The sequence below is a fragment of the Leptonotus elevatus genome, chromosome 1, assembly GCF_054856555.1.
Source record: "Leptonotus elevatus isolate MCC_2025b chromosome 1, RoL_Lele_1.0, whole genome shotgun sequence".
In the NCBI taxonomy this organism is placed as follows: domain Eukaryota; kingdom Metazoa; phylum Chordata; class Actinopteri; order Syngnathiformes; family Syngnathidae; genus Leptonotus; species Leptonotus elevatus.
The window spans coordinates 3,825,254-3,947,149 of record NC_141239.1 but is presented as its reverse complement, the minus strand read 5'-3'; the positions used below and the strand labels follow the sequence as shown (position 1 = coordinate 3,947,149).

The window sequence follows — 121,896 nt, the reverse complement described above, 5'->3', positions numbered from 1 at the left end:
AATGCCATCGCCATTTGTTTTCCTTCAGAGAAACTCTACCAGTTTTTGGACCAGAGTTTTTGAGTCTTTTTTTCTCTCTTCTTTTTTTACGATTGTGGTTGCATGCATTTGTCTCTCTCTTTTGCTGACCACCGGAGACAGTTTGTTGTCACTTGTTAACGTTCGCAGGGATAACTGCAGTTGTCGACCACACAGGGGCGCTGTTTGTTAACGACACAGCTTTACTTTCAAGCTTCAACTTTGATTGTGTTGTTACTCTGTTTACGAAATGATCTCATGTTTCTGCCTTTCTGGCCTTTTGACTTTTCGCGTGCCTGTGGGTATATTATTCATATGCTGCCATTTTATTGTATTAAAAAAGATGAAAATATTGATATGAGTCATTCCAAAGCAATCACTTTTCAGCAAGGCATTAAGAGAAATGTCACCATGGGCTGTCTTTCTTTTTCTTTTCTTTTTTAACATCTTCGGGAGACGGCATCTTCGGGTTTGTGTGTGTGTGTGTGTGTGTGTGTGTGTGTGTGTGTGTGTGTGTGTGTGTGTGTGTGTGTGTGTGTGAGCACAGGCATGTTCATGGGGATGTTCAGTTTTGGGGAGCGGGCAGGTTTTGTTTATGTTTTTTTTGTTGAACTTTTAATTGCACAGTGACAGCAATTTGAGTCATCAAAATTGCTATATAAATAAAGGTTGATTTGAAAATTCAGCTGTTGATAATGAAAAACACTCCCTCGCCCCCTTAGGCAATGTGGTTTAATAGCGCCACCAGCTCTTTGCGGTTTTCTAAAATAAACTTTTATTTTTCTTCAAGTGTGACGCCAAATGCAGGATTTCAATACGCCGAATTGGCAGGAAGCCTTCAATAAACCGATGGAACGCTTTAAATCAAGTGTTGAAATGATAAGCGTGCTGTTGTGCGCCGAAAAGCGCTCAAATTTAATGTTTCCTGACCCAGTGTGGTTGCACGCCGTCTGATCTTTCTTTTTTTTCCTTTTTTTTAATGCTTTATTCAATAAATTGAAATCACAAGCCAACCATGGTAAACATTAAGCAAACAAACATCATCACAGTACACAACAATCTCACAACCGTCAGATCTTTTATTCGGAAAAATCGCTTGAACCGGAAGTAGCTCCTTATCCGTCACGTAGTGGCGTCCGTCAAGCGCCAGTCAACCAGGACGTCTTTTTCTCTTCTTTTTCTGGACAACACAAACAAACGTTTGACGAACAAAATGTTGGATTGGCCCTCATTCCTCGCAATATTCCGGAGCTCGTCGCCTCATCTGTAGAATTTGTGGTAAATTCCCAGCTGCTTTCGGTCGCTTTGAAATCTCTGTTAGCCTGTTAGCATTGTTGGAAGCTAACGGCGTTAACATCAGCTCGAGCTCATTTGCGCGAGTTTTCGAGATATCCTCTTATGGCGTCCACTTGCCCTTCTTATTTCCGTCCTAAGCTTCTGGGTGTTGTGTTGTCATGCCCGGTGAGGCTACTGATAGCAGCAGCGCGTCATATTTCAGAAAATAGAAACACAACAACTGTGTTCCTCCGTTATTGGCGTGGGAGAGAGCCCGAGCCTTGCCGCAAATAGTGAAAATCCGCGAATAATTGATGCTCACTGCATAAGGACTGCAATTGCTTACAAATCGCACAAAATGGCGAAAAATCACTACGTTTGTCTGGATGAAACACCAACACTTATATCAACATAGTTCGTTGGCGTCAAGATTTCACAAGGCACGACGGGCAAAGCACTACTTTTGAACAAGTGATGCGCCTCAACATACCATAGTTTCTTTACAACAAGTGCTAAAGTAACGCTTTTGTTTTGTCGTGAGTAAAGGTGGGCGATAGAGGCAAAATAATAATAATAAAAAACTTAGTAAATCTGGAGTTGCTTCACAGAACAATTTTGGCTAGACTTTCCGAAGGCAAATTAGATTTTGGACAAGAGTGTATCTCAAGGCACACCTTTCGTTTCCATGTTGCCTCCCACTTTCAGACTGTGCCACTAAGGCCTTGGTGAAGCAGGAACGATGCCGGTGGAGAGCGGCACCGGTGGCGGCGGCACAACTGGCGTTGGCAGCGGCGGAGGCGCGGTCCGGCAGGCCAAGCAGAAGAGGAAGTCGCACAGTCTGTCCATACGCAGGACCAACAGCACGGAACAGGAACGATCCGGCTTCCTGCAGAGGGACATGCAACTGGACACGCAGGTCAACACTTTGCTCTTGGATCAGACAAACTCGACGCAGGGGTACCAAATTATTCCGCATCCTCCGTCCGCATTACTTGACCCATTTAAATCATCCTTCAGGACACATTGGTACCAGTTGATCAATTTCACAAAATTCACATATTTTCACAACAAAATTTCCAAATTCAGATAAGTTTCTCTTGCACAGCAGTTAAAACCTCCTGCGTCCACATTCCTTGACCCATTCAAAACCGTTCATACTTGGAAAGTGTTCAAGAAATCTTGGCAACTTTTTTCCATAGTCCCAAAATTACACAAAAGCCCCAAAATTCTAAAATGAAGTGATATCTTCCACATTGACCTCCTGCAGATAGACCGATATGTTTTTGTTTTCAGGACCTATATCATACCATGCCACTTTATACATATAGCACGTTTAAAAAAACAAAAACAAACAGATGTTGACACCAACCTGCTTTACATTTACATAAAACAAAAAAGAAGAAAACATGACCAATTATTGGTAGTCAAGGATCCCCCCCCCAAATTTTTTTTTTGCCGTCAATATGCTAAAACTGAAAATATTGGTTTGAAAAATTTGGAAAAATACAAACTCCAAGACAAAATTCGATCAAACGTTTTTTTAGCATATCGTCGCTGCTATGTGGAATCCACATGTCAATTTTTGTCATCTTTTTTTATTTTTATGTTTTAATGCAGACATCCCAAAAACATAAAAATTGAAAAAAATGGACACAAGTGTTTTTCACATAGCAGTGACGATGATATCTTTATTGAAGAACATCTCTTCTTTTTTTAATCTTAAAACAGTAGACATCTTTGTCTTTAAAATTATAATAAAGCGTTCAGAGAGCTCCCGGGGGTCAGCAGCATCTCGTGGAAAGTTAACTGAAATATTAAATCAATAGTTCCCTGACATTAACACAGTTTTAAATTGATGAATTATCTTCCATCATATTTTTTTCTTTTTTTTTTAAAGGCCAAACTTATAAACCAATAATCGTCCTGGCCGATAATCGTCCCAGCTGATCATCGGTCTTGATACTTGCTCCAGACCATCCCTAACTTTAATGTTGAGTTCATTCCAGACATCTTGGGAATTGTAAAGGTCACATTTTAAGTAACACAATTCCCAATTGACAAAGTTATATTTTCAAATGACACATTTCTTGACCGATTCAAGTCTCACTCGCACTTTTCAACAAATCACTTCACAGCATTTCACTTGAGCAGCTTCATCGTTTTTTACATTGGCACGCTATTGCTAGACAATTTGTTGTTAATTCTTTTTCAATATGAAATCAGATGCACAGGTGAAAATAAGGGTCAACACCTGTTGCACATTACTCTGATGCCCTTGACGGGAAAGTTCATAGAAATACTTTTTTTCCCCACATCTTATTATGACTACTTCAAAGTGAAAATGAGCTGATTTAATTTTGATATAGTATATATATTTTGTGCATCATATGAAAGACAACAATACCAATGTTTCCAGAACTGGGACTGGTATCGTGTAGCACTTAAACTAATGTTTGCGACAGCTTCACCTCCTTAGTACATGCATTAAACTTACGTCCAAGCATATTTGCCTGCGTATAGAGAAGGCCCGGCGCTGCCCACAGATATCTTCGTCATCAGTCATTTTGTCCGTGAAGAAATGACCAAGATACCTGACTTTAGCACAGAGTGCAAGATTATTATTCAAAAGCGTAAAATCTGGGAAATTAAGATATTTATCCTCTTTTGTTCGACAAATCATTACTACACTCTTAATATCGTGATGTACGCCATACTGTGAACATTTATTTAGCATCTGTTGGACGCTTGCACTGCTGGGAGTAAAAAAATCACCAAATCATCCGCATACATAATATGTTTAATTCATAAGTTTCCAATCATGCAACCAGCTTTGCAGGCCCTAAACTATTTGGAAAGATCATCCATGTAGACATTAAATAGCAGTGGGGAAAGAATTCCCCCTTGCCTCACCCCATTACTAACACCAAATGGGGCGATGACGCTACTCCTCCATTTTACTTGCAAGGTTTGATGGCCATACCAGTATACCAAGATCCTCACCAAGTATTTAGGCACACCTCTCTGATCCAATTTTTCAAATAATTTCCTATGGTTAATACGGTCTTAGAAGCCTTAGAAGCGTCTATAAAAAAAAAAAAAAATTTAACTGATGAATTATTACTTTTATACTGGTTAACCATTTCCTTTAAAGCATAAATAGACACGTCTGTACTATGTTTACCTTTGAATCCAAATTGATTATCTGTAGTCTTTATAAATTCATTTAACCTGAACAGCAAGATTTTTTTCCAGCGCTTTAGACAGTACACGGGCTAGTGCTATCGGCCTATAATTATCAAGGCTGCCCACTTAGCCGGCTTTATCTTCGATAACGGGGACAAACATAACAGAGAGCATTGAATCTGGGAGAAGACCACGAAACAAGAACCAATACATTTGATATGAAATAACAGGTGTAGGTTTAGCATTTCAATGCATTGCTCTTTAAAAAAAAAAAAATCAATTGTGTCGTCAAAATTAAATTAAAAAGAGTTTTTGGTCAATTTGTGTAGGTGCAAAAGTAAGTGAAACCCTGAGATTACTGAGAATGTATTGCAAAAATTCACAATTTTTATGTTCTTTAAATGTAATTACAAAAAAAAAATCCTACAATCCATAATTCTTATCGCATGTTTTCACACAATGGTGTTATGATTTTGAATTAAAAAGTAAAATGGTTGTTACTTTTTAATTAAATGATTAGTTTCTTTTCAAAAATGTTTTCATTGGTGTCATGGATCACGTTTGTGGTTTTGCTTTGTTGCTGACAAAATAGAAAAAAAAAGCTCATGTGACGTCATATCTTCGTCCATCGGCTTGGCTTTACTTGTATTTGTTCATTTGTATCATTTTATCAATAACATCCATTATGACTTGACTTTTCTTTGATGTGTTTGAATGCGAGGCTTCGTCGATCATATGTTGACTTTTGACTTTGTTGGTTCCAGTCGTGTGATAATCTGGAATGTTTGGCCAGGACAGAGGTGAGTCGAAGGATGTAGTTTAAACTCCCTGTGTAGTTATATATTATTATTATTATCGTGACTATTATGAATAGTACTGTATATTTTGTTAGGCATACGCAGGGTTTTTCCTGGCTCAAAATGAGGCAGAGGTGGTATCATCCTGATATGACTAGTAACTACCGATACCAGGTGTCGGTGCCAATACCAGTCTTATTTTAAGGTATCGGCACTCGCGGCGGTGACCTATACCATTCTCGGCCGCCCTCCTGCAGCCATTTTACAATCAGGGACTAGAAATGAGAAATGATATGAATACAAAGTTGCCATTAATTTTTGCCTTACAACTAACTAACTACAATCATTACAAATTCATCCACTAGTACATTTTAAATCGTAAATATAATTCAGCGTTGTTGTAAAACACTATTATGTTTATTGTATATACTGTGTTTTTATGACTTTGGCGATGACTGGAGCACGCCACCTCTGCCTCACAACCAGGAAATGGGCGTGCGTAACGGTTGCTCCAAGATCTGTTTCTTCTTCGGTACATTAAAGTAAAAAAGCAAAAATGAAAACTGTTTCTTATTCAGTTGTTGCCTCAGGTCTTTCCGGTGAACTGCTGTTAATATAGCGCCTCCATAATGGCGCAACACTGCAACTGCAGTTGAATTGCGTTGCTGCCGAGCTCAATCAACACAGCTGGAGTGCTGTGTTAAGCAATATCAGTGGCTCAGGCTGGAGGTGGCCGCCTCTGAATTTTGAACACAGGAAAAACCCTGCATACGGTAGCTGTGATTGTGTCGTGTACAATTATTATTTTTTGTGTTCCATTACCTGCTCAAACCTTTTCCATTTAGGGCGCCGTGGACACGTGAATGGGTTTCGATGTTTAATGTGCATCCATACGCACTTTTCTCTTAATTTGCTGTTCGCTGCCATTTTTCATGCGTGGCGCTCATCCTGGCGGCCTAAAAAGCTCTCGTCGGATGATACCTAACAACACACTCCAGCAAACTCATACACGTAAAATATTGGGAGTTTAAAAAAACAAAATAAATCTTAGCCAACAGACATCTTTGGTATGCCAGGGGCTGTAGCATGACTTCAAAAGTTAAATAAAATCTTAAACAAGTAAATAGCTCACTATAGTTTTCTATAGTAAATAAAGTTTTCCAAAATGTCTAAATATCTGAAGTATTAAACTTTTACTTATCTTAGTTTTGATTTCAAACAGAAACGGAAGCTGCAAGAGTTGCCAGAGGTAAGCAGCATCTCTTAAAACGTTAACTGAACATTTTAATTTAATAGTTACCTGAAGTTTACACTTTTTTTATATTGATCTATTATCGGCCGTATGATTAATCAAAATAGCCCAAGCCGATATTTGTATAATGCTGAATATCGGCGCCAATAATTATCTACCCCCTAGTAAATAACCAACGAATGAGACCACAAATAACTATTTTATTATTTTAGGCCAAAATGACAAAATGAAACAATTAAGGGCTTTATCATCTTCCCAAAGTGTTCTTCAAAGGTCTTAGAGCCATGAGTGGTTAACTGAATTAAAAAATGAGATGACTAAGCAGTGTAATCAGAGGATAATTTGCATCGTAATCTCACGCTACTCCATGCGGTTTCATGGATATTGCTGAAGACGTTTGCAATCCAAAGTGCATTTTGTCGTCTTCTTACGTACTGTGCGTGTGCGTATTGTGTTGCAGGACTCCAAGCTTCCGGTGTCTCTGAGGAGCAACCTGGTCGACCTGTTCAGTCAAATCGAGAGGGAGTTTGAGAACCTCTACATCGAGAACCTCGAACGTAAGTAACGCTGTTACACGGTTTCAGTGGCTCATTGAAAAACATTCAAAGTTATTCAATGGATTTTGCTGAAAATGTCCAGAGGCATTAAAAAAGAAATACAATTGATGTAAAAGCATTCTTTTTAGTACGTACATACAACTTTGTACACAGGAGTCACTATAACACAATTAAACAATAATAAATGCAATAAAAATAAACTACTTTTAAACTACTGAAAAAAATATGTATAATTTACAATGAACAAGTTGAGTTGCTTCATGTTCCGAATACCAATTGCTCTGAATTTGAAGAGAGAAATGTAGTGTTTGTCACCAATGTCTAACATGAAACACTAATGAAATCTAGTGGGAGAAAATGACCTCAACTCTAATCTATGACTCAATGTTTCAAACTCATCTTAACTGTTTAGTATATATTTTGAACATTACATAACTTGATGAATTACTAACTATAAAGTTACTGTATCAATGAGTTAAAAGATACAACCACATTTATGTTAACGTGAGTATGAAAAACTTGAAAAAAATATTTTATTTGTACATTCAGAACAAATATAACGTGTGATTAATTTGCAATTAATCGTGAATTAACTATGGAAATCAGGCAATTAGCTAGGATTAAAAATCGTAATTGACTGACAGCCCTAATTCTGTTTTTGAGCTCAAGGCCAAACCCTATCTAATATATAAAAATATGACTTTGGCTCTTTGGAACTTTGTAGTGAGGTGAGCTTCTTGACAAAGCGTTTTAGATGGCCGTCAATGACTAAACGCATGTTGTGTTTGATGGACAGTTCGCCGAGAGATCGACACGTTGAACGAACGCTTGGCCGCCGACGGACAGACGGTGGAGGGTGCAGACTTGACCAAAGGCGCGCTGAAAACAAAGAGTGAGTCGCAATAGAAAACATTTCAATCTAAGCATTGATTTTAGGGGTGTCAATAATTTCAAGTTATGCTAAATGTACACTTTTCCAATTCCAATTCGCAATGCAGCAGACACGTACATGTCAAAATTTAGCAATAATGAATTCAATAATACATTTGTGAAGACTGGGGTCAAGTTGTATTTTACAATTTTAAAAATGTGCAGAATTTCACAAGTTCCTTCATGTTAAAGGTTAGATAGCTCTTAATACGAAAATAAAATGTCTTACAAATGCAATTATGCCACCTAGTGGCAGAAAAACTAACACAAATCAATATCACACCCGTTTTTTTCCAGTACATCTTTTTAATTTAAACTCAATTTTACGACATTACTGTATCAATGACTAAAAGATGCAGCCATATTTCCATTAGCTTAACACTTATTTGCACTTTTATGTTAACAAGATATGAAAAATTATTGTACATTTAGAACAGATGTAAAATTTGTGATTAATTGTTAGCTATTAAAGTCATGCGATTAAAATGTTTCATTGCCTCACACCCCTAAAATGAAAAAAATAAAATACAATTATTGTACATTTAGGACAGATATGAAATGTGTGATTAATCGTGAGTTAACTATTGAAGTCAGGCCATTAATTATGATAAAAAAATAATAATTGTCTGACACCCCTAATTTATTTGCTGGTTTTTTTTCTTCTTCTTTTAATCGGTGCTTTGTGGTTCACACAGCGAGCCACAGCACCAGTCAGCTGTCCCAGAAACTGAAGACCACCTACAAGGCCTCCACCAGCAAGGTACCACCACCTTTCAACTTTGTGTCTACATCGGGAGTCTTTCAGCCAATAGGGGGCACTGAGGAATCTTTTTGGGGTGTGATTTCTGTTTTATGGGAGTCATGCCAAAGTGGCAACTAACGATTATTGTATCGGCAGAATTTTTAAACATTCTTTCCAAAAAGTGGCTTCAGGCTGTTTGTTGGATGTAAAGAAGCCAAGCCAAGTCAACCCAACTCAAGTTTTTCTCATGATATTGCCTTTGGCATAATGGTGCAAAACGTCATCGATGGACTAACTAAAAAAAAAAAAAAAAAAAAAAAAAAAAACGAAAGGGAGGCAAACACCCAAAGCCAGCTCCCGCTCCCAACCTGACCACCAGCCTTTTAAACTGTGGCCACTAATGACCACCGCCGGTCCCGTACCTGAACCCAATTAGGCAATCAGCGCTACTCCCCTGCCCTGATTGGTGAACCGAGTCGGGGAAGTGGTCCACCAATCAGAGAGGAGCGTTCACACCGTCCACACACAAAACACACACACACAAAAAACAAATGGCCACGAACTTCGTGGGCCGTAACACCTTTTGCTATATATATTTTTTTGCAGTAATTGTCCTTTTATACATTTTTTAAAAATACAAATAGACTTAAAAAAAATACAAATAGACTGAAAATATTTTGTTTTACAATCCAGATTGTGCCACAGACTGACACCTTGAGTTGAAATACATATTTATTTTTGCTTTATTCTATATTTAGGTTTGGAAAAAATGTCTGCTGCTCTTAATTTGTACTCAGTTTTCCTTTTTATAAATTTGGTTTGTATATTGACTGGTAAAATTTCATGATGGCTTTATACAATATTTTAAGGCAGTTAAACTCCATCAATTCATTCAATTTTATATAATAGATCATTCAATACTAATGAATAAATTAGAAAGATGGCATAAGAGGTTTGGCATATAAATAGATGAAAAGTTATTTGGATAATATATATCAGTACTTACAGTTTAACAATATACAATCAAAATACTTGAAGATTACTCATGGTGTCCCCCAAGGGTCTGTGCTAGGCCCCAAATTATTTATATTTTATATAAATGATATCTGTTGTCTCAAAAATATTCAAAAGTGTCTTATTCGCCAAAACGCAACTCTCTACTGTTCAGGAGAGAACCTGAAGCAGCTTCTGACTACCGTGGAGAATAAATTGAACACATTAAAAAAAATGGTTTGACTTGAACAAATTATCATTAAACTTAAATAAAAAGTTTTTGGTACTAGACAAACCACACAACAGGTCAAAATCGTGGTCAATTCAATTGAAATAGAAAGAGTGTATGAAAATAAATTTCTTGGAGTAGTTATTGATGAAAAATGATGTTGGAAGTCACACATGGATAACGTCAAAAGGAAAATGTCCAAAATGATAGGGATGCTCTCTAAAGCTAAGGATGTCCTGAATAAGAAATCGTTCCACACATTATATTGTTCATTATTATTAACATATCTGACCTATTGTGTGGAAATCTGGGGAAACGCATATAAAACAAATACCCATCCTGTTTTCAAACTGCAAAAAAGAGCCATAAGAATTATAAATCGATCAAAATATACAGAACCAATTCATTCTCTATTTATGAAATCAAATACAATGAAATTCTACGACTTAGTTGAATTTAAAATAGCACAAATAATGTATAAAGTACACAACAATCTACTCCATAGTACTTGAAATGAGAGAGTCCTAATATCATAAGGGGTACAAGTGTCTAAAAAATGAAAACAAGAACAAATATTAAGCAAAGGTGTTCATTTGTGGAATGATTTTGGAACTGACCTGAAAAGATGTCAGTCACTTGCTGAAATTAAAAAGTAAAAAAAATAAATACTTACATCAGTCATGATTCATAAATGTATTATGGTATATGTCTATTAATTTCACGTACATATGTCGCTGGCAAATGTGCGTATGATAAAGTTCACTTGTATATATGACTAGGTTTATACATTTCCTTTTGTTGAAATACATTATCTTATTATTTTAATAACAAAACGAATAAGGGGTAGGACTAGATATACGTTTTTAACGCTCTCCTCCCCCTTTTGAACATATAGACTTGTAATGTGTTTTCTTTGTGTTTATATGTTCAATAAAGAACCAACCAAACCAATTTTAAAGTTTTTAGTTGTATAAATAATGGATTAGTGTGGTCTCTGTATCCACAACCGAAAACGACACAAATGGCAAGTTTCTGTAAAAGAAAGATGGATTCAGTGTAGGTTTTGGCAGGCACACCCCCGCACTTCAATGCAGGTGTGGAACAATCAATGAATTATATAACAATAACAAAGCATTCTTATTGAATGATTCTTTAACCTTGTGTAACCCGGCTACGGTTTGTGACACCTTAGATTTGACATATTCTATATGCGCTTTCCATGTTAAATGTTCATCAATAAAGATACCTAGAAACGTCATTTCATTAGTCCTTTCTATTACTATGCCTTGAACAGTCAGTGTTGCTTCGACATCCATATTTCTACAACTGAAAATCATAAATCTGGTTTTACTAATATTTATAGACAATTACGCATATTTTTTTGGGGGGGGGGGGCGGGGGCTGGAGAACTGGAACGAGTGACTTTTCTATTTATTTAATTGGAGTTTCAATACAGTACATGTTTATTTTTGTTGTGAGCATAGTCAGGGACCGAATTGACACTCGCATCGCAAGGCCACTTGAGACCATTTTAGGGTCAGCTTGTGATAGAAATGTCTGTCGGCTTTCAAGTCGATAAGACAAACTGGGGCCTGGGGCAAAACTGTCCCCACGCAATAATGACCCCTAAAATGATCAAATGAACCCAAAATGGCAGAACTCCTATGTTTTTTCGGGCATGGCTGCTTGCGATTTTTTTGGTGTCGCAACTCATGATCGACGTCTACCAGGTAGCAAACCTCCATCAGCGGCTGAGTTTTTCGGCCATTCTTGTAACAGCAATTGTGAGAGCTAACAAAATGGTGACGTTGAAGGGCATTTGTTTTTTGTTGTTGTTTTGTTTTTTGGCCTTCCCTGCTCGTAGCCGTGTTCAAATTCTTGCCACGTTCCCATCGTTGGCGGTGCCCGCAACTTCAGTGTGAGCGGCTGGGAGTTTTGGGGTGGAGACTTTTGGGTAACTTGTCCATTTGTTCCTCTCAAACCCTAAACGCCTCGCAACCAACCAGCTCCCCACATGTGCCGCGACGCATGAGCAGCCCAGCAGGGGGCTCCACTCGCCTTCTCCCAGAGGCTTGGTCATTCAAATGTAGGACTTGAATCGTATTTATAATTAATTATTCTTGATCTTATCTCACTAATCAACAAAATTAAGTTGCTTCTTCTCATGCTGATACAAATGTGAACACATGACCTAAAGCTAATGGACTTAATAGTGCACATTCCTGAACAGGAACGTGTGTACACAACTCTTTACATGAATAATGATGTGCATTCAAGAGCAGGGCACCTTAAAGTTAAAGTACATTTATAGTGATTCACATTCAAGAGCAGTGGTTCTTAACCTGGCCTGTTGGTAGTACGGAACCCCACCAGTTTCCTATGCACATTCGCTAAACCCCTCTTTATCAGAAAATAAAAAATGATTATCCCCCCCAATTCAAAACATAGTTAGTGCACCTTACTGGTGAACAAAATGAAGATGGAGACTTTTCATGGAATCTGTCTCGCTTCACCTTGACTTCCCAAAGTGTTGTTTTTGTATTCCCCATCTTTTGTATAGTTTTGCTAGTTGTGCTGGACTAGAATTGCTCAACTTGGTATTACAATCCCATCACTAAACTCAATTCAATTGAGCCATTTTCAGCAGTCAATGGCAAAATTACTTTTAAAGGTATTAATTGTTAATGAAAAATAATGAAGTTATATTATTTATAGGCAAAATATGAACTTCTTACTGTTGAAAATGGCTCAATGAGTCAAGTATCTCTTTATGATGGACATACAATACCAACAGCAGAGGCCCCAGAATTGAACCCTGTGGAACACCATACGATCCGGTATACATTTACAATTCATATCGCACATATTCATCCGACCACTTTCTTTTTCTTTTTTTGTGTTTTTTTGCATGGCATAGTATGAAGGGATTACAACAGCTTTCAAAAGCACCCTTTTAGGCCAAATAAATAACAAAAAAATCTGTCAGGAGCCGCAAAACATTTGGAGATTGTGATGAACGAAACAGTATGTTAGTGTTAGTCTCATGTACTGAGAGTCCAAGTGCTAATTAGAGCTTCACTAGAGCACAAAAATATGACCGCAGCATCCAATACCTAGAGATTCATTTTCTCTACATTTTGTTGTTGTTGTAATTTTTAATATCTTAGTTTTCATCCATTTTTAGACTTTTATGCCTTTTTGGCAATTTTGGCAATTTTTTGGACTTATGGTGATTTTTCCGCCTCCCTTCCTTTTTTTAGACTCCTTTTTTGTTGTTATTTTTTTTTTTTACATTTTTCCTCCCTATTTTGTTATCCATTTTCTGCCATTTTTGGCAATTTTGTGGACATTTCATGGTAATTTTCAGGATTTCTTATTTTGTTTTGGGACATTTTATGGTTACTTTTTGAATATTTTCTTTTCTGCCTTTTAATTAAACTCTCTGACATATTTGGCAATTTCACGGACATTTTATGGTAATTTTCAGATATTTCCTTTCCTTTCCTTTTTAGACATTTAAGGATTTCTTTTTGGACGTTTTTAGGTATTTTAAAACTTATCTACCTTTTCGTCTCTTTTTCTTACAATAAAATTTTTTGACACTGACATTTTTTTGAATATTTTATTATTCATCTGTCAGTTAATCATCAATTCATTTAAAGAATATTTTTATCTAAAAAATAAAAACAATGTAAAAAAAAAAAGAAGAAGTTTTTATCCCCAATTTTTTTTTAGAGACTCATTCACAGGGAGCCACAGAGGAGGGACTACACATAATAATAATACAAAAATCAAACGACGTACCATCACAACAGTTAAGTCGAATACTAAGCGCATCCAATTTCCCTGCAGCACAAACAGGCCAAGCAATGTAGCGTGATCACCTGCGGCCAACGATGGTGGTGCATCATCATGAATCATTTCATTGAGTCGGGTGTGTGTCTTCACCTCCACCGAACCCCTGCGGTTCAACCAAACCCAGGTTAAGAACCACAGGTCTAATCAAAGTCCTCTATATTAGTCTGAAGTGCACATAAATGTGCTAATCGATTGAAAGATATTCTTCGAGCGTCCATTTTGCTTTCATCAGCAACTTGCTGCCTTCTTTTACTGTAAACGCAACACCATCATCATTATTTTGTTATTCCATTTGCTCTTTCTCACTTGCATCCAGCGCAGTCTCAACCCAACAATCATATTTACACTTTTGCGTTTGTGTGCACACACTATGTACATGTGTAAATTGAAGTGCGTGTGAGTGACTGTAAGCGTGTGTCTTTGTTTCAGTTGGAACTTATTTAGTGGCCTGTGTCCAAAGCCAGCCCAGAGTCCAGTTTGCATCATTCCCATCTTTAAAGTAAACACCGCCAGTATTCCTAATAATGATAATAATGATTTTGCCATGACTGACAGTGATCGCTAATTGACGTGACACAAAATGTGACCTCTTTTTTTTTTTTTTTGCCCTCCGCTTTGTTCATTCAAGTCCATTTCAGTTTCTCTCTCGAATATTTTTTTAATGATTAACGTGAAGACGCACATGCTCATAATCAGATGATCCTTATTATAACCTTGAATTATTATTTCCTCGATAATGCTGCTGCTTTAGCGTTGGCTCTACAAGATCCCTGCTGCCCTCGCTTCCTCCCATCCGCTTTCTCCTCGCAGGGTTCCTATGCAAGTCTGCACACCACTGGAGTGAGGAGAATTACTACTTTTGAGAGGACATTTCCCCCAACAATAAAATCAGACAAAAACAATTAAGATAAAATACGTCATACTCACTACTCAGCAGAGATACTTATTAATAGGGGTGTCAGGTGATGACTTTTTTAAATCGTAATTAATCGCATCACTTCAATAGTTAACTCACGATTAATTGCAAATTTGATGTCTGTTCTAAATGTACAAATAAATATGTTTTCATACTCTTGTTAACGTAAAAGTGGAAACAAAATTTTAACAAATATATGGCTGCATCTTTTAAGTCATTGATACAGTAATTTCATAAACTGTAGTTCAAATTAAAAAGATGTGCTGTACTGTAAAAAACGAGTCTGATATTGATTTGTGTTGGTCATTTTTCTGCCACTAGATGGGATAATTGCATTTGTAAGACGTTGGTGACAGATCAGTGCATTTTTTATTTCCTATTAAGAGCTATCTAACATAAAGTAAATTCTGCACATTTTTAAAATTGTAAAATACAACTTGACCCCAGTCTCCACAAATATATGTATTATTCTTACATTTATTACCGCTACCGTTGCGACTGTAATTCCCCCAGTGCAGGCTTTCCAAGTAAGGGGGCAGTCATGAATCGCGCACAAAAAAAAAGTGTGTTGTTAAAGGAACTTTAAATTAACTCAAAATTAACACACTCATTTTGACACCCCTACTTATTAATAGTCATTAAGTGTTACAGATGTTTTGCTAGCCAACTTGCCTTTCTCTGACCAACCAATCAGAGGACGGAAAATGAATTGAACATCTGATTTGTTGAAGTAACAATTGCATTGTTGATATAGTTGATGTTACCTGGGCCAGCAATACTGATTGTGAAGCACCTGGCGCAGATTAGATTAGATTAGATTAACATGGCAACACATGGGGGCTGAAATCTGATTGGATAACACAATCGAGCACACGTATCAGAAGCGGTGCCATTAAGAGAAACACCAGCAATTGAACAGACTATTCGGGGGCATGAATGAATACAATTTTATGGACCAAATCCAAAGCAATACTTCCCATTGGAAATAATGTGCAGTAAATCCAATTAATACAGACACCGGGTCAACTTTATATACCGAATAAATTGTTTTACATACAGAATACAGTATGAAATGAATATCAGTGACTAATGAAGTGGATGAATTTTGTTGAAGACTCTAGATTACCAACTCAAGGCAATAACAAGTCGCCGGAACTGTTCGGCAACAGTTGTACAATTTTTTTTCTTATTTAGAAGTAGCGTTCAAACTATTTTGTGCATTTTTAGTGAGGTGAGTTTTTGTCTCCCAAAATATGTTGTAAATTAGGGCATACAAAGAACCAAGTTTATATTCAACAATTCTACATCTGCCCAATGAAGTTTAATAATGCCTACCAGTCCAGTCCAGGAGTGTGTGCGGACCTGAGTTGGAACCCTGCGGAACTCCCCATGTGCTCCCATAGTTAACTATGGGTTTGCTTCTCAGATTGTGTCCAGTTTCAAAGCCACCACATCCAGAGCCGTATGCCAGCTGCTCCGAGAGTATGCGGGCCACCGAGACGGCATCTGGGACCTGAGCGTGACCCGGGTCCAGCCCACCTTGCTCGGGACTGCATCTGCAGGTAACGAGTACCCTCTGTTCACTAGCTTGCATATTTTTTTCCATTTGTGACTCAATCTGAGTTGAAGGGTTGTTGTAATTGTCTCTGTATGGAATTTTGATTTAATAGTTGTACATTTATTCCTTTATTTTCAAGTAAGATTATTTGCCTCTGTGTTATCTGTAAATTACATATGAACATGTAAGATGAGTATGAAATGCTATTAAAGCATTTTCGGATTATGTTTTTTTTTTTTAGTATGGTTTAAGACGGTAATAGATGGTGGGCAGCGATTTGGCCGACAGAATTAGAAAACAATTCTTCTTAAAAAAAGAGGCTTCAGGCAGTTTTTTGACACTTCCAGTTGAAGATTACTGTCAAATTAAACAAAGAGAATTGCTTTCTCTTTATTTACAAAAATCACATCTTTAATTCATTAGCCTAATGCTAATGGATAGCGGTCTATGTGGCGGTGTTATAGCCCTTTAAGCAATTGATTGTCAGAACTAAGGGTGTCGAAATTAGCGCGTTAATATTGAGTTAATTTAAAGTTCCTTTAACGCCACACATTTTTTTCAACGCTCGATTTACGACCTCCCTTTATTTGGAAAACCTGTACTGGCGGAATTCCAGTCGCACACAAACGCAACAGACACTTTTATGTCAACAGTGTATGACAAATATATTTTATTGTACATTTAGAAAAGATGACTGATACATCTCGTTAGAACACAAACAAGCATTGCCTTGTGCTATATATATTTCTTCAGTAATTGAGCTTTTATCCATTCAAAAAAAAAAAATACGACTGAGATGATTTAGTTTTATGATCCAGATTGTTCCACAAACTGACACCTTGAGTTGAAATACATCGTTCTTTTTGTTTTGTTCTGTATTTAGGTTGGGAAAAAATATCTGTTCCTCTTCATTTGTACTCACTTTCCCTTTTATTTTTTATTTTTTGATTTGCATGTTAGTTGGTAAAATTTCATGATGGGCTTTATACATTATTTTAAGGCGGTTAAATTCCATTAATTCATTGAATTTTAAAGTTTTTAATTGTATAAATATTGGATTAGTGTGGTCTCTGTATCCACAACCGAAAACGACACCATATATAATATTTAATATTAATAGTATAATATATAATATAACACGATAACATTGATCTCAGTTGACCAAGGAGCAGCACAAAGTCCAATGCATTGTCGCAATTTTTTAAATTTCATTTGTTTGTTTTTGGAAAGTCCAAAATTATTATTTTGCACATTACAAACACTTGTGTTGTTTTTTGGGGGGATTTCTATTTGTTTCATAGGAGAATGATGATTTGAGATACAAGTGTTTTGTGTTCCAAGTCGATGGTCATCGAACAAATTCAACTTGTATCTCAAGGCTTCACTGTCCTGTATTGATAGTAATAGTAATGGATGGATGGATGGATAAATTGATCAGAAGAAACACAATATAAAAAATCTGAATCTTGAGGTCTAAGTTCTGCTTTTGTTTGTTTTGTGTTAGACCACACGGCCATGTTGTGGAGCATTGAGACGGGCAAATGTCTCCTCAAATATCTGGGACACCAAGGGTCAGGTAATACGAATGCTGCAGTCCTTTCTCTCCCAAATGCGCACTTTGAAGGAACGATTCATCTATTTCTTGTTCTGTGTCTGCTTTCCCTCAGTCAACTCCATCAAATTTCATCCCACTGAGCAGATGGCGCTAACAGGTAGCCGCTATTTCGGACATAAATGACAACAACGGTATTGAAATGTGATTTTCAAACATCACCAGGAACACAAAAGTGTATTAAACAAATTTGATTGATTAAGCAGTAGATAACACGAATAGACGGACGCACTGAATTTCGTCTGTAAATCGTTCACAAAGTGACGTTCAATTGATTTGATGCTCCTCAAGCCTCCGGCGACCAGACGGCTCACGTGTGGAGGTTCCTGGTGCAGCTGCCCACGCCGCAGCCCGTCGCCGACGTCACCGTAAGCATTCGTGTTGTATTTATATTAGTGCTCTCACTATCAATTATTTTTAGAATTGATTAATCTATCGATTATTCAATCGATTAATTGACTAATCGGATTCATTTTAATTTTGCGTTAAATTGTGTAACAAAAACATGTTTTCCCTGATGACTGTTTTTGGTACTTCATATCTGTATAGTGATAAAAAAAAAGAAGAAGGGGATTGATGTTGTACTATGTAAAAGTAAAAACAGATGTTTGCAAATGTCTTATTTTGATTAAACACAGAAGATAATCGGTCTTCTTTCATGAAGGATTACAGAAACCGATGAACAAATACTGTTGATATGCTAAAATCGGAGGATTTGGATAATTTTGAATAAAAAAATCGATTACTCGATTATTAAAATAGTTGTTGATTTATTTGATAATAAATTACTTGTCGATTAATCGATTAATTGTGACAGCTCTAATGTATATTAGGAAACAATGTCATTGAAATTGTAAACTGTTTTTATATGCCGCAGCCACTGGTTAATTTGAGTTATACATTTTGCGACTGATCTGTTACCCAAACCCACCTTTTAACATTTCAGCAGCCGCCCTGCGAGGACGACGTAGACTTCTCCGACAAGGACGAGGCGGACACGGAGGCGGACGGCTCCAACGAGTGCCCGTCGGTGCGCGTGCCCAGCACCACGCTGCGCAGCCACCAGGGCGTGGTGATCGCCGCCGACTGGCTGGTTGGCGGCAAGCAGGTGGTGACGGCGTCCTGGGACCGGGCCGCCAACCTCTACGACGTGGAGACGTCGGAGCTGGTGCACTCGCTCACCGGTACGACCGGCAGCGAATGACGTTGATGAGAAGGAGCGTGTGACGCTTGGCGTGTGTGTGCGCGCAGGTCACGACCAGGAGCTGACGCACTGCTGCACTCACCCCACCCAGCGACTGGTCGTCACCTCGTCCAGGGACACCACATTCAGGCTGTGGGATTTCCGAGACCCGTCCATCCACTCTGTCAACGTCTTCCAAGGACACACAGAGTACGTCCTCGCACACACACACATACGCATACTGTCTGTTTCTGTTTCAGCCAACCTAGAACATTTAATAATCAACATACCAGGAAGGAAGACACGAGATTTCGGCTACGTTCACATTGCAGGTCTTAATGCTCAATTTCAATTTTAATTTTTTTTGCTGAGTAAGCGTTCACATAACCTATCAATTGCGACCTCATTCTGTCTGCTGTGTGGACGTTATGCGTCCCCAAAGTGACCCGCATGCGCCAAAGAAGATTCATCACTCACAACGCTGTTTTGCGGAAGTAAATACGTTTGGTCCGTCGTCGGGGCTCATATTTTTACCATCTCATATCTACAGAGGAGTGATGCAGGAGGAGGTAGAAATAATATTTTGTGAAAATGAGGCGAGCCTGTTCGAGCGCCTCGTCTCACGGAGGACCTCTCCTTTTTTTTTCTCTCCCTAACGATGACGTCACGTCATTGCCGCACAAAAGGGTGCATCAAATTTGAATGGGCATTTTTAACGTGAAAATTTGAATTTTGGCTGGCATTGTATTATGCTCCAATTATCAAAAAAAAAAAAAAGGACGTTAACAAAATGTTGAGGGAATTTAGGTTTCACGCAAACTTAGTGTCCACCAGCGATAAGGGATGCCGTCAAGCTGAAGGAGGAGTCCTATCGGGCCTTTTTGGCCTGTGGGACTCCGGAGGCAGCGGAAGGCAGCTTTGGCGGTCGTTGAGACAAAAACTCGGACATGGGAGGAGTTCGGTGAGGCCATGGAAAACGGCTTCGAAGAAATTCTGGTCCACCATCCGGCGTCTCAGGAGAGGAAAGCAGTGCGTCATTAACACTATGTATAGTGGAGACGGGGTGCCGCTGACCTCGACTCGGGACGTCGTGAGTCGGTGGGGAGAATACTCCGAAGACCTCCTCAATTTCACGTCTTCCTTTTAGGAAGCAGAGTCTGGGGATTTTGAGGTGGGCTCTCCTATCTTGGGGTTTTAAAGTCACTGAGGTGGTTGGAAAGCCCCTCGGTGGCAAGGCCTCGGGGGGGTGGATGAGATCCGCCCGGAGTTCCTAAAGGCTCTGGATGTTGTGGGGCTGTCGTGGCTGACACGCCTCATTTTACAAGTGTACCAATTTTGTATAATTATTGTTTTTAATCCAACCATGGAAAGCATAGAACATTGATTATTAATGACTTGAATGCCCTTTTTTGGGAATGTGGAATCGTGTGTGTTACTTGGATGTTGTTTGACCGCCTCCTCCTTGCTGCAGCACGGTGACATCAGCCGTGTTCACGGTGGGCGACAACGTGGTGTCGGGCAGCGACGACCGCACTGTCAAAGTGTGGGACCTGAAGAACATGCGCTCGCCCATCGCCACCATCCGCACGGACTCGGCCGTTAACAGGTGCCAACTTCTTCTTCACCATTTCCACATAGCGGGTCGCACATTGGACTGAAATCGACTTTTCTGCTGAGTATGCCGCCAATTGCTGGAGTATACAGGGATGTGATTTTTCCGCTAATTCGCGGAATTCCGCTTTTTTTATCTCCAAAAATAAAATGTTACAATTTTTTAAGTGGTAAAAAATCCGATTTCGTCTCTCGACAGCGTTCCATTTTAGTGTTTCCGTAACTGAAATGAAACGGATCTTGCGATTGGCTGAAGTCTCCGTGTTGACCAATAAACGCGCTTGTTATAAAGGCATTGGAGTATGCCATTGTTCATTTATCAGACGTTTTTGCCGGGTGTTTAAAGAAAGATGTCCGTGATCGAACGCAAAGATGCTCCGCGAGTTAAGGAAATTGACAAGATCGTAAAAAACACGTTTCGATGGGACTGGTTAGAGAAGGATATATCTACAAATGTCGGAAAGAAGACTGTGACGAATTTGTTCAGTGACTTTATTCGGAAGATCGATCGTGCCGGGAAAGCGCTTTGCATTTGGTGCCATGATACCGTTGACGATGGTGCGAGAGGTTTCAAAGCTCTTGAAAATCACGCAAAGAGCAAAAAACACGTGAAAGAACTCCAGTCAAGAACAACAAATTATTCCATCGCTGGAAGTTTCGGTGCCCAAACGAAAACTCCATTCGACGAATGCATGATTGTGTTTTTACCAGAGCTTGCTGCATGAGGTATTTTATGTTTTTGTTATGCATTATGTATTAAATTAAGAATGATTGATTAAATGATTTATTGCATGGTAAATATATATGATGATATTCTCAGTGATAGTTTTTAAAAGCAAAGGCAGTCACTCAATGTTTTTGAATGTGACTGATTTTGAGTTGACTAAAACTGCAATTTTATATGGGATAGTTCAATATACATTGAAAATTTATGCTGTTGTTTTGTCTATTTCTTTGTCATCTGAGTGCATTGAAAGTACTTAAAAACACGGAAAACCCATGAGCTCTGGACCGAGCTGAGTGCCCGCGGCCCCCGGACCCCCGGCTAAATTTTCAGATAATTTCACTTTGGTCAAATCACATCCCTGAGTATACAATGATTTGGCGTTTTCAACAATACCAAATATTGCATCATGGAAATTGGCTCGTCTCCATTTGACATTGACTAGTGAGACCAGTCCAGGATGGAAATGCTGTCGTTCCTATTGCCAATGCAGTTTGTGTGCGTGTAGGATCAGCGTGTCAGTGAGTCAGAGGATCATCGCTCTCCCGCACGACAATCGGCAGGTGCGCCTCTTCGACATGTCCGGCGTGCGCTTGGCCAGGCTGCCGCGCAGCAACAGACAGGTCAGAATGAGACGCAGAATGATTGACGGATCAACAGTTGATGTGAACACACGTTTAGCGCGGGAAGTTAAAGGGAAGTCAAACCTGTAGGGGATTGTCCACCACCACTTGTGCGCTGCACTTGGGCTTTCTACCTTCCAACATTCAATTTGCTGTAACTTTGTCAGTTTTTGAGGGACCTCCATGTATTATTATATTATTTTAAGTGTAGAATATGAATATCTCAATTTGGATTTTTTTGCCACATGAGGACCCTTTTGCCAGAGCCGGGACACACGCACACACATAGTTGTTTTTATTGCCATTTATATTAATTTTTTTGTAATTTTTAAATGATATTTTTACATCCGTTTTTATTTTCACTTTTTCTTTTAATTTAGTCAGTTTTGGTCCTCCATCTCTACGCGTGTTGCTGCACTGTTTGAGTTGAAATCTCAGTTGCTTTCAGGGTTGTGGATGTTGTTCAAGTGGAGTCCACTCGTACCCGCAGGCGCCAGCGAACATTGCACGTGTGTTGCGTGTATGTCTTCCAGGGCCACCGCCGCATGGTGTGTTGCTCAGCATGGTGCGAGGACAACGCCTCGTGCAACTTGTTCACGTGCGGCTTCGACCGGCAGGCCATCGGCTGGAACATCAACATCCCGGCCCTGCTCCTGGAGAAGTGACCCCGACCCCGACCCCAACCATGCCGCCAGACACCCTCGCGTGGCTTGTCTTGTCCACGCGTCACGTGAGTTTTCATGCGTCCGTCAAAAAGGGTCTGAAATGCAGCAGCTCGGCTGTACGAGTTGTGCGCATGTGTGTGTGTTCAAATGAGCTTTTTATCAAAACAATGTGCCATTGATGAAAAAACAAGCACAACACACACGTCAATGCACAAAAGTCTCAAAACGCCAGCATTGTACTTAACAACAATGACAATTATTATTTCCTAAATGTTGCTTTTTGTCCCCCATAATCTTATCAGATTCTTACAACTGAGTGTGAAACGGAGTACTTCCTCTTCCATTTGGCTTCTGGGTCCTTGAGACTTTTCAATGCGTTGGGTTATGATAGACACGCCCACCGAATTTCATGTTGATGGTAGGGATGTAACGATATCCAAACATCATGATGCAATATTATCACGTTAGAAGCTCATGATACGATAATTATCACGATATTGTGGGGGAGGTTGGTGATTTTTAACAATATTGTTGGGGAAAAAAAAGCACAATATTGTGCTTTTGTACATGGCAGTCTAATAAGACTTAATGTTGAGGCACTTGCCTGCTAATGCATGCACACGTCGAATTCCTCCACATGTTGACTCGGTTCGCAAGCATATTACGTTCCCCTTCATCTGACGATTAGTGTCGATTTTAAACATAGAAGTGCCAAAACATCCCTAATGAAAATTTAACTGCACTGAAAAACTAGCCACCAGAGGGTGCTAGAACTGCACAAACGGAAATCAACCTGCCTTTTTTAACAGATGTGCTACTTTTTGTGGCGATATTGTGGCAGTTTTAATATTGCGATATCACGATATTGCCGTTATCGTTACATCCCTAGTTGATGGGTGAAACCGGTGCGAGTGGTTAATTTTTTTCAGATTTGAATGGAGGTGTGACAGAGTGTGAGGTGGCTGCGTTAAACTTCTTGTTGAATTCTGGGCACAGGTTCCAGAGAATATTTTTGTTTGTCCGTTTATGATTGACATTGTCACCAAACTTCGTATCAATCGCTGAAACTGGCATCGGTGACTGGTAAAGCAAAATGGCCGCTTCAAACCATTTCGAGCATGGGTCCTTGAGACTTTTTGGTGCGTCCATTTATGATAGGCATGTCCACCCAATTTGGTGTTGATCGTTGAAATTGGTGTGATTATTATTTTTAATCTCTCTAGCCCCATTTACTTTGTTTGGGGGGTTGTTTGGGACCCTTAAATCCGAACATTTTCACCAGGATAAACACGCTTGCAAAAATGTCTCTTGGCCCTCACTTTCTTTCTTTTTTGTTCTGCAAAATATGAGCAAAAAAAGCTCAACTAAATTATACCAAATCTCCATACTATAAGTGACGATTGTAAATTGTGTCCAACTCCCTAATGTCGTGGCCGGAGACGTGCCCAAATAAGCTTTCATTTTGTTTTGTTTGTGGTTTTTTGCCCCAGGTGTCAAAAAGTCATTGTTGCACCATGTGTTTTACTTCTTTAGGAACTCGCGAGATACCAGACAGTGTTCTTCAGATTGTCAAGTTTGTGTTAGTAGCTATTGGGCCGCCCCCTACTGGTGTGGAGTGTCATGTGAAAATAGTCTGGTGCTGGAAAGACATTTTTAAAATAATTTATGTATGCGTGTGTGTGTGTGTTTTAAATAGGGCTGCGCAATATATCGAAAAAATATCGGTATCGTGATTTTGGCTCATGCAATATGCATATCGCAAATACATGCAATGGAATTTTATGCTTTCATCTGAATTTGACCAGTCAGATGTTAACTAAAATGTTAATAGTTGAACAATACCGAGAGGTAATTACAATTAACTAAGAATACATAGAGTTTGCTTATTTTGCCGCATGAAAAAAAATTCTTTCATTAGATAATAAAAATGTTATTTCTTTTACATGTTAAATATCGATATCGCTATATTCAGCTGCTGCTGTATATCGCATGTTTTTCTAATATCGTGCAGCCCTAGTTTTAAATATCACACACTTAATTGCTTTGTGTGGGGAAACGCCCTAACAACGAGAACAAAGTGTATACAAAGTGTAAAAAGTCTTCAATGTAACACATAGTGAGCACAACTTGTTGTTGTTTTTGGAGGACTTCAAGTGTCAAAATGAAATCAACCAATCAAATCTACCATTAGATAACTAATTAGCAACTGAAACGCTGTTATTAAATGTTTCATTAGAATACCAATTTGTTTGATGTAGAAAAAAAAATTATTTCAATGTTTAAAAAAATATATATTTCAAAATAAAATAAAATGGTGGAAAATGAAAATAATCAAATTCTGAAATGATTGTTTTAGTCCTCCATGTCTGTTTGTATATATAATTTTATTTTGTGTTTATCAGACACCTTCAAGTTACCCCAAATCGCTATTTGACATTTGATCAAAAATTTAAAACTTGTCACTTAATGACATTGCATTGCTCTGGTTTATTTATCGCTATGCTGTTATTCAATAGCCTTAATTTGTCATAAAACATTTTAAAAAGGAGACAACAAGCAGTCATCTGGTTTGATGTCAATATTGTCACGTTGCAGTTTGCATTCTTGCAGTCTTTCATTGAAAGAAAAACGAAAAACAAAAGCGCCACCACCCTGGTCATATGTGAACGTGAGCATAACATGTTCAAGCGATTAAATTGTTGCCGTTCAGTGTGCTTTTTGTTATCAATGTAACAATGTCACACGCTAATCAAAATAAAAGTAGTTGACTGACGCTTGCTCTTTTTTTCTATTCTCTTTCTTCCGTCTCCCCCTGCTGGACACTTACCAACACAACACACTTCATCTGTAATCATTTGTTGACGGTTAACAAAATCGTTTTGACATGTATATGGCATACATCATTTATCACCAATTTGACATCATTTGCGAACAAATTTAAGGTGAGAATTGAAGTGAATGTTGTAGTACATCCTTTCCTCCTCAAGATGTCGCCGTCGCTTTGTGACAAAACCATGCGTTTTAGTCACTAACGTAACAATTATATTAGACAAAAACACAGTCACATCAAAGTAAAAGGTTGGTAAAAAAAAAAATTTTTGAAAGAACAAAAGTTGTTTAAACTTTCTTTTAATCTACATCACATTTTCATGCTTCCAGGACGATGTTGGCAGCTTTTAGGTAAAACGACATGTAAATAAAATCATCAATTGATTCGCTAAGAAAACTGACAACTTTTCTGCATTGCAAATATCGGTCAAATTTGAGCTCAATGCGATTCAAAAGTCCTCTGAGGAAAAAAAACGAACTCTTTCATTTAAAAGTAAATTCTGTTAAAATTTCTAACATGTTTTTGGCATGTGGGAAGAGGAAAAAAAACGCAAACAACGCAATTCGAACCTCGAACTGCGAGTCAAACATGCTCATCACTTCTACTTATTTACATGATAACGACACGCATATTTACACTCTTGCGTCGTTCTCGTGGTCTTGGTCGCTTTGCGTAAGTTTTCTGCTCCACGCTCCGAGTCCCGCGTCACGCACCGCGTCACCAAAGTGCTGCACGGCCTTCTGATACGGGCCGGCCGCTCGCTTCCAAGCGCCGTGCGTCCTCAGCATGTCCTCTGACGTCCAATCGTTGAGCTGAGGGACGAAGCAGAAGGCAGTTCAGCACCTGCTTTTGAACTTGTGACCACTAGGGGGCTGTATAGATTTAAGGTGGCACGGGGACGGGTGGCAGGGCCTGGAGGCTGTCCTGCAATCCAGCATTAATATACATATAACTGTAAATAACTAAAATAATTCACAAGATATTCTAATAAAGCAATGTCTGTATGCTTTTCATTTTCATACCTTTTTATAGCATCACATTTAGTGTGTTTTCCTCGTGTCAACTTTGCGGCAATACTCGTGCGTGAATATTTTTGTATTTCTGTTATATGATGTCAATGATAATTGCTTAATTAGTTTTGAGAGAAAAAAATGCAAGTTCATTTTTGACGTAAGTGGTGAATGCTTTTTAGTTTTACATTGAATGTGTGGGATTAAATAAGTACTCTTCTTCCCACTCCTTTATTTACATTTAATATGTACGTTTCTTTACGTCTTTGTTATTGATGTCAATTGGGATATGTTGTCTGAAATAAACACAAGAAAAAGAAAAAAAGATTTATAGAGAATGGACGATATTATTTTAGGTTTAAAACTATGGGTGTCAAAATTTGTGCGTTCATTTCAAATTCCTTTAACATCACTAATTTTATCGCGCGTTTAATGACCGCCCCTTATTGGAAAACCTGTAATGGGGAAATTCCATTCGCAACGTAGCAGACACGTCCACGTCAAAATTGAGCAGTAATACATTTAATAATATTGCATACATTTGGGGAGACTGGGGTCAAGTTGTATTTTGCAATTTTTAAAAATGTTACTTCATGTTAAAGATTAGATAGCGGTGTTCGGTTTAGGTGAACGGTATGGGATTTTTTGTAATAGGTTTTTGGTGAGCTAACAAATGCACGCACGCACGCACGCACGCACGCACATACACATACACATACTCACCCACATACAAATACTCACCCACGTACAAAAAAAAAAAAAAATTATATATATATATATATAAAAAAAGCAATGATGATGACATTACCGAATGAACAATACTGAGCTCTTAAAAAAAAATAAAAAATTTGATAGCTTTTAATATGAAATGAAAAATGCACTGAGCTGTCACCACCGTCTTACAAATGCAATTATGCCATCTAGTGGCAGAAAAATGACCAACACAAAAGAATATCACACTCGTTTTTTACAGTACAGTACATCTTTTTAATTTTAAGTTACTGAATTTTATGAATTATTATGAAATTACTGTATCGATGACTGAAAGATGCAGCCATATCATTATAATTCTATTAGTTGAACATTTATTTCCACTTATGTTAACAAGAGTATGAAAACGTATAAAAAATATTTTACTGTACATCTTATTGTACATTTAGAACAGATATAAAATTTGCTATTAAGTGTGAGTTAGCTATTGAAGTCATGCGATTAAAATTTTTTAAATGCCTGACACACCTAAAATGAATGAATAAATAAATATATACATTTTTGTAAATACAGTGCACTATTTAGTTGACTCTAGGACTAAAACGATGGAACACTCCAAGTGTGTGCTTCATTTTGCACATAGAAACATTTTGTAAATCAGGGCCAAAGTTCTCAGGCGTGTTTTCAGTATGTCAGGTGGCCAACACTTCCACTTACCCGCCTGTGCAGTCGCTGCCAGCGGGCGAAAAAACAACGGCCGCTGAGTCTGGACGAGGTTCCGCAGCGGCTCCGCAACCCCGACGAGGCGCTGAGCTCCTCCGTGTCGCTGTCGCCCGAACTCCAGTTTACGCTGATGCGCGATGAATTCCCGCGTGCGCGCCGCTCGCCCCTTCGGAGACCTGCAGCAAACATTTACTTTACTACGCTCACCGGCTCGCGGTTTGACACATACATATTCACAGAGGGGGGTTTTTTTCTCAATATTTTGGGGATTTTTTTTCATTTTCATTTTTGGGGTGTCAGTTACACATGGAAGATTTTCACTATGAGCTGGGATTAGGGACGGGACCGGCCAGGCTCCACCGTACTTCAGAAACGCAGTTCGCAAACTGCAAAATTGGAATCGTTAAAGGGGAAGACTAACTCCAATTTATTTTTTTGACAATAATGTGTTCTATGCAGCCCCACTAGTCTTAATACGGTATTCTGGTTAATATTGCGTTAGTGGAATATGAGTTAAGCAGCATAATGCAGCTTTTTTTATCCATCTCAGGGGGCGGCCATTTTGCAACCTGCTGTTGACTAAAGATGACATCACAGTTGCTTAGGCAACAACCAATCACAGCTCAACTTTAGAAAACAGGTGAGCTGTGATTGGTTGTTGCCTGAGCAACTGAGATGTCATCTTCAGTTGACAGCAAGTGGCAAAATGGCCGCCCCCTGAGATGGATTAAAAACGGCTGGATTCTGGCAAATATTAATCAATGTCATGTTTAGACTAGTGAGGTCACAAGTAACATATTATTGTCAAGAAACTTTTAAGAAAATGTTTTTAAAGAAAGTCAATCTTCACTTTTCCATCTTATCCCTGATTGGCAAGACCCCAGCATATTTGAGCTCTCTGCTCACCATGCACACCACCACCCACACTCAATCCAAGCATTTTTATGAACCTGTTTGTTTCCCCAAAGTCTGCGCTATTTTTAGTTAATCTTCTTGTCAATTTTCTGCCCCAAACAAATTAAGATTAAAATTTGATAAATTGACCTAACTCCATGGAAGTTAGTCGGTTTGTGTTTTTGCGAATCAACGTTTGGTTTACAAACTTCAGGTCCTCGCGTGAAGTAGCAAATAATGGTACGATTAAAGCACTTTAATGCCTTTCTTAAGTGGGCAAGGAGAGACACAGTCCCTCTCAGCAATCGATTAGTTTCACTTCTCGAGGTCAACGTGCGTACACGCGAGCATCGGCAGTTGTCGTCGGTAGGGGGCGGCGTGGCGTTTATTGGGGGCGAGGCGGCGAGCCAGGACGCGGCGCAGGTGGCCCGTGTGGCTCAACGTTGCCACCGTCAGGCTCTGAAGGTAAACGGGTTCCACCAGGTGAGACAACAGCGCCCCCTGCAGGCCCACTGCGCACCACCTGTCACGCAAACACGCAAGAGTTTATGAGGACTAAAAATTCAAAATCCCAAAATAAGGCAACAAAATAATTTAAGTCTCAGACTACTAGTCCATGTCTTAAGACTAACTTTAAGACTCCAAGACTAATATTCAGTACATATAACACGAGTCTTAAGTCCACGTAGACCACACAGGGTAGTTAGAATTCAAGCCTAAGCCTCACTGTAATAGCAGTATGTCTAAGACTATCTTATGTCAATTTGAAGTGTCAGTCCAAGACAGCAGCGTCATCGCAGTCAGTCACTCATCAAATTCTACGTCTCGTCTCAGTCTACATTAAGACTCGTCTCATTGTGATTACTCACTTGGCCATTTTGTCAGTGCAGGACATGCTGACTTGAGGTTTACCCGGCGACAGGCACGCCCTCTTCTGATCGGGGTTATCGATTGGGGTCGTCTGCGCTTTGACGGGCAACGTTCCCTGGCCGCCGACCACCTTCGTCCTCAGGCCGCAGCGCAACATGTTCGTCTTCAGGGAGGCTAACGACACACGTACACAAGGTCACCTGTCCGGGATTTAGATGTCAAACCCTCTTAAACATGATGAGACTATCCTTGGAACGAGTCTTCTATTTCTCTTAAACAGGTCCTAGACTGCTCTTGAAGACATAATTCAACACTCAATTAAATGACTTTTCAATTTAGTTTTGGATTTCGATGTGCCCGATGTAGACGACTGTAAATCTCAGATTTACCCCGTGGCCTATTCTTGTTCTTTGATGTAGTTACAGTCATTTTAGGCTTACTTAATAAGACTACTTTTGAACCTGGACTACTGTAGTCATCCATCAATACTCTGAGATTTAGCTCCAACAATTTCAGATTTAGTTGCGACTACTCTAGTCCTAGACTAACGTGAGATTACTCGTGAGGCCTAGTCATTGATTTAGTCTCGGCCTTTTTTTACAGTAATCTTAGATTTACTACTCTTAGACTTCAACTGGTGTAGTCCTACACTTGTTGAGATTATTCTGAGACTTCATCTTGGACTTAATCCTGGATGTAGATTGAGTCTGAGTTAGACTTAGTTAGGCCTGACTAAGAGTCTCACGTGAGGCGTCGTTTTCGTATGGACAGTTGAGTCTGGCATCTCCACATGGCGACGAGGTGACAAACATGTGGAGTCCAACGTGGTCTCGCAGCCTGAAGACCCTTCGGCAACCAGTCGCTGGTTCAAAGATGGACACCGACCCAACGTCAGTCTCGTCTGGAGGACTTTAGGAAGGTTTTTGCTGTTACATATACTCTTGGATTTAGATCAGTTTTAGGACTACTTGGATTGTACTCTTGGATTTAGTCTTTGCTTTTTAGACTAATTTTTGTCCTACTTAGAATTAATCTTTTGGATTTAATATTGGTCTTTTACTCTTAGACTTAGCAATTTTAAGTAGTTATAAAACCAGTTTAAATACAAGACTATGAGACTTAGATAAACTAGTCTTGACTTGATAATACTGTAGTCATAATTTTGCCAGAGTATATTGAAATTTGGTCTTGGATTTAGTTGGAGTAGTCTTAGAATTAGTGACACAACTATTCTTGGACTTAGTTTGATGACACTTAGACATGGATTTAGAGTCTAGACCAGTCATATACCTACTTGTTTTTACTTGTGGGTTTATAATATTGTAGTCTTAGACTTGTCTTTGACTTGGTTGAACTACTCTAAAAACTCGTCCTAGACGTAGGCTGCTGCAGCCTAAGCGCACGTGCACTCGGCCTAAAAACTGGCGCATCTTTATTTTCATGCTGGGGCAAGTCTAGGTTACCGCGTGTGAGAATTCGGTGGGCCATGCTGCGTTCCGTCGAACCGAGGACATTTTACATGCCCCCGCACACCTTGGACTTAGGCTAGTCTTAGTCTAAATGGTACTTCATTTATGCGGCATTTTTCCACCCAACGAGGCCCACAAACTGTTTTAATATTTTTGTCTATTCATTCACCAGCTGGTGACGCAGCATCAATAATAGCCTGGGATTCAACCGACAACCTCAGGATTGCGAAACGACCACTCTACCAATGAGCCACGCCACCCCAACTGGGACTAATCATGGACTTCAACAACTTTTAATTAAACTTCTCTGATACTAGTCTTAGGGTACTCAGGGTAATTATACTTTTAGGCTAGTGATGGACTTAGACTAGTTTTAGTCAATTACATTTCTCTTAGACTAGTCTGTACTTAGACAGCTGCAGTCTGAGACATGTTTTGACTACTCATACACTTAGACTTATCAGGGACTTCTTCTAGACTAGTATGTAAATCAGAATAGAATAGAATGCCTTTATTGTCATTGTACAACAGGTATTCAGGAAATGTGTAACTTGTTAAACTAGTCTTAGACATGTTTTGACAAGTCTTGGGCTTAGACTACTGTAGTTGAGTAGTGAGTAACCTTGGGCTGAATCGTTTTACCGTATCAGGAGCATCTCCAGCTGAGCGTACAAGAAGCGCAACAGCGCCCTCCTGCACACAACCTCGGCATGACAGTCGTGCAGCGCACTCTCGTCGCGACACGTGGCATCCCCGTCCAAACACTTGGTCCCCGTTGCCATGGAAACCACCTCAGCTGAGCTCAGCTCAAATCCTGGAAGCAAATGAGTCCAATTCTTCATCTGAAGTAATGATAGCGACTTCTTGTCCTCGTTAACCGTGACAACCTATCGTCATGATGATGGCGGCCATGTTGTGTGTGGCGAGGCTTTGGTCCCTTAGCTGCCGGCATTTTTGGCTTGCTATCTGAAAGATGGATTCTGCGAAGAACTGCAAATGACAGCAAACAGGTCCACAGCAAATAATAATAAACAACAGATGTTTACTTGATTCCGGCAAATGCATAAACGAGTTCTTGTGGTGACGGTGAAACAATTATCTTTGGGATTATTATGTCGTCACGGTGTCTCGGTCGGCTGCCCATCCACCGCCGTTGCTAATCTTTGCCAATGATTAGCGCTATTGCTAATGTGCGCTAATGTGTCACGCCGCTTGACTGACAGCTCATGCTCTAAAATCACTTGGATGTTCCTCCGTCATTATGCCAATCATTAATTAATATGTGCGGGAAGGATGAAGGAAAGGACGGAGGGAGAAAAAGAAGAAGACTGCAACTGAAGGAACAAGGACGGAATGATAAAAAGAGAAGATATAGAGTGAAGGAACCAGGACAGAAGAACCGAAGGAAATACAGACGGAAGAAGTAAGGAAAGCTGGAGAGTAGAAGGCAGCAGTTGAAGGAAGGAGTAGGGAAGAGAGAAGGAAGGAAGGTAAACGGAGACAGGAAAGAGCAGGAAGGCAATAGGACAAAAGGAGGGAGGGGACAGAAGAAGGGATGAGGATGGAAGAACAAAAGAGAAAGAAAAGACGAGAGAAGAAGAAGGCATAATTAAGCCAGATCGAGTTGTCCGCGATCCTGGGATATTCACTTCACTTGAGGTCTAAACTGGGGGACGAGCTCCGATCTTCTCGTCCTTTGGAACCAATCAGACGACGGGTGTGACTCTCACCTGAGGTAGTTGCTGTTTGTCCCCGAGGAGGCCCATCAGCTCGCGGCCGACCCCGCAGAGCGAACGCAGAGCGCCGGCGGCCGCCCGGGCCTTGGCGGCTCTTTTGCTGCGACCGCAGCCTTCGGATATCCGCCCGTCCACCCGCACCGCCGCGATGAAGCGCCTCTCGGGCCGGCAAGGGAGTCGCTCAGTCAGGCAGAAGTAGCGCAGGCCGGGTCGCAGTTCATCGAGCAGCCCCGTCGGACCGAGGCACCCCAAGTGCCAGGAACTGACCACTCCTCGTGGCCTGGATTTAGTGTCGCTTTGTGGATAGTCCTCCTTCCTCTCCAAGTCCCAGGTCCAGTTTTCACCCTCTGCCCGAGGAACGACAACCAATCGGAGACATAAGAACCTGTGATTGACGGCGTTTCCATAGTAGCTCTTGCACGTTGTGCTGATCCACTTCCGGAACATTGAGTTCAATTCAGGCGCCAAATCATGACAGGAGTCTCAGGGTTCCTTTGCCAAACCACACGCCCTCCTTTTTAAACGACCTTAAGCTTAAATTAAATGACTACTACGTTCCCACCCTCACCTGTGGTCACCAGCTACGTATCGATATACCGAAACAACACGATCCCAGATGCAAGCTGCCGAAATGAGTTTCCTCCACCGAGCATCCGGACTCGCCCTTCGAGATCGATAGAAGCTCTGTCAACTGCCAGGGGCTCAGAGTCAAGCCGCTGCTCCTCTGCATCGAGAGGAGCCCGATGAGGTGGCTCGGGCATCTGATTACAATGCCTCCTGGGCGCCTCCCTGGTGAGGTCTTCCGGGGAACATCCCATTGGAAGGGCGCCCCATGGAAGACCCAGGACAAAATGGCTTCTCTGTTTAGGTTGCCACACCTTTTAACTGACCTCAGGTAAGCTGAATAAAATAGATGGACGGGTTGACATTTCAAGGAAAACGATTTTATGCTTTGTTAAAAGAACACTCTTATTACCACTAATTCATGCTAGCAATGTAGCAGCCATGGCTAGCGTTGGCTTGTTTACGGTGCCAGTCTCGTACAAATGAGAAAGGGGTTCTGGAATCTTAACAACCATGATAAATTGGAGACTCAAACTACTGAATGTGGTTGTTTATGTCCAGAGGTGGCAAATCCAGGTCCAGAAAGTAAAAACCTTGCCACAGTTTGGCTTTAGCTCCCTGATGCTAGCTAGCTAGCTCCCTATTAGGTAAACGAGCACCATGGGAGCTAGCTTGCTAACACCTGGGGTTAAAAGCCAAACTGTCGGGGTTTTTACTTTCTGGACCTGGATTTGCCACCTCTGTTTATGTCACACGTCTTCATGAATGATCTTTGTTTTGTTAGCATCTTGTGGCATCGATGTGCAGTGAAACAGACAGGTGTCAATGATTTGCGTGCGAGTACTTTAGCCACCTGTGCCGTCCGTGTAGAACATTTGCGACAGATCCAATCGGTCCGCCGTGAAATCGTCCGCGGCACTGCCGAAGTCCTCCGTTGCTGCGTCGGGGAACTGGACGAAGGACTTGAGAGCCAGCTCGGCTGCCCTCGCCTTGGCCCGTTTTTTGGTGGGTCCCCTGCCCTCGAAGCTGAGGCCGTTGACGTGCACGCCCACCGCAAACACGGGGGCGTGCGGGGGGCCCGTCTGCGACACGGCGTCGTAGCGCAAACCGGGTCGCAGCTCGTTGAGCCGTTCCAGCGCGTTGGTTTTCCGTGTGAGCGGCCGGGTTGACCTCATGCCCGTTTGGGGCCGCTTCGTCTCAGAGGCCGCGCGTCTTCGCCGGGGAGCCGTTGGGGCGCCTCTGCTTGGGGGCTGGCGATGTTTGCCGGCGAGGTGGTCCACCCGGTCATGAAACTTGTTTGCCGCCTCGCAACTGGGACCTGATGACACAGTCCTCACGTCATTATTAAAATGCTTTTCATCTGTTCCGGACCCCCAAAGTGCTACACCACGTTATATGTGTTTCATAATGCGAAGTAGCACTACATTGTAAATGAATTAGGGGTGTCAAATTTTGTGTGTAATATGACCACCCCTTACTTGGAAAGCCTGTACTGGGGGAATTCCAGTCGCAACGCCGCAGACATGTCCATGTCCAAATTTAGCAGTAATACATTTAATAATAATTCATATACTTGTGGAGACGGGGTCAAATTGTTAAAAATTTGCAACATTTCACAAGTTACTTCATGTTAAAGATTAAATAGCTCTTAATATGAAAAGAAAAATGCACTGAGCTTTCACCATCAAATGCAATTATGCCATCTAGTGGCAGAAAAATGACCTCAACAAATCAATATCACTCGTTTTTCACAGAAAAGGACATCTTTTGAATTTTAACTACATTTTATGAATTATTATAAAATTACTGTATCAATGACTAAAAGATGCAAAAAAATTATATTAGTTTAACATTTTTTTCCTACTTTTATGTCAACAAGATTATGAAAAATTATTGTACATTTAGAACAGATGTAAAATTTGTGATTAATTGTTAGCTATTAAAGTCATGCGATTAAAATGTTTCATTGCCTCACACCCCTAAAATGAATAAATAAATAAATAAAAACACACTTTGGAAGAAAAAAAAAAGGTTAAAGCTTAATCATTTTAACATAGGAAAGTTTTTAGGAAGAAAAGGAGAAAGTGAAGAAGAAAGCCAGCAAAGTAATTAGGACGGAAGAAAAAAGTAAGAAGACCGCAAGTGAAGGAAGGAAGCTGAACGATGGAAAATGGGACTAAAAATCCGAGCGTCCATTTGTGAAATGAGCAAACAGCAGAGGAGGAATTACTTAAGTGACATATGGTACCAAAACAAAACAAAAAAAAACTCAACTATAATCTCCCCTTTTGTGCTTCCATTTAATAACGTTTTATTCATATGAGCAAAGTTGATCAGCTGTCACAAAATAGAAGGCAAATGAGCTTTTCGTTATTACAGTTTCGCGTTTCAAGTCAAATCATGCAGGATGACGTTCTCGAACATTCCCGTTGGATGATGGACAATCAATTCCATTTGGTTTGATCATATGAAACTTGAAAGGAAGCAAGTGAAGGAAATGGAAGGGAAGGGAGAAGGAGAGAAGAACGTGGCAAGTGAAGGAAATAAGTAGAAGGAAGGAATGAACGAGGGAAGAAAAGAAGCAAGAGAAAAGAATGAAGGAAGGCCTGAACGAGGAGGGGGGGGGGGAAAGACAGCAGGTGAAGGAAATGCAAAAAAAAGTGAAGGAAGGAAGGAGGGAAAATGAAGAAAGAAATCACCAAGGAGGGAGAAAGAAATGAAGGAAATGCAAAAAAAGGGATGGAAAGAAATAAGAAATTAACGAGGGAAGAAGATAAGTGAAAGAAATAAGAAGAGAGTGAAAGAAGGAAGGACTGACCTCAAAGGCAAGAAGACTGAAAATGAAGGAAATAACAGGAGGGAAGGAAAGAAAGAAAGCATGAACAAGAAGGGAAGAAGCGAGTGATGGAGGGAAGAGTGGCAAGAATTTAGTCATTGAACAAAAGAGCGAGTGAAGGAAATAGGAGAAAAGGGAGTAGAAGAAGAGAGCAAAGGAAGGAAAGAAAGAGGAGAAAATAAAACAAGTGAAGGAAGGAAAGAAAAAGAAAGGAAGACAAACAAAATAATCGGCAGGAAGGAAGTCAGTCTTCAAAAATAAACTTTGTTGGTTAGCATAACAATTGTTGTTAGCATAACAATTTGTTGTTAGCGGTTGCATCTGTTGAAGTAAATCAAGCATTTGTGGAGCAAAAAAAAAAGTGTGTTGTGTGTTAATGAAAATGGAAGTTGGCTTAGTGGGGAAAAAAAACACTTTGAATAAAAACGTCGGACTTAAAAGCAAGAGAAAAAAAAAAAGGCCATCAGGCCGTAATCTGTCGCCTTTTGTCGGGATTAGCGAGCGCACAACAATGAGGCACGCTAATCCTGCCCTCACGCTAAACCGCCTGACCTGTTGATGATGGCGTAATTACGACAACCGCCGGCCATCTGCCTTCCGCGAACGGTTGCAAAACTTCAACAAACTGACAAACTCATCCGGACGCAGACCACAACAGACATGCCAACATGCTGTGGCGACCAGTCCAACATTTGTCGGTCTCGCTGTCAGTCCATAAAATTGTTTCTCTTTCATGGCGACCAGTTAGTTGTTTGGTTATATATGACCAGTCCATTTATATGTTACCTGACATTGACTTGTGACCAATCAATAGGTAGTTTATTTGTGCAATGTTTGTCAATATGTGCCTATATATCTGAAATTGACTGGTGACCAGTCCATAAATTGTCCTGACGTTTCTTCAAATTGGTGACCAATCAAGTGTTTGTCATATGGATCCTGACATTTACTGGAGACCAGTCAGTTTGGCTATCGACGACCAATCAATTGTCTGTATGTGCCCTGACACGGATTGGTGACCAATCGTTGGTCAATATGCGCCTTGATATTGCCTGGCGACCAGTCCATAAACTGTCTGGACATTTCCTCAAATTGACTGGTGACCAATCAAGTGTTTGTCATATGGGCTATGGGTCCTGGCATTTACTTGCGACCAGTCCATTGCCTGTCATTGTCCTGACATTGACTGGTGACCAATCAAGTGTTTGTCTAATGGGTCCTGACATTTACTGCCGTCCAATCTAACGTTTGGCTATCGATGACCAGCCCAGTATGTGCCCTGACACGGATTGGTGACCAATTGTTTGTCAATATGTGCCTTGATATTGCCTGGCGACCAGTCCATAAACTGTCTGGACATTTCCTCAAATTGACTGGTAACTAATCAAGTGTTTGTCCTATGGGTTATGCGTCCTGCCATTTACTGGCGACCAGTCCATTGCCTCTATGTCCTGACATTGACTGGCGACCAATCAATATGTTGTCTATATGTGCACTGACATCGTCTGGCAACCAGTCCAATGTTTGTCAATATGTGCTAGATATTAAAAGGTAACCAGTTCATAAATTGTCTAGACATTTCCTCAAATTGGTGACCAATCAGTTGTTTATGTGTCCTGACATTTTCTGCTGACCAGTCCATTTTTGTCTGTATGTGCCCTGACGATGTTTGGCGACCCGTCCATCATTTTCTGTACCTGGCGACCATTCCAATGTTTGTCAATATGCTGACCAGTCCAACTGAAGAGCATTTCAATCCAAGTAGTTTATCACCTCTGACTTGTAAACAGTATGAAGTTACTTGAAATGACTTTCAACCATGTGTTTTTCAAACATACAAGCAGCCTATATAATGGCGACCAGTCCGTTGTTTGTTCATATGGATAGATGTCCGATACCACTTTTCATACCTGTAGTACTTGTGATATATTAAATTTCATTGAGCAAAAAAATTATGAGGAAAGACCTTCCTTTCTGACGGTCACACATGATGAGTTTTTTTACATTTATTTATTTAGCCATAAGTATCGGTGGCTGGTATCGGCAGTCTCCATAAGTACCCGATACCTGAAAATACGGTTGGTATTGGCCCGATACCGATTTCCTTTTACAAAAGAGAGACATAAGTGCACTTAGGAGTAATAATTGGGGATTGGCGAGTCCTGATATCAGGTACAATGATCAATTATGAAATCAAGTACTCACCTGTGACTCTACTCCTCCTCTTCCTCCTCATCTTCCTCCTCACGTCTTCACACGTGTCCATGTGAATGTGAATCAAAATCGATAATACGCACTTCTTGATCTCGTTGCACGTTTGTGTGGCGCGCTTGCGGGAGTGAGAGGAAGCAGATGTGCAGCCACACGCGCGCGCTCGCGCACACACACACAGGCCACGCCCCCTCGATTGACAGGGGGGCAAGTTTGACGCACGTGCGGAGGGGAAATGGTTGAGGAACTACGGAAGAGAAGAGAATGGAAAAAAAAGTTTGGCAGGGATTCTCATTTTATAGTCAGAATTCTGACTTTGCTGCTCGGTTGTCGGGTCAATGCGTACATTTAAAAAGTAGTCCTTTGCAATCACAATAATATTACAGGAGAAACCTGTTGAATGGTAACTCATGAATTCATTTCATTTATGTGCAATCCTGGGGGGGGGGGGGGGGGCGCACTTGACTTGAGATGAAATAAATAAAAAACATTATTCAAACGGTTATAGCGGGACCGCTCAAAAAAGGAAATGGCAGCAGATCTACGCGCGGTCTGATAACAATCTCACCACGAATATTGAATTCCATGCGCAATAATGAGGCACCTTCATCAATAGGGTTGTTGTCAAAAGTACGGGACTTTACGCTATGGACTATAGGCGTGTTTATGCAAAAACTAGCCGCAGCGGACTTTATGAATGTCGTGCGTGGCTAAAAGGAGGCGGGGACAGAGACAACCTCGGTTCATTGGGAAAAACCTGCAACCGACCAGGTTTGGTTCATGCAACATGTTACCATAACGGTAACTGACCGGGAGCTTAAATAACTTATTTTTATCAAACAGGCTCGAGTTACCTCTTTTTCTCAGCTTTCAGTTCTCTGAAACGGAAAAGGCAGAGTTTCCCACAGCGCACTGATTGGTTGACACGAGGAAGGGCAGGATTAACACTTAAGGAAAAACAGATCATGACAGAAACTTAAAGAAAGATGACAAAATCAACAAAGAACCTAAATTAAACCTGAACCATGACAAAAGTCAAATAAAAAAAGTCACCAAAACATAACCCGAAACATGACAGAATAAAGTCTGAATTATGAAATTAAAGTCAGAATTATGAAATTAAAGTCAGAATTCTGCCAAACGTTTTTTTTTCTCTCTTTTCGTCCTCTTCCGTAATGAACAAAACCTGAATATGAACAATTTATTACTTGAAGATTTGGTGACATTTCAACATCACATTTGCATTTTTCTTAATATATGGAAGTATGAATATCAATATCTTCCTCCCCGCACACAAATCAATAAATGCGCTTCATTTTTGTATGTTTTGTTTCAATCCAAATCACACACACACACAAAACTTTTGGGATTGCTTTTAATTTTCAATTACAAGTTGTCATACGTTGAAATATTTTTTCCTTGTTCATTTTGTTTTTTTAACTCACATTTTTAGTCGTAACATCTTCGTCATTATCGTCATCATCATCTTTGACGTCATCGCGATTGTCTTCATCATCGACATCATCTTCATCGTTGCCTTCACCGTCAGCATCTTCATCGTCTCCTTCGTCTTATCATTGCCATCATCGTCTTCAGTGATATCATTGAGATTGACTTCATCGTCGACATCACCATCGTGACCACCATCTTCATCGCCGTCTTCGTCATCATCACTTCATCATCAGCATCACTTTTTGTCTTCATTTTCATCTTCATCATCAACACCATTGTCGTCGTCATCTTCGTCGTTGACTTCATCGTTATCGTCATTACGATCTTCATTGTCATCGTCGTCTTCGTCATCATCATCATCATCACCATGATTGGCTTTCATCCTCTTCATCATCATCATCCTCTTCATCTTATCTGCTTTGTTTGTTTTCCGCTGGTTGCTTCCATACAGCTCGAGAGGATGACTGACAGGATGGCGTGTGTTGCCAGGACACTTCATTAGGTACGCGTGTGTGTGTGTGTGTGTGTGTGCATGCGCGCGCATGAGGCCTATTATACTTTGTGAAGACGTGAAAAGCAAAGCTGATGGAAACTAAAGATTAAAATTAATAACAAATCATCAAACGTGAGTCGACGACGTGACCGCGCTCGCTTTTGTCTCTGAACATTTTTATTTGTCTAACGATTACAATCTTAATTGATCACTCTAACTTATCAGACTTAATATGATAATTAGCAACTTATTATTTTCCTTATAGATCCTCCTTCATTGTATTTTAACACTGTTAAATTAAATATCAACAAAAATGTGATTCTGTTGGGCCTGCTGAGGCAAAAGTGCACCATTTTGTTTCTTGGCACGCACATTCAACAAATAGATGCAAATTCACTTTGTAAATACCAACATGATCTTTTTGACTGGTGGTGTTTACCTTTCAAAACCAGAATATTTTGAAAAGCCATGAATAACTCCAATATGGTCTCTTTCAGGATTTAAACCCCCGAATAAGACCTCTTTTTAAACGTGAATCACGATCAGGGCACCACCGCCTTTAAACAGAACTTTGGTTTGTGTTTTGCATGCGTAAGAATTCTTGAGCTTTTGAATACAGGAACTACTTGCGTGGCGGCCATCTTACGTTGCCACTCACTAAGCGAGCCTAACTTGAATACATTGATTTCTTCTCAGCAATTTCACATTATTTTCTGTCTCTACCAAGGTTATTTTAGTTAACAAAAACTAACGAAAAAACTAATATTCCAAAAACAATTTTGTTAACTAAATAAAATAGAAATGCTTTTTTTTAAACGAAAACTAATTGGAACTACATTTTATGTTTACAAAACTAACTAAAACTCTCTACAATAATAGTGAAAATGTCCTTTGATTTAGTCTTTGGTAATTCATTTATTACATGAACCTGTGGGGATGATTTGAAATGTGATTTTAAGTAGATTTATTTCGATATTAACGGATTTTTTTTTTTATTAAGCAGTTATACACAAACAAATAAGGGACACATGTATCATCAAATGACAAATTACTTGACAAAGATCGAGCAAAAGCATTCTAACAGTATAATTGAAAATAAAAAATTAAAAATAATAATAAATAAACAACATGAATCAAATCTTTCTAATAAAGAAACCAAATGAGGGGCTTTATATTAACGGAACGGACTATATGCACAAATCACTTCCGCATTGGACGAACGAGTGCATTCAAGCTTCCGGTGGGGGGAGACTTCAGCGGAGCGCACTGTTGACGTGATGTAAAACTCTTAAGCCTAAATCTTTAACCTACCGAAAAAGAACAGGAGTCGCTCCTTGCTTCAACACAATGTCTATCAGAATTTTAAAACTACTAATTAGATCACCCAGAACCGTCACTTGAACGGCTTGAGCGCTGCATGGTAATGACGTCATTGCTTAAAATTATTATTACACGTAAATACAAACCGTTTGAGTAGCTACTAAAGCTATTTTGTTGATTACATTTTTTAATGTAAATTATGTTTTGTAGCTCCTCTCCCGGGACTACTGGAGTCCACACAGAATGGCAGCATATTACTAATATACACACAGGCACATGATAATAATAATAAAAAAAAAGAACAGAACCACCCTGAAAACGAATTAAAACTAACCAAAAAAATATTAAACGGAAATAAAAAAATAACTAAAAGGAAAATTCCAAAACTATAATAGCCTAGCCCTGGTCTCTACGGGGAAAACAATGCTTCAGTGTGTATACATACACTTGTATGTATGTATATATATAAGTCTGTGCATCTGCACCGGAAATACACACGCAGGTGGTAAACAAGCATGGCGACGCAGCAATGAACCACACTTTTGGGGTGAGCAGGAAACCGATTACTTTGTGAGTGGATATAATGTCATTTATTGACCATAGAAAGTTAAAAGTGGAAATGTCATTTATTTGCATAATGACGTCCGTGCGGCATGGATAAATAATATCATTTGTCTATAAAATTGCCGTAAATACGCTTTTTGCAGAGGAGATTATTCTCCTTGTAATGGATGTGCAATTACACTTTATTTTAGTGCGGGAAAAAACAAACAAGCACACAAACATGTTTCCTGGAGTCAAAGCATGGCACCTTGGCATTTATTTGGGAAGGACTACCTTAACCCAAATATTGACAGCATGTAAATGCAATGTCTTTTTTTTTGCCTCTGAACTCCAATTTAATTGCAAAAATATGTGTAATTCCGTTTACAGCCATTGTCATATTTCATATTTAATGTATGTGCCGCTACTGTACTGTGATGTTTACAATTCTTTCCTACTATACTGTAAATATACAACAGAAACATTTGTTGCTGATTTAACTGAAATGCCTCAAAATTTACTCACACTAATGAAGTGAATTTATTCTTAGCCTCATTATATTGTGTTTAATTCATGTTTTTGTGCTTATTGTAGATTACACGCACATGTTAAATTGTCCACAAGAGGTCAGGATTTAGCAAATATTTCTCCTCAAATAGTTTAAATGGCTACTGCACATACCATAAACATAAAGTGCATTGGGACCCCCCCCCCCCAAAATAAAATAAAAACAAATTGTGAATAATGTTCTTTAAAATTTTCATTTTTACACATTTACAAAACAAACATCTAATTTATTTAATAACAACAACAAAAATACTGTAATGTGATTTTTTTTTTTTTTGTGGATGGAAAGAATGGGCTCTCCTCAATTTAACACCACTCCTTTGTCTCCTGCCTTTCATGAATGGACAAACAGATGAACCCGGGTGTGTCTGGCCATTGCCGTCACGGTTACTGAGGTCAGGCACACCTGGATTCATTAGTTTGTCCACTCATGAAAGACAGAAAATGAAGGAGTGGTATTGCGTTCAGGAAGTTGTGTTTGTGCAAAGAGCCCATTGCAGTACTTTCAGTTTTTCCTCTGTGACCTCCAAAGAGTGATACAATATTTATCTTTAGTATCAGATTTTCCAATTGTACAGATGGAACTGTATTTAATATTCAAAACGATTGGAAAATATTGACAAAATATTCAAAATGGTTACACATTTTAAATAATATTGCAGTCAAAACTGTGCTGAAAAATATTAAGAATATTATTCCGCCGAGGTTGCCCTTTGTCACCGATTCTGTTCATAACTTTTATGGACAGAATTTCTAGGCGCAGCCGAAGCGTTGAGGGGGTCCGGTTTGGTGGCCTCAGCATTGCATCTCTGCTTTTTGCAGATGATGTGGTGCTGTTGGCTTCTTCAAGCCGTGATCTTTAACTCTCACTGGAGCGGTTCGCAGCCGAGTGTGAAGCGGTTGGGATGAAGATCAGCACCTCCATATCCGAGACCATGGTCCTCAGTCGGAAAAGGGTGGAAAATATATTGGAGTCTTTTTCACGAATGAGGGCAGGTTGGGATCGACAGGCGGATCGGTGCAGCGTCTGCAGTGATGCGGAATCTGCATCGGTCCGTTGTGGTGAAGAAGGAGCAGAGTCAAAAGGCAAAGTTCTCGATTTACCACTCGATCTACGTTCCTACCCTCACCTATGGTCACGAGCTGAAAGAACAAAGATCCCGGGTACAAGCGGCCGAAATGAGTTTTTTTCGGCAGGGTGTCCGGGCTCTCCCTTAGAGATAGGGTGAGAAACCCGGTCATCCGGGAGGGACTCAGTGTCGAGCCGCTACTCTTCCGCATTGAGAGGAACCGGTTGAGGTGGCTCGGGCATCTGGTCTCCTGGATGCCTCCTGGACGCCTCCCTGGAGAGGTGTTCCGGGCATGTCCCACCGGCGGGAGGCCCCGGGGACGACCCAGGACACGCTGGAGGGACTATGTCTCTCGGCTGGCCTGGGAACGCCTTGGTATCCCGCCGGTGGAGCTGGTTGAAGTGGCTGGGGAGAGGGAAGTCTGGGCTTCCCTGCTAAAGCTGCTGCCCTCGCAACTTGACCCCGGATAAGCGGTAGATGACGGATACAAAATATTAGTTAAAATTATATTTTTGAAGAAAAAAACAAAACAATATTTTGAGTATTTTAAATTAGATTTTAACCTTTTAAAACATATTTACAAAATAATATATTAATAATATTATTGAACGTGTACATTATTTTTTATCAGATTAAATATTTCAAGCAGTTCTTTGAATATTTGTTTTCACAAATATTTGAAGCAAAACAAATATTTTCCAAATAGCAACATCTGACAAAAACAAAATAAGAATGCTCATGTCGTGGATGATATTGTTTGGAAGAAAGTCTGGCTCCTGCTTAATCTTTGATTTGATAACAAATAATTGATTCAAGAAGTTTAATTTAAAATAATTAATCGATAAAGATTTTGTTTTAGTTTGGTTTTGTTGAAAGAAATAAACGGGGGGGAAAGCAAAATGTTTTGGATTAATTTATTTATCATTTTGCCGAAATTTCATTCATGCATAAATGTAATTTTTATGGCAATGAATCCATCATTTGTGGCTTTCATTAACGAACTAACCCTTTATTTTCCTTACACGTTTGTATGTATGCGTTGTTGTTTTTCGTTCCAGGAGAAAAAGCTTTTACTGTGAATGCCGTCACATGCTATTTCCGGTGTGTTTCCGCCTCGCGATGAGATGTAGTTGGCTTCCATCAGCTCCATCACACAAAAAAGCGGAGCCAGCTTTTCTTGTCGTCAGTCGCCAGCCCCCACGCGAGGAGCTCGGACATGGCCTCTTGAGGATTTGTCGTCTGTTCACGTCCAAGCGTCAAGTGAGTGGCGCCCGTTCTTGTCGAAATGTTCTTTGAAATGTGTCGAAATGAGCATCACTGCGGCGCTTTGCTCGTGCGGCTAACTGCAGGCTAGCTGTGTCATCCTGGGAATACTTTTCACAATAAAACCTCGACGCAGTGTCGCGTTGGTGGGACTCGCCTCAATAACGAGAAAGGACAATGATACTAAAGGCACGTTGGTGGGTTTTATTGTGAGCGTTGCGGCGTTCGTGTAACTTGAAACCTGGGACTCGTTGAATTTTGCTCGTCAGTCGACCTCGCAGCTCAGACAGATGCTGCGCCTGCTTTCCCTCGCGTGATGCTTTGGGATATTTGAAGCAAACAGTTGATCGCCAATCTCGTTTTTTTTTACCACGGCCGAATTCACGAGTAGACGACTAGCAGTGAACACGGTGTGGCAAAAGTGCTCAAATGTCACGTTTTCCGCGGTTCCCAAGAGGCAAATGTTCGAAATGCGATCAATTGTCAACGGAGTTCGTCGACGACCTAGACGAACTTTTTCAATCGTACAATGAATGGAACGACCGCTAATGTTCTCATTGGATTTAAAAATGGGCCAAACCACCAGTGTGGGGTTAATAACAGTCAGCTTTATATATATATATGTATATATAAAAATATACTGCTATTTTATTTTTACGCGTCCGTGTCCTTTTGCGCTTAATTCCGATGTGTGTGTGTGTGTGTGGAGGGGGGGGAGCACTGCGGTGTTTGTCGTCAGTCAAAGCAGCATCCGCAGCTCCGACTTCGCCCCCCAACCCCCCCCCCCACCCCCGATGATGCTCATCATCTTTTTGCTGCTGTCTTTATTTTGTTCGACAACAAATGTGCCGGTGATGCAAAGCAGCGATGATGCGGGAGATATGGATGGATGCCCTTGACAGAGGAAAAGACAAGGGCGAGCCCATCGAGTGGGAACAACAAACCAGGCAGGGTGGAGGGCAGGCAAGGCAAGGCAGATTCTCCACAAGGAGAGGCCAGGGTGGTCCAAGTGTTTTCCTCCGAGGGCAGCATCCAGACGCGAGAAAGCTAGATACCCGGGCTACTTTGACATTTGTCCCCCCCCCCCAACCCCGTTTTTGTTGATTTATTTTTTTTAAATTTTTTTTCACTCACTCACACAAACACGCACATATTACAAACATGGTCTCCCAGACGGTGAAGCGATCCCGCCCCCAACCGGCATCGTAGGCAAGTGGCGGTGCCGCTCCGCCACCTGGAGCCCCCGCTTTGACATTCTTCTTCTTCTCCAGACCAAACACACTCAAAGGAACCCATCAAGTTATCATACGGCGTTTTTTTTTTTTTTGAGATACGGACTCTCGTTCGACCGATTTTTATTGCCGGCAAGAACGTGAGATTCGAGACGCTTCACAATAAGCAGCAGCTGGGCATATAAAATGAGTAAACAATCGTTCAAAATGGAGCCTTCGGGCTGTTTTTGCCGCTCCCAGCTGAAGTTCACAATTAAATCAGCATAAGAAAAAAAGAATTTCACGTTGTGTATTTAAAACAAGTAAATGTCCCTGCTAGCTTAATGCTAACACATAATGGAATACACCATTGATGGACTAGCATCAATTTCAATAAAAACATTTTTTTAATTTCATTCTTTAAATGAAAGGGGAAAGAAAGAAGAAAAACTTATCTCCCCATAATCAACACAGAAAAAAAAAAAGGTAAACACAAAATATGACAGCAAACAGTCAAGACGCTTTCTGAGTAACAATTAAACAAAATAATTCAATAGAATGACCTTGTGCTAGTAATATTTTTTTAAGAAAATTGTGCTTTTATAACATCGATAACACTTGAAGCAATCTTCTATAAAAAAAACAAAAAAATATTGCAGCTTATTGGGTGTGTATGACTATTATAGGGATGGGTGTCGATTCCAATTTTCTCAATCGTTTCGATATTGATTCACAAAAGTTCCGTTCGATTCGATTTTTCCCGATTCAGTTCGATTTACTTCAGTTCAATTTGATATCAATTAATTATGGAACATCAATTCTTCTGAAATGTCAAGGACATGATAAAAACTCCACAAATATTGAATTTAATAATAAAGTAATTTTCGCAGAGGCAGTAACTGGTCAAATCAACAATAACAAAAAACATCAGCAAGGATGAGATGAAAATATTTTCATAATTCTAATTTAATAACTATAAATATAAACTAAAAATGTTCTGAATTGTCTTAAAGTGCGTGTCTTCCATGAATGTAAGAAAATACTTTGAAATTCATGTGAACAGTACAGAACACAAACATTTTCTTAATATATGGGATAAAAAGATATTTAAATAATCGATTCGTGGTTTTATTAATTGATATTGGGCTTGAAAAGGAAAATCAGTTCAATATTGATTATTTGATTATTTTTTTCAACCCAGCCCTACTATGTTATACTGCCCCCTGTGGGCATCAATTAAATCACGATGCACAAACTGTTAAATGTATTTTATTTTATTTTTTTACATTTTTAAAATGATGCTATTACTATGTTTTTAAAAGTAAGATATTATAGAGTGCTAGTTTTCCTTACAAAAAAACTTTAAAAGTGCCTCGTCCCAGCTTTCTGTTCAAGGTGATAATGCAGGCAGGTCATTTTGAGGTGGCCAATAGGTCATACTTTTCTGGCACCCGTTTTTTTTGCACTGGCCTCAGTATTTAAATTTTATTTATTTTGTCAGGCCATGTGAAACGAGGAGATAAGTCAGGGAGCAGATAAGCAGATGAAGTCTCACGCGCTTTTCTTCCTCAACTCCTCAGAAAAAGTTGTAAACTCGTAGCCTCCAAAAAATACCGCAACTGAAAATGTATTCGTTGAACTCATCGGGTACAACACTGACTGTCGGTTGATTACCGTGAAATCCTGCCGCGTGTTTGTCACAACACTGTCAACGCGACTCGACATATTACGATATCGCCGTATGCATCCGTTTACAGCATTTGGGCTCATTTGTCATATGAAGCCGATGTGTGAGGCGGGACCGGAAAAAGGTGCCAACACCACAACAGCGACAATCATGTTGACAACAGTGACCAAGGGAGACGATCTTATTGGTCGACGACGTCAAGAGTTCTTGCTGACATGTCGCACTAAACTAAAAAGTGCTTCTGAACCTTGTTGGAGGTACTCGACCTCGTCACTTTCTTATGCTCAGTAATTGTACCCATCCAGTAAATAGTGCAACTGAGAATATGCAGTCTCCTGGTTGTTGTCATGAAAGCGAGTGAGCCTTAAAGATAAAAGAACCGGTGAAAGTTGCCATCTGAACTTTACGATAGCAAATGGGGCCAATAATAAAACGGGTCAGCCATTTTGTCGTCTGACAGGCATTATGCAACGGCGCTATAAGGCTAACGATATTGCACACTATGGAATAATAACATTTAGGGCTTGGTTTAAAAAAAAATCGATATCAAATTGATATTCCTTTTCATAGACCAATATCGATTCATAAAAGCATGAATCGATACTTTTAATACGCCCCTCAAGATAAATGAATGTGCCTTCTCGCGTCACGGAGAAATTTATTTGACAAAAAAGCCCAGTGTTTTTGCCACTTTATTTACACAGTGCTGTGGTTGTAATTGATTTCATTTTAATGTTTTGATTAGGTAATGTTCAATGAAACATGCATGATTAATACAACTGCGTTGGATTCAATTTTAAATGTAAATATTAATATTTTTTACAATTTCGAATCATTTATTTAAAAAAAATTTTTTTATTTTTTTTATTACATTTTATTAATTATTATGATTTTTTTCAATTTCAATTTTTTCCGATTTCAATTATTTATAGTTTTGATCAGGTCATGTTCAATAAAACATACATGATTCATGCATTGGATTCAATTTTAAATGTAAATATTCATATATTTTTTCCATACTAATGCACCAAGTAAGAGCAAGAAGTTTCTACTATCTACAGCATTGGTACTTCTGAGAATGTCTTCCATGTAAAATTTAAATTGGTACTGCATGAAATCCTTAATTGAATCAAAAATCAACGTGAATCGAATCAAATCGATTTTGGAAATCTGAATTGATACCCAACCCTAATAACGTTCCTTCTGAATTTTTTTTGCAAGCTGAAGACGCCATGGCCCCATGAGGCGCCCACCCGCAGCGTCATCAGCCGGACCGGACCGGACCGGGCCGGACGCGGCGCTCGTCATGGAGGCCGACTTGTCCGAGTTGTCTGCGTCCCTTCGCAAGGAGGACGCCGGTTCCAGCGAGGCGGAGGATCCAGGTACGACCCATCAAAGTCTCAAGCCCCAAGAGGAAGCCTCACTGTCTGCTTCGGTCATGGCAGAGGAAAGCACCGAGTTCATCCGGCTTGGCCGCGCCGACTCGTCCCCGCCAAGCGACTTCCTCCCCAAGGCGGGCAAGTCGGCGTTGAACCGGCCTGCGGAGAACCCCTCGTCGTCGTCTGCCGCCGGACGGCGCAATAAAACGCTGGCCCGCCGGACCTCGCCGCCCGGCTTGCTGCCGCGACTGGGCGTGTCCAGTCGGAAGTACCTGGAGCTGATCCTGCAGGACTCTCGCTGCTTCCTGTTCTGCATGTGCTACCTGACCTTCATCCAGTCGCTGATGGTGTCGGGCTACCTGAGCAGCGTGATCACCACCATCGAGAAGCGCTACAGCCTTCGCAGCTCCGAGTCGGGCCTGCTGGTCAGCTGCTTCGACATCGGCAGCCTGCTGGTGGTGGTCTTCATCAGCTACTTTGGGGGCAGGGGGCAGCGGCCGCGCTGGCTGGCGGTGGGCGGCGTCTTCATCGCGGTGGGCGCCGGCCTTTTCTCGCTGCCGCACTTCATCTCGCCCGCCTACCAAATCAAGGAGGTCAACTCGTCGGCGGCCAACGAGAGCCTGTGCATGAGCGCCAACGCCAGCCGCAGGGACCGCGTGGACGTGGCGTCCTGTCCGCGGGACCAGGAGGGCAACGAGCACAACCTGTACGTGGCGCTCTTTATCGTGGCGCAGATCCTGGTGGGCATGGGCTCCACGCCCATCTACACGCTGGGGCCCACCTACCTGGATGACAACGTCAAGAAGGAGAACGCCTCGCTCTACCTGGGTAAGCTCTCATCTTTCCGCCGCCACGTGCGACGTCCAATGGACCCTCACAATTGCTGTCAGGTTCAGTCAACCTGGAACATTTTAATAAACAACAGACAAGGAAGAAAGACATAGATTATTTTTGCTCGCGAGGAGAACGGACAGAGATGTGCACGGATTACAATCTCTTACCCGCTCTGAGGCACACTCTCCCGAGCCCTCTCTTTTTATTTTTTTACAGGGCGTTCCCTAGTTACACTGCAGTTGCTGCTTTAAAGGGAAGGGGTACTACAGCAGCAACATGAAAACGCAGACGTCCTTTTCTTCGGCGCTCAAAATGTTATCTTGCGATAAGGGCACAGTTCTTGTTCTGCAGAACTAGGAGTCATGCTCTTTCTCACGCTCTGCTCTTATTCACAACTTCATGATTCAAACATGGTTATACTGCTGAATAAATGCTTTGCAATACTATAAGAGTAAATATGGGATAACTTATGTACATAATTCTAATAACTTAACTAACCCTAACCGGTAACAAAGTCCAAGGAAATTTCTGCCCATGGTCTGGAGGGAATTGGGAGAGGTTGGAGTTGACCCATCCGTTGTCGGGTGGAGGTCTTGTTCCGGGTGCAGACTGTGCAGGCCTCGACGTACTCTCGTATTGCTGACTCCATGGCGGGCCGCCAGAACCTTCGAGCAATGGCGAACTTGGTTCTGCGAACCCCGGGGTGACAGGAGAGACGTGGGGAGTGTGCCCAATGGATCACTTGAGGGCGCAGAGACTCAGGAACATAGAGGCGATGCGGTGGGCACTCATCCGGAGGAGAAAAGTCTTTGTTGGCCCTTTTAACATCGTCCTCGATCTGCCATCTGACCGCCTTGGTGTTGCGGCACCCCGGCCTGATGGTGAGAGTAAAGGAAAAGCAGTTGAAAAAAAGCGACCATCTGGCCTGTCGAGAGTTGAGTCTTTGAGCTTTGCGTAGGTATTCCAGATTTCAATGATAAGTCCAGACCACGAAGGGTTGCGCCGCTCCCTCGAGCCAGTGTCTCCACTCCTCCGAGGCCACCTTCACAGCCAGAAGTTCCCTGTCGCCGATGCTGTAGTTCTGTACTGATTTGGAAAGCCGTCGGGACAGGAATGCACAAGGATGGACCTTACCATCCTCAGGGGATCGCTGTGACAAAAGGGCCCCAATCCCGACGTTGGAGACGTCCAACTCCAACTCCACCAAGAACTGCCGCTTGGGGTCCGGGACTCTCATGACGGGAGCCGCTGTAAAACGTTGCTTGAGCGAATTGAACGCCATCTCAGCGTTGGGAGACCAATGGAACCGTATCTGGGGAGAGGCATGCAACGGCGCGGCAATGGTGCTAAAGTTCCTAATGAACCACCTGTAAAAATTGGCAAAGCTCAGAAACTGCTGGACCTTTTTACGGGACTCTGGGGTAGGCCAATCCTTTACTGCACTCACCTTGTTGGCCTCCATTTGTACCCTTCCTGGAGCCACCACGAACCCCAGGAAGGAGATGGTGTTAATGTGAAAAAGACTCTTTTCGGCCTTGACATACAGCTTGTGGTCTAGCAGCCGTTGGAGTACTTGAGTGACATGATTCTGGTGAGTGGCTAGGTCAGGTGAGTATATCAGGATGTCATCCAGATATACATACACAAAATAGTCAATAAAGTACTTTAGCACATCGTTAATCATGGCCTGAAAAACCGCAGGTGCATTGGTGAGACCGAAGGGCATAACCAGGTATTCGTAGTGTCCACGAAGAGTGTTGAAGTTCGTTTTCCACTCGTCCCCTTCCCTGATCCTGACTAGGTGGGAAGTGTTTCGAAGGTCTAGTTTGGTGAATACTTTGGCTTGTTGCAGCTGATCGAACACGGTTGACATCAAGGGAAGGGGGTAACTGTTTTTTACGGTGATGTAATTTAGCGGGCTGTAGTCCACGCATGGTTTTAGCGATCTGTCCTTCTTGTCAACAAAGAAAAATCCAGTCGGAGCCGGAGACGAGGAGGGCCGAACGAGTCCGGCCGAACGAGTCCGGCCGAACGAGTCCGGCCGAACGAGTCCGGCCGAACGAGTCCGGCCGAACGAGTCCGGCCGAATGAGTCCGGCCTTCAAGGTTGTGTCTCTATAGTCATTCAAAGCTTTGCGTTCGGGCTCCGAAACAGAGTACAATCGACTTTTGGGAATAGTGGACCCTGGGATCAGGTCAATGGCACAATCATAGCCCCGATGCGGTGGAAGAGACGGGGCTTTGGTTTTGTTGAAGACCTCGCGGAGGTGATGATAGCATGATGGAACCGAGTTCAACTCCGGGTATTCATTGTCTGTGGAGGGATGGATGGACACAAGGTTAACAGCAGCAGAGTTCATACTGTCAGCCGGCTTGCCCCAGTCCATGGTCAATGCAGTCCCTTCCCCAGTCCATAACCCCTCCAGGTGGTGATCGGTCTACCGATATGCGGAAAAGGCCTTAAGCGCAAGCAAAGTGGAAGTCAATAAACGCATGAAGAGCACGCGTGTGGTTTTCAATTTTCAGTTTTAGAGCCGTTTTGTAACAAGAGCAAATGTTTTTCGGGGAGAAGCAGAAGAAAAAGCAGCAATCATTCCTGCAGTGGACTCGAGGTACGTTCAATGAACAGGCACGCAGTAGGAAATCACAGTTATGCATCGAAAAAAAAGCTCGGACGAGCAACATCAGCACATCGATAACAGCTTTGAAGCCACCTTCTTTGAAGTCGGCCAAATTGTCGCTGTGCTGTGTCATTTACCGACCTCCAAAATACAAGAAGGACTTTTGAAACGACTTTGCAAATCTTCTTGCCGAAATCATGCTGAAATATGATCATATCTTCTTCATGGGGGACTTTAATATTCACGTGTGCTGTCCTGAAAAACCCTAAAGTTGAGTTGAGTACTGTTTATCCGCGTTGTCACTCGCTCTTCTTGCCCCCTGCGCTGATTCGTTTGCTAACAGCCAATCAGAGTGATCAAATGCCCCCGACGTCGATTCAACATGTCGAATTTGCTGGAAACGCCCCCCCGACGTATTTCAACTCAATCCGACTTCACGACAGTAATTGATACACTGATCAGACAGCGCATGCCGTCGGCCCAACGCTGTCCGGCTCCCGACGTCGGATTCGTGTATCCAGGCCTTTAAACCAAGAGCACCATCTATAGGAGTAAGAAAAATAAACAATTGCAAGTGCATCATGAAGGTTCATGAAGCTTCATTTTCCCATCACTACTAATCAGTGAACTTGTACATATATGCACATTGTAAGATTTGTATATTTATCTGAAACTTCAGGCTGTGAGCTGTATTGAACAAACTGGTTGCAATCTGTTTCAGGTTTGAAAAACATTGCAATAAAATTTGAAGGCTTAACTCTGACTGCCAAGCATTTTCAGAAAAGAACATGTGGGTGCCAGCTGATTTAATCATTTTGACTGAGCTTTCAAAGTCCACAGAAAAGTTTGTGTTTGGACTATGGAAACACAGATACTACCAAATGAAAGATTGAACTCTCATCTTTCATCAGAAAAAATAGTTAGTTTCTACCTTATTCCGTTTTTCAGTAATCAACAATAGAAAATAGGTTAGTTTCACCCAAATGCTCTGTTTTGGACCAAAATATGGAGAAATCAAGCTTTTAGTGAAATTATATTATTTCATGCACTCTAGTGAATTTGACACCTTTTTTTTTCCATGAATGATGCCACAAACACCTAAACAGTGCTTTACTTCTGTAAAACACTACCACCAACAATGAAAAAGTGTTTTTTGATAGCAAAATACGTTTATTTACATTCAACAGTAACAATTTGACAAAACAATTTGGCAAACTATTTACAAATGTGTGCAACTGTGGTACTATTTACAATTGTGTGGATGTTTCAACTACACAGTTTTTCTTTTTGTGAGGTATATTGTGTAAAACTCCCCTGCGTGCAAGGGGATGCAGCAGGATTTGCACCACAGATTAGTTTCACTGCGATTGCCCCTTCGCGTGCACTTTCTTGCCGGCCTTTTTTTCCGGGGAGTGTTTGGCCATGTTTCCATCAAGTCTACTCTCCGGATCATGATACGGTGACCTGGTGTTTCGTCTGGCTTCCTCATGTCCTTCGGTTCATATACCGGGTGGTAAGAGATGTTCTGATCCATCTTATCCACTCCATTCATGGTGGCATCGTAGTCCAGAACCAGTGTCTTCTCCGTGATCAGACTGTACCCGCTCCTCCGATGAATATGCATTGGACTCGGTGTACTCTTCATCGTCCATCTAGTGCCCAAAAATAGTCATTATACTAACTTGATCTGCTTGATACTTTCAGCACATCTTGCCAAGGCTTTCCTCCACCGTTTCCCAAAAAAACATAGTGAACGTTTTTTAATGTCTTTGGCGGCACTCATTTGGATTTTACTAAACGTTATTAAACATTTTTGGCGGTCAAAGAGTTAATGTTCCATGAATATAACATTCTTCCATGCTTCAAGTGTGAACCCTAACCCTAAGAAAGATATTTTGGTAAATATTTCCCAAAAAAATGTATGTTTAAAAATCGATTCGGCTGCATATTGAATTGATACGAGAATGCGCACTGTAATATCGCGATATATTGCCAAATTGATTATTATTTTTTTTCTTAAGAGCTCAGTATTGTTCATTCGGTAATTATACCGATTTGACATGATTATTATTTTTTTTTAACACCACTAGTTGCTTTTAGTGTGCAATGTGTGCAAATGGCACCAGACGGCTCTGAAATAAGGGGTTCAAAGGTCGTCAATCCTGCCGGGTCCCCTATTGTTCAATCTGAACATGCTTGCGTTTAAGTGTCTTGCCACACTACGCAGATGGAGATTGGCTCACTTGTTGGTTAAAAATGGTTTTAAAAAATCATCTTGTCTTCTAATTCATACAGTTTTTGTTTTTAAAGACAAAAGGGTTTCATTTACCTTGACTAGTTTTGGCGTCGACTGCCGCCTTCCTCAGAAGCTGTTTAACTGACAGTTGTGACGTGTCCTCTTATCAGATGAAGTGTCACTTCTTGACTATTCTCATGAAACCAACTGATGTAATTCACTCATTCACTTGCAGCCATTTCCACTGAAGCAACCCCCCTTCGCTCCCGCTTTGGCTGATTTTGCAAGGCCCACAGAATATTGTGTTTTATTGCTATAAAAACATGGAACCTACCAAGAGAAAGATTAGAGTCTCTTCTTTCATATATTTCTATCTGTTTCTGTTTTGCAGCAATTAGCATTAGAATATAGCTACGTTTCATCATTATTCACAAACCTGTTGAAAACAGTAAAAAAAAGCTTGTTGCAACATTATCCTGGTTGATCTCTTATACTCTGCTGCTACCTGCTGGCCGTTTTTTTGTAATAAATACCATTGCTTTAAGCGACCTCTTCAGGTTAGAAGCCGCATCAGAGCCTTTTGTTTGCTCTAGCAGAAAAAAAATCATTTACAAAATTTATAAATGTGTTTTGGGACCATAACAATATTAAATAAAATAGAACGTGTTCATATGTTTTTGGGAGCAAATTAGTTAAAAGTACAGGTAGACTTTGAAACCAGTCATACAGTATCATATATAAGTTTTCCATTGCCATAATGAATTGGGGGGGCAAAAAGCTGGGCAAAATTCTAATAGGTGATCTGTCGTTCCCCCCCCCCCCCCCCCCAAACACATATTTGTAAGCTTGTGACTTCCAGTGTGTCAAAAGTTTGTAGGAATGAGGCAAAGTGAATGGATGTGACCTTGGTGAGGAAACCAACAATAAGCGTTGTCTTCTTGCACTTAAGTCGCCTGAGAGAGTTTAGTGGCGACATTCCATCACAGGATGCAGGAATGCTGTTCGATCGATGTTGTATTCAGGGATGAATTTTTCTAACTGAACCACAACGAGAGTCCATATTTTGTTCAAACTCACGTCTTTTGCTCAAATGTTTTTCTTCTGTCTTCTGATTGTCTGAAATAGTCTTTTGCTGCATTCACGGCAAAACCGAAAAGGCGATCTGGAACGCTTCCTTCGCTAGCGTTTCACCGCGTAGAGTTTTTTTTCTTTTAAACGATCGCCGCTCATTCATGCATTTGCGCACACCGGAGAGGAGGAGGCGTGTCATTTCTTTAGCGAGTCAACAAAAAGAGAGAGCACTCGGGTTAGGTACCAAATCGGAATGAGACTACAGATGGAAACTAAATCTAATGCAGCCATCATTTAAATGTTACTGCACACTGTCCTTCTAATAAACTAAACTGAAACGTAAACTCCTGGACGCCTCCCTGCAGAGGTGTTCCGGGCATGTCCCGACCGGCGGGAGGCCCCGAGAACGACCCAGGACACGCCTGAGAGACTACGTCTCTCGGCTGGCCCGGGAACGCCTCGGGATCCCGTCGGAGAAGCTGGTTGAAGTGGCTGGGGAGAGGGAAGTCTGGGCTTCCCTGCTAAAGCTGCTGCCCTCGCAACTTGACCCCGGATAAGCGGTAGATGACGGATACAAAATATTAGTTAAAATTATATTTTTGAAGAAAAAAACAAAACAATATTTTGAGTATTTTAAATTAGATTTTAACCTTTTAAAACATATTTGCAAAATAATATATTAATAATATTGTTGAACGTGTATTTTTTTTTAATCCGTTTAAATATTTCAAGCAGTTCTTTGAATATTTGTTTTCACAAATATTTGAAGCAAAACAAATATTTTCTAAATAGCAACATCTGACAAGAACAAAATAAGAATGCTCATGTCGTTCCATATTGGTCTGGTCATGTGGATGATATTGTTTGGAAGAAAGTCTGGCTCCTGCCTAATCTTTATTTGATAACAAATAATTGATTCAAGAAGTTCCCTGCTAAAGCTGCTGCCCCCGCGGGAAAAAAAAAGTTGAACTAATATGTCTGCATCTTTTAGTCAGCGATACAGTAATTTCATAAAATTGAGTTCAAATTAAAACAATGGACTATACTGTAAAAAAAAAAAAAAAACGTGTGGTATTGATTTGTGTTGAGGTCATTTTTCTGCCACGAGATGGCATAATTGCATTTGTAAGACATTGGTGACAGCTCAGTGCATTTTTCTTTTCGTATTAAGAGCTATCTAATCTTTAACATGAAGTAACTTGTGAAATTCTGCACATTTTTTAAATTGTAAAATACAACTTGACCCCAAGTTATTATTATGACATCTATTACTGCTAAAATTTTGACCTGGGCGTGTCTGCTGCGTTGCGACTGGAACTCCCCCAGTACAGGCTTTCCAATAAGGGGCAGTCATTAATCACGTGTTTAAAAAATGAGTGGCATCAAAGGAACTTTAAATTAACTCAAAATTAACACACCTAATTTAAACTCTTTACAGTGTGAAAAGGTGCTATTATTTGTTTCTGTTCTTCAGGCTTCTGATTGGCTAAAAATGTATTTCCAGTTTTTGGCTTTGTCCTTTCGAAATAGTCACAACAAACTTCAGGGCCGTTGGGTTACTGAACAGCAAGCACGTTTTGATGAAAAACATTCTACAGCGACCATTCATTCCTCGCGCGCTACTTGGCCCATAACGATGTTGGCGTCGATGTGCGCACTCAGCGGGAAATCTGCCGCCAAAGACGGACCGCCGCTCAGTTCGTTCATCGCCGCGCTCGCGCATGCTTTTAGGATGCCGATCGATGCGGGGCTCGGAACGAGCAACCAGGGAATTTCCTGGCGGTGGTCCAGGTTAAACAATTCCTTCAGCGATTGAGAGGATTTGTCCTGCAATCCCTCAGTGAAATGGTTCGTCCAGTTCAATTGCGGCCAGGCGTTTTGCGTGAGAAATTTGTGCGCGAAAGAGCTTATGACTCGCGTTTTGATACAATACGGCGGCATTCTCCGGCCCGTTCCTTTTTTTTTTATTATTTTTTTTTTTTCCCCCTATTCTTTTAATTTTTTTTTTTTTTTTTTTTTTTTTTTTTTTTTTTTTTTTTTTTTTTAAAGAGCTCAGTATTGTTCATTCGGAAATGTCATCATCATTGCTCTTTTTTTTTTTTTTTTTTTATATATATATATATATATATATATATATATATATATATATATATATATATATATATTTTTTTTTTTATTATTATTTTATTTTTATTTTTTTCGGCCGTTCCTGATGGCGGCGCCGCGCTGGAAAAGCGCTAAGGAGACGAACGCTGCGTCAGCGTGTTGCCGTGGCAACGCACAACATTCCATTGTGTCTGGCCCCCTTCATGTCCGTCTGCTGTCCGACTGTCTCCGTCGGACCCTCGCGCACGTGACGACCGGTCGCTCGCTCGCTCAGCAGAAAAACACTCGCAACGTTGAGCTTTCACCGCCTCGATTATGCTCGCCGTTATCACCGCCAACGACGAGCCCTTCGGCTTTCAGCCTTGGGTGTTCGTGGGCAATGATGCGTTTTTATACCTCGGCAAACGAGCCGATCAATAAGCAGACGCAGTCAAGCCATCACTCACAGAAGGAAACAAAGGAAGAATAAAGGCAAAGAAAAGGAAAGAGAGAGAATGAAACAAGAATGAGGAAAAGGAACGAGAGAAGGAAAGGAATAGGAAAACAAAGAAATTGTAGAAAATAATGAACGAAAGAAAATAAGAGAGAAGAAAACAAAGAAGAAAATGAGGAAAGAAAGAAAGAGAAGAAAACGAGGAAATAAAGAGAAAAGAGAACAAGAACGAACGAGAAAAGACAAAAGAAGAAATGGGGGCAGTAAAATGTGAATCGGCAGTAAAACAGGCCAAAATCCGGCTCGGAATGCTTGAACTAAATGCGGGAGTTTAAAAATAAAATTTAAGTCGAGATTTAAACATTCCTGCTGTCCAATTTCAACGGGTCGGACATTCCACAGTACCAGAGCCTGATCTGAGAATGCTCTTGAACCTGCGCACTTCTGTTTAGCCCGCCAGACACACACAAAAAAAAAGAGCATCTTGTAAGGCCTGGTCTCAGGAATGTGACTTAAATCAGCAAGACAGGAAGATGCGAGGCCGTGTCATATTTGATGAGACCAAAAGGTCGGCGTGCACCGCGAGCCAGCGCACGTCGGCCGTGTGGCCGCGTTACGATCTCTCCATTCAATAATGAAGCTATCAAAAAATGCCCTCAAACCAGTTGTAACATATCAAATCCATTTTTTTCCCACGACACTTGCTATTTTGAAGAAATTGTCCCCCCCCGCTTTGAATATGAGCATGGATGCTTGTTGTCACGTGAGCGGACTGTCGAGCGGCACGCTTGCGTTGCCTCATTTGTGGCTTGTTGGTCAGGATGCCGCGTTGCGTAACTCGGCCCGGGTTTTCCCTCTCCGGCGGGATGAGGGATTATCCGACCCCCGTTGGAAAGCACTCAATCCCGTGTCCGCCCGTGTGTGCGTGCGTCGTCGTCGTCGTCCTGTGATGGAATGAGGCGGCCGCTCATCCAATATGCGTCGCCGTGAGGACTGATTCCGGAAATATCTCGATGATTGCGCGTCGTTGACCACTTTACGAGCGTCACAATCAATTGTTCTGATTCTGATTCTGAAGACGAAGTTCCACACAACAAACATCGACAATGCACCCACTCTTTGTTCTTCAAACAAATCACGGAACCATTTCAAGACTTGCGTGTGTCCAAAAAGAAGACGCTGAGGACGTTTCACGGCTGTCATGTAGATGCCAAGTCTGGGGGGGGCGCTGTAGCGCAGCCACAGGGAGTTAACGGAACGCGCAGAAGAAGAATCAGCCAAGTAGACACTTTTTTTTTTTCTCACTTTATTGCAATCTACACAACAAACATGGCTTTGCATGTTTCGAAACAACATGAAAAAAACGGAACACAGGAGACGGGACCGATGGCGGCTGATTCAAGTACAACGGCGCTTGTTGAACGTCAGAATAAAGAAGCTAAATAATTTTTTTTTTAAATCAAACAAAAACCCAACCCCGCAGAACGGAAACGTGACAATGAGATGATCTGCGCACTTTGGAACTGATGGTTCTGGTCCCGGGGCGTTCCTGATCTTCGGCTTCCTGAATTCCCTCCTAAAGCACTCGGTAGCGATTGAGAGAGGGCAGTGGGACCGAGTGGGACCGAGTGGGACCGGGAGGGACCGAGTGGGACTGGGTGGGACCGGGAGGGGCCGAGCAGTGGTTGTCACTCCTGAGCTGAACTCTGAGCACCTGCTTTGTGTTCTTAGGTAACGCCGGAAGGTAAAAGGTTAACGTTGCCACTCCAGAGCCGTTCTTGTTCAGTCGAACCACCCGAGCCGATGACGCCTTGCGAGGCGAGCGGAGCTGAGGAATGTACGCCGTTAATTCCCTGTAATTGGCAAAATCTCATTCATTTCATGTGACCACACACACACACACACACACACACACACACACACACACACACACACACAGAGCGTCTGTCACGTGCGCCGTCAGTCTGCTTGAAGAGTTACGTAAGCTGAAGTACGTCAAGATGTGAATTGGCATGCGTTACCAGGCACTGCTGTTTTGGTTAGCAACAGAGTTGAAAGGGGTTCTCTCGAATGCCTGTGTAGCATCTATGAATTGATGCAGTTACACTTCTGACCTGCTTTTTTTTTTTTATTTCTTTTTTTTGCTGATGGGAAAAGTGAGCCGTTTATTTGAGGAAGGCGTTTAGTCACATTCATTTAGGCTGTTGGTTAGTTACGTAGTTAGATGTTTGTTTAGTAGGTATTTTTGTGGTTAGTTGGTACAAAGTAAATTCTGTATTTTAAATGTGACTATTTGTGTTGAGTGGGGACCAAATAGACTCAGTTTTAAAGTAATATTTACACTTTGGAAAATAATAAAAGTCAATCAAGGGCTGAGGAACGAACTCACGACCTTCAGCTTGGGAGACAGCCGATCTACTCCCTGAGCCACGCAGCTCCTGCTGTGTGTTAGTATAGCGCTTGTGTCAGCTGGAAACTCGTAAGAGACCAAAAATGATCTCTTGAAGATAAGCAAACAGTAGGAGGGGCATTGCTCAGGTGGTAGTGTCTCCCAAAATGAAGGTCGTGAGTTTGTTCCTCGACCCTTGAGTGACTTTTATTTTATTTATTTTATCTTTTTATTTTTATTTTACTCTATTCCAAGTGTAAATATGATTCTAAAACTGAGTCTATTTGGTCCCACTCTAAATAGAGTGAGATTTACTCTACAGAATTGACTGTTTAGTTATTTTGTTAGATGTTAGGCAGTGGGTTGGTTGAGTTCAGGGGTCAGCAAGCTTGACGGTCAAAAGAGCCATTTGACACCAAAGGTAAAACAACAAATCTGTCTGGAGCCGCAAAACATCTGAACATTGTGATGAAGAAAACGGTGTGTTCATGTTATTGTTAGTTAGGGCAGTCTGAGGGTTCAAGAGCTAATAAGAGATGCAGCATCCATGTAGAGATTCATTTTCTTCTACATTTCCTCTTTGGTTTTGGGATTCTGTCATTTTTGGCCATGTTGTGGACATATGGTTATTTTCTGCCTCTTCTTCCTTTTTTCAGCATTTTCTCATTTTATGGCAATATTTTGACTTTTTTTATTCCCCTTGCCTTTTTTGCTATCATTTTTCTGACATTTAATTTTTGGGATTTCTTCTTTTGTTTTTGGACATTTTATGGTTAATTTTTGATCGTTTTCTTTCCTGCCTTCTCTGAAATATAATTTTGCCGACTTTTTGGGCAATTTTGTGTCCACTTAAGGGTAATTTTTACAGAATAGTTCTTATGTTTTTGGACATTTTATAGTTACTTTTTAAATGGTTTTTTTTCTTCCTTTATTATTCAATTCTTTGACATTTTTGGCAATTTCATGCTAATTTTCTGCTTTTCCTCTCCCATTTTGGACATTTTATGGTTACTTTTTAGACCTTTTAAGGTCATTTTTAATACTTTGAAAAACTTGAAACTTTTGATTTTAAATATCTAATTCTTTTTTTTCTAAATCATTCTTTCATTCATTCATTTAAATATTTTATCTAAAAAAAAAAAGTCAATGTATGTAAATTTCTACAAATTTTCTTGAGAGATTAATTTTTTTTGTTCTAAATCATTGATTCATTTAAATATTTTATGGAAGAAAAAAAAAGTCAATATGTATGTCAATGTCTACAAATGCATTTTTTGTTCTCAATCATTCATTCATTTAAATAATATTTTATCTTAAAAATTAAAAGTCAATATGTATGTACACGTTTTCTTGAGAGAGACCAAAGAGTTTTTGCAGGTTGCAGTTTTTGGTTTTCACCAGTGTTACACAACTTTGCTTATACTAGACTTCCAAATCCTATTTTCACGCTCCTCATCTTCCTCTGTCTAGCCATCATGTACGTGATGGGCGCTTTGGGCCCGGCGGCGGGATACCTGCTCGGTGGCGTCCTCATCGGCTTTTACGTGGATCCCAAGACGGTGGTTAACATCGACCAAAGCGATCCCCGTTTCATCGGAAACTGGTGACTACGAACAAACACAAACACAATATTTTTGAACCCTCGTTGATGGACCCGCCCTCAATAACAACAACAACAACAACACGTTGGCGTGCAGGTGGAGCGGTTTCCTGCTGTGCGCGGTGGCCATGCTGCTGGTCATCTTCCCCATGTTCACCTTCCCCAAGAAGCTGCCGCCAAGACACAAGAAGAAGAAGTGGAGGAAAAAGTTGAGCATGGACGAGATGTCCAGCGACGACGACGTCCTCAAGGAGAAGAGCAACAACAACAAAGCCGTCACCTCCTCTATGGGCTTCGGAAAGGACATTAAAGGTAACGTACGAGAGCTGCTTTTAACGTCAACGTCATCTTTTGACGCCTGAGCTACTGGATCCTCAGCAAAGTAAGGGGCAGAGAATTGTTCGTACTTTTCACAAAGAATGGCGCAAAAGGAAAGATTGGCTTTGTGGATGTGCTTCTGTTCCACTTGACATGATGTTTGGCATTGCTATTGCTATTGCTAACTTGTTTTTGTGAGGAATTAGGCTGGTTTACAGGGAGATATCCACTTAATTGCATTCTTTCCGGTTCTGGCGCGCACGGCAGACCCCTAGTGGTGCTGACAGTTTTGGCCCTCTCTCAAAAACGTGCCCTTTGGAAAGTGTTATTATTATTATTATTTTTTTTAAATAAACAGTTTACTGAGTACAGGTGACAGGTCAATGTTGACACAATCTTTACAAAAAGCTGTACGACTAAACTCGTGGGGGGGGGGGGGCTGATCGATATGCGCCACGTGCACGCACACTCTCTGTCAATTGTTATAGTAGTCAAATGACATCTCATCACATTTTTTTATCAAAAATAATCCTCTCAAATCAAATTACAACGATCCAAAGTCCAATGCTTTTCAATGAGCGGATATATTTCGTTCAGCAAATTGACCGCCATCTTGACTTGTGACGTCATCTCGGAATTGTCAATAAAAAGCGCCCCCCCCCCCCCCCCCCCCCCCCCAGAGCACTTGCCCCCCAAAATGTCTGTACACGCCACTGCTTTCCGGGCGGGTTTTTATAAATTCATAAAATTGTCCGTTTTTCGTTGTGCTACGAAGTTTAAGATTGTGTAGCAAAAAAATGTTAGACTTCAAAAGTAGTCATGTTTTTTATTTGTATTTTTTTTTCTACCCATACAGAGGAGGCATATGCTACAATAGTTTGAATGTATGGCATCTTGGAGTAAACTGATTATCATTTAAGTATCTCAAGGTCGGGCCAAGTGTCCTCTTTTTTTTTTTTGGAAATGAAAATATGGTCACCCGAGGACACGTTGTACACTCGCCCGCCGACACACACATTTGTAATTGGTGTGTGCTTCTCAATTCGCGACTGCCTGCCGACCCAAACCTCGTGCTCACTGCACGTCACTGGTAGTAGGTTGCCCAATTAATTAGTTGGTTTGGTTAGGTATGTCGTTGTTTAGGCTATGAGTGTGACGATGTATCTATATCGCGATAAATCCTGATACTTTGTCTCCCGATCGATGATTGACACGCCTACGCCGAGTACCAATATTTGCAGTTCATATACAGCCACTGTAACGGCTCCATTGTTCATTACTCATTGAGCAATTACTTGGCCGGCCGCTAGGGGGAGCGCCTCATAAGAGTGGCGGGGAAATGTACGGAAATCTTCCGACGAAGAAGACTCATGAGCTTGTGTAAAAGATTTATCTCTCCAGCAAGTTCTGCATACGTTTCTATGAACAATTTGTATTATATCTTCAATTTTAAAGTTTTAAAACATATTTTATGATTTGACTTTTTGAAGCACACAATTTCTGATGAATATTGATTTTATTGGATTTAATATTTAGGTTAAAAAAAATGGTCTCACTAAGTCAAAAGTGCCACGGATTGTCGCACTCACTTAAGTGGGGCGAAATTCTTTTTCCGCATTTGAGCATCAGGCTTGGGAATCATTTGGTGATCGAACCCCCCCCCCAATTCCAACCCTTAATGCTGAGTGTCAAACAGGGAGGCAAATGGTCCCATTTTTAGAGTCTTGTGTGACCCGGCTGGGGATCGAACCCCACAACCTCCCAGTCTCAGGGTGGACACGACCATTAGGTCACTGAGCTGAAGATTTATACGATGGATTCTTCAAGATAACCAATTCTTTGCTTTGGTTACTTTTTTGCATACTCTTGACATTCTTACCTCTGGGAACTCGTTAAAGAGAGTTGGAAAACCTTTTAGGTTTTCAAGCTCATCGAGAGAATGCCAAGAATGTGTGAAAAAAAAAGTAAACCGCGAAAAGGGTGCTTATTTATTTATGTATTTATTGTATTATTTTCACTTTTTTTTTTTAAAGTACTTAACTCCAAATGTGTTCGTGAGTTGTCACAGTTTTGATGGCTTTAGTGAGAATTTACGATGTACATAGTCATGAAAATAAAGCATGTATTGAATGAGAAAGTGCGTCCATACTTTTGGCCTCTTCTGTACACGTTAGGCAAGAAGTCAAAGTGCCAGTGCCGATTTTTGTCTCTTTTTTTTTTTGTTGGTGCTAGTTTGGTTGGTTAGGTGTGGTTGCTTGGTTCCGTAATTGGTAAGGATAGACCGATTATCGTCCAGGCTGATTATCGGTGTGGATATTTGGCATTCTGACAAATAGCGGCATCTGCCTTTTTACCAATCTGAAGGCCGATAAAGCTGGTATCTTGCGAACGAAGTGAATTTAGGGGTTTCATCAGGATTTGTAAGATGTTCACACACAGCTTTTACTTGTCGCAAATAATTTTTGAACAATTTTTCACTGTCTGCGAAGATCTTTTGAAACCTTTTTACGAACCCTGTCAAAAACCCCAAATGAGCTACATCCGCATGCATTTATCGCACAGTGAGATCCAGGTACATTTTAATTTCCACTTTATAAATAATGATGCGGACACTGGCAACTCCCTACACTTTTTATTTTTCAAAACAAAATTAAAAAAAAGTTCAAATGTTGACATTTTGGAAAACTTTAGTTACAGGAAACTATTAACTTGTTTAGTATTTAATTTAGCTTAACACGTGCTGATGACCCTGGAAGCTCCTTGCAATTTTTTGTTATTTTTAAACAAAGTTGTCAATAGAGTTTAAAATTCAAAGAAAAAGTCTTTTTTTTTTAATTAATATTTTCTCTTTTTCTGCAAAATTGTGCAAATGAATATTGGTTTGAAATACCGGTTATCGTCATCCTTGACTACTAATAATCAATATCGGTATCGGCCTTGAAAAAGCCTTATCGGTCTATCACCATTAATTGGTTAGGTTAATTGGTTTGGTTATGAAATTGCATGGAACTTAACAGTGCAACTGAATTTGTTAACTTAACCACCCTGTCGAACCTTCACTCCATTCACTTGACTGTTGTATTTGTAAACGTGTCAATCTTTTTTTTTTTTTTCTTTTTTTTTTTTTGCTGCAGACCTTCCCAAGGCAGCCGTGAGGATCCTGAGCAACGTGACCTTCCTGTTCGTCAGCTTGTCCTACACGGCCGAGAGCGCCATCGTCACCGCCTTCATCACTTTTATCCCCAAGTTCATCGAGTCGCAGTTCGGCATCCCGGCGTCCAGTGCCAGCATCTACACAGGTGTGGCTTTGCCTTCCTTTGAAAAAGAATCCTCTCCGGCCGCGGCGACAACGGATCGCAACAGTCGCGGTTCGGGTCGGGTCGCGGATTTGAGTCACAAATCGGATCGTTTTTTGGGATCAGCAAAAAAGAAAAGAAAAAGATAAATAGTACTTTGTCTTCATTTATTTTGTAAAGTGCTTTTTCCATTAAATAAAAAAAAAAATTAAAAATTAAAAATGTCTAATAAAGCCGTGTAGGATTTAGTGTCTTTATTTATTTTGGAAAACACCTTTTCCCACTGAATAAAAATAATAATAATAATTTCAAAATGTCTAATAGCCTTTTAGGATTTAGGAGCACGGGTTCATGTGTGTGAAATAAGAAGGTATTAATGGCTTAAAGTTGTGTTTCTATAATCTAAACAGCTAAGTTTGACATTTTGAGTTGAAAGTTTTCTTTTAAATGGGTAAAAAGGTGTTTTATAAAATAAATTAATCTATGTTTTTTTTATTATTATTATAATGAAAAGACCTCAAAGCGCAATTTAAGGCACATTCCGTTCCTTTAAACATGGAGAGTGAAATTATTGTAATTACGTTTCAGTATATCGTAGTAAGATCCAACAAAAAGATCTAAAAACACTGAAGCAGCAAAGTGTGTGAAAATCGACACTTTGTGTCATTCTCAAAACTTTTGGCCATGACTACAATGTCAATCAAAGAAACGTCGAAAAGGGAAGTAAAGCTCGCCTTCGCGCCACCACGTGGGCCAACTTCAAAGTAAAAGCATCCTAAGGCGATTTGCATTGCCGTCAATGCATTTCTGTATTTGGTCAACTTTATTTTGAAGTTAGGCTTGTTACGTTGAGTCTGTTTCCGCTTCCTTGACATGTCATGTCAGAATGTTTTGACTCGACTGTGAACGCGCGCTTTTGTTTTTCGTTTTTGTTCCCCAATCCGCGGATCGGGCACGTTTGGAACGCGCCGCGACTGTCTGTTCTGCCGCGTGTGACGTGTGCCCAGGCGTGATCATCGTGCCGAGCGCGGGCGTGGGCATCGTGCTGGGCGGCTACATCATCAAGAAGCTGAAGCTGGGCGCCCGCGAGTCGGCCAAGCTGGCCATGATCTGCAGCGGCGTGTCGCTGCTCTGCTTCTCCACGCTCTTCATTGTGGGCTGCGAGAGCATCAACCTGGGCGGCATCAACATACCTTACACCACCGGGTAGGTGGAGAAAAATAACCGCCAGGGGTCAGCGGCGGTCCCATCTGTGACATGTTGACGCCACGGCAGGGTGGCGGTGGCCGTGGAACGGGTCCAGGGCCCGTCTGGGATTTAGCCACTTTGGCAGGACGCCTCTCTCTGGTTGTCTTCCTCTTGACCGGGGTTATTATAGTTTGGGAATTTTCATTTTTCTTAGTTTTGATTTGGTTATCTTTTGAAAATGTTTTAATTCGTTTTCAGGGTGGTTCTGTTACTTTTAATTAGTATTAGTTATTTCAAAAATCCTCAGTTTTAGTTTAATTATAGTTAGTTTCAGTATTAGTTTTCGTAAAAAAAAAGTGTATTACTTGTGCCCAATATTTAATAAACTAATAAATAAACATAATAAAATGAAAAAAATAACGCATTTCTTACCTTTCGGTGGAGTTAAATGAAAACGCAAACGAGCCATTGGAGCCAAAAGTCAAGCCGGCCAAATTGTCGCCTCGGAGCGACGTCATCTGAAGGTGCTTTCCTATTGGCTGCTGCTAGATGACGTCACTTCTGTGCGACACACTTTCAACCGTCCTTATTCCGGTTCATATCAAAATAAATATACTTAAAAATTACAAATTGCAACATTAAAATCATCCCCAAAGGCTCATACATTCAATTAATTACCAAAGACTGAAACGAAGGACATTTTCGCTATAATTATTAGAGGGGGGGGAATCTTTGACTGATTTTTGATTCAAAATGATTTGATTAAGAATGATTTTTACTTCACTTTTCATGATCTACTCCAAGATGACTCGCCAATGCTAATTAGCGCGGAACTCGCGGCACTTTTATCACTCAAAAGAATGGCTATGCATGTGCAAAAAAAACAAAAATGTATCCAGAGAAGCATGTTATTACTCACTGGCATATACTCTTCCTACGCTGCAAAAAAAACTAACAAAACTTTTAGTGAAATAACTTGGTCTTGACTTTTTCCTTCTACTTTCTAATGTGGCTACAACTTAACAGTGTATCAGAATAAGCGGAACCACACTTCCCCTAAGTGGCCAAATCAGGAACAACATGAGCAGCACTCCCAATAAAGGCACACACAAACGAGGGCAAGACAGTATAAATTAATTTGAATAAAATCTATTAGGGACATATAAAATCAATTCTGAATCGTACGAGACCCTTGTGAGGACAGGCGGTTAAGAAAATGGATGGATGGATAATCGCATGACTTCAATATTCATCTGTTCTAAATGTATAATCATTTTTATCCAAGTTTTCATTCTCTTGTTAACATAAAAGTGGAAAAAATGTTAAACTAATGGGGTGGGTAGATGCCACGGACTTCCGACTTCTGGGTTTCACACTTCAGCGCCGTTTCCGGCCGCGTTCCAACACTCGCACCCCTGAGTGGAATATAAAGGAACTTTAAATTAACTCAATATTAACTCATTCACTGCCATTGACGGCTATAGACGTCAAAAATTCATTTGAATTATTTCTATTAGTTTCACTTTTTTTTTCCACTTTTGTTAACAAGAGTATGGAAACATAGAAACATTTTTATTGTACATTTAGAACAGATATAAAATGTGTGATTAATTTTGAGTTTAAATAATTAAGTAATTAAACCAAAAATATATATTAAAAAATTGGAGGCGTCAGACGATTACAATTTTTTATTGTAATTAATCGCATGACTTCAATAGTTAACTCATGACTAATGACATTTTATATCTGTTCTAAATGTACAATAAAAAAAATCCTAGGTTTTCATACTCTTGTTAACAAAAGTGGAAAAAAATGTGAAACTAATAGAAATAGCTCAAATGAATTTTTGACGTCTATAGCCGTCAATGGCAGTGAATGAGTTAACAGACTAATTTTGACACCCCTATATAAAACGCATTGCTTTAATAAGCTGCCATTGTGTATACTTTATAATGTTGTAATTTAGGATAAAAAAAGCCAAATGTATTGGGTTACATTAAAATGACTACAGATATTAAGGACAAACCTTGGCCAGATGTTCCGTAAGTTAACTCCATGAGGTTAGTGGGTCGGGGGTCGGGGGGGGGGGGGTACCAAACCCAACCCCAACCCCTTGTGCTCATTTGAGAATCATTTTTCTGCCGATCATGTCAACTTGGTTGTGTTGTCGGTTCCAGGCCGACGCTGACGATGACGCAGCGGAACCTGACGGGCGGCTGCAACGTCAACTGCGGCTGCAGAATCCACGAGTACGCCCCCGTCTGCGGCTCCGACGGCATCACCTACTTTAACCCCTGCCTGGCCGGGTGCACCAGTGTCGCCAACGACAGCAGCGGCGTAAGACGTCGCCGCCGATGTTAATATTGTCCCCGGCTTTATTGCGCTTTACTGTCCCGTGGGCGATGTCACCTGCCGCTGCTCGTTAGAATGAATCGTAATCCCGCCACAGGTGGTCACATTCGCGCGGTTTCCAAAAATGCGGACGCGAGCTTGTGTGCCCGGGCCACAAATGACACAGACTGGCTAGCTGTTAGCCAGTTAGCAGCCAGCTGCTATCCTGAGGCAACGGCAGCCAACTCGACACTCTCATTCGCCGACTCCCATGTCACTCACCAGGCCACACCCTGCCCAGTTAGTCAGTTGCTTAGATGGTTAGGTTTAGTTAGGATAGGTTGGTGGTTAAATTATTATTTTTTTAAATAACAAATAAAAAAATACAATTAAATTAAAAAATATATAATAATAATAAAAAATTAAAATTAAAATTAAAAATTAAAAAACAAAAAGTTGGTGGTTGGTTACTGAGTTTGACGTTTGGTTGGTAGGCTCGCCCTTCCTAAAAAGTTGTATGCTTTAGGTACATACTTTAGTGTATACTTAACTCATTGACTGGCAGCCATTTTCACTAAAGCAACCCCCTTCGCTCCCGGCTGTTTTACTGGATTTGGACTGATTTTTGCAAGGCCCCACAGAATATTGTTCTACTGTTATAAAAACATGGAAACTACCAAAAGAATAGATTCGAGTCTCTTCTTTCATCAGGAAAAAAAACCCCATTTGTTTAGGTTTTTCGTTTTGCAGAAATTAGCATTTGAATATAGCTAAGTTTTATGGATATTCACATTTCTGTTGATAACACTGTCAAAAAGAGCTTGTTGCAACGCGGTCCTGGCTGATCTTTTATACTCTGCTGCCACCTGATGCCCGTTTTTTGTAGTAACTACCTTTAAAAACAAAAAACATACATAACATAAACATAAAAAGCGTATAAATATGTTTTTGTGTGTGAGTGAAGGACAAAGTATTTAAAAAAAAAAAAGTATTCACACGTTTTTGGGTATACCTTTTTTGAGCGTACTTATTATTGTACTGTACGTAAACTTCAAGTAAACTCTTTTGGGACTAAATTAGCCCATTTTAGTACACTTAAAAGTATATTTAAGTATATTATAAAGTATACATTCAAGTATACTTTATAGTATATTTAATTAGACTATTGGGGAAAACAAGTATACTTTGTAGTATACTTATGTCCACCGTTAAGTTTACAGCAAAAAGCCCAGTGATGAAGTGACAGGGATTGCTCATTACTCAGTTGGCTGTTTGTTTGTTGAGGTCGGTTGTGGGTCAGGTCATCGCGTGGTCGGTCAGTCGGTTGGGTAGTTGTTTATTCAATATGTTTGAACCCCCACACTGTCAATTACAGATACTGCAAACATATGAATGGCAACTTCAAATGAGTCCAAATTGAGCATGTGCCTTACATGCTTATTTACGATCGGAATTATGCAAAAAAAAAAATGCAATGATCAGATTAGTCGATTATAAATATACATATACATGTATAACCCTAACACTAAAAGGAGATGTTCATGAGAGTACAGGAAAAGTTAGAAAGAGTGTCCCCAATATGAGAGAGCCCACTCGTAGCTGCTCGCAGCTCTAGTTAGGGCCCAAATAGCTGCTGCTGCACGATCCCTATTGCAATTGAAAGAATGATTCCTTTTCTTAAGTATTGTTATTACTACTGCTGAATGGATTGCAGTCCTGAAGGCCTATAAATTAGGGGGGGGGGGGGGGGGATCTTTGACTGTCTCACGATTCTATTCCGATTCAGAATGATTTGATTGACAATGATTTCTGATAGATTTGCAAAAAATCGTCATGATCTACGGCAATCTGACTCGCTAATGCTAATTAGCGCGCTACTCGTGGCACTTTTAGCGCTCAAAAGAACGGCTATTCATACAAAACGCTTCAGGAATATATACAGAGAAGCATCTTAACATTATCACCGGCATGTGCTCGAACCACGCTGCAAAAAACAACAACTTTTATCGGCATGACTTGATCGTGACTTTTTGCTTCTACTCTCTCAATTGTGGCTACAACTTAACAGTGTATCAGAACGAGCGGAACCACACTGCCCCTAAGTGGCCAAATCAAGTACAACAATAAAGGCGCACACAAACAAGGGCAAGGCGGTATCAAATCATTGAAATAAAATTGATTCTGGATCGCACTAAATGGGCGCGCACGTTGCGCCTCGCACAAAATTTGAAGTTGTCATACACGATTGAATCTGGAATCATGAACAATTGCAAACGTGCACAATGATTCCCTCGTTGCTGACTCATTGCAGATCCGCAACTACTCGGAGTGCGCGTGCGTGCAGAGCCGCCAGGTCATCACGCCGTCGTCGGGGGGGCCGGGCAGCAACCAGTTGCAGCTGGTCATCGTCAAGACGTACCTCAACGAGAACGGATACGCCGTGTCGGGGAAATGCAACCGCACCTGCGGCACCCTCATCCCCTTCCTCATCTTCCTCTTCATCGTCACGCTCATCACCGCCTGCGCTCAGCCGTCTGCCATCATCGTCACGCTGCGGTACCGCAAAATAACTTTTGCTTTTTTTCTTTCTTTTTTATTAAACTTTCTTTTTGTGACTTTTTCAAGTATAATAAAACAAAAAAACAAACATACATTTGGTCATCAATTTCACATTACATACAAATAAAATACCAAAATATTATTATTTTTTAAATAAAATAAATTACAGGTCTTTTTATACAGCAATGGTTCAATAGTCACTTTTTTTTATTTATAAACACAATCACCATTTTTCTCAAAACAGAAAGACATTTTTCAATTTTGGGGTTTAAAGAGAAGGTAATTCGCTCCATACTTTCAATTGTGTTCATAATACTTACGCAATCGGTCTGTGTTGGAGGTTCGGATTGCAGCCATCTCCTAGTTACGCAAAATAACTTTATAAATAAAGCACTTGTTTTGATAAAAAATGCTAACCATTTAAAAAATAGGACTTGTTTTCACCAAAAATTTAATTTTCGCCCCATGAAAACTACAACTTTTTAAAAAATATAATATTAATTATAATTTTAAATTTTTATTTAAAAAAAAACCACGTTAATTTTAATAAAAAAATAATGTATTTATTTTTTACATAAACTACTTTAAATATGACTTTTCTCTTTTAGCGATGATTTATGCAAGACTGTTTTTATCTAAAAATTCAACTTGACTCTTGTTAAATTGTCTTCTTTTTTTTAATGAGAAAATGCAACTTTTGATTTTTAAACAAATTATGCTTGACCTTTTGTTATAAAAATGAAACTTTTTTTATACAACATACAGGACATCACTTAAAATCATCTTTTCTCAAAAAAATACAATTTATTGAAAAAATACTTTAACATTAGAACATGTACGCAAATAAAGTACATATACTACTATATGACTACGTAAACAAAAAAAATTTTGGGCATAAAATAAGTAATATATATATATATATATATATATATATATATATATATATATATATATATATATATATATATATATATATATATATATATATATAATAAATTTTAAAAGTGACTTTCAATTGAAAAAATGGATCCAAAAACTTTGACAAGAGTTACCGGTTTGATTTGTTTGGCCCAGACCGGAAATGTGTCACTAATTAAGCAACACACATGAACAAATCAACTTGACTCATCAATAACTAACTATTGCTCGTTTAGAAATAAATATTCATATTGTGTGTTTTGAATTTTTTTTATTTTATGACCAAGTATGCTCTGCAGGCAGTTGAGAGCTGCTAGCGTGCTAACGCGTGTGTTTGTGCAGGTCAGTGGCCGAGCAGGAGCGACCGTTTGCGCTGGGAATGCAGTTTGTTCTGCTCAGGACGCTCGGTGAGTACAATTAAAATACATCTCAGAAGGATTCCCAATGTTGTGTACTCAGCAGGAACGAGTTTCTTATAAGAAAAATCACAATTATAATATATACAGTAATGTCTTAATTGACTAGAATTGGGACAGATTTGACCACACTTTTTTTTTGCTTCAATTCTATGGAGGACCAAAACTGCCAAAATAAAAAATAAATAAATGATTAAGTAAGTAAATAATAATTTTATATATATATTTATATCCCTAAATAAATAAATAAAAAAGTAAAAAATAAATACAAAAATAAAAATTGAGATTCAAAATATAAATATAAAAATAAATGTGGAAATAAATACAAAAGTAAATATATAAATATAATTAAATATCAATCAATAAATAAAAACACTCTGCTCTCTGACATTTATTTATTTCGTTCTGCAGACGCTCTGTCAGGTCGAAATGTTCTTCAAATATAGGGGCGGTCCTAAGCGTGTCTTGGGTTGCACTCCGCCGTTGCAAACTGCCTTTCAATAGTTGAACTGCCGAGAGTGAGCGGGTGAGCGGGTGGGTGAACAAGGAAGTCTCGTCTCCTTCTCGACTTCCATGTTTGCCGAGCCGCTTATTCAACCATCGAAAGGCAGTTTGCAACGGCGGAGCCCAAATCCATTACAGGCTTAGGACCGCCCCCTCATTTGCATAACATTTCATCCTGGCAGAGCGTCTGCAGCGTGAAATAAATAAATCTGAAAGCAGAGCGTTTTTATTTATTGATTGATATTTTATTCTATTTATATATTTATTTTGTATTTCTTTCAACATTTATTTTTATCTTTACTTTTTTAATCAAGTTTTTTATTTTTGTTTACTCTTATTTATTTATTTATTTATGGATATATATATATATATTTTTTTTTTTTCATTTATATTTATTTTTGTGGTATTTAATTTTTGTATTGTATTTTTTATAACGGTTTTTATTTTCCCCTTTAGTCATTTCTTTTTAACTTTGGCAGTTTTGGTCCTCCATACAATTCTGGTGCATGTGACATAGCCACCAGGGGGCAGCATAGAGTTACGTAGAGACGTGTCAGCTGCTCAGTAAGCGGGAGTAAGATCTTTTCGTATCTGCCCTGTTGACGCGTCGCCTGTTTTGGTCCGGCAGCGTACATCCCGACGCCCATCTACTTCGGCGCCGTCATCGACACCACGTGCATGCTGTGGCAGCAGGACTGCGGCGTGCACGGCTCGTGCTGGGAGTACGACGTCACCTCCCTGCGCTTCGTCTACTTCGGCCTGGCGGCCAGCCTCAAGTTTCTGGGCTTCCTCTTCATCTTTCTCACGTGGTACTCCATCAAGTACAAGGAGGAGCGCGTGGAGCGCTGGCTCAAGCGCCACCTGTCGCCCGCCGACACGGTGGGCAGCCTGGTGTGCCACCCGGGGGGCCGCAAGGGCCACGCCCGCACCCGCTCCTGTCCCGTCAACATCCCGCGCAGCGAGCACGCCGCGCCGCCCCCCGCCTGCGTGCCGCCGCGCGCCGGCCCCCTCAACCGCGGGGTCAGCACGCAGAGTTGCCCCGGGAACGAGTTGAAAGCGGTAACGCCCCCGCTCGCTCCCGCCGCGCCGGCGCGCTCCCTGGAGCAGGTGGCGGTGCGCGTGTGATTGTCGGCCGATGGAATGCCGGCGCACAGTCAGCAATTTGAGGAGCCGTCGTCTTGGTCGGGTGGCTTTCTGTACAAACGTGGTGCCGAAAACAGACAAACGCTGTCCCCCCGTCCCGCCCCTGAACTGCTCTCAGCCCACCTTCACCTTCACGACATTAATTCGCACGTGTGGACACGTGACACATGCTACACAACAGTACCACACTTTTTGGCACACCGACACCGCGTTAGAGTCCCTAAGCCAGGCACAGTTTGCCTTAATTGGTACCAAAGTCACCGCAACAATTTACTGTACCCACTTGGGTTGACTAGTATGGAGGACCAAAACTGCCAAAACTAAAAAGAAAGAAAGAAAGAAATGAATAAAAGTGAAAATAAAAACGAATATATAAAATATAATTCAAAAATTAAATACAAAAAAATAAATGGAAATGGAAATAAAAACAACAACAAAATATATATCCATAAATAGAAGTAAAAAAAAAAAAAACGAGATTCAAAAAATAAATACAAAAATAAATATATAAATAGAATTAAATATCAATCAATATATAAAAACGCTCTGCTCACATTTATTTATTTCATGCTGCACACGCTCTTTCAGGAACGAAATGTTATTCAAATGAGGGGGCGGTCCTAAGCGTGTGTTGAGTTGGACTCAAGTCGCAAGTTGTGTTGACAGTGGACCAGATAGTCGTCCATTGCTGGCATTCTCCAATGCAAGCCGGCGAGACTTCCTTGTTCGCCGACCCGCTCACTCGACCAATGAAAGGCAGTTTGCAATGGCGGAGTCCAACCCAAGACATGCTTAGGACCGCCCCCTCATTTGAATAACATTTCGTCCTGACAGAGCGTGTGCAGCATGAAATAAATAAATAAATGTGAGCAGAGCGTTTGTATTTATTAATTGATTTTTAATTATATTTATATATTTAATTTTGTATTTATTTCCACATTTATTTTTATATTTATTTTTTGAATCTTGTTTTATTTTTGTATGTATTTTTATTTTGAATTATGTTGGATATATTGTTTTTATTTCCATATATATATATTTTTGAATTATATTTTTTAATCCGTTTTTATTTTCACTTGTATTCATTTATTTACTACATTCTTCATTTCTTCATTTTTAATTTGAGCAGTTTTTGTCCCTTCATACACTGGATCCAATTGGCTTGAATTTCTACAGTTGATAGTTGAGGGCTATCAAAGGTGGTGTACCACTTTTTGGCACCTTGCCTCAGTGGGATTTGCATTTCACTTGTCAAAAGTACAAAAAAGAGGGGAACAAGTGTCGCTTTAGCACTTTTTTGCCACCCTTCCTGGCTGTTATGGTACCTAAAAAAAGAAGCTACGCAGTTTAGTGCACTTTAGTACCCTTCAAAAATGTCATTTATTGGAACCATACCACATTTTGGCACCCTTTCCAAAAAAGGATAGATGGCGCTAAAAGTTTGGAAGGGTCCTTCTTAGTTTTAGGGTACCCAAAAGGCGGAGCGAGACGCTTTGGGGTTCTTTTCTAGTAACTAGTAACTATTCCCATGTATTATTATCTTATCGCAGACGAATCTGAAATTTCTTAACAAAAATGAATGCAAGATTTTTGCATCAAATCCTAATTAATATCCACATTTCAGAATGTCATTTCAAACCGTTTGGTTCACTTTGGTACACTTCACAACTTTGACGATGGACATTTATGAACCGCAAACACTTTTTTGGCGTTCATTTCACAGAATTGGATACCCAAAGGATGGAGCTTGAGTTCACTTCTGTGTCGTCAAAAGTGGTGAAAGGGTGACCATATCACTTTTTGGCACCCTTTTACAGTGTTAAGGGTTCCTAAAAGGTAGAGCCAGACACGGTTTGGTTCACTTTGAAATTGTTTCCGTGGCCAAAAATGCTGCGAAGGTTACCAAAGTATCACTTGACCCTACACAAGTTTTGACAATGGAAATTAACTAACCGTACCACTTTTGGCACCCTCTCACAATGTTGTGCTTCTTTCAAGGGCGGAGCCTGAGAGTTTGCTTACTTTGGTACCCTTCAAAATCGATCGAAATGAACTAACCGTACCACTTTTGGCACCCTCTCACAATGTTGTGCTACTTTCAAGGGCGGAGCCTGAGAGTTTGCTTACTTTGGTACCCTTCAAAATCGATCGAAATGAACTAACCGTACCACTTTTGGCACCCTCTCACAATGTTGTGCTACTTTCAAGGGCGGAGCCTGAGAGTTTGCTTACTTTGGTACCCTTCAAAATCGATCGAAATGAACTAACCGTACCACTTTTGGCACCCTCTCACAATGTTGTGCTACTTTCAAGGGCGGAGCCTGAGAGTTTGCTTACTTTGGTACCCTTCAAAATCGATCGAAATGAACTAACCGTACCACTTTTGGCACCCTCTCACAATGTTGTGCTACTTTCAAGGGCGGAGCCTGAGAGTTTGCTTACTTTGGTACCCTTCAAAATCGATCGAAATGAACTAACCGTACCACTTTTGGCACCCTCTCACAATGTTGTGCTACTTTCAAGGGCGGAGCCTGAGAGTTTGCTTACTTTGGTACCCTTCAAAATCGATCGAAATGAACTAACCGTACCACTTTTGGCACCCTCTCACAATGTTGTGCTACTTTCAAGGGCGGAGCCTGAGAGTTTGCTTACTTTGGTACCCTTCAAAATCGATCGAAATGAACTAACCGTACCACTTTTGGCACCCTCTCACAATGTTGTGCTACTTTCAAGGGCGGAGCCTGAGAGTTTGCTTACTTTGGTACCCTTCAAAATCGATCGAAATGAACTAACCGTACCACTTTTGGCACCCTTTCACAACAAAGGGACGTCGCGTGTTCTTGACATATTTAATGAACCTTTGACGCATTCATTAAGTGTTAGCCACATAGCGCCACAAACTTGATCAAGCCAAACAATTCCGACACTCAACATGCGCCAAACGCCGCCGCGATGAGACGAAGCGATTTTATCGAAGTTGTAACGTTGCGTAGCAGATGCCAATTTACTCATTTGGCATCGCTTACAATTTGCGGCAGATGCGGAAGGAGCGTGTGCAACTTAACTAAGTTGCATGTGCGAGATATGTTAGCGGCGTGTGCAACTCGCTGGCTGCAACTCGCGCGTTCATGTCATCTTTTCGATCCCGAGAATACAAATGTGAATGTTTTTTTTAAAATCACTTCCTGATTTTTGATCAACTCCCTCAATATCCTCGGGCACACAAAACACGCACACACTCGTCACATGATGTTCGGGCGCAATGCATTGTGGAAGAAGCGCAAGCTAGCAACTCTGACTTTTTTTAAATTTTATTTTTAAGAACCCGAAGTGATTTTCAGCCTGTTGTCCAGCCAATCCAATCGATGCATTTGACTGGCTTAAAAGCAATGTGAACACATGACCAGAAACCTGTGGCTTCACGTGACCACATCTCCTCTGCTGGTGACTTGTGGAACTGCACGTGACAACCAAAAGGATTTCATCAGTGAACTCATCCCGCCATAATGAGCATACTTGAGTCACGGGATCGTCATGTGACCACCGGGTTGGATTAAAAATACAAAAAAAAAAAAAATCTGTATTTTTGTTTGTTTTATGATGTCACCTCACTGGGACGCTTTAACGTCTTTCTGTTAAAAATGTGAACAAAAGAGTAAAAAAAGTAATAAAAAAATCTTACCATGTTTTTTTGTCCTGTTCTTTTCGTAGCCACTAGATGGCGCACGCGTGCCAGACAAATCAGCCGTATATAGAGGGAGTTTGGCCAACTGCTTAAGCAGGGTAACAAGATGGCGTCCGTATGTCGTGACCAGCAGTTGCCAATTCACGTTGTGATTTGTCACGCTGTGATTGGTCAACTGTTGGCCACATAACATTCGGACGCCATCTTGTTATCCTGCCGAAACAGAGTTGGCCAAACTCTATATATGGCTCTTAGACAAATACCAATCACGACTTGTAAGTGTATTTATTTTTTTCATTTTTGCGTTTTTCTTTGTGTGTCTGAGCCACACTAGAACAGAATACCCTCATATACCTGCGCAATATTGCGCGTTCGTAAAAAAGATACATGAAAAAAATCTTAGATTAGTAACTAAGTAACTTTTGATCCTATATGTTTTAAAGATGAACATTTTTCTTTTAACCCCATTATATTTACAGTAAGTCTGCATTGTTATACTTTACAGTAGGTCTGCGATGTGTGTGTTTTAAATCATAGGTGTCAAACTCCGGTCCAATCAGCAGGATCGTTATCAGGTTTATGCAGAGCTTGCTGATGAGCTGATCATATATCAGCTGTGTTGGAGAAGGGAAACATCCAAAACCTGCAGGACTTCGGACTCCTGAACCGGAGTTTGACACCTAAGTTTTAAATGACCCCCACTCCTCACCCAGTCTCAACCCTTATGCTATTGTAACCCCAAGATGTTGTCTTCTCGAACGAGGCTGGCTCGGTTACACCTCTCTCTCCTCTCTCTGCGCTCATAACATGCGCAGTACACAAAACACTTCAGCATGTCAAACTCAAATAAATACAAAACCAAAAGTAATCATTCACAAAACAAATATGTCAATTGCAATTAAATTAAAAAAAAAATCACATTTGCAAACAACGTGTTACACTATAATGGCCACACATTGTTCTAAAGACAATAAAAAATCAACCGTACCCACTCTAACAGCAAACTATAATTAGAGTATGTGTCAAAATATTTCTACTCGAACGAGATATGCGTGGGTACAGAACGGCTTTGCTTAAATAAAAACAAAAAAACAACGTGCATCTGTCCTGTACCTTTCGCAATGCGTGTTTCATTTTGCGTGTGTGAACGTGTTTTGACCTATGTGATTGCCTCGTTAGCGATCCAAGATGGCCGATCGTCTGCGCACGCGCAGAAGTCACAGATCGAGCGTTGACAGCCACACGTGGAAACTCCACTTCCCAGAATGAACCGCGCCAGCTACTTCCGGTTTCATTTACCCAAGCAGGAAGCTAAAGTCAGGTGAAAATGAAACGAATTCTCTCTTCGTCTACTGCAACCTGCTGAAGATTCTTAGGACAAACACACAAAAGCACAACATACGAAACAAACTGAAGTGCGCTTGAAAGGTATGTCGCGAATTAACGTGTTTGTTTGTTTTTTAAGCTTAGATGTCAGCGACGATGACGTGTTTGATGTGATGACTTTTTGTTACTGTTTGGTTTCGGCCCAAATGAGCTTCTGCTTCTCAATCTTGCTCACGTGACGCGAGGACGATTATCATCGTTATCATGATGATGAGGAGAGGAAACATGACATTATAGTTTGCTCTTGTCAAGTATCGAAAAAAAACCCTCATGTTTTTCTTCTTATTTTCTCCTTTGCTTTTTCTTCATCTTACCTCTTCTTCTAAAGATGATCCGCATCCTGGATCTGTCTTAGTTTAGTATTGTGCCACAAATGGCTGCTGCTGCTGCTGATGATAATGATGATGATGTCACCATAGAGATCCATCACAGCATATTGAAGCAGTGCACGGCCTAAGATGGCTCCCAAGCCAAATTTGAGCAGCTACCTTCTCAAGGGTTCGATTGACATGTTGCGGCATCTCCAACCCAAACTTGGACATTCTCTCTTGTCATTTATGCACTTATTGCCACCTCAGTCTGCAGTTTCCTAAGTGAAATTCCTAAAAATCCCTTAAAATATAGTCAACAATTTGTGATGTAAGATTACTACATATGTGGGATTGTAAAAATCTGCAATTTATGGTTTTGGACGGCTGTAGTGCCTTTCTTACTGTATTCATCGTTGCAGCGCCGTCACTCGCTCTCCATCCTTTGCATAACTTTTGTTGATCGGTATTATTCGTATTTGGAGGCCCGTAGCCTGATCGAACGGGGGCAAGAAAAACCTGCCGACCCGTCAGGCCTACAAAGAACTGCTGCAGCATTAGGAAGGACCAAAACTGCCAAAATTAAAACATAAATAAATGAATAAAAGTGAAAATAGAAATGGATATAAAGAATATGATTCAAAAATAAAATAAAATAAATAAATATACATGGACATTAAAAAAAAACTCTCTCTCTCTCTCTCTCTCTCTCTATATATATAAATACAATTAAGTATCAATCAATAAATAAAAACACTCTGCTCTCACATTTATTTATTTCATGCTGCAGACAGCTCTGTCAGGTCTAAATGTTATTCAAATGAGGGGGCGGTCCTAAGAATGACTTGGGTTGGACCCCGCCGTTGCAAACTTTATTTTCAATGGTCGAGTGAGCGGGTCGGAAGTCTCGCCGGCTTAAATGAAGAGCTCCAGCAATGGACGACTATCTTGTCCACTGTCACCACAGTGATGGTATTGATTGATATTTCATTTTATTTTTTGTATTTATTTCGATATTTATTTTATAATCTCGTTTTTTTATTTATTTAGGGTGTGTACATATATATATTTTTATTTATTTATTTATTTATTTATTATTATTTCCATTTATATTAATTTTGTTGTTTTAAATTTTTGAATAGTTTTTTATTTTCACGTTTATTTATTTATTTAGTCATTTATTTATTTTTAATTTTGGCAGTTTTGGTCCTCCATACAGACCTGAGGCATTGAAGTCGACCAGCGAATATTCTGGCTTGTGCGGCAGAATCAGAGATTGTGACTGCGTAAAAGTTCGAGAGACTGAAGAAGAATTTCTGAACTCGAAGGCTGTTTTCAGAATCGTAAAAGATGCTATTACTCTAACATCTGTGACGCTCTGTATGAAAGAGGCTCCAGGGGTAAGCTAGCTTTTAGCATGTGCGCGCTAACATTGCTAACTGTCTCGTGTGCAGATGCAGTCATGTGACGGGCAGCAACGCCGGCGTGTGTGTTGAGCGCAGTCGACTCCCAAGCAGCCGGCGCCGGCCGGTACCGCCAGCGCCGCCATGGACACCCGATGCAGCAGCAGCGCCGATTCTCGTGCGATGGCGGGCTACGGGACCAGGAGCTCCACGCCCCTCCAGGCCCGCGTGGAATCGTACGAGGAGGCGAAGAATTGCATCTCCGACGTCAGGCGGACCTTTTGCCTCTTCGTCACCTTTGACCTCTTGTTCGTCACCTTGCTGTGGATCATCGAGCTCAACGTAAGCTTGCTTCGCTTTGTCCTGATCCAATCCCGATTCTGTGTGCCTTCGCACGGCTCATGCGGGTGGCCGCAATCAGATAGTCACATGTATCCATCTGTTGAGGATACTTGCTTCAACAAACCAAGATGGCCGACTTCCTGTTTGATTTAAGACATGGGTCTTTGAGACTTTTTTTGTACGTTTTCTGATGATCGACATGTCCACTAAATTCTGTGTCGATAGGAGAGACTGGTGTGGGTAGCTTTATTTTTTGGGGTTTTTAACTTTCCAGGGATCACGACAAAGGAAACCAAAATGGCCGACTTCCTGTTCAACTTCAATCATGGGTTATTTTTCGTTTGCACTCTGATGATAAGACGTAAGACATATTTTGTGTAGATTGGAGAAGCTGGTATGGTGGGCAGCTTTGTTTTTGTTTTTAACTTTCCAGGGAATGTGAAATGGCTGCTTCAAACCAAAATGGCCGACTTCCTGTTCAAATGCGATCATTGGTTCAATTTTTTGCACATTTTTGTGACGATCGTTGAAACTGGTGTCCGAAGGGCTGTTTTTTTTCTCTATCCAACTTTCTAGGGACACAACAAAGTGTGACATGTCGCTTAAAAACAAAAATGGCCAACTTCCTGTTCAAATTCGATCATGGGTCCTTGATGATAAAACATGTCTACCAAATTAAGTGTAGCTTGTAGAAACTGGTGTGGACGCAATTTATTTATTTATTTTCAACTTTCCAACAAAATATAAAATGGCTGCTTCAAACCAAAATGGCGGCAATTTGATTGTGGGTCCATGACGTGTCCGCCTGTTTTGGTGCGGTTGAAACTGGTGTCATTTTTGCAAACATCTCAGGGGGCGCTGTTGAGTGCGTACTTTGTGTGTGTCAGGTCAACGGCGGGCTTCCCAAGCAGCTGAACCAGGAAGTGCTTCATTACAACTATCACGGCTCCTTCTTCGACATCTTTGTAAGAAAACACACGCTTGCACTTTTCGGGCAAGTCCATCCAAATGGCTTGACGTTGTCTTCCCGTTGCGTCTCCTCCACTTCCTGCTTTGGCTCCGCCCCCTCAGCTTCTGGCCGTCTTCCGATTCGCCGTTCTCATCTTGGCTTACGCCGTCTGCAGGTTGAGACACTGGTGGGCAGTGGCTGTGAGTACACGCACACACACACACACACACACACACAAACACATATGCATAAGAACTAGGGGTGTCAAAATGAGTTAATTTAAAGTTCCTTTCCCGCCATTTTTTTTTTTTTAAACGCACGTTTAATGCCCGCCCCCTTACTTGGAAAGCCTGTACTGGGGGAATTCCAGTACCAATGTCCACGTCAAAATTTAGCAGTAATAATAATAATTCCATTATATTATTATTATATTAAAAAAAAATTATTATAGAAAAAAAAATAATAATAAGAAAGAATAAATACAAATAAAATAAATTATTATTATAAATAATAATTCCAGTCGCAACGCAGCAGACATGGCTATGTCAAAATTTAGCAGTAATAAATGTAATAATAACTCCATTATATTATGATTATAGAAATAAAATATTATATAAATAAAGGAAGAAGAATAAATACAATTTATTATAATTATAAATAATAATTCCAGTCGCAACACAGCTGACATGTCAACGTCAACATTTAGCACTAATAAATGTAATAATAATTCCATTATATTATTATTATATAAATACATTATTTTTATATAAGGAAATAAATAATAATAATAATAATAAGCAGAAAGAATAATAAATAAAAATAAAATTAATTATTATAAATAGTAATAATTCCAGTCGCAATGCAGCAAACATGTCCACGGCAAAATTTAGCAATAATACATTTTATAATAATTCCATTATATTATTATTATTATATAAAGAAAGAAAGAAAATAAAAAATAAATAAACTATTATTATAAATAATACTAATTCCAGTCGCAATGCAGCAGACACGTCCATGTCCAAATTTAACAGTAATAAATGTAATAATAATGCATATATCTGGGGAGACTGAGGTCAAGTTGTGTTTTACAATTTTAAAACTGTGCAGAATTTCCCAAGTTGTTTTATGTTAAAGATTAGATAGCTTTTAATATGAAAAGAAAAATGCAATTTTGCCATCTAGTGGCAGAAAAATGACAGTGAAATTAATATCACACCTTTTTTTTTTACACTACAATACATATTTTTAATTTAAACTCAATTTTATGAATTATTATAAAATTATTATATCAATGACTAAAAGATGCAGCCATATTATATATATATATATGTTTAAAATTTTGTCCACTTTTATGTTAACAAGAGTATGAAAGTGTAGGGGAAAAAAATATTGTACATTTAGAACAGATATAACTATTGGAGTCATGCTATTAATTACAATAAAAAAAAATGTAATCGACTGACACCCCTAATATAAACACAAACACACGCACATAATTATTAAAACACACACATAAACACGTACACAAAAATCCACACACTTGCTACACACACAAACGCTATTAAAAACCCTTGTACAAAAACACACAAAGAACTCATACGCACGCACACACAATAGACATGCACATACTGAAAAACACACACAAACACACACACACACAAACATAATTGCACGTGAACACACAAACACACACAAACACATTATCAGGATTTTTCCTGGCTCAAATTAAGGCAGAGGTGGTATCATCCTGATTATGATGGGTGACTACCGATACCATGTCTTTATTTCAGGTATCGATACCATTATCGGCCGATCAGGGACAAGAAATTAAAAATGATATGAAAACAAAGTTGCCATTAACTTCATTCAATTTGAAAGAAAAATAATATGTTGGGATGTATAGGTGACTACTCAAGAGTCTCGGTCGGGGGGGAAAAGTGTTATCGCAAATCCCTAATCCTGACCATGCGCCGTGACGTGCATGTATTCTCGCTTTCATTTTTTACAGGCAACATGTAATAATCCCATGTTTTAATAAACACACGCCACAAAAAGCACCCAAACGTGACTTTGCGCTTGTTTGTGTTTCTGTTGTGTTAATCAGACGACCACTGCTGTCAGCTGTGCCTTCCTCATCGTCAAAGTGATTTTGTCAAAGGTCAGGCCTCAAAGGAAACCATTAGGAAAGTAGTACATGGTGTGGCCGTGCGTAAACGCTGGCGTTTTGTTTGGCTCGCTCGCTCGGCCGTTGCAGCTGCTGTCCCAGGGCGCGTTCGGTTACCTGCTGCCCATCGTCTCCTTCGTGCTGGCCTGGATGGAGACGTGGCTGCTGGACTTTAAGGTTCTGCCCCAAGAGGCCGAAGACCAAAACCGTGAGCGGGTCGTCGTCTATATCTTCATCTTCATCTTCATCTTCATCACTTCCCTTCTGACCTTAATGTCTCCGCGTTGACCCCGTCAGGGTGCCGCTCCCTGTCGGCCGCCGCGGAGCGAGCTCGTCTCCTCGGACCCGGACCCTTGTCCGACGGCCAGTTCTACTCTCCGCCTGAGTCGGTGGCAGGTGAGCGCCCCCTAGTGCTCCTTTGCTCAACGACGCGCAACAACAAACTCACGACGCCAGCTCGACATGATCCAGGGTTATTCGAGTTTTCATTTCAGTTCCTTTTTATTTCATTATGAGTTTTTGTATTTTTTATTTAGTGAGTTTTCATTAGTTCTAGTTCGGGGTGTCCAAATGAGTGCATTCATTTTGAGTTTCTTTAACGCCCCTAAAAAATGTTAACACGCGATTAATGACCACCCCTTGCTTGGAAAGTCCCGTCCACATCAAAATTTAGCAGTAATAAATTCATTTAATAAATCATTTAATTTTATTTAATTAATAATGCATATATCTGTGAAGACTGAGTCATGTTTTAAAAATGTGCACAATTTCACAAACAACTTCATGTTAAAGATTAGATAGCTCTTAATATGAAAAGAAAAATGCACTAAGCTGTCACCAACGTCTTACAAATGCAATTATGCCATCTAGTGGCAGATAATGACTTGAACACAAATCAATAACACTCGTTTTTTACAGTACAATACATCTTTTTAATTTTAACAAAATGTTATGAATTATTATGAAATTACTGTATCAAAGACTAAAACATGCAGACATATTTCTATTAGTTTAACATTTGTTCCTACTTTTATGTTAAGAGTATGAACAAATGTTTTTATTGTACATTTAGGACAGATGTAAAATTTGCGATTATTAGTTAACTATTGAAGTCATGCGATTAATTGCGACCCCTAATTTGAGTTAAATACTTAATTTAAGTTTCAGTATGAGTTGTCTTTTTTGTTATTTTTTTGACTTGACTCTTGTTAAATTGTCTTCTTTTTTTAATGAGAAAATGCAACTTTTGATTTTCAAACAAATTATGGTTGACCTTTTGCTATAAAAATGAAACTTTTTTTGTACAACATACAGGATATCACTTAAAATCAACTTTTCTCACAAAAATACAATTTATTGAAAAAATACTTTAACATTAGAACATGTACGCAATTAAAGTACATATACTAATATATGACTACGTAAACAAAAATATTTTTGGGCATAAAATAAGTTATATATATATATATATACATATATATATATAATAAATTTTAAAAGTGACTTTCAATTGAAAAAATGGATCCAAAAACTTTGACAAGAGTTACCGGTTTGATTTGTTTGGCCCAGACCGGAAATGCGTCACTAATTAAGCAACACACATGAACAAATCAACTTGACTCATCAATAACTAACTATTGCTCGTTTAGAAATAAATATTCATATTGTGTCTTTTGAATTTTTTTTATTTTATGACCAAGTATGCTCTGCAGGCAGTTGAGAGCTGCTAGCGTGCTAACGCGTGTGTTTGTGCAGGTCAGTGGCCGAGCAGGAGCGACCGTTTGCGCTGGGAATGCAGTTTGTTCTGCTCAGGACGCTCGGTGAGTACAATTAAAATACATCTCAGAAGGATTCCCAATGTTGTGTACTCAGCAGGAATGAGTTTCTTATAAGAAAAATCACAATTAAATATATACAGTAATGTCTTAATTGACTAGAATTGGGACAGATTTTACCACACTTTTTTTAGCTTCAATTCTATGGAGGGCCAAAACTGCCAAAATGAAAAATAAATAAATGATTAAGTAAGTAAATAATAATTTTATATATATATTTATATCCCTAAATAAATAAATAAAAAAGTAAAAAATAAATACAAAAATAAAAATTGAGATTCAAAATATAAATATACAAATAAATGTGGAAATAAATACAAAAGTAAATATATAAATAGAATTAAATATCAATCAATAAATAAAAACACTCTGCTCTCTGACATTTATTTATTTTGTTCTGCAGACGCTCTGTCAGGTTGAAATGTTCTTCAAATATAGGGGCGGTCCTAAGCGTGTCTTGGGTTGCACTCCGCCGTTGCAAACTGCCTTTCAATAGTTGAACTGCCGAGAGTGAGCGGGTGGGTGAACAAGGAAGTCTCGTCTCCTTCTCGACTTCCATGTTTGCCGAGCCGCTTATTCAACCATCGAAAGGCAGTTTGCAACGGCGGAGCCCAAACCCATTACAGGCTTAGGACCGCCTCCTCATTTGCATAACATTTCATCCTGACAGAGCGTCTGCAGCGTGAAATAAATAAATCTGAAAGCAGAGCGTTTTTATTTATTGATTGATATTTTATTCTATTTATATATTTATTTTGTATTTCTTTCAACATTTATTTTTATCTTTACTTTTTTAATCAAGTTTTTTATTTTTGTTTACTCTTATTTATTTATTTATTTATGGATATATATATATATATATATATATATATATATATATATATTTTTTTTTCCATTCATATTTATTTTTGTGGTATTTAATTTTTGTATTGTATTTTTTATAACGGTTTTTATTTTCCCCTTTAGTCATTTCTTTTTAACTTTGGCAGTTTTGGTCCTCCATACAATTCTGGTGCATGTGACATAGCCACCAGGGGGCAGCATAGAGTTACGTAGAGACGTGTCAGCTGCTCAGTAAGCGGGGAGTAAGATCTTTTCGTATCTGCCCTGTTGACGCGTCGCCTGTTTTGGTCCGGCAGCGTACATCCCGACGCCCATCTACTTCGGCGCCGTCATCGACACCACGTGCATGCTGTGGCAGCAGGACTGCGGCGTGCACGGCTCGTGCTGGGAGTACGACGTCACCTCCCTGCGCTTCGTCTACTTCGGCCTGGCGGCCAGCCTCAAGTTCCTGGGCTTCCTCTTCATCTTTCTCACGTGGTACTCCATCAAGTACAAGGAGGAGCGCGTGGAGCGCTGGCTCAAGCGCCACCTGTCGCCCGCCGACACGGTGGGCAGCCTGGTGTGCCACCCCGGGGGCCGCAAGGGCCACGCCCGCACCCGCTCCTGTCCCGTCAACATCCCGCGCAGCGAGCACGCCGCGCCGCCCCCCGCCTGCGTGCCGCCGCGCGCCGGCCCCCTCAACCGCGGGGTCAGCACGCAGAGTTGCCCCGGGAACGAGTTGAAAGCGGTAACGCCCCCGCTCGCTCCCGCCGCGCCGGCGCGCTCCCTGGAGCAGGTGGCGGTGCGCGTCTGATTGTCGGCCGATGGAATGCCGGCGCACAGTCAGCAATTTGAGGAGCCAACGTCTTGGTCGGGTGGCTTTCTGTACAAACGTGGTGCCGAAAACAGACAAACGCTGTCCCCCCGTCCCGCCCCTGAACTGCTCTCAGCCCACCTTCACCTTCACGACATTAATTCGCACGTGTGGACACGTGACACATGCTACACAACAGTACCACACTTTTTGGCACACCGACACCGCGTTAGGGTCCCTAAGCCAGGCACAGTTTGCCTTAATTGGTACCAAAGTCACCGCAACAATTTACTGTACCCACTTGGGTTGACTAGTATGGAGGACCAAAACTGCCAAAACTAAAAAGAAAGAAAGAAATGAATAAAAGTGAAAATAAAAACGAATATATAAAATATAATTCAAAAATTAAATACAAAAAAATTAATGGAAATGGAAATAAAAACAACAACAAAATATATATCCATAAATAAAAGTAAAAAAAAAAAATGAGATTCAAAAAATAAATACAAAAATAAATATATAAATAGAATTAAATATCAATCAATATATAAAAACGCTCTGCTCACATTTATTTATTTCATGCTGCACACGCTCTGTCAGGAACGAAATGTTATTCAAATGAGGGGGCGGTCCTAAGCATGTCTTGGGTTGGACTCAAGTCGCAAGTTGTGGTGACAGTGGACCAGATAGTCGTCCATTGCTGGCGTTCTCCATGCAAGCCGGCGAGACTTCCTTGTTCGCCGACCCGCTCGCTCGACCAATGAAAGGCAATTTGCAATGGCGGAGTCCAACCCAAGACATGCTTAGGACCGCCCCCTCATTTGAATAACATTTCGTCCTGACAGAGCGTGTGCAGCATGAAATAAATAAATAAATGTGAGCAGAGCGTGTGTATTTATTAAGTGATTTTTAATTATATATATATATATAATTATATATATTTATTTCCACTTTTATTTTTATATTTATTTTTTGAATCTTGTTTTATTTTTGTATGTATTTTTATTTTGAATTATGTTGGATATATTGTTTTTATTTCCATATATATATATTTTTTAATTATATTTTTTAATCCGTTTTTATCTTCACTTTTATTCATTTATTTATTACATTCTTCCTTTATTCATTTTTAATTTGAGCACTTTTGTCCCTTCATACACTGGATCCAATTGGCTTGAATTTCTACAGTTGATAGTTGTGAGGGCTATCAAAGGTGGTGTTGCACTTTTTGGCATCTTGCCTCAGTGGGATTTGCATTTCACTTGTCAAAAGTACAAAAAAAGAGGGTTACAAGTGTCGCTTTAGCACTTTTTGTCACCCTTCCTGGCTGTTATGGTACCTAAAAAAAAAGAAGCTACACAGTTTAGTGCACTTTAGTACCCTTCAAAAATGTCATTTATTGGAACCATACCACATTTTGGCACCCTTTCCAAAAAGGATAGATGGCGCTAAAAGTTTGGAAGGGTCCTTCTTAGTTTTAGGGTACCCAAAAGGCGGAGCGAGACGCTTTGGGGTTATTTTCTAGTAACTAGTAACTATTCCCATGTATTATTATCTTATCGCAGACGAATCTGAAATTTCTTAGCAAAAATGAATGCAAGATTTTTGCATCAAATCCTAATTAATATCCACATTTCAGAATGTCATTTCAAACCGTTTGGTTCACTTTGGTACACTTCACAACTTTGACGATGGACATTTATGAACCGCAATCACTTTTTTGGCATCCATTTCACAGAATTGGATACCCAAAGGATGGAGCTTGAGTTCACTTCTGTGTCGTCAAAAGTGGTGAAAGGGTGACCATATCACTTTTTGGCACCCTTTTACAGTGTTAAGGGTTCCTAAAAGGTAGAGCCAGACACGGTTTGGTTCACTTTGAAATTGTTTCCGTGGCCAAAAATGCTGCGAAGGTTACCAAAGTATCACTTGACCCTACACATGTTTTGACAATGGAAATGAACTAACCGTACCACTTTTGGCACCCTCTCACAATGTTGTGCTACTTTCAAGGGCGGAGCCTGAGAGTTTGCTTACTTTGGTACCCTTCAAAATCGATCGAAATGAACTAACCGTACCACTTTTGGCACCCTCTCACAATGTTGTGCTACTTTCAAGGGCGGAGCCTGAGAGTTTGCTTACTTTGGTACCCTTCAAAATCGATCGAAATGAACTAACCGTACCACTTTTGGCACCCTCTCACAATGTTGTGCTTCTTTCAAGGGCGGAGCCTGAGAGTTTGCTTACTTTGGTACCCTTCAAAATCGATCGAAATGAACTAACCGTACCACTTTTGGCACCCTCTCACAATGTTGTGCTACTTTCAAGGGCGGAGCCTGAGAGTTTGCTTACTTTGGTACCCTTCAAAATCGATCGAAATGAACTAACCGTACCACTTTTGGCACCCTCTCACAATGTTGTGCTACTTTCAAGGGCGGAGCCTGAGAGTTTGCTTACTTTGGTACCCTTCAAAATCGATCGAAATGAACTAACCGTACCACTTTTGGCACCCTCTCACAATGTTGTGCTTCTTTCAAGGGCGGAGCCTGAGAGTTTGCTTACTTTGGTACCCTTCAAAATCGATCGAAATGAACTAACCGTACCACTTTTGGCACCCTCTCACAATGTTGTGCTACTTTCAAGGGCGGAGCCTGAGAGTTTGCTTACTTTGGTACCCTTCAAAATCGATCGAAATGAACTAACTGTACCACTTTTGGCACCCTTTCACAACAAAAGGACGTCGCGTGTTCTTGACATATTTAATGAACCTTTGACGTATTCATTAAGTGTTAGCCGCATAGCGCCACAAACTTGATCAAGCCAAACAATTCCGACACTCAACATGCGCCAAACGCCGCTGCGATGAGACGAAGCGATTTTATTGAAGTTGTAACGTTGCGTAGCAGATGCCAATTTACTCATTTGGCGTCGCTTACAATTTGCGGCAGATGCGGAAGGAGCGTGTGCAACTTAACTAAGTTGCATGTGCGAGATATGTTAGCGGCGTGTGCAACTCGCTCGCTGCAACTCGCGCGTTCATGTCATCTTTTCGATCACGAGAATACAAATGTGAATGTTTTTTTTAAAATCACTTCCTGATTTTTGATCAACTCCCTCAATATCCTCGGGCACACAAAACACGCACACACTCGTCACATGATGTTCGGGCGCAATGCATTGTGGAAGAAGCGCAAGCTAGCAACTCTGACTTTTTTTAAATTTTATTTTTAAGAACCCGAAGTGATTTTCAGCCTGTTGTCCAGCCAATCCAATCGATGCATTTGACTGGCTTAAAAGCAATGTGAACACATGACCAGAAACCTGTGGCTTCACGTGACCACATCTCCTCTGCTGGTGACTTGTGGAACTGCACGTGACAACCAAAAGGATTTCATCAGTGAACTCATCCCGCCATAATGAGCATACTTGAGTCACGGGATCGTCATGTGACCACCGGGTTGGATTAAAAATACAACAAAAAAAAAAATCTGTATTTTTGTTTGTTTTATGATGTCACCTCACTGGGACGCTTTAACGTCTTTCTGTTAAAAATGTGAACAAAAGAGTAAAAAAAGTAATAAAAAAATCTTACCATGTTTTTTTGTCCTGTTCTTTTCGTAGCCACTAGATGGCGCACGCGTGCCAGACAAATCAGCCGTATATAGAGGGAGTTTGGCCAACTGCTTAAGCAGGGTAACAAGATGGCGTCCGTATGTCGTGACCAGCAGTTGCCAATTCACGTTGTGATTTGTCACGCTGTGATTGGTCAACTGTTGGCCACATAACATTCGGACGCCATCTTGTTATCCTGCCGAAACAGAGTTGGCCAAACTCTATATATGGCTCTTAGACAAATACCAATCACGACTTGTAAGTGTATTTATTTTTTTCATTTTTGCGTTTTTCTTTGTGTGTCTGAGCCACACTAGAACAGAATACCCTCATATACCTGCGCAATATTGCGCGTTCGTAAAAAAGATACATGAAAAAAATCTTAGATTAGTAACTAAGTAACTTTTGATCCTATATGTTTTAAAGATGAACATTTTTCTTTTAACCCCATTATATTTACAGTAAGTCTGCATTGTTATACTTTACAGTAGGTCTGCGATGTGTGTGTTTTAAATCATAGGTGTCAAACTCCGGTCCAATCAGCAGGATCGTTATCAGGTTTATGCAGAGCTTGCTGATGAGCTGATCATATATCAGCTGTGTTGGAGAAGGGAAACATCCAAAACCTGCAGGACTTCGGACTCCTGAACCGGAGTTTGACACCTAAGTTTTAAATGACCCCCACTCCTCACCCAGTCTCAACCCTTATGCTATTGTAACCCCAAGATGTTGTCTTCTCGAACGAGGCTGGCTCGGTTACACCTCTCTCTCCTCTCTCTGCGCTCATAACATGCGCAGTACACAAAACACTTCAGCATGTCAAACTCAAATAAATACAAAACCAAAAGTAATCATTCACAAAACAAATATGTCAATTGCAATTAAATAAATAAAAAAATCACATTTGCAAACAACATGTTACACTAAATTAAATTAAAAACAAAAAAACAACGTGCATCTGTCCTGTACCTTTCGCAATGCGTGTTTCATTTTGCGTGTGTGAACGTGTTTTGACCTATGTGATTGCCTCGTTAGCGATCCAAGATGGCCGATCGTCTGCGCACGCGCAGAAATCACAGATCGAGCGTTGACAGCCACACGTGGAAACTCCCCTTCCCAGAATGAACCGCGCCAGCTACTTCCGGTTTCATTTACCCAAGCAGGAAGCTAAAGTCAGGTGAAAATGAAACGAATTCTCTCTTCGTCTACTGCAACCTGCTGAAGATTCTTAGGACAAACACACAAAAGCACAACATACGAAACAAACTGAAGTGCGCTTGAAAGGTATGTCGCGAATTAACGTGTTTGTTTGTTTTTTAAGCTTAGATGTCAGCGACGATGACGTGTTTGATGTGATGACTTTTTGTTACTGTTTGGTTTCGGCCCAAATGAGCTTCTGCTTCTCAATCTTGCTCACGTGACGTGAGGACGATTATCATCGTTATCATGATGATGAGGAGAGGAAACATGACATTATAGTTTGCTCTTGTCAAGTATCGAACAAAAATGTTTTTCTTCTTCTTATTTTCTCCTTTGCTTTTTCTTCATCTTACCTCTTCTTCTAAAGATGATCCGCATCCTGGATCGGTCTTAGTTTAGTATTGAGCCACAAATGGCTGCTGCTGCTGATGATGATAATGATGATGATGTCACCATAGAGATCCATCACAGCATATTGAAGCAGTGCGCGGCCCAAGATGGCTCCCAAGCAAAATTTGAGCAGCTACCTTCTCAAGGGTTCGATTGACATGTTGCGGCATCTCCAACCCAAACTTGGACATTCTCTCTTGTCATTTATGCACTTATTGCCACCTCAGTCTGCAGTTTCCGAAGTGAAATTCCTAAAAATCCCTTAAAATATAGTCAACAATTTGTGATGTAAGATTACTACATATGTGGGATTGTAAAAATCTGCAATTTATGGTTTTGGACGGCTGTAGTGCCTTTCTTACTGTATTCATCGTTGCAGCTCCGTCACTCGCTCTCCATCCTTTGCATAACTTTTGTTGATCGGTATTATTCGTATTTGGAGGCCCGTAGCCTGACCGAACGGGGGCAAGAAAAACCTGCCGACCCGTCAGGCCTACAAAGAACTGCTGCAGCATTATGAAGGACCAAAACTGCCAAAATTAAAACATAAATAAATGAATAAAAGTGAAAATAGAAATGGATATAAAGAATATGATTCAAAAATAAAATAAAATAAATAAATATACATGGATTTTTATATATATATATATATATATATATATATATATATATATATATACCATAAATACAAAAATAAATATATAAATACAATTAAGTATCAATCAATAAATAAAAACACTCTGCTCTCACATTTATTTATTTCCTGCTGCAGACAGCTATGTCAGGTCGAAATGTTATTCAAATGAGGGGGCGGTCCTAAGAATGACTTGGGTTGGACTCCGCCGTTGCAAACTTTCTTTTCAAAGGTCGAGTGAGCGGGTCGGAAGTCTCGCCGGCTTGCATGAAGAGCTCCAGCAATGGACGACTATCTTGTCCACTGTCACCACAGTGATGGTATTGATTGATATTTCATTTTATTTTTGTATTTATTTCGACATTTATTTTTATATTTATTTTATAATCTCGTTTTTTTATTTATTTAGGGTGTGTACATATATATATTTATTTTTATTTATTTATTTATTCATTTATTATTATTTCCATTTATATTAATTTTGTTGTTTTAAATTTTTGAATTGTTTTTTATTTTCACGTTTATTTATTTATTTAGTCATTTATTTATTTTTAATTTTGGCAGTTTTGGTCCTCCATACAGACCTGAGGCATTGAAGTCGACCAGCGAATATTCTGGCTTGTGCGGCAGAATCAGAGATTGTGACTGCGTAAAAGTTCGAGAGACTGAAGAAGAATTTCTGAACTCGAACGCTGTTTTCAGAATCGTAAAAGATGCTATTACTCTAACATCTTTGACGCTCTGTATGAAAGAGGCTCCAGAGGTGAGCTAGCTTTTAGCATGTGCGCGCTAACATTGCTAACTGTCTCGTGTGCAGATGCAGTCATGTGACGGGCAGCAACGCCGGCGTGTGTGTTGAGCGCAGTCGACTCCCAAGGCAGCCGGCGCCGGCCGGTACCGCCAGCGCCGCCATGGACACCCGATGCAGCAGCAGCGCCGATTCTCGTGCGACGGCGGGCTACGGGACCAGGAGCTCCACGCCACTCCAGGCCCGCGTGGAATCGTACGAGGAGGCGAAGAATTGCATCTCCGACGTCAGGCGGACCTTTTGCCTCTTCGTCACCTTTGACCTCTTGTTCGTCACCTTGCTGTGGATCATCGAGCTCAACGTAAGCTTGCTTCGCTTTGTCCTGATCCAATCCCGATTCTGTGTGCCTTCGCACGGCTCATGCGGGTGGCCGCAATCAGATAGTCACATGTATCCATCTGTTGAGGATACTTGCTTCAACAAACCAAGATGGCCGACTTCCTGTTTGATTTAAGACATGGGTCTTTGAGACTTTTTTTTGTACGTTTTCTGATGATCGACATGTGCACTAAATTCTGTGTCGATAGGAGAGACTGGTGTGGGTAGCTTTATTTTTTGGGTTTTTTAACTTTCCAGGGATCACGACAAAGGAAACCAAAATGGCCGACTTCCTGTTCAACTTCAATCATGGGTTATTTTTCGTTTGCACTCTGATGATAAGACGTAAGACATATTTTGTGTAGATTGGAGAAGCTGGTATGGTGGGCAGCTTTGTTTTTGTTTTTAACTTTCCAGGGAATGTGAAATGGCTGCTTCAAACCAAAATGGCCGACTTCCTGTTCAAATGCGATCATTGGTTCAATTTTTTGCACATTTTTGTGACGATCGTTGAAACTGGTGTCCGAAGGGCTGTTTTTTTCTCTCTCCAACTTTCTAGGGGCACAACAAAGTGTGACATGTCGCTTAAAAACAAAAATGGCCAACTTCCTGTTCAAATTTGATCATGGGTCCTTGATGATAAAACATGTCTACCAAATTAAGTGTAGCTTGTAGAAACTGGTGTGGAGGCAATTTTTTAAAAACATTTCAACTTTCCAACAAAGTATAAAATGGCTGCTTCAAACCAAAATGGCGGCAATTTGATTGTGGGTCCATGACGTGTCCGCCTGTTTTGGTGCGGTTGAAACTGGTGTCATTTTTGCAAACATCTCAGGGGGCGCTGTTGAGTGCGTACTTTGTGTGTGTCAGGTCAACGGCGGGCTTCCCAAGCAGCTGAACCAGGAAGTGCTTCATTACAACTATCACGGCTCCTTCTTCGACATCTTTGTAAGAAAACACACGCTTGCACTTTTCGGGCAAGTCCATCCAAATGGCTTGACGTTGTCTTCCCGTTGCGTCTCCTCCACTTCCTGCTTTGGCTCCGCCCCCTCAGCTTCTGGCCGTCTTCCGATTCGCCGTTCTCATCTTGGCTTACGCCGTCTGCAGGTTGAGACACTGGTGGGCAGTGGCTGTGAGTACACGCACACACACACACGCAAACACATATGCATAATAACTAGGGGTGTCAAAATGAGTTCATTTAAAGTTCCTTTCCCGCCATTATTTTTTTTTAAACGCACGTTTAATGCCCGCCCCTTACTTGGAAAGCCTGTACTGGGGGAATTCCCGTACCAATGTCCACGTCAAAATTTAGCAGTAATAATAATAATTCCATTATATTATTATTATATAAAAAAATTATTATTATGGGAAAAAAAATAATAATAAAAAGAAAGAATAATAAATACAAATAAAATAAATTATTATTATAAATAATAATTCCAGTCGCAACGCAGCAGACATGGCTATGTCAAAATTTAGCAGTAATAAATGTAATAATAACTCCATTATATTATGATTATAGAAATAAAATATATACATAAAGGAAGAAGAAGAAGAATAAATAAAATAAATTATTATTATAAATAATAATTCCAGTCGCAACACAGCTGACATGTCCACGTCAAAATTTAGCACTAATAAATGTAATAATAATTGCATTATATTATTATTATATAAATACATTATTTTTATATAAGGAAATAAATAATAATAATAATAAGCAGAAAGAATAATAAATACAAATAAAATAAATTATTATAAATAGTAATAATTCCTGTCACAATGCAGCAAACATGTCCACGTCAAAATTTAGCAGTAATTAATTTAACAATAATTCCATTATATTATTATTATTATAATATAAAGGAAGAAAGAAAATAAAAAATAAATAAACTATTATTATAAATAATACTAATTCCAGTCGCAATGCAGACAAACACGCACACACATAATTATTAAAACACACACATAAACACGTACACAAAAATCCACACACTTGCTACACACACAAACGCTATTAAAAACCCTTGTACAAAAACACACAAAGAACTCATACGCACGCACACACAATAGACATGCACATACTGAAAAACACACACAAACACACACACACACAAACATAATTGCACGTGAACACACAAACACACACAAACACATTATCAGGATTTTTCCTGGCTCAAATTAAGGCAGAGGTGGTATCATCCTGACTATGATGGGTGACTACCGATACCGTGTCTTATTTTCAGGTATTGATACCATTATCGGCTGATCAGGGACAAGAAATTAAAAATGATATGAATACAAAGTTGCCGTTAACTTCATTCAATTTGAAAGAAAAATAATATGTTGGGATATATAGGTGACCACTCAAGAGTCTCGGTCGGGGGGGAAAAGTGTTATCGCAAATCCCTAATCCTGACCATGCGCCGTGACGTGCATGTATTCTCGCTTTCATTTTTTACAGGCAACACGTAATAATCCCATGTTTTAATAAACACACGCCACAAAAAGCACCCAAACGTGACTTTGCGCTTGTTTGTGTTTCTGTTGTGTTGATCAGACGACCACTGCTGTCAGCTGTGCCTTCCTCATCGTCAAAGTGATTTTGTCAAAGGTCAGGCCTCAAAGGAAACCATTAGGAAAGTAGTACATGGTGTGGCCGTGCGTAAACGCTGGCGTTTTGTTTGGCTCGCTCGCTCGGCCGTTGCAGCTGCTGTCCCAGGGCGCGTTCGGTTACCTGCTGCCCATCGTCTCCTTCGTGCTGGCCTGGATGGAGACGTGGCTGCTGGACTTTAAGGTTCTGCCCCAAGAGGCCGAAGACCAAAACCGTGAGCGGGTCGTCGTCTATATCTTCATCTTCATCTTCATCACTTCCCTTCTGACCTTCATGTCTCCGCGTTGACCCCGTCAGGGTGCCGCTCCCTGTCGGCCGCCGCGGAGCGAGCTCGTCTCCTCGGACCCGGACCCTTGTCCGACGGCCAGTTCTACTCTCCGCCTGAGTCGGTGGCAGGTGAGCGCCCCCTAGTGCTCCTTTGCTCAACGACGCGCAACAACAAACTCACGACGCCAGCTCGACATGATCCAGGGTTATTCGAGTTTTCATTTCAGTTCCTTTTTATTTCATTATGAGATTTTGTATTTTTTATTTAGTGAGTTTTAATTAGTTCTAGTTCGGGGTGTCCAAATGAGTGCATTCATTTTGAGTTTCTTTAACGGCCCTAAAAAATGTTAACACGCGATTAATGACCACCCCTTGCTTGGAAAGTCCCGTCCACATCAAAATTTAGCAGTAATAAATTCATTTAATAAATCATTAAATTGTATTTAATGTGAAGACTGAGTCATGTTTTAAAAATGTGCACAATTTCACAAGTAACTTCATGTTAAAGATTAGATAGCTCTTAATATGAAAAGAAAAATGCACTAAGCTGTCACCAACGTCTTACAAATGCAATTATGCCATCTAGTGGCAGATAATGACCTGAACACAAATCAATAACACTCGTTTTTTTACAGTACAATACATATTTTTAATTTTAACTAAATTTTATGAATTATTATGAAATGACTGTATCAATGACTAAAACATGCAGACATATTTCTATTGGTTTAACATTTGTTCCTACTTTTATGTTAAGAGTATGAACAAATGTTTTTATTGTACATTTAGGACAGATGTAAAATTTGCGATTATTAGTTAACTATTGAAGTCATGCGATTAATTGCGACCCCTAATTTGAGTTAAATACTTAATTTAAGTTTCAGTATGAGTTGTCTTTTTTGTTATTTTTTTAACCTGTCATCATTCATTTAAAAAAACAAAACAAAGGAACCACATGGGAAGTGATTGACACCTCAGGCGGCCCAACCCCCGAGCCTTCCTTTGTCACGGCCAATCACAATGCGCGTAATGTCACAGCGATTTCATGGTGATTGACACATTGAGCAGCCAATGAGATTCTAATATCGTCAAATTCTTTTTTCCGAAAAAGCCAGTTTGCGCAACGTCATGCGAGAGTAACATCAGAGAGCTTCAGCGTTGCGTCACAAAAGGCGCACGTGTCTTTGATTCCTTGCTTTGAATTCATGTCAAAATGATGTCCACATGGGGATAAAGTCTCTCAACTATGCTTAAAAATGGAATAGTGACAAATGAAAAATATTTTTTTGATCAGCTTAGCTTTCAAGGGTCACCCCAAATGGCACCGTTTTGTTCGCCTCAAGCCGTGTTTTGGAAAATCCCGTGTAAAAATGCTCATTTTCTTTCGTATTATTGTCAAACTTAATCTGGAATTAGGGACGACCTCAAGCTTTTCATATTGTCGTGTTTTTCAGTCCAGCGCAACATTCTGCATTCATTTGCAAGGCAGATTTGGTGAAAAATAAAATCAAATTTGTCATTTTTTTTGTATTCAAACTTTACCATTACAGATTTTGACCGTTGGGGAGAAAAAAATGAAAGTGTTATCTTTAAAAAGAGACCAAAATTATGCTGATAATCCAAATGGTTCAAGAACAGCTTCAAGTTGACTTTTTTTAGGCATTTTCGACCAAAAATGACAGGAATGATAAGTTAAAAAAAAAAAAAAAAAAGTGTATTACTTGTGTGCAACATTTCAAAAACACCAAGGTCATGAAAAAAAAAAAACATGAAAAAAGTAACGCATTTCTTAAACTAGTGTGCTATGGAAAAGCAGGCGAGGCGAGCCATTGTAGCAAAAAGTCAAGCAGGCCAAATTGTGGGCTGGGAGCGACGTCATCTGAAGGTGCTTTCCTATTGGCTGCTGCTCGATGACGTCACTTTTGTGTCACACACTTTTTAAATGTCCTTATTCCGGTTAATATTAAAATAAAAATACTTCAAATCACTTTTTTTTAAATCATCCCCAAAGGCTCATTACATGAAATGAAAATCCGTAAAGACTAAAACGAAGGACATTTACGCTAGAATTATACTTAGTTTGTTAGTTTTGTAAACATAAAATGTACTTTCCGTTCGTTTTTTTAAAAAGCATTTTTGTTTTTATTAATATTTCATTAACGAAATAGTTTTTTGAATTTTTGTTTGACTTTTTTTCCATTAGTTTTTATGACCTCAAATAACCTTGTTAATATCTATTTCCCGTTTTCTTGGGCAGACACCGACGACGACGACGACGACGACAACATGGATGACAAACGGGGACTCTTGTAAGGGCTCGCCGAGCACCGATGCATGCTGGGAAAAAAAGGCATGATTCCGCTGCTGTTGTTTTTTTGGTTTTTTTTGTTGATGTTGGTTGTCAGAACGTCCAAACAGGAAGTTTTGTGCATCTGCCTTGAAGGGAAACGTTGCCTTATGCTTGCACACACACACACACACACACACACACACACACACACACACACACACACACACACACACACACACACACACACACACACACACACACACACACACACACACACACACACACACATTTACTGTAAGGGCCGATGAGCTTTCATACGGACGCGTACAACTGCCAATTTCAGAGTCAACATTTTTGACTGGCAAAGAAATTGAAACGTATTTGTAAACACGTTCAAACCATCTTGTAGGATAAATATACGGAAGAGGATTAGGGGCAAGTGAAGAGAGAGAAAAAAAAAGGTTAGCAGGATTCTGACTTTATTCTCGGAATATCTCACTTTAAAGTCAGAATTCTGCCAAACTTTTTTTTCTCTCTTCACTGGCCCAAATCCTCTTCCGTATAAATACAAAAAAAATTTTTTTTTGGTGTGCATGTCAAGCCCCTGTGGCATTAAAGGAAAAAATGCTAAGTTGTTAGCATTTAGCCTACTAATACATTCAAATGTACTTTTAAAGGTATTTCATATTTGCAAATATGTTTTTAACGTATTTGCCAGTCCAAAATGTTGACCCCACATTGACGGTTCCAAACGTCCGTGCTTTGACAAGAAGGGTTGAAAACGTACTCGTGACGACGCTCTTACGTCCTTACGTTGTCTCCAAAGACAAACAGGAAGCAAATGTCCGTGACAAAGTGACGCATTTTTCAAAATAAAAGTCTTGTCTTCCGTCAACTGTGACAAAGAGAAACAAAAATGTGCATGCGTACAGACAAACACAGAAAGCCACAAAAATGTGCACAGAAAGACGCAAAGATGAGAGACAACGCGAGGAAGACGGCTTGCGTCCAGCTTTTATTCTGGTTTTGTTCACGAAAAATGTGAAAGACAGATAATACGTCACATATGAAATGTTCTTTTCAAACAGGGTCACAAAATGTCAAAGTAGATGGAAAAATAACATTTTGAAGTTATAACGTCGATCGGGTTTGACCAGCGTGGTGGCTTTGGGCATGGCGGTCTCAAAAGTAGCTCGCCAGTCATGGGGCATTGTGATTTTCTAGGAAATGTGAAACTTTAAACAATGCAAAAGCCCTTACAGAAGCGTGGGACTGCCAATGTGGAGTGAGAGTTTCTGACTAGCAAATACATTTGAACATTTATGCATAATAAAACGTAGTTTCAAACATACTTCTATACTAAATGATAAAAATTTATATATAAATGTGTATATATATATATGTGTATATGTATGTATATAACGGAAATCATGCATTGCAGACAATAATAGATTCTAAAAATTATGAATAAACAAGGTTTACTTAATTTACAAACTATTGGTATAAAGTAGGACAAATGCAAAAAAAAAAAAAAAGTCATTTTGAAAAAAAAATTTCGTTATGAAAAAAAAATGCTAGGATTTTAGCATTTAGCCAACAAGTCGAACGGAACATACTTAAAAATACGTTTAAACATATTTGCCAGTCCAAAATGTTGACTCCACATTGGAAGTTCCACGCTTCCCGTACGACACACAGAAATAAAAGTTGCATATTGCTATTTATCTCTTTCCCAATTTATTGTGCTTAATTATTAATATGATCAGTGTCTTCACATAAATAAATGTCATGGATGATTAATAAAAACTAGGGCTGTCACTAACAAATCTTTAGTTAGCTGATTTTTTTCCCCTTGTAGCCCATATATATATATATATATATATATATATATAAAATTGTTATATATATATATATATATATTTATTTATATATATATATATATTTATTTATATATATATATATTTATTTATATATATATATATATATATATTTATATATATATATATATATTTATATATATATATATATATATATATATATATATATATTTATTTATATATATATATATATATATATATATATATATTTATTTATATATATATATATATATATATATATATGATGAAATGTAATTGGAGCAAATTTGTTCTTTCAGAAGTGTGTATCAAACTGGTAGAATTCCGCACTAATCAGTAGCAAAGAAGTAACTCTCGGCTTCAAAAAGGTTGCTGACCCCTCGTAGATGATCCTGATTTCAGACGTACGACCATTTTTCAAATGTCGCCTACAAAAAAAAACAACCCATTTTTTGTTATTTTTAAAAAGCTATTGATTGTATAAAAAACATAAAGCGTCCATCCATCCGTTTTTCTGTACAAAAAAAAAGTCCATTTATCAACACTTTTACAAAGGGTGATTACGTCGGGACAATTCACAACAACTGTGGAGTTCGCAGTGTCGCTCTAAGGGGTGTGGCCTAGTGATTGACGCCAGGAGCATGACCCCCTTCGTCGTCGTGTGATCTGTGGTCTGAAAATGCATCACAGACTGACTTAAGCGCCAGCGCACGGAAAGGGCCGACATCACTGGTCTTAAGACTCGATGGCGACCGAACGGGCCAGTCAAGCCTCCGCCCACGTCTGCTGGGGACTGACGAGCCGTTAGGGAACCACAGTGACTTCAGAAGTGTTTGCACTTTTGGAGTTGATTCAAGTCTCCAGCAGGTCTCTATGAGGTCTTGGTCTGGGACCGCTGGAGACCCATGAGACCGAAGAGACGTGGCCAGCCGAGACGTGTACGCAGCTATGGAGGACGTAAACTGCCAAAATTAAGAAAATAAACAAATGGCTAAATAAATGGATAAAAGTGAAAATAAAAATATATATAATTCCAAAATTACACATATACACACATATATATATATACACACAAATACTTATTTATATACACATATACAAATATTTATATACACACATAAATACATATATACACCAGTATGTGTGTGTGTATGTATATATATATATATATATATATAAACTAAATATAAATGGAAATAAATATAAATGGAAATAAAAATAACTATATATATATATATATATATATATATATATATATACCCCTAAATAAATAAAAGGAAAAAATAAAATAGAAAACGAGATAAATACATTTAATAGAATTAAATATGAGTCAATAAATAAAAACGCTCTGCTCACATTTATTTATTTCATGCTGCAGACGCTCTGTCGGGTCGAAATGTTATTCAAATGAGGGGGCGGTCCTAACATGTCTTGTGGTTGGATTCCGCCGTTGCAAATTGCCTGTCAATGGTCGAGTGGGCGGACGACCAACCCAAGACTCGTTAGGACCGCCCCCTCATTTGAATAACATTTCGACCTGACAGAGCGTTTGCAGCATGAAATAAATAAATGTGAGACCAGAGCGTTTTTATTTTTTTAATGATATTTAATTCTATTAAATTTATTTATTTTTGTATTTATTTCAACATTTATTTTTATCTCTTTTTTTTCTTCTCCCCCCCCCCCTTTTATTTAATTAGGGGTATATATTTATATATATTTTTTGTTTTATTTCCATTTAGATTTTTTTGGTATTTAATTTTTTTATTATATTTTAATATCCGTTTTTATTTTCACTTGTATTCATATATTTAGCCATTTATTTATTTTTAATTTTGGCAGTTTTAGTCCTCCATACGCAGCAACGTTTGTCAGACTGGACCATGTAAGTGAATCCGCGAGTGACGTGTCAGCGCCTTCGTGACGTCTCCACGAGATGTGGCCCTGCACTATTTTGGTTGCTTCCGTCGCCATTTTAGTTATGTCCTTAAAGCTCGCTCAAAATTCCAATGCAGAGCACAAAAATCAACCAAGTGAGGACTCGACACTCAAAAAACCTGTAAGGTGGGACACTCACCAGTCAAGGTACCACTGTGGTAAAAAAATTTAATTCACAATCTTGAAAAATGGTGGCCCTAATAGGGCAAAAAAAAACAAAAAAACTTAATACTGACCAGGTGAAGAGGGCCCCGAACTATGGTGGCATGCAGTTCCAGACCTCCTGGCATACACACTGGCAGAAGCCATAGACCATGACCATGACAAGGCTGGCAGGGACCAGGCTCACCAGCAGGACCCCCACAGGGGTCTGCTGCATGATGAGCAGGTAGACCCCCATAGGCAGCGAGCTGAAGTAGAGCAGGCCCAGCACCCACACCAGCGCCCTGGCCGACGTCTGGCACAGCAGGGCGGCGCAGTTCCACAGGGTCCACCTGCGCGTGACGGACGCCATGGAGTCCTGGCTGGAGGAGCGCAACCCCCGGCTCGAGACCGGCGGCCCGCCAGGCCGGTCCTGGCCCGGCGGCGAGGGGGCCGGCGAGGGCTCCATGATGGTGATGACCACAAAGTTAGGGGAGCCTCGGACGGAGGAGTAAGCGGAGGCGGAGGAAGATGACATTGCGCTCGCTTCGCTTACCATCAAGGAGCTCAGGTGCCGAGGGTCCAGGAGCAGTTCGTCTTGGTGGAAATGAAGGTGCCTCTGGGACCTCTGCTTGCGGCTCCCCAGGGCCAACGCGGTCAGCAGGTTGTAATCGTCCGGGAGGCTGCTGGCCGCCTCGCCCAGCGGCCTGGTGACATAGCGGCAGAATGGACAGACTACGGTGCAGGGAGGCGACTCTCCCAGGTCCTGGATCTTGGCGAGGCACTTGGCGCACAGGCGGTGGCAGCATTCCAGGACCTTGGGCCGGCGGCTCCCAAGGTTATAGGAGCAGTAGCAGATCTTGCACTCCAGTTCCTCCACGCTCTGAAGTTCCACGTGGCCGCTCACGTCCTCGATCATCGCAAATTCCAACCTGCAGCAAGACATACGAAAGGAGGCGTTTGGGACTCTTTTTTTTTTTAAGAGGATAAATCCAGAACTGAAAAAAACAAGTTTGGTCTCGGGGCATTGACCCTACGGAGCGGGTAGTGTTCATTTTCGTCAATGAAAACTAAACAAGAATCATTTCGACAACGCACATTTTTCACCGGACGAAAACTATTCTAGACTTAAAAAACCCTCATTAATAAACAATAACTGGGACTAAATCAGTGTGCATTTTTGTCGACTAATGAAGACGAGACAAAAATGTACTTCACTTCATAAAAACTGGACTAAAATCGATGAACATTTGAGTTCATGAACAAAAACGAGAGATCAATTCTATGATTTTGTCAAATCCTGCCATGTGACACAGTCAAGTTGTTTTTCATCAAACCGATGAGAGAAAACGTGATATGAAATAGTTTTAGATCCGAAATGTTCAATATAATCTGCTAAGAAAAAATATATACGGGGGTCAAATGTGTCCTGACTAAAATGTTGACAGTTTTTGTTGACTAAAACGAGATGAATGAAATTGTTTTCTTTGACTAAAATAAAGATTAAAATGCTAGATTTATAATCGACTAAAAATGGACTAAATAAAAACGGGATGAGGTTGACTATGATAAAAACTAACAAGTGTGATTGAAACTGGACTAAAACTAATTTTAAAATGGTGGATGAAATTAACACGAGGGGTGGGAGCTATTTGGCAGAAGGACTCTCACGATCATTATTTTGAGTTTCCAAGAATGGAAGCGGCTTCCAAGTTAAGCAGCGAAAAGATCAGCAGAGGTGGCAAATCCAGAAAGTAAAAACCCTGCCGCAGTTTGGCTTTAGCCCCAGGTGCTAGCTAGCTAGCTAGCTAGCTCCCCTGGTGCTTGTTTAGCTGCTAGGGAGCTAGCTAGCCTGCCACAGTTTGACTTGAGCCCCAGGTGCTAGTTAGCTAGCTCTCTAGCTAGCTCTCCGGGTACTTGTTGACCTGCTATGGAGCTAGCTAGCTACCATGAGGGGCTAAAACCAAACTGTGGCAGGGTTTTTACTTTCTGGACCTGGATTGGCCATCTCGGAAGATCAGATTGTCATTTCTAATCGTCTGTTTGTACCTTATTAGGTCATTTGTTTACCCGCCGACACTATTGGTGAGCTAAACCGAAGCTAACGTAGCTTATCTGTCGTTGTCGTTGAAAATGAGACGTGGTGTTGCTGTCGCTCATCTTCCATTTGCAACCCTTGCCTGGTGCCTTTTGTCCTTTTTCCAGATTGTATCAGAAACATAATCCTTGAATCAACTTTGCGAAGTTTCCTCCAAAAATACTCGCTTTTCACTTGTCGCCTCCCAGAGAGAGGTTTTCTTTCCAAAACCAAACCAATGGCACGTGATCTTGAAAATGCAGTTTTTCTAATGTAAACAGGAAACTCTGGTCCAGTCCAGTTGAGTCTCGTTAAAACCAAGTCAGTCAGGTAAGAGTCTTACATGATTATTTTCGCCAACCAAGTCCTAAAATTGGCGGCTGAAGTCATGTGACTAACCTGACTGAAGATCAGCAGGAAAGTGGCATCAACTGGACTCCAGCCTCAGCCGCCCCTGCACGACCAAAACGTGGTCACCGTGTTCCCATTCATGCAGACAAATGGCGACTCCTGCGGAGGCTTCGGGCTCATGGCGCTAGCGGTGGTCCCGGCGGGGCAGAAGCTCCCGGCAAGGTCCCGTCTGAGGACTTGTGTGGTGGGCTGTGAGCTTCGCTTTTGGGGGGCGGCTGGGGGGGGGTTGTGGTGGGCTAAAGACCCTTTCAAGGGGGAGCGTGCGAGCGAGAGAGAGATAACTGTTAACACAGCACACAAGAGAACAAATAGAAGGCAAAGGACAACAAAGGCCGGCCTGTGCGGAGCAGCGCTGGAATTTTCGAGCCGGCTCTTTTCTTGCTCAGTCAAATTTGCTCCAATTAGTGACTGGCACACAAAGTGACCTCCTCTCCATTTGACCAAGCGCGCACACACACACACACACACACACGGGGATCCCTTCAAGGTGCTGCCGAGATGTTCACCAGCTTCCAAAAGACTCGCAGGACACGACAAACATGATTTCCAAGAATGTTTTGGAACGTGGTCTTGTCAGACCACAGCACACTTTTTTGCCACCTTGTGTTTGTCCATTTCAGATCAGGCCCAGAGAAGCCGGCGGTGTTTCTGGCCGTTTGATGATGATCTATAAGCTTCACTTTGCCCGGTGGAGTCGTAGCACCGGTACGCCATATTATGGCAATTTACAAAAACATACAGCAATGACATCATTCAATTGAATGTAAAGAATTAAACAGTTTATTGATTATGATTGAATTCTTCAATTCAGTGTATTTGTCCTCCACAATTCTGAAAATGATTCACGCCTTCCGTCTCTGATAGGATCTTCTTTCCTGGGTGCGGTGGTTCCTTAAAAAACAAACAAACAACCAAACTACAAACTCACCTGTCAAAGCAGAAGAAAAAGTGTGGACACCGATTTATTTTGTGTGAAAAATGTTAGCTTTTTTTTTTTTAAAGGGTGCTCAGCGCTCACTAATGCATGCCCCGCCCACTTTTGACAGCCATGGTGATTATTATTTTTTTTTTAAATGGTATGTTGTCTTAAATAATCAGAACTTGTTTGTATTGTAGTCACTACGAACAACTGGCCATGATGATGATCTTAGTTGAGCATTAAAATGGTGCACTGTACACATTTTATGAAACAAAAAAATAATGTGGAAACAATTGTCAACATTATGCTCAAAGCTTCAATTAAGAAATCTGGGAATAATGATACATTTTCACAAATTATTTGGTCAAATTTAGTGATGGGCTATATACATAATTGAAAGGTTATTATGTTAAGGTATATTCCATCAATTTATTAAACTTGAAGGATTTTGATTGTATAAATATTGGGTTTGTATGATCCCTATGTCTATTTCCATGACTCAAAGAGCACGTTTCTGGAACAGTGTATGTACTGTACCTTAAAAGAGTAGAAACGTATAACTTCCGGCACAGAAAATGGAGGCTGTATTTTGAAAGGTCACCACCGGAAGTAAGAGTCGTAGTTTGCTTCGCCTAACTTGACGCGCACCTCGACTGAAGGAGTTCGGCTGCACAGCGGGCGACGGAGTTGTGATGCTTGCAAACCGGGAAGCAGGAAGCTCGGCCGGGGAGGGGACGACCCCCGACCGACCCGCTGGGGGTCTCCCGACCGGTCTGGTGGACTGGCAGCGGAGAACGTGTAGGACTTTTGCCTTGTTTGCTGCAGCCAACGCGGCGATCTGGTAAGTCGGCGGGCAGCATGACGCAGACATTCAACAACAGCAACAATTCTACACCGGCTTGTGGTCTGGTCTATAAAATATGATCATGTCATTTAAAAAGCTTTATTTATGTTGATGTTCTATGTTTTGTCATTCCATGCTTTCTCTTTCTGTGAACGTGTTTTCAGTGGACATACGTACAGTATGTATAAAATATGGGAAATGTGTACTGTAAATCTTTTATGAACATATGACCAAAATGAGGCGTAGCTTGCTAGGATTTGGTGAAGCCTGAGTGCGTCTCACGTTTGAAAAATACGAATTAATGAATTACAGTTCATCAGAATAACTCATTTAATACAAGTTCATGTCGGGGCACGAGTACTGCGGAGAGTAGATTAACATTTGATTAATTGCCAGCCAATGTCAAGGATTGGCACAGCTGGCATAGACAATTAGACATAAAACATTTAACTGGATTGTGGTTCAAAGAGGGACGACTAAAGGAGCATTTCAGATGAAAAATCAAAGCGACGGTGACGTTTGATCACTGGCTCAATTCTTGTATGGGGCGCTTGAGCGCGAGTTGTAGACGATAGCGGCTCTTCTCAACTCAGTTTTTCACAAGATGTCAAATAATAGCAATAATGAAACCATGACAAACAAACAAAAAAAGAAAAGTTTTTCTCCATTCCTACATACAATATTGTTGTGTGAAGCGCTTCTGGATGAAATAGATTCACCAAAGGACCACAGATGTGATCTTCTACCAATAATGTGTGTTGATGTTACCACTTCTAATGAAATAAAAGAAAGCGACTTAAGTGCATCAGCAGCTAAATGTTTTAAAATGTGCAACTTGTGGATCTGGAAAATGTGCAATATAGGGACTTCCGGTGACGTCACGACTGACACAACACGCTCAAGGGGGAGCTCCCGTCGAAAAGTTACAATTTACCTTGACAACTCATTTTACACTCGGTATTTATACCCAACCAGGCCGTTCTCGATGAGTTATACCGGCAAACAAAGTAATAGCTCGAACAGACGCGAAACTACGCGAGGCCGAAACGGAGAGAAGAAGGTCCGCTAGCCCAGCTAACCGGGCTAAAGCTAACAGTAGCTCGCCAGAGAGGCTGGAGCTCTCCGACATACTCGGTGAGCTGAAAAAAGACGTGAAAACCAGGACAGCCAAACAAAAGTATCGTTGGAGAGGATGGAAAGGTCGATAGAGGACTTAAAAGACCAAATGACGAAGCACGAAGGAAGGCTGTGTGAGGCCGAGGGTGGGGAATTAATTGAAGCGGCTGAGGAAAAGGGGGGATGAGACGCGAGAAAGCTCTCCGGTACCTGTGGCGACGTGACTCGGACCTCACGGCAAGATGTGAAGACCTTCAAAACGGGCTCAGGCGTAAACCAATGTGAGGATTTACCAAGTGCCGGTGGGCAATGAAAGCCGGGAAATGGTCCTTTTTTTGTGAACGACTTGATTCACGGGACTCTATAGCAACAAGTGGGAGCCGAATTGATCATCGAGAGAGAGCACACAGAGCAAGGTGGCTGTGGCAGATGAATGGCATTTCCATTCAACAAAATGGGGAAAGATGACTTGAGATTTGAGTTAAGTGCGTTCGCAGAACGGATTGCGCTCATATCTCAAGGCACCCAGTGTACTCACGCAAATATGCTTCGTGCAGGTTTTTGGCCCACAGCCGCTTGCGAGCGTACTGCCTGATCGGCATCCTGCTACTTCTGAAGGTTTTCACGACGGCCGTCAAGGGTGTCAAAGGTCACAAAACACGCACCTTCACTTGACGTTCAGTCGAGTCAGACGATGAATTGCTGCTTTGTGTTGTTTGCAGGAGATGGCGTGCTGCGCAGCCTGTCGGCAAGGTAAGAAAAGCGTCGCAACACATTTGATGCTTTTGTTTCTCAATTGAAAACGACAATTTTTGTCAAAAGGATGAAGAATTGCAAAACATGCCCTTTGTCACACTTGATTTTGGAGGGCGGATCTGTCTCATGCAAATACAGTGGTGCCCTGAGATACAAGTGTAATTTGTAAAGTCAAAATATTTGTTTGTTAAAGTATCTTTCACCATTGTAACAAATAGAAATGCCATGAATCTGTTCCAGCCTCCCAAATTAGTCCAACAAAAATCTTTTCTAATGTTTTTTTAATAAGAGGCCTAATATTGCACTTTATTAAAAAACAAACATAATTAAAGCGCATGTAAAGAAATTAAAAATAATAATTTGTGCCACATTTGTCATTTGAATGGACATTGTGCCGTTTCTCTCAAGGCAGCTGTCTCTATCTATCTATCTATCTATCCAGCCATCCATCCAATGAAAAAGTATGGGACCTAAAAGTTAACCTTGGGGGACGCCACATTTCACGACAAGTAATCGATTATCAAATTAATCGTCAACTATTGTAATAATCCTTTGGAGACATTTTTTTAATTTAAAAATTGTTCAAATCCTCTGATTTCAGCATATCAGCAGTAATTGATCAATCAGTTATTTCTGTAGTCCTTCATGAAAGAAGACTGATTATCTTCTATGTTTACAGTTTTTATCTATAGGTTTGGCACATTTCTTGAAACTGAGAGATGACATTTTCAAAACTGCAAGCTCGTTTGGCCAAACAGACTTACATTTGTGCACAACCTATCAGTGTATTAGCAAAAGCACGTATCTATCCCAAAAATAATCACACAAGTTCCTTTCCCGGTACTGTCACAACTGCAAAGATCCTTATCAATTGCTTTGGCTCCTCTGCATTCATTTAGTGCTTTTGCCAAAAGTAACTTGCATGATTTTGCGCAACACCTTGGATCATCTGCAAAAGCTCATATCTCTTCCAAAACAGCTTACATATGTGTCAAAATCACATTTCAATGTCACTATAAGTAGTCAGTGCCCCCAAAATGCATCGTCCCTTTGGCATTCTCTGAGCACTGCAAGTCAAAATCATTAGATGCTTTGTCACAACAGCAGAAGTGCCGCTAACAAAATACAATTATATATAAAACTGAGGGGGGAAAAGGATTTGACAAGAGCAGTTTTCAAAGTTTGCGGTTTGACATACTCCACTCACAGTCAAGGAAATTGCAACACTTTTTATTGACACGAAGTTACGTACACATTAGAATGCAACAAAAGAAAGTGTAAGCCCAAATCTGTATATTCATGAAGAACTAATAACTAAAATTACACCTAGCGCACAGCGTAAATAAAGAACCAACTACTGTAACACTTTCACTACACAGTAAATTCTGTCAAGTAAATTTGACTCTATTTAGAGCGGGACCAAATAGACCAATTTTTAGAGTAATATTTACACTCGGAAGAGTGTAAAATAAAGAAGTGAAAAATAAAGAAGTAAAAGTCACTCAAGGGTTGAGGAACAAATTCACGACCTTCAGCTTGGGAGACAGCCAATCGGCGTCCTGAGCAACAGAGCTCCTGCTGTGTGTTGTTACTGTAGTAAGTATATCGCTCGTGTCAGCTGGAACCTTCATAACTCCGAGACCAAAAACATCTTGGAGCTAAGCAAACAGTAGAAGTGGCGTAGCTCGGGTGGTACTGCAACCGTTTTTTGTTGTCAATTCTTTATTTTACTCTCTTCCAAGTGTAAATATGACTCCAAAACGGCGTCTATTTGGTCCCACTCAAAATAGAGTCAAACATACAGACATATTATGACTTACACACTGAAATCCTGCTGACATGTTTTGGAGAGGACAGCCATTAGACTGAAAAACAACTAATGCAGTTCGATCAGCAAGATCTATCCATTTGGAAAATGTGCTAAATGTGGACACACTGTGCTAACTGTAGGCTAAATGTCCACAACACATTAACACAGATCCACTGAGGCAATTGAGACATGTACGAAGACGTTGGCAATTTGATGAAAGCAATGAGAAATGCCGTTCAGTTGAGACCCGATTGTAAGGTCGTTTAGGGATTTGTCCATTTGGAAAATGTCATCTCAGTTTCAAGAAATGTGCCAAACCTCTGGAAACTGAAACACTGTAATTAAAATAAGACATTTGCAAACATCTGTTTTTACTTGAAAACAATGACCATACTTACAGGTAACATAGTACAACATCGCCCCCCCCCCCCCTTTTTTTTTTTTTTTAATAATTACTATACAAATACGAAGTACAAAATAAACAAATCACTGGTTAATAAACCGTCCTCAGGCAAAATGCTTTTGTAGTACACTTGAATGCAAAATCGAAATGAATCTGATTAGTGGATTAATCAATTGAATAATCGATAGATTTATCGATTCTAAAAATACTCAATAGTGACGGTCCTCGTGGCTCGTCGCTCCTATTGCTTGTCATGTTGTTGGTGTTTGTCAGCTGTGTCTGTCCGTCCAGCGTCATGCAAAGATTTGTGGGAGATTACAGCCGCCGACAGCTGACGCCTTTGCACACACACTTACGCAAATGTCACCTACTTAATTGTGTGTGTGTGTGTGTGTGTGTGTGTGTGTGTGTGTGTGTGTGTGTGTGTGTGTGTGTGTGTGTGTGTGTGTGTGTGTGTGTGTGTGTGTGTGTGTGTGTGTGTGTGTGTCGCACTAGCACAAGTGTACAAACATCATGTGGCCCTCTTGTAGCTGTCAATCATGGCCTGTTGCTGAGGCAACATGTAAAAGCCCCCGTGTGTAGTAACGGAGCATACAAACATCACGTGACGGTGGAGCGTGCGGCGCGCGGTGCGGCGCGGCGGTCTTCGAGGAACGAGCGTTCCCACAAGAAAGCCTCAAGTGTCCCAACACTTGTGAAACCCGAACAGCGAGTGTGCCCGTCCGCGTGTGCGTGACTCAGCTGTTTCCTCACATCGGCAACGTCTTTGGCACGGCCGGGTGGCGGAACCAATCAGGTGGCCGGCCGGGAGGGGGCGTGCTCCTCATCGAGCGCTCTGATTGGATGAGAGGCAGCGACTGTGAAGCACGTCAACAAACAAACACATGATTTCATCTCATGTCAACATGATAGTGATAGTTTCAGCTTTGAAAATACCAAAAATCATCTACATGATAATAATCAGGTAGCAGTCAGTCCAGAGCAAATTAATTTGGGTGTGGGAAAGTTGGTTTGGGAGTTTGTGCGTCTACATTCACTCTTAAAGGCAAAATAACCCCCCCCCCCCCCCCCCAAATAAATCTTGACAACAATATGTTCTACAGAGGTGGCAAATCCAGGTTCCAAAAGTAAGTAAGCTCCCTAGCTAGCTCCCCGGGTGCTTGTTTACCTGCTAGGCAGCTAGCCAGTCTGCCACAGTTTGGCTTTATCCCAGGTGCTAGTTAGCTAACTCCCTAGCTAGCTCCTTGTTTACCTGCTAGGGAGCTAGATAGCTAGCACGAGGGGCTAAAGCCAAACTGTGGCAGGGTATTTACTAGGGTTGTGAATTGCCTAGTACCTGGCGATTCAATTCGTGTCACGATTCGATTCGATACCGATTAATCCCGATAAGAATCTAAAAATTAATTATTGCGATCCCCCACTCAAATTTAGAAAATACTAATCAGTAAACTTGTCCATGTGCACTGTAAGATTTGTATGAAAATGTATTTATCTGAAAATTCAGACTTATAACTGAGCCACTGCATTTAACAAACAGGTTGCAGTTTGTTTCATGTTTGAACAGCACTGAAATCAAATATTAAGGCTTAATGTTCCATCAATTTAACATTCTTTCATGCTTAATGTCTGAATCCTAACCCTAAGTAAGACGTTTTGTTGAATATTCCCATAAAAAAAAAATTAATGTTTAAAAATCGATTCGGCCGCATATCGAATCGATTCGAGAATTGCGCACTGTAACATCGCGATATATTGCCGAATTGATTTCTTCTAACACCCCTAGTATTTACTTTCTGGACTTGGATTTGCCACCCCTGATTTTCTATGCAGCCCCACTAGTGTAAATCTTGTATTTTGGGGTAATATTGCGTTAGAGGAACATGAGTTGAATTGTGAAATAATGTGTGTATGTGTGTGCCTGAGAGTGTGTTTGTATGCATTTGTGTGTGTGAATGAATGTGTGAGTATTTTGTTTGTTAAGAGTGTGTGTGTGTGTGTGTTCACGTGTGTGTCCAAATGTGTGTGTGCCGTCCTGCTGTCGGCCTTCGTCACCGAGTAGCGTGACTGTTGTTATTTTTAGCGCGCCGGCCTTCAAAAAGGCGAGCCGAACTTGATTTAGCGTAAACACGCGTCGTGCCGCAGCTGGGATTCGAACACGCGCACTCCCAACGAGGGCTCGGACCTACGGAATTTTCTGTTTGTTTGCTTTGGATTTATTATTGCCAGGGTGCGACCTCGAGACGTGGAGCAGGACTGAGGTACGAGTTCAGAACCCGGACACTTAGTAAAATATTGTCAAGATATCGTATCGTGAGTCACATGTATGTTTTTTATTTATTTATTTTTATTATTATTATTTTTTTTTACTCAGTGTATCGCACAATCGTTGGCAAAATTCACTCGGATGATATTGTAGTGTGAGTCAAGATACTGTAAATGGTGTCATACATTTTTTGTATTATTTATTTCTGACCGGTATCGGTGTGGTAGGCAAACTCAATTGTATTGAGTGGTAAGTTGACGTAGACGTTTGTCGTACTTGGCAATCACTGTGATATGATTTGATATTGGTGCCAAAATATCGTCACAATATCATGTCGTGAGTTACACCGATGTTTTTTTGGGGGGGGGGGGGCAACGTATTGCGCAATCGCTGTATCCTGATATAATGTATTATTAGCTAAATTTATGGAGCAGTAACATATTGTGAGTTGCTGTTTTGTATTGTACATTGTTTACACAGTACATCAATTATTTATTTATTAATTTATCGCTGTATTATATCGGTATTCTTAGCAAAATGTGGTCCTCTTCAAATGGCAAAATGGCCGCCCCCCCCTCAGATAGGAAAAAAAACGGCTGCTTAACACATATTCCACAAATGTAATATTCATCAGGATGTCACGTTTAGACTAGTGAGCTCACGTTTAACATATTATTGTCAAGAAATGTTTAAAGTTGACTTCCACTTTAAACATGGTCTGGCCGCCATGTGCTTGGCGAGTATGGGAGGATTGATGCTGCTGTCGTAATACAGCGCAGCAACAAAAGCCAGATGACGTCAAGGCAACGCGCGTGGAACCTTTTCAACACAAGACTGTGACGACTGTGACGTCGGCTGTCTTTCAGCTGGGAGATGATGGACCCGGACTCGGGCTCAGAACTGCACCTGAGCGGCGCTCTGCGGCTGTTCCTGCAGGAGACGTCGGCCTTCAGGCAGCAGAACCCCGGCAAGGTGAGGCCGTTTCCCCTCTCCATCTTCATCGTGATGATGAGGAGGAGGGGTTGATGACTTTCCTGTGTGGTCTTCTTCTCCTCCTTCAGTTCTGTTTGCTGGTGTGCAGCTTTTGCACTTTCTTTGCTGTTCTCGGACGTTACATTCCAGGGATAGTCATCTCCTATTTTGTTGGTGAGTGCCCCCCTCTCCCCACCCAAAAAATAGCGCTTTGTAAGATTGTGCTTAATATTTCTAAGAGCGGTCAAACGATTCCGTTTATTTAAACAGATTACAATTCTGATTAATCACGATTAATCGCTTAATTAAAAAGGCTTTTAATCAACATGTTTTACCTGTCAAATTTGAAGGGCACCTGTTATGTGTTAATTCTTTCGACATTTAATGTTATGAGGACGTCGTCAACATTTTTTGATCCACTGCGCACACTCATCCTTTTTCTAATCAGTTAATTCCTTAAATAATTTAAAATGGAGAAAAAAAAGCAATTTTTCCCAGTTCGTACATCCTGACTTCATGCTGCTGTTCTTGGTGTGGCCACCGGGGGCAGTGTATTGTTGTCATACAGACAAAAGTCACCACTACTCTGTGACTCAATAAACTGCATGAATTCATTCTAACCTAAGATGAATTTTCACAATGACAGTTCTGATCTAAGACATTTCTAGTCAATGATCATTCTTATTGATGACCATTCTAATCAATAATTATTCCGATTGATGACATTCTAATCACTTTCAGAATGGCAATTCTTGTCAATTACAGTTCCGAGTCAAGTACAGATCTGGGACAATTCAATTTATGGCGATTCTGATTTATGACCATTCTGATCTACGACAATTTAAATCTATTACAATTCTAATCTATGACCATTATAATCTTTGGCAGTTATGATTTATGATCATTCTGATCTACAACAATTCAAATCTATTACAATTATAACCCATGGCAATTATCTGTGACAATTCTAATCTATGGCAATTCTGATTTATTACCATTCTGATCTATGACAATTCAAATTTGTTTCAATTGTAATATATGACAATTACGACCTTTGGCAGTTATGATGTATGACCATTCTGCTCTACGACAATTCTGCTCTATTACAATTCTAATCTATAACAATTATAATCTATGCCCATTATGATTTATGATCATTATGATTTACAATTAAAATCTATTACAATTAAAATCCATTACAATTCTAATCTATGACAATTCAAATCTATTTCACTTATAATCCATGACAATTATCTGTGACAATTCTGATGTATGACCATTCTGGTGTATTATAATTCAAATCTATGACAATTATAATTTATGACAATTATGATCTGTGACAATTATGGCAATTCGGATTTATGTCTGATCTATGACAAATGCAAATCTATAACAATTGTAATCTCTGACCATTCTGATCTCTGACAATTCCTTTTTTCAGTGCTGTCTGTGTTTCTGTGGCCTGTGTTGTCGTCTGCGGAGGCGTCCTTGAGGTTGAAGCCGTTTCTGCAAAAACTGGACTTTGGCGTGGCGGCGTTGGTGCAGAAGATAAAAGAGGATCACGGTGATTACATCACATTGAAAACAAATTGCAAGCATGCTAGTTTGTTAGCTTGTGGTCTAGTAGATGATGGACTGAACTGTTGTGGTCTCGTGCGGTCCTGCAGAGAGAAGAATCCTGAAGGCCCGGCTTGAGAAGGAATCCGTGGAGTCGGACCTCTCGTCCATGTTTCCTAAGGTGGGCACATGACACATGTAGTTAGTATAGCGTAACATGCATAGTGCATTAATTGGTGAAACATAATCAATCAATAATCAAAGGTTTTTGCGTCGTGATTTAATGCTTCAATTCAATTCCTTGGGCTGCTCCTTCTGGTGAGTCACCTCTATTCTCAGTGACTCAGTCAGGTCAAATAATATTAGCAGTTTTTCCCAGAGACGAAACCTTATACACCACAACTGTTGAAGCAAATCGTTAGCCCCGTCTATGCCATTTTCCATTTTGTGTTGGCATTAAGCTCGTGGATGCATTCCTCCTCTAAGCTCACCAATGATGTGACATTGTGATTTCCTAGGAACGAAAGAAATCCATTTAGATATTCTATAGAAGTTTTGCATATTGATATTGGTTTGCTACCTTGTTAAATCATTGTTGATAAGTACGATAAATTGACATGATCATTATCTTCATATTGTTGAATATCATTAAATATGAATAAGCAAATGCGTTATTTGCAGTATGTGTGAGTGCATGAAAAGATGCGAAAAAATCGATTGCAATATATCGCGATGTTACAGTATGCAATCCATCCATCATCATCTACCACTTATCCGGGGTCGGGTCGCGTGGGCAGCAGCTTTAGCAGGGAAGCCCAAACTTCCCTCTCCCCAGCCACTTTAACCAGCCAAGGCGTTCCAAGGCCAGCTGAGAGACATAGTCTCTCGAGCGTGCCCTGGGTCGTTCTCGGGGCCTCCCGCCGGTGGGACATGCCCGGAACACCTCTCCAGGGAGGCGTCCAGGAGGCATCCGAACCAGATGCCCGAGTCTCAATGTGGAGGAGCAGCGGCTCGACTCTGAGTCCCACCCGGATGACCGAGCTTCTCACCCTATCTCTAAGGGAGAGCCTGGACACCCTGCGGAGGAAACTCATTTCGGCCGCTTGTATCCGGGATCTTGTTCTTTCGGTCACGACCCACAGCTAGTGACCATAGGTGAGGGCAGGAACGTAGATCGACCAGTAAATCGAGAGCTTTGCCTTTCGACTCGGCTCCTTCTTCACCACAACGGACCGATGCAGATTCCGCATCACTGCAGACGCTGCACTGATCCGCCTGTCGATCTCCCGCTCCAACCTACCCTCACTCGTGAACAAGACCCCAAGATACTTGAACTCCTCCAATTGGGGCAGGATCTCATCCCCGACCCGGAGAAGCAACGCCACCCTTTTCCGACTGAAGACCATGGTCTCGGATTTGGAGGTGCGGATCCTCATCCCAACCGCTTCACACTCGGCTGCGAACCGCTCCAGTGAGAGTTGAAGATCACGGCTTGAAGAAGCCAACAGCACCACATCATCTGCAAAAAGCAGAGATGCAATGCTGAGGCTACCAAACCGGACCCCCTCAACGCCTCGGCTGTGCCTAGAAATTCTGTCTATAAAAGTAATGAACAAAATCGGTGACAAAGGGCAACCTTGGCGGAGTCCAACCCTCACTGGAAACAAATTCAACTTACTGCCGGCAATGCGGACCAAACTCTGACATCGGTCGTACAGGGACCGAACTGCCCGTATCACGGTGCTCGGTACCCCGTACTCCCGAAGCACCCCCCACAGGACTCCCCAAGGGACACGGTCAAACGCCTTCTCTAACTCTACAAAGCACATGTGGACTGCTTGGGCGAACTCCCATGCACCCTCGAGGATCCTGCCGAGGGTGTAGAGCTGGTCCACGGCCGGGATGAAAACCACACTGCTCCTCCTGAATCCGAGATTCGACTTTCCGATGGACCCTCCTCTCCAGCACCGTTGAATTGACCTTACCAGGGAGGCTGAGGAGTGTGATCCCTCTATAGTTGGAATGCCCCCTTCTTAAAAAGGGGGACCACCACCCCGTCTGCCAATCCAGAGGCACTGCCCCCGATGTCCACGCAACGTTGTAGAGGAGTGTCAACCACGACAGCCCCACAACATCCAGAGCCTTTAGGAACCCTGGGCGGATCTCATCCACCCCCGGGGCCCTGCCACCGGGGAGCTTTCCAACCCACCTCAGTGCCTTCGACCCCAGAGATAGGAAAGCCCACCTCAGAGTCCCCAGACCCTGCTTCCTCAAAGGAAGACGTGTCGGTGGAATTGAGGAGGTCTTCGAAGTATTCTCCCCACCGATTCACGACGTCCCGAGTCGGGGTCAGCAGCACCCCATCTCCACTATATACAGTGTTAATGGCGCACTGCTTTCCTCTCCTGAGACGCCGGATGGTGGACCAGAATTTCTTCGAAGCCGTCCGGATGTCGTTTTCCAATTCTCGTATTGATTCAATATGCGGCCGAATCGATGTTTAAACATCAATTTTGGATGGAAATAATCAACAAAACGTCTTACTTAGAGTTAGGGTTCACACTTTAAGCATGGAAGAATTTTATATTAATGGAACATTAAGCCTTAATATTTTATTTCAATGTTAAACATGAAACTGATTGCAACAGATAGTTTGTTAAATACAGTTATAAGCCTGAAGTTTCAGATAAATAAATACATTTTCATACAAATCTTACAGTTTACAAGTACAAGTTCACTGATTAGTATTTTCTAAATTTGAGTGGAGGGGAAAATCGCAACAATCAATTTATAGATTCTTATCGGGATTAATCGGTATCGAATCGTGACCTATGAATCGTGATACGAATTGAATCGCCAGGTACAAGGCAATTCACACCCCTAGTAAATACCCTGCCACAGTTTGGCTTTAGCCCCTCGTGCTAGCTATCTAGCTCCCTAGCAGGTAAACAAGGAGCTAGCTAGGGAGTTAGCTAACTAGCACCTGGGATGAAGCCAAATTGTGGCAGACTAGCTAGCTGCCTAGCAGGTAAACAAGCAACCGGGGAGCAAGCTAGGGAACTAGCTAGCTAGCACCTGGGGCTAAAGCCAAACTGTGGCAGGCTAGCTAGCTGCCTAGCAGGTAAACAAGCACCCGGGGAACTAGCTAGGGAGCACCTGGGGCTAAAGCCAAACTGTGGCAGGGTTTTTATTTTTGGAACCTGGATTTGCCACCTCTGTAGAACTGATTTTTTGGGGGGGTTTACTTTGCCTTTAAGAGTGTATGTAGACGCACACACAGAAACTCCCAAACCAACTTTCACACACCCAAATACACATTCAGTTTAATTTTTTTTCGCAATAATCGACTTATAGATTCGTATCGGGATTAATTGGTATCGAATCGAATCGTGACTTATGAATCGTGATACGGATTGAATCGCCAGGTACTAGGCAATTCACACCCCTTATTGCATTTTG

General features: G+C 40.6%; 7 protein-coding genes across 21 annotated transcripts in view; 5 read left to right on the top strand and 2 right to left on the bottom strand.

Annotated features, from left to right (window-relative positions):
* Positions 1–1,133: 1,133 nt before the first annotated feature.
* LOC147180432 (WD repeat-containing protein 37-like) lies at positions 1,134–30,247 on the top strand. Of its 6 annotated transcripts, none has more exons than XR_015094477.1 (16): positions 1,134–1,296; positions 1,999–2,209; positions 5,241–5,276; positions 6,986–7,082; positions 7,879–7,974; positions 8,708–8,772; positions 16,177–16,312; positions 17,813–17,884; positions 17,976–18,020; positions 18,212–18,288; positions 18,867–19,104; positions 19,172–19,313; positions 20,575–20,709; positions 21,947–22,061; positions 22,595–22,791; positions 29,785–30,247. XR_015094477.1 is itself a non-coding variant. In XM_086072424.1 (15 exons), the coding sequence occupies exons 2-15, from the start codon at positions 2,033–2,035 to the stop codon at positions 22,724–22,726; spliced, it is 1,560 nt and encodes a 519-aa protein (XP_085928550.1). In that variant the 5' UTR covers positions 1,134–1,296; positions 1,999–2,032; the 3' UTR covers positions 22,727–25,499. The 6 variants fall into 6 exon arrangements, 4 of the variants coding, with proteins under 4 accessions (XP_085928550.1, XP_085928539.1, XP_085928568.1 ...); XR_015094476.1 differs by lacking the exon at positions 29,785–30,247 and adding an exon at positions 24,260–25,499; XM_086072424.1 differs by lacking the exon at positions 29,785–30,247 and having other exon boundaries at positions 18,870–19,104; positions 22,595–25,499.
* On the bottom strand, positions 25,840–38,732 carry LOC147180431 (inactive double-stranded RNA-specific editase B2-like). The gene is made up of 10 exons (XM_086072402.1): positions 38,575–38,732; positions 34,387–34,851; positions 32,964–33,316; positions 32,121–32,223; positions 31,876–32,047; positions 30,510–30,673; positions 29,764–29,938; positions 29,236–29,417; positions 27,995–28,176; positions 25,840–26,368 (listed from the first exon to the last, which is right to left on the bottom strand). Exons 1-10 carry the CDS (start codon positions 38,633–38,635, stop codon positions 26,189–26,191), a joined length of 2,037 nt encoding a protein of 678 aa, XP_085928528.1. The 5' UTR covers positions 38,636–38,732; the 3' UTR covers positions 25,840–26,188.
* A 3,142-nt stretch (positions 38,733–41,874) lies between these two features.
* LOC147180430 (solute carrier organic anion transporter family member 5A1-like) lies at positions 41,875–76,058 on the top strand. 5 transcript variants are annotated; one of them, XM_086082953.1, is made up of 12 exons: positions 42,363–42,415; positions 45,084–45,285; positions 49,408–49,568; positions 49,632–50,393; positions 62,725–62,857; positions 62,952–63,166; positions 66,307–66,471; positions 67,476–67,674; positions 69,834–69,993; positions 72,299–72,543; positions 73,807–73,871; positions 75,013–76,058. In XM_086082953.1, the coding sequence occupies exons 3-12, from the start codon at positions 49,427–49,429 to the stop codon at positions 75,507–75,509; spliced, it is 2,583 nt and encodes an 860-aa protein (XP_085939079.1). In that variant the 5' UTR covers positions 42,363–42,415; positions 45,084–45,285; positions 49,408–49,426; the 3' UTR covers positions 75,510–76,058. The 5 variants fall into 5 exon arrangements, with proteins under 5 accessions (XP_085939064.1, XP_085939056.1, XP_085939079.1 ...); XM_086082938.1 differs by lacking the exon at positions 42,363–42,415 and adding an exon at positions 41,875–41,945 and having other exon boundaries at positions 49,408–50,393; XM_086082930.1 differs by having other exon boundaries at positions 42,264–42,392; positions 49,408–50,393.
* Positions 76,059–80,471: 4,413 nt separating this feature from the next.
* Positions 80,472–89,784, top strand: LOC147180429 (STARD3 N-terminal-like protein). The gene is made up of 9 exons (XM_086081579.1): positions 80,472–80,640; positions 82,361–82,651; positions 83,539–83,616; positions 83,723–83,800; positions 85,708–85,761; positions 85,858–85,975; positions 86,065–86,163; positions 87,523–87,587; positions 88,742–89,784. The coding sequence occupies exons 2-9, from the start codon at positions 82,454–82,456 to the stop codon at positions 89,165–89,167; spliced, it is 1,116 nt and encodes a 371-aa protein (XP_085937705.1). The 5' UTR covers positions 80,472–80,640; positions 82,361–82,453; the 3' UTR covers positions 89,168–89,784.
* A 4,204-nt stretch (positions 89,785–93,988) lies between these two features.
* LOC147180427 (STARD3 N-terminal-like protein) lies at positions 93,989–109,049 on the top strand. 2 transcript variants are annotated; one of them, XM_086072506.1, is made up of 10 exons: positions 93,989–94,134; positions 95,892–96,183; positions 97,071–97,148; positions 97,255–97,332; positions 98,764–98,817; positions 98,914–99,031; positions 99,115–99,213; positions 101,342–101,393; positions 108,418–108,502; positions 108,662–109,049. In XM_086072506.1, exons 2-9 carry the CDS (start codon positions 95,986–95,988, stop codon positions 108,455–108,457), a joined length of 717 nt encoding a protein of 238 aa, XP_085928632.1. In that variant the 5' UTR covers positions 93,989–94,134; positions 95,892–95,985; the 3' UTR covers positions 108,458–108,502; positions 108,662–109,049. The 2 variants fall into 2 exon arrangements, with proteins under 2 accessions (XP_085928632.1, XP_085928633.1); XM_086072507.1 differs by lacking the exons at positions 108,418–108,502; positions 108,662–109,049 and having other exon boundaries at positions 101,342–103,110.
* On the bottom strand, positions 103,510–108,346 carry rnf182 (ring finger protein 182). Of its 3 annotated transcripts, none has more exons than XM_086072504.1 (3): positions 107,786–108,346; positions 105,405–106,241; positions 103,510–103,658 (listed from the first exon to the last, which is right to left on the bottom strand). In XM_086072504.1, the coding sequence occupies exon 2, from the start codon at positions 106,226–106,228 to the stop codon at positions 105,425–105,427; it is 804 nt and encodes a 267-aa protein (XP_085928630.1). In that variant the 5' UTR covers positions 106,229–106,241; positions 107,786–108,346; the 3' UTR covers positions 103,510–103,658; positions 105,405–105,424. The 3 variants fall into 3 exon arrangements, with proteins under 3 accessions (XP_085928630.1, XP_085928631.1, XP_085928629.1); XM_086072505.1 differs by lacking the exon at positions 107,786–108,346 and having other exon boundaries at positions 105,405–105,772; positions 105,866–106,410; XM_086072503.1 differs by lacking the exon at positions 107,786–108,346 and having other exon boundaries at positions 105,405–106,410.
* A 187-nt stretch (positions 109,050–109,236) lies between the features above and the next one.
* Positions 109,237–121,896, top strand: part of retreg1 (reticulophagy regulator 1) — a 17,277-nt gene continuing 4,617 nt past the window's right edge. Inside the window, exons 1-7 of one of the 3 annotated variants that reach the window (XM_086072499.1) lie at positions 109,237–109,557; positions 111,234–111,325; positions 111,399–111,429; positions 116,775–116,880; positions 116,970–117,054; positions 118,322–118,444; positions 118,548–118,618. In XM_086072499.1, the coding sequence (XP_085928625.1) occupies positions 109,409–109,557; positions 111,234–111,325; positions 111,399–111,429; positions 116,775–116,880; positions 116,970–117,054; positions 118,322–118,444; positions 118,548–118,618 (657 nt within the window). In that variant the 5' untranslated portion in view covers positions 109,237–109,408. Of the gene's footprint in view, positions 109,558–110,403; positions 111,157–111,233; positions 111,326–111,398; positions 111,430–116,774; positions 116,881–116,969; positions 117,055–118,321; positions 118,445–118,547; positions 118,619–121,896 lie in introns of those variants that run through there. The other 2 variants (XM_086072500.1, XM_086072501.1) reach the window with 2 other exon arrangements.

Bases quoted from the DNA above. Each gene is read 5' to 3' on its own strand.
- LOC147180427 (XM_086072506.1), top strand. From the start codon at position 95,986: ATGGACACCCGATGCAGCAGCAGCGCCGATTCTCGTGCGACGGCGGGC. The intron at 97,333-98,763 runs GTGAGTACACGC...TGTGTTGATCAG, and splicing joins GACACTGGTGGGCAGTGGCT to ACGACCACTGCTGTCAGCTG. The intron at 99,214-101,341 runs GTGAGCGCCCCC...TTTCTTGGGCAG, and splicing joins TCCGCCTGAGTCGGTGGCAG to ACACCGACGACGACGACGAC.
- LOC147180432 (XM_086072413.1), top strand. From the start codon at position 2,033: ATGCCGGTGGAGAGCGGCACCGGTGGCGGCGGCACAACTGGCGTTGGC. The intron at 5,277-6,985 runs GTGAGTCGAAGG...ATTGTGTTGCAG, and splicing joins AATGTTTGGCCAGGACAGAG to GACTCCAAGCTTCCGGTGTC. The intron at 20,710-21,946 runs GTGCCAACTTCT...GTGTGCGTGTAG, and splicing joins ACGGACTCGGCCGTTAACAG to GATCAGCGTGTCAGTGAGTC.
- LOC147180429 (XM_086081579.1), top strand. From the start codon at position 82,454: ATGGACACCCGATGCAGCAGCAGCGCCGATTCTCGTGCGATGGCGGGC. The intron at 83,801-85,707 runs GTGAGTACACGC...TGTGTTAATCAG, and splicing joins GACACTGGTGGGCAGTGGCT to ACGACCACTGCTGTCAGCTG. The intron at 85,762-85,857 runs GTCAGGCCTCAA...CGGCCGTTGCAG, and splicing joins TCAAAGTGATTTTGTCAAAG to CTGCTGTCCCAGGGCGCGTT.
- LOC147180431 (XM_086072402.1), bottom strand. From the start codon at position 38,635: ATGGACACGTGTGAAGACGTGAGGAGGAAGATGAGGAGGAAGAGGAGG. The intron at 33,317-34,386 runs GTGGCTAAAGTA...TTCCTCGGGCAG, and splicing joins GTTCTACACGGACGGCACAG to AGGGTGAAAACTGGACCTGG. The intron at 28,177-29,235 runs GTACGCACGTTG...TGTTTGCTGCAG, and splicing joins ACAACTGCCGATGCTCGCGT to GTCTCCGAAGGGGCGAGCGG.
- rnf182 (XM_086072503.1), bottom strand. From the start codon at position 106,255: ATGTCTTGCTGCAGGTTGGAATTTGCGATGATCGAGGACGTGAGCGGC.
- LOC147180430 (XM_086082938.1), top strand. From the start codon at position 49,427: ATGAGGCGCCCACCCGCAGCGTCATCAGCCGGACCGGACCGGACCGGG. The intron at 63,167-66,306 runs GTAACGTACGAG...TTTTTGCTGCAG, and splicing joins CTTCGGAAAGGACATTAAAG to ACCTTCCCAAGGCAGCCGTG. The intron at 66,472-67,475 runs GTGTGGCTTTGC...ACGTGTGCCCAG, and splicing joins CAGTGCCAGCATCTACACAG to GCGTGATCATCGTGCCGAGC.